The following is a 106,064-nucleotide window of genomic DNA, read 5'->3' on the forward strand; positions in this document are numbered from 1 at the left end:
ACTGCCTTGGCACCCAGCCCAGAGCAGGGCTGGGGGGCTCCTCTGTCTGCAGCTGCTCAGGGAGCTGTGTCTGAGGCTGTGGGGGCTCCTGCTGTGCTCCCCACACGTTCCCAATACCGATACATCTCCACTCCCCACTGGGGCACTGCAGCATCCCCCCATCCTGCACTCACCCGAGCCTGGACCAACAGCAGAGGAGACACAGAGGTGGGATGAACTGGGACAAGCAGCTGGCATAGGGCGCTTTAGGAGCAAAGCTCTTAACATTTGGGTATTGGGGTGCACCCCTGAGCTCCAGGAGCAGCAGCTGCAGCAGCTGGGATTTCTCTGGCTGGGTGAAGTGCTGGGATTTAAATTAATTTCTAGCGTGCAGCTTCCCCTGGCCCTGTGTGTTGTCAGGCCCTGCCAACACCACTCCCCCCAGCCCCAGGGATTAGTGGTATTTATAGCAAGCACTCCATCTCAGTTTTCCCCAATGAGAAGGGAGTGCAGGCAGTGCTGCTGGCCATGGTGTCAGCCCAGTGACCCACGGTCAGCAGCTCCCAGTTTGAGTTGATTAATTGTGTTTTCCTTTTCCTTGTACAACTCATTTTGTGCCTGCTCTTGGCTCCAACACACTGAGCCTGGAGTGGAACTGAAGAAGATGGAGCTGGAGCAGCCCCTGGCACTTGCTGCCCTTGCCCTGCCTGCAGGTAGGACCTAAAAATAGCTCTTTCTGCTTGGTCCATGTGTTCACCTCGGAGCCAGAGCTGAGCAGCTCCGTCCTTCTCCCCATGCCTCCACTCCTGCTGTCATCCTCTGGGAGCCCCAGAGCTGGCACAGGGGTTGGCAGTGTCAGGCTGGAGCCAGGGGCTGCCCACTGAGGCTGGGGCTCTGGCCCCACATGGCCTGAGAGGAGATGCAGTGACTGGTGCTCCCAGGAGCAGAGAGAGCTGAGCATGTCCCCGTGGATCAGGTTTCATGCTCCTATGCTCTCTCCCTCGGCAGCTGGGACTTTCCTCTTACAGAGATGATGCCTTCCTAGCCTCTTACCTTGGTCACAGGCAGCCAGAATCACCCCAGCCCTGGCTGCATCCTGCTCTCTCAGGCCTGCAGAGCACAGTGTAGGATGAAATGACACCAGATGGAACCAGCCCGGTCCTGTGGGAGTATTTATTGGTTTGCAGGGGCTGCCTGAGCCCAGTACCCAGCTCTCTGGCCCTGAGACTGGCCATTCCCCATGCTATTTGGAGGTGGGGGTGCCCTGGCCCAGCTGCAGCAGGGAGTTGGTAGTGTAGTTCTGGAAGAGGGGCTGCAGGAACATGCCTATGGTGCCAAAGACACAGACGAAGACGAAGATCCATAAGAAGAGGCGGTCGATGACCATGGCCACGTACTTCCAGTCCTCGCTCACCTGCATGGGGTCAGGAAAAAATGCTAGGTCAGGCTGGGGCCTTAAGCAGTGCCTGACACTGCCCCAGCTGGGAATTTGGCATATCTTCAGAGGCTCAAATCCGCTCCCTCAGCACTGCAGTTCCTGGGGCTGCCTGCCAGCCTGCTGTGGGCCTCATGGGGCTCACTCCCCCTGCTGTCACCCACACCACTGAGCCCAGGAAACATTTCCCCAGCGAGCAGAGCTGAGAGGGGCCTCTGCAAAATCTGCAGCCTGACTGCATGCAGGGCCAGTCCTCCTGGGTTTCCAGAGCGCTGCTTCAGTCTGGGACTGCAGTGGTGGGTCAGGGATCAGTGATGAACCTCACTGGGCATGGAGCTAGGCAGGGACGCCCTTGGTGCTTGTGCACATCACTTCCTGTGGTGCACATGAGCCAGAACATGCTCTGCACCCCCAGCTCTGGCACGCCCCAGCTCTGGCCACCGCTGAGCACTGCCCGCTCCCAGATGCACACCGCCCGCCTCGACTTACGCTCTGATCGTCATCCTCACTGCGCATGTGGTCAGCGATGAAGCGCACGCCGTCCACCGCCTCCTGCAGCCCGCAGCTGCAGCCCGCTGCGGGGCCCGCTGCCTGCCCCTGCCGCTCCCGATAGCCATTGAGCCCCTCGGCCTTGGCAGCGCCAGGGTTGGCATAGCAGGTGCAGGCGCGGGCACCAGCCTGCACAAAGAGAGTGGCGGCGGCGGCGCGCTCCTGGGTGTGCCGGCGCTGGCGCAGGCGCTGGCGTGCGCAGCTCTGCCGCGGCTGCTTCATGAAGAGCAGCGCTGGGAGCTTGTGGAGGAAGAGGGTGCGGACCCAGGGTGGCATGGTGTGCGTGGTGGGCGAGCGGTGGTGCACATTGAGGACGCAGACGCTGGTGACGATGGAGAAGGTCACCAGCACCATGGTGAACATAAGATACTTGCCCACCAGTGGTACGTCCAGTGAGGTGGGTGGCACGATCTTGGAAATGAGCAGGAGGAAGACGGTGAGGGCGAGCAGGACAGAGATGCAGAGTGTCATCTTCTCGCCACAGTCAGACGGGAGGTAAAACACAAGGATGGCCAGGGAGGTAATGAGGATGCAGGGGATGATGAGGTTGATGGTGTAGAAGAGTGGCTTGCGCCGAATGATGAAGTCATATGTGATGTCCACGTAGGTGGAGTCATCGGGGTTCTCGTTGCGCCGCCCTGGCAGCGCCACGATGTCCCACTCGCCACTGGGTGTGAAGTCATCCAGGCTGGCCACCTCACTCTTCAGCACCAGGTCAATCTCGGTGCGGTCGTAGGTCCAGGAACGGAACTTCATGGTGCAGTTCTGCTGGTCAAAGGGGAAGTGCTTCACCTCTATCTTGCATGCGCTCTTGTAGATGGCAGGTGGCAGCCAGAAGATGCTGCCATCGTAGGAGATAACCGCGTTGGAGTAAAAGGAGACCTCGTACATCCCGTCGGCGCTGGGGTGAAGAGAGGTGCCGTCAGTCCTGTCAGCTCAGCAGTACAATGTGGCCCCCTGCCCTGGTTGGGGTTGGGGAACACATAGCACCCCCAAAAAATGACCTACTTGTTGTAGAGCACCACATCAGGCAGCCAGATGTGCTTGGAGGGCAAGCGGACCTTCTTCATGTTGTCAAAGTCCTCAGGTTTCCACGTGAGGCGATAGTCCTCCCACTCCTGAGGACAGGTGGGATCAGCCCAGACCAGCCACAGGATGGGGGCTGTTCAGGGGGTGGTTCAGGACATGGGGGACACAGGGGTCCCACACAGGCTTTGTCGGGGGCTATAACAGGGCAGGGTAGACATTAGGGTCCCACACAGGATGTATGGGATAGGGATGGGTCTCAAGGCAAGGGCTGGGGAGTCCTGAGGCAGGGTGGACATAGGGGTCTCAGGGCCACGTCAGAGTCCAGGGTGCCCACCTGGGTCAGCCAGACATTCGTGGTCATGATCTGCTCCCGCTCGTGCTGCAGAGAGAGAAGGGCCAGTCACCCAGGCTGCTGGGAGGGTTTGGGGCCCTTTGCTTGCCCAGGAAGTTGGGGAGCAGAGTCCTGGCCAACTCACCACGCTGATGAGCTGTGCCAGCGACACCATCAGCTGCACGGTCACCAGCTCAGAGCCATTGGTCGCTGGCCGGATCAGCTTGTTATAGCGTGCAGGGTCCAGCAGATATTCCACCAGCCGCTCCTCTGTGTCCGTGCCCAGGCTCCCTGGGGCATAGTGGAGCCTGAGCCCCATGGTGATGGGCAGAACACCCTACAAGGGTCCGGAGACCCCCCGGGATAGAGCCCGTACCCGGTGCGGGGCTCTGCACCTGGCAGCCCGCAAGCAGGAATGATGGGGAGCGTGGTGATGGGGTGTGGGTGTCACAGCGGGCACGGAGCAGGGACGGCCGGGGGCAGAACGGGCGGGCGGAGGGGCTCCGTGAGCGGGGGCGAGCAGCAGGACAGCGCCGCGGGTTCCTCTGCCCTCCCCTGCCTGTCCCCGCATTCCGAGCCCGTTCGTGGCACCCCTTCCCCTCCCGGCTCGGTCCCTGCCCACCCCGGCACCGCCTCGGAGAGCCGGAGCTCACGGCGGCCGCAGAGCCCCGGGGCGGTCGGGGAGCGCCGGCGGCAGCGGCACCGGTACCGGCTGCTCTCCGGACCTGTCCTGTGCAACAGGCGCAGCCCCCGGGCCGGGCCGGTCCCGCCCGGTGCTCTCCCCGCCCGTGCCGGTGCCATCCCCCACAGCCCCCGGCACTTACGTCTGAGGGCAGCGAGAAGGCAGAGGACGCGGAGCAGCGCCATGGGGGCGGCCCGGTGCCGCCGCCGGTACCCGGCGCTGTCCGTGGTTCTGGCCGGGCGTTGTCCGAGGTGCTGGAGCCGGCGGCGGCCCGGGCGGGGCGGCCCCGGGCGGGAGGCGGTGCCGGGCGCTGCCGTGCTCCGGCTCCGTCGCCGTCACCGCCGCCGTCAGCGGCCCCGGGGCCGCCCCCGCCTCCGCCCCGCCGCGGCCCGGGGACGCGGCGGAGCGGTCTGAGCTCCCCCGGCCCGCCGCTCCACCGGGGTCCCTGCACGGGGCCAGCAGGGCGGCGGAGCCCCGGGCTGGGATCCGAGCGGAAGGGCGGAGCGGCGGGCGAGTTGGCGGGTGGAAGCCGGTCCCGGAGCCCCCGCGGCCCCGCCGTACGCCCGCAGCGGGGTGTCAGAGCCGGGCCGCCGGGCCGCGGGCAGCCCCGTCCCGCCGGGCTCGGCCGTGCCCGGTGCCCCCCACGACCCCCGTGACCCCTCCCGGCGGGGGCGGGGCTCCCCGGCCCCGCCCCTCCCGGGGATGACCGAGCGTCACCTCCGCCATGTCGCGAGACGCTTCCGGCGGGGCGGCCCCGCCCGTTCCGGCGACGGCACTTCCGGGAGCGGGGCCGTCCCGCCGCCATCTTGGGCGGGCTCCGGGGCTGCGGCGGCGGCGGCGGCGGAGCGGGTCCCTCCATGGGAAGATGCAGCGGGCGGGGCCGGAGGAGGCGGCGAGGGCGCAGGCGGCGGCGGGGGGGCCCGGGCGGAGCGGGGCCGAGGTGGCGGCGGCCCCCGCCGGGCGGCTCCTGAGGCGGGAGCTGCGGCTGCTCGAGTCCATCTTCCACCGCGGCCACGAGCGGTTCCGCATCGGCAGCGCCTGCCCGGACGAGATCAGCTGCGAGTTCGTCCCGGGGGCCGGGGCCCGTGCCGGCGCCTCTGCCTCGCGGGGGCCGCCGCCGGGACCCGTCCGTATTCACTGCAACATCACGGTGAGGCCCGGGGTGCGGCGGGCCCGGCGCCGCGGGGACCCCGCCATGGCGGGCACGGGGCTGTCGCCGCCGCGGCCCGGGGTGAGCCGGGCCTGCGCCCCGACGTCCCTGGCGCGGGGGACGCTGCCCCCGTCCGCCTCCTCCGTGGGGCCGCGGCAGCGCCGTGAGCCGCCACGATCCGCTCGGGGCCGTGCCTCACGCGGAGCAAAAGCGGGGACAGTGCCCACGGTCATCCCGGTGTACGAGAGCTGGCCGTTCCCCGCCGTGTTTGGAGTCCCCAGGCGTGGAGCCCCTCAACCCCCCGTTCCCCTGCTCCCCCCGGTTTTGTTTGGAGGGTTTCCCGGGGGCCCTGGAGAAGAGGCACCTGTGGCTGCAGCGTCAGCTCCTCCTCTCTGCACTGGCTCATCCGCACCGGTGTTTTAGGGATCCTGGTGCTGGATGGCTTGGCGCTGGTGTGCTGAAGCCCTCTTTGGTCACGGGTTACAACTGGTTTTGTGTCTCCAGGCAAGCAGGGCTGCCAGAGCTTGGATAGTCCCTGGTGTAGATTCTGAATGAGACTAATGACCAGGGTTTTCTGGAGGGGCATGTTGGGAATGATGCCAGAGGCTTTGTCCTGGATTAAAGGTGTCTGCTTGGCCTCTGCTCTGCGTGGGTTCTGCCAGGTTCTTTTGTAACTGCTGGTGCAAAGCTGTGAGGGCAGTAGCCCATAGGCAACACAGGATGCCCTCAGTGTCCTGCCCTACTCCCTTCCATCCCCAATGGCTCCACGGCCAGAGGGGTGGCCAAAATGCCACTGTCCTTCCCTCTGTGTTCAACCCTGGGACCCTGGGCCAGGGGGACATGGCACAGAGCCAGCCCGGCATGGTCAGAGTAGTGGTGTGTGTTGCCCTCAGACCCAGATTTATGCTGGAGGGTGGATCAGTCACCTGTGGCCTGATCTCTGTGGTACAGAGGGATCTTCAGCCCCACCTGTCTGGCTCGCTGCTTTGCACCACAACAGCTTCCGTCCCACCAACACCCCCTTCTCCCCCTCTCCAGGAGTCTTATCCAGCTGTTCCCCCAATATGGTCTGTGGAGTCAGATGATCCCAACCTGGCAGCTATCCTGGAGAGGCTGGTGGAAGTCAGGAAAGGAAACACACTGGTGAGACATGCTCTGCTGCCCATGGGAGGGGAGGGCTGGCAACTTTGGGGGTAACTCCCTGCTTACATATCCCCAGCTGCCAGAAGTGGGGATTGCTTCTGGTCTCATAAATGTTCCAGATATTGGGATTAACTTCTCTGGCAACATTTGATGGTGGGGTGGGATTTTGCACCCGTGTGTCCTGCTGCTTGGAGCAGGAGGGAGCAGCCCTGGGGCCTTTGCTTGCTGGCTGCAGGGCTGAGGCTCAGCTGGGCACGGAGCTCCCCACACTTCGCTGACCCTCTGTTCTCTGGACAGCTTTTGCAGCACCTGAAGCGAATAATCTCTGACCTGTGCAAACTCTACAACCTCCCCCAACATCCAGATGTTGAAATGCTGGACCAGCCTCTGCCGGCAGAACAGGTGAGCGGCTCAGGAAAAGACTCCCAAAGCTCAGAAAACAAGTTCCAAGTTCCCTGATGTTTGGCTTCTGGGGGTTACCAGAGGAGGAACACAGTGGGTGAGGGGTTGGATTCCTGTCCTGGGTGGTGCCAGCCTGCTCTGCTGGGCCTTGGTGCTGTTTTCTGTAAAGGCTCTCAGCTGCTTTTTGCTTTTAATTTGGTTTTGCTTGTTCATCCCTGTTTGACCTCACCTTGGAAGCATCTGGGAAGGCAGGAGAGCATTTTCCCAGGATGCTGACCACACAATCTCCATCCCCATCCTCTCTCCACAGAGCACCCAGGAAGAGGTGTCCTCTGAAGAGGAAGATGAAGAGATGCCAGAGGTAAGTGTGGGAGGATATGTGTCATAGACTGAGCACAGGGAGAAAGGTGCGAGCATACAGGGGTCTTGTCTGGGAGAAGCTTGTGGCCAGCAGACAGGGAAGTTTGGATCAAAGGCTGGATAGTTCTTGGCATTTGGATGCTGAGGATTCTGAGGCACCAGCTGGGCTCCACGTATTCACAAACCCAGGGAGGGCACAGAGGCTGAGCATGGCCATGTAGCCATGGCCTCCAAAGGCATGAGGATGAGCTGTGAGCAGAGCTGCTTGGACAATACATGCTGTTCTCTAAAGCCTAAAATTCCTGCAAGAGAGATGTATTTCTGGGTTGCTGCTGCTGGCAGGGAAGTCACTGTTGCATGGAACTCCCACAGAGAGGATGAGGTCAGGTGGCTGAGTGTGCAAGTGAGCTGAATTGCCAGCAGTGGTGGAGGCAGCCACACTTCACTGCAAGCTGAGGGCACCTTACTGCACATCCCACAGGCTCTGGTTGTTTGGTTTGCAGTTTAGGGATCTGTGGAAGTGGGTGGAATAATCTTGAATCTCCATGGTGACGTTTAGCAATGCCTCAGACACGAGAACAGCACGGGCACTGAGTCAGCAGTGCCGTGGAGCCTGGGGGCAGGTCACTGAGCAGCAGCACCCCAGCAGTTGGAGGGTTTTAGCAGAGTTAATTGCTTGCTAAATTAAGGCTGGGCTTTGGCAGCATCCATGGGGAAAAGGGGGAGGATTAAACTGGAACCAGCATAACCTTATGAATCTGCAAATCTGCTGCTTTATGGCAAATCAGTGTGTGCAAGGCCTCCACTCCTGTGGGCTGGAAAAATAAATCCCGAGGAGCTGAGCATTCCCCCTTGTGCTTTTTGCTAATGCCAGGCGTTGTGGAGAGAGAATGCTCTCGTGTTGAGCAAAGGTTTTGTGCTGAGCAGTGGGATTTGTTCAGCTGTGTGGAGGAGTAGAGCAGCAGAACTGTGCCCTGGCACACAGATTCGTTATGCAGGTTAATCTACTCGAGGGATTTTCTAGGAGGATCTATTTTTCTGTGTGAGTCTAAAAATGTCCAATCCCTTCCAAAAATGCTGCTCAGTAGCCACGACCAGCCCAGAGAGGCCAGAGTAAACACTTGTTCAGAGGATTTAGTGCCAGTGCTGGAGCTGTGAGTGCCCACAGCCATTTCCAGACAGCTGAACCCTGTGTGCATTGGGGAGAGATTTCTGTGGTGGGCCCAGATGGCTGCAACTGTTTTTTCCCATTGGGGTCTTGCATTGCCATGTGTTATTTTGGGAAACAGTGAGGGCCAAAGGCTTCTCTGGTCAGGTACTACACTTGGGGTGTGCTGAGCTGGTGTACAGAGAGACATGCTGTGACATCCCCACTCTTGAGGGAATAACATCCCGTGCAGCTGGACTTGGGTGCAGGGATCTGTTCTTCTAGTGGGGCTGGTGACCTGTGTTCCTGTTGAGGCTTGGCTAGCCCAGGGGCCCAGGTGGCCTGGCAGCACTTTGCCAAGGGGCTGTGCTTTGTTCCAGCCAACCAGCAGCTGCAGAAGCCACAGGTGTGCCAAGATCCAGGGTCATGGTTGCCTGGGGCTTGTTGAGGAATGAGAGATTAATGGATCGTTGCAAACAGGCATGAGACACGGCAAGGGAGAATCCAGCAAGCAAAGAGCTCACATGAGCCCAGCTGTGTGCCCAGACATTGTGTCTTCCACCCTATTTGTACTTCAGATCAGGAGCTGGGATTTCCTGGAGTGAAGGAGTTGCACTAGGAATCGCTCCTGGGTTAGGGCAGCTCAGCACTCAGAGCAGGGAGGAGCAAAAGGCACATCTCTTGGAGCTTTCTTCTTCCCTTCCCAGGACACTGAGGACTTGGACCACTATGAGATGAAAGAGGAAGAGCCGGCAGATGGGAGAAAGACAGAGGATGAAGGCATTGGCAAAGAAAACCTGGCCATTTTAGAGAAAATAAAAAAGAACCAGAGGCAAGATTACTTAAATGTACGTGTCGCCCAGTGGGCAGATGGGCTGGGGAAGCAGAGGGACTCAAGGGCAAGAGTGATGGAGGCCCTTGCCAGCTCTCCAGCCCTAAATCAGAGGGGCTGTCCCCAGCCAAAGGTGCAGCAGTATCAGTTCTCCAGGGCTGATGGGGCTGAAACAGAGGAGTCTGTGAAATGCCTCTGCAGCTCAGGGAGGGCACTGGGTGATCCCAGAGGCATTGGTGCCTCATGGAACAGTCTTCCTGCAGCAAGATCTGGGGCTCCCTTCTCCCCTGGGAGCTGTGACCTCATGATCACCTGAGGCTGTGGAGGTGGATCGTGCTCTTGTACCCCTGGGCTGAGATTCTAAGACAGTAGAGAGGACACAGAGGTGTTTCTGCTGCAGCTGTGCTGCCTGAGGTGACATATTTGGAGCAAGGAACAGGCTGAGAGGTGACAGGCAGGATACAGTCTGGTATAGAGGCTGGACCGAGTTGTAGCTCAGGTGTTGACCTCACAGAGCAATAGCCATGGTTGGGTGCAGCATAACAATACAACTTTCCCCCTCCCTGTTCCTTGCAGGGTGCAGTGTCTGGGTCTGTGCAGGCCACTGACCGGCTAATGAAGGAGCTCAGGGATATTTACCGATCACCAAGTTTCAAGGGCGGTGAGTGCTGCCAGGAGCTGTGGGGAGGAGGATTCCTCCTCCTTCTGTGGGATGGATATCCAGTGGGCCTTGGAGCTGTGCTGCTCAGCTGAGGGGGAGGATCTCTGGCATTTGATGGCTGTGGCTCTGTCAAGAGTGAGCAAAACCACCTTACCCTCTCTCTTCCATGCCACTGCTGGATGGAAGTGAGGAGCATGCTGTGGGTTGGAGAATCATCTGACTTTGAGGGGGATGGTGTTCCTACTCCTTTCCTGAGCCCAGGGACTCGGAGAAAGAAACTGCTGCCCTCAGGACTGTCTTGGATAGGTGCTGCTTTTCATGGGGAGACAGTGCCCAAGTGAAGTTGTGCTGCAGGGCCCAGGGAGTTTGAAATATGGGTGATGGCTCAACCCCCTCTCAGTGACCCCCTGTGTTCTCCTTGCAGGATACTATGCAGTTGAACTAGTGAATGACAGCCTGTACGATTGGAACGTCAAACTCCTAAAGTAGGTGGCCAATCTTGGCATCGTGCATTTTTGGTGGGTTTTGGTGATGGGACCAGAAAGTCCCTGTGAGCAGAGGGGACACGAGCATGTCAGGGGAGCACCAAGCAGACCTTGAGTTAGCCTCTCTCAGGCAGCTGGCTTGCTGTCTCCACAACAAAAAGGAGATGATATCTCCAGACAAGGTGAGGTAATCGGAGGACTCTGCAAGTCTCTGCTGGTCCTAGAGTCCGGAAAGAGGTGCAGCAGGCAAACCCTGAGCTTTCACACCCTCCAGACACCAGTGCTGCCCTTGCCTTGGGCCAGGCAGCCTTTATTTTTAAGCTGGCAGCATGGAATAGGGGTGTGCTGGTCTTCTCTGCAAAGCAGAAGCAGAATGCTGGCAGCCCGTGCTGCCCGCGTGGCTGCCCGGCTGTGCAGGTACGGCAGCTCGGGGTGTGCTGGCAGCGAGCACGGCTGGCCTGAGGTGCACGGCCTTGCCTGACCCTCTGCGGTTTTCCTCTCACAGGGTTGACGAGGACAGCGCTTTGCACAACGATCTCCAAATCCTCAAAGAGAAAGAAGGAACAGATTACATCCTTCTCAACTTCTCTTTTAAAGTAAGGCTCCCCCTCCCCGAGAGACGCCTGACTCGGCGAGGCATCAGAGTACTCAACGGCTCTGCTTCCCTTCTCTCGTTCCAGGATAACTTTCCATTTGATCCACCATTTGTAAGGGTTGTATCCCCGGTGCTCTCAGGGGGGTGAGTAACAATCTGTCTCTCTCTGCTCTGCAGTGCTGCTTCCTGCAGCAGTTTTCACCGGGTTTATCCAGAGTTACGCAATCCTGTGACTCCTTTGACATGGATTTGCATTGTGAAGCAGACAGCGATGGTGGAGTTTTTAGCATATTTTTTCCATCAGAAATCTAATCAAGAGATGTTTCACCTCTGGAGCAGCGGGTGGGTGCAGTCACATCTATCTGTGGGGTAACTTGTCTGATTCCTTCCCAGGTATGTTTTGGGTGGCGGTGCCATCTGCATGGAACTGCTTACAAAACAGGTGGGTGCTGTTCCCTGTGGGAATTGGGGGAGCTGTTCTGCCTACCACACTGGGTATTCCTGGCAGCTCCTGCCACACCACTGCCTGCCAGAGCTAGGGTAGGCCCTTTGGTTGCACTGGGAGCACAGGTGGGTGGGTCTGGCCTCACTGTGTGTTTCATCCCTAAGGGCTGGAGTAGTGCCTACTCCATCGAGTCGGTGATCATGCAGATCAGTGCAACGCTGGTGAAAGGGAAGGCACGAGTACAGTTTGGAGCCAACAAGGTAGGGCCTGGACAGTATAGGGAGAATGTGGGGGTGGCAGATCGGGGCACAGCCAGGTCTGGCCACACAGGGAAGGTGTGTGGGATGGCTTCCCCGAGGTTCCTGCTGGACTGACAGTCTCCTTGCCTTCTCTTGCAGAACCAGTACAGCCTGACAAGAGCACAGCAGTCCTACAAGTCCCTGGTTCAGATCCATGAGAAGAATGGTAAGGGCTGAGGGAGAGGGTCTGCATTTTCCCTTGTTTGCTTGGGCTCCCCAGACAAGCCACTCAAGTTTTATCCTCCCTCAAGTGTGGAGGTGACAGCTGCTGTAGCACAGTGTGGCTACAGAGTGCTGCTGCCCTCTCTGCTGCCCAGTGCTGGGCTGTGGTGGCTGCAACTAGAGGCAGCAGCTCACTGATTGCTTGGACTTGATGATCTGAGAGGTCTTTTCCAACCTAAATGATTCCATGTTTGCCTGTGTGGTGTTGGGAATTAAGCCAGAGGGAAAGCCTCCCAGTAAGCAGGAATATGTGGCCCTTTAGAAGTGGGACTTGGCTACTTTTGACAACTTCTCCAGGTGCAGTTTCCTTCCTCACTGATCTCTCCTCATTTCAGGCTGGTATACACCACCCAAGGAGGATGGCTAGTGTGGATGCTGCAGGACCAATCTGAATATCTTCTGGATGCTCTACTTGGATCTTAGTGATGCCTCTTGGCTTTCTCCCAGGATGTAATAGCTCTGCCTGTTGCAGGACAATACTGGCTGTTCAAAACTCTAAATAACTGTTTAAGGAGTTGGACTGACCCAGAACACTTGCTGGGCCCATGCTAGCAGGCATTCTTGTTAAAACAAACTCTTGAGCCTCTTGTATTGCTGGAAACTTCTGACTCTACTCCAGTCTAGAGCATCCTCCTTACCTATGCTATGGATTTAATTTATTTTCTTATTTCATGTACACTGCTTTTTTTTTGTTACGGTGTATGATGGATGTGTATGGAAAATGTATCTTTGGAGAAAAATTACAGTTTGTTAATTTGAGAGCGTTGGCCTAACTATTTTTTTTCCAAGCTCCTGCTGGGTGGGTTGTGCCCTGCAAACTCTGCTGCAGCCCTGGTCCCAGGGTGGGGCAGTCAGTGGAGCTGTGGTGGGCACAGGCCCTGCAGGAAGACTTGGTGCAACTGCCTTGGGAGGAGAAAAGCCCTTTTCTTTTCTGGCATGAAGGGAGCAGGGTTTCTGTCCCATCTTCCCTGGGCCAACCCAGTTTTTCTTTATAAACTGCAGACTTTCAACTTGAAGGACGGAGGGGGAGATCTGTGAGGCTGTCCTCTCTCCTGCAGTGGAGGAAGGGTTTGTGGGTGTATCCCAGGGCTGCCAGCTCCCACCCCACACTTCTCCCTGTCCTCTTGCCAAGCAGTAAGATGAGCTAAGGCCTGAGCTTTGTCCTGTTTCTCCCCACTAACCACGCATGGAGGCTGAGCCCCTTGTCCCCATCCCTGCTGTGCTGTGGCTGCAAGCTTCTGCAGGGAGTGGAGCATGGGCACTGCTGTCCTGCCCCTGCTCCCATCCCTGGCCAGGACCTGTCCGGCAGTGAACACCCCGTTCTATGGGGTTTTCTTTTACTTTCCTTAAGCTATTGTTCCTGCTCGCCTTTGTACTCCAGCCCTCCCAGGATTGGGGTTGTTGCAGTTGTGGCCTGTTTCCTTGAATCCCCACAGCCCTGTTTTGAGTCTGCTGGAAGGAGATTTGGCTGTTGGAGCTCCTCTAACTCGGGCCACGTCCTCGTCCGGAGGACAGAAGTGACGCACTAGTGTCAAAGATGGAACCATGCGTATTAATTCACTGTGTTTGAATAAAAGTCATTAGAAAATCAAAGAGCCTCAGAACTCCATTATCTACTTCAGCAGCTGCTTTCCTGTCCTGCTCAGAGCCTTGGAATAAAAAGATGCTGTTAGGAGAGGGATTACTCACAGCTGCAGGAGTGTCTCTGGCCTCAGCCTGGGGACCGTTTTTAAGTGCTTTGCTGAAGGACCAGAGGATTTGTGAAGCTGAGCAGCTCTGCCCTGTGTCCTCCAGCCCAGACCAGCACCTCTTGGGGTTCTTTCTGGCTCCTTTCCAGCCTGTTCTGGTACCTGGGGCTGAGGGGACAGAAGTAGTTGCACTCAGCTCCCACCTTTAGCTCAGGCACCTGCTAGGTAGCAGATTAACTCAGTTTAATGAAGGTTTAAAACACTTTTGGGGCTTTCTCTTTGGTGAAGTAGGAGCTGCTCTGCTGAGCCCAGTGGTGGGATGGGGTTGGCTTGGGATTGGGTACGCCAGGTCAGTTGGGAGAGCTCATGGCACGCACTCCCAGGTCATGGTAGCTTTAGAGGCTGAGATGCTGACCTGACAAGCATCGGGGCTGAAAGTGAAGCAGGAGCAGGTGTCTAGCAGGCCATCTGCCAGTCCTGTCTGTTCACACCTGCCCAGTGAGGGGCCATCCCACTCTGAGCCGGGCTTGGCCTTCATTGCCACCAGGCTGGCTCAGGGAAGCTTATCTTCTCAGGGAAGCAGGTGTGCAGAGCCAGCACTGCCAAAGGCACTCCCAAAGCCTTCCCCTGCGGGAGCTGGCAGAGAACAAGGACGAGGGAAGATTTCCCAAAGGAGAAAAGTGGCACATTGGTGTGAACACCACTGCAGCACAAAGCGACCGGGACAGTGCTGCCTGCAGGTCTGTCCTATTGAGGCCCCATAAAAATTGAGGATTGAGGGGGATCCAAGTTTGCCTTCTGAAGGAAAGATAAGGAACCAGCACACGAATTTACTGGTGGAGAAGTAGAGATTTCCTAGGCCTCAAAAAGGCAAAGCTGAAGCCAGGCGAGATCCCACTGGCAGTTCGGGCACCAGTCTGACAGTGGCATTGCACCGCTGCAAGGCACATCCTGCCCAGCAGGGCTAGTGAGGAAATTGCCATCACTTCCTATGGCGCTGCCAGCGCCCAGCACCTCCCCCCTGTACAGAAGGAGCCCGTATTCTGCCATAGACTCCCATCCTGGGGGCTATGGGACCAATTTTGCCACAAAACCCTCTCCTCTTCCCTTGCAGTTGCAAAGTGGGAGAGGTCGCTGTTGTAAGGGCCCCCCGGCTCTGCAGCCCGACAGGAGGCCAAACCGCTGGGCTCTGCCACGCTTTTCTGGTAAGGTGACAGCACGGCCAGACAGAATTTGGCTGGTGTGGTGTGAACCACAGAGAGTGTCCTGGCTGCACACAGCGCTTGTGCCCCGTCGGGCTGTGCACGGGGTGCTGTGTACGAGCTCCCTGTAAAGGTCCCTGTGCACAGGGGGCTAGCGGGGCTGTGCAGAGTCTACATCCATAGCCAGCAGAGCCCATGCCCCGGCTCAGTGCTCAGGGTCCGTGCCCAGGGTCTGTGGAGGGGCCCACGCACGCCGGTCTGCGCTGTCCGTGGAGGCTCTGCGCGGGGTCCACTCGTACGGTCCGTGCCGGGTTCCATGTGTGGGTCGTGCCATCAGCCAGGCGGGGTCAGGTCTGTCAGCCCCACCGGGACGGGACCCCCACCGAAGCCCCCATGTCTTCCCGCAGCTCCCCGAGTCTGCCGCCGGTGCCGCGCCGCTGCCCGGGGCCGCCCCTCCGGATCTGGGCGGGGAGCGCGGGCCCTGCCGCCCCCTCCGGCCCCTCCGGCCCCTCCGGCCCCTCCGGCCCCTCCGGCCCCGGCCCGGCCCGGCCCGGCCCATCCCGTCGCAGCCGCATGGGGCCCCCCGGGCCGGCCTGACCCCTCTCCGAAGCCACTCTGCCCCCGGAGACGGGCCCTGCCGAGGAGCCGCGACGGGACCCCCCGGCTGCCCGATCCCGGCCGGGCCCCCCGGAGCTCGGAGCGACCCCCCCGGGCCCCGTCCCCAGGGGCGGCGGACCCCTGGAACATCCCCGGGACTGCCCCGGCCGGACTCCGACACGCGGCGAGCCCTCCCGACTCAACCCATTGCTGGAGCAGATACGCCGGCCCCCTCCGAGACCCTTCCCCGGGGCCGGGCACCTCCGAGGGCACGCGGTTCCCTCCCCGGGCCGCAGGAGCCGGCACCCCTGGGGACCCACCAGCTGTCCCCGCCGGGGCCGAGGACGCCTGGAGCCCCCCACGAAGGCCCCGGTCCCCCGGCCCTCCTCCCCGCTCCCGGGCTGGCCCCAGTCCGCAGAGAATCCCGTTTCCAGGGCTGGGGGCAGCCGGGCTGCCCAGCGCCCCCCGGCTGAGTCGACTCCGAGCCGGCGGGGCAGCCGCGGGTGGGCGCGGAGCCCCGCGGGGGCTGCGGCACCCTGCATCTCCCCAGCCCCATGGCGGCCAAGTGGTTCAAGGAGTTCCCATCCAACCTGAAGACGGTTTCAGAGAAGGCTCGGCCGGGAAGCGGGAGCCTCGGGAAGAGCCGCAAGAATTCAACTGCTGAGCTGGGGGGCTACCGGGCGGCTGGGGGTGGCAAGGAAGGGGGCAGCCGGCTGTCACGGGACAACCTGCAGGGTCTACTCCAGGCTGCTACCGGGAAGATGCGGAAGAATTCCCGAGTGGAGGGAGGGACACCGGAGGGACCCTCCAAAACCTACATCAACCGCCTCATCAAGGTGGAGGCTTCCGAGAAGAACGGGAAGGGGCACCCTGGACCCCTGCCTGCCGGCCTGCCTGCCCCCGAGCAGGACAAGGGGAAACCCCCCAAGACAGAGACGGTAAGGCAGGGACTGGGAGCCTGGGGCAGAGGGGGAGATGTGGGGAGAGTGAAGCACTGGCAGCTTTAACTGCTTTGGTCTCCAGCTCATTAGCCTGGCTGACTTCATCCTTTTATCCTGCCCGGCTCCCACTGCCTTTAAATTCCTTCAAAGCTGCCTTCATCTCAACTGCCCTTCATCACCCATTCGGGGGTGGGGGGGGTCGCCGGGCATCCTCATCATAGCCCGCGTGTCCCATGCCAGCCTGACCCCAGAGCTCATCTGCTAGTTAAACAAAGGCTAATGTAAAGCTTTTCTGGGAAGCTGGTCTTTCACCCCTGCACAGCCTTGGGAGGGCTGGGAGCCAGTCGGCAGGGTTGCTGTCACCCAGAAGGGTCCCAGAGCTCCCCCCAGGCTCCTCACCATCACTGAGAGGCATGGGAATGGTCTGGACTGCCCCCACCCAAAGGTGCCACTGGGTGCATCCTCTGGGGTTGTGGCACGGCTCCATTTACCCCAGATAAGCCACTTTCCTTCCCTGAGGACCCCAGTGTGCCTGTTCCCTGCCTGGCTCTGTGCTGGTGTCATCTCTGCCACCCCTGCTGGGACTCCCACAGGCCCCTGAAGCCCAAAATGCCTGTTCTCTGCTCAGGTCATCATCCTGGAGGATTACGCAGACCCCTACGATGCCAAACGGACCAAGGGGCAGCGGGATGCTGAGCGCCTGGGGGAGAACGACGGGTACATGGAGCCCTATGATGCCCAGCAGATGATCACAGGTATGTGCCGTGCCACAGCAGCACAGCTGGCACCACTCCCCAGCCGGGAGTCTGTGGCTGCCCTCGGAGCCACCCGGTGCAAGAGGCTCCGGGAACAGGAAAGCCGCTTGCTGCTTCCTGCGGCTGCGCAGGGCCAGATAAGGAGCGGGAGCAAGGCCGGACACTGACCCGGGCTGGCCGGCCCCTCAGCCGTTGCCGTGACCTGCTGCCACCACCAACGGGCACATGTGGCCACTGCAAAGCCCTCAGTGCCCCCCAGTCACCCCGGGCTACCACCCCCCAAGAGTTGCCAATGGACGTGCCCCCAGCCAGCGACACCCCGGCTGGCGTGGCGACCGTCCAGCTGGCCACAACAACAGGAACTGACTGGGCCGGAAGCTGGAAATAAAAGATTTGCTGCTGTTTTTTTTTTCCATGCGGGGCAGCCCAGGCTGTTAGGCAAGGCCTGGCGCCGTGGGGAGAAGCAGGGGGCTGGGAGGGGCGAGCCCCTGGGGCGGCCTCCTGCACAGCTGAGCTGCAGCTTGGGGTGTAGCATCCTGCTGCCACGGAGCCCAGCTGGCCCCACTGGCGTGGGCCCGTGCCTGTGGCGCCAGCAGCCTCAGGGCTGGACAGCAGAGCAGGCGCCATGAGGATGGGCCCCTTCCTGCTCCAGCTCCTCCCGAGCTGGCTCCCAATGGGGCGTTGCCGGCATGGAGTCCCCAGCACATCCCTCACCGAGGGCTGCTGGTGGGACTGGGGGGGTCTCAGGGGACACATCCCTGACCCATCATCCCTCTTCCCCACAGAAATCCGTCGTCGTGGCTCCAAGGATCCCCTGGTCAAAGCCATCCTGCTGCTGGACGGTCCTGGAGAGCCTGGGGATGGGGGTGCCAAGCTGGATCTTGCCAAGCGGCTGGGGGGCAAGGAGGTGGCAGGGAAGGGGCCACAGCTCTATGACACCCCTTATGAGCCTGGGGAGGGGGTGGCCGGGGGGACCCCAGAGCGCAGGATGAGGGCTGGTGATGGGCGCCTGCCCGAGAACGACGAGCGCCCGGCGGGGGAGTATGAGCAGCCCTGGGAGTGGAAGAAGGAGCAGATTGTCAAAGCACTGTCAGGTAGGGGACAGACACAGCATGGGAATGAGGATGGGAGGAAGGGACAGGCATGGGATGGGAATGGGGATGGCAGTAGGGACAGGGACAGACTTTCTAGCAGGGCTTGTCACAAGAGGACAAGGTGCAATGGTTTTTAACTATAAGGGGCACTTTAGATACAAGCATTTTCTTGGTCTGAGGGTGGCAAGGCACTGGCACGGGTTGCCCAGAGAGATGACACCTGCCAGGTCAGATTGGATGGGACTCTGAACAACCTGATGTAACTGAAGATGTCCCTTCTCATGGTGGGGTGTTGGATCAGATGTGGACAGGCACATGGTTGGAGAAGGGGTTAGACTGGCAGTGGGGGAGGTGCTGGGGCTGGGGACTGGGATCGAGCTAAGGATGGGGATTGAAAGTGGAAGTGGGGCTTTGGGGGCTCACATCTCATCCCTCCCAGTCCAGTTTGAGGGCTCGGAGCGTCCTAAGGAGGAGACAGTGCGGCAGCATCTTCGCCAGAAGAGCTGGACCCCCAAGATGCTGAAGCCGGCGGGCACCGAGCACAGCGAGGGGGAGCGGGTGGACCCCGCCCTGGCACTGGAGAAACAGCCGTGAGTTGCGAGGCCGATCCACGCGTGGGGAACGGGGCGAGGAGGGATGGCGTGCGCGATGTTTTGCCAGGGCTCAGCGTCCCTGGCTGTGTTCCCGCAGCTGGTACCACGGGGCCATCACGCGGGCGGAGGCGGAGAGCCGGCTGCAGCCCTGCCGGGAGGCCGGCTACCTGGTGCGCACCAGCGAGACCGGCAGCGGCAAGTACTCCATCGCGCTCAAGTGAGTGTCGGGGTGGCCACGGAACTGGGGGGTCCCGGGGGTTCCCAGCCTGGGGAGATGGGGCGAATCCCCACCCTGGGGCGGTGCTTCGGCAGGAGCTGCCCCTGGTTGCTCACAGCAAAAGCCGCGATGGGGAGGAAGCACCCAGATCCCGAGGGGTGGCACCCCCCGATCCACGGGGGGACCCAGGCATCCTGGAGTGAAGCTGGGGCGGAGGGGGGGTACGGCGTGTCCCCCTCCCCGGCGCATTGTCGGGAGCGCCAGCGGCGTTTCCTTCCTGAGGAAGTGCAGCCCCTGGAGCCGAAACAATCAGAGCGGGACGGGAACAAACAGGGGTGGATACGGCCGCGGGGCAGGCGGGCGCCGGGGGGCTGGCGGCAACACTGATGCCTGCCGGCCGCCCAGGACCAGCCAGGGCTGCGTCCACATCATCGTGGCACAGACCAAGGACAACAAGTACACGCTCAGCCAGGCCAGCGGCGTCTTCGCCAGCATCCCTGAAGTTGTGCACTACTACTCCACGGAGAAGCTGCCCTTCAAGGGGGCTGAGCACATGGCCCTGCTGCACCCCGTCCACTGCAAGCTGCATTAGCATCGGCTGACGCCGCCCCCGAGTGCTCTGCGAACCCACCCCGTGGCATGAGACAGCGATGGGCTAGTACCACGGGAAGGGTCCGGTGAGAGAGCCCCTGACACGTCTCCAGTCCTGAAAGGACCCCACTCCTGGACTCCAGCAGGGCTGTCCCCCTTTTGCTGGGACAAGTCCTGACCACCCTGTGCCAGAACCGACTTGTCACGGGGCTGCCCACGTGCCAGAGTTGGGGGCATGCAGTGAGGCTGGGCCGTGTAATGATCTAGTAAAATAAACTTGTTGGCTGAGAGGGAGCGGTGGTCCTGGGGTCCTGGGATGGTCCTTGTGCTGGCAGGAGTCAGCACAGGGGGCCAGGGGCACTGGGGCTCCCCCAACAGCACATGTGCATCCTGCCAGGCTTTTTATAGCGGGGGGCCAGCAGAAGGGAAGAGGAACACTGTCCCCAGGGTGCCTGAGCACCCTCTCCCCTCAGCCTGTGGTTTCCTGCCCGGGTGCAGCTGCAGCTCCCCAGGGTGTTGCACAACGCAGCACGGGGCGAGCAGTGCGTGACAGAGGAGGCATGGCTGGGGGTGCAGGGCAGGGGGTTTGTGCCATGAAGGTGTGCACAGCACACGGGCTACAGCCTGGGAGGCACCAGTGAACCACGGAGCACAGCCTGGGGTACATGGTGGCGGGAGCATAGTTAGGCTACAGCAAGGGAGGGGGTGAATGAAGTGGGGCAGCAACCCCACTGGAGCCATTCCCAGGCAATGGGGAGCCTGCAGCGACCCCTCTGTTACCCCACTCCCAGCAGCCACTCCAGTATAAATCCAAAGCATTTATTTGAGCCACATTGTCCTGTTTCCCCAACATATGCTTTAAAAAGGAGCCCTGAGGGGGTTGGAGCAGAGGTATTGGGCTGATCCAGCCAGGCCCTCCCTCCCCGAACCCCTGGCACTGTAGGGACCAGGTCCTTCCCTGTGGGACCCCCAAACCCAGTCCCGGGCCAGCTCCATGCTCTGGTGCAGCCATGCTTCCAGTGCTGTCACTCCCAGCCATCCCAGCTTGGCCATGGTGTCCCCCAGGACCCAGTTTGTTTTTTCTCAGCTTCTTCTCCATGGGGGATGGCACTGATTCTCCTCAGAGGCTTGTTCCAGCCACAGAGCCACCAGATAGTGGGGGGGAATTGCTCCCAGAGCCACATCGAAGCCCTGGGACCCCACATCCAACCCCCAAGCACCTACCAACATATTCAGTCCCTGGCTACTGCCCTGAGGAGGAATAATCTGCGTGAGTCATGTGGAGCACTCCAGGGGCTGAGGGGGCAGGGTGTGAGAGCAGAGGGGTATCACTGAGTGTGGGTGGGGGTAAGCCTAGAGGGACCAGCATGTGCTGCCCCTCGCCTTCTGGCTTGGTCGTCTCCTGCCTACTTGTCCACCACATCTGCCTGTACCTGCAGGGGAGAAGAGCGGCTCCAGGTCAGGGAGGGGGCAGACAGAGCCCCCTGGACCAGTCCCCCTGGCACTCACCTCACCACAATGCCAACAAACAGGGCGATGCCAAGGAGCAGACTGCCCCCGGTGACCAGGAAGGCATAGGGGGATGTCTCAGGATGGGTGCTGGATTCCATGACAGACCCTGACACAGAGAGAATGGGTGGGTTCATTGTGAGGATAAGGCACCTGGGTGTCCCTGCCCCCCTGCCCCAGTCCTGGAATCCTTCCTCACCACCAGCACCATCAGTATCATCCTCCCCAAAGAACTCGGGGGGCAGTGTCACCCCATAGGTGCCATCTTCCATGGGGACCTGCAAAAGGTGGGGGGCACAATGAGACAGGTCATCCCTCATGCCCTGGTGTCCCCGTGTCCCACACAGGGACAGGAGACCCCTTCAGGAACGTGTGATCCTTCCCAGGACTGAGACCACTTACCTGTGAGCTGAAAGGCTCCATTTCAGAGGTGAGGTCGCAGGGGTCTGCACAGTGACGGGGGAGTATGAGACTGGGAGAGCCCATGCTGAGCCCCCAGTCCCAGGGCCTCATGTTTCTCTCCTACCTGTCCAGGGGGTACCCATGGCCTCCTGGCTCCACTCGCTCCACGTGCCATGGCCGAACTCATCCTTGGCCCTCACCTGCACCACGTGCCTCATCCCGCGCCACGCGTCACGGATGTCAAGCCAAGTTGTTGTCACCTGATCCACCTGGAGGGGACACAGGGCTGGGGACAGTCTGGCCAGGGACAAGCAGCATGCCAGCGAGCAGGGTCTCACCTCCACGAAGGTTGGGGCAGGCTCGGGGCGGTAGCGGACCTGGAAGCGGAGCCAGTAGAAACGGGGGTCCCAGGATGGGGGGTAGGACCAGTTCACCTGCAGCCGCTGCGGCGCCTTCTCCAGAGCCTCCACCGTCACATTGACAGGGGGGTCTGGCTTCACTGCTGGGAAAGCGGGGGGCTCAGGGCCTCGCTCTGCACCCTGGCCACCCCAGCTCCCAGCAACAGGGGCAGCACTCACGGACACTGCTGGGGGTGATGATCTTGTCTTTGCCAGCTGAGCCTCCAGCACTGTTGCTGACACATGTGGACACCACGAGGTGTTTGGTATCATCAGTGCCAGGTGGCACCTTCACCCGGCAAACGAACTTCCGTGCCTTGGAGAAGTAGCGGCACCGCTGCTCTGTGGCATTCTCAGCCACAAACCTGTGAGGTCACAGCTCAGGGGGGCTGCAGCATGCTCTAGGCACAGGGCAGCTGTGGGGGACATGTCCTATGCTGTGGAGTCCCCAGCAGTGTTAGAAAAAGGGTCTGTGGGGAGGATACATTCTGTGCCGTGGGCTCCCAGGCAGCACTGGGCAATGGGGCCATGGGGAAGGAACACATCCTGTGCTGGGGACTTGCAGCTACCAGTCACTGCTAGGGAAGGGTCTGCAGGGAGGCAAGCAGCCTGAGCCTGGGGTCCCAGATGGCACCAGGTCCACAGAAAGGGACATATTCTGTCCTACTGGGGTCCCAACCCGTGGTGGATGCAGCGCCAGCACTCACCTCCGCTTCACCCAGAGCACTGCCCGTGTCTCTGGGGACGGTTTCTTCTGCTGTGGCCACTCACACAGGACATCCTTGTCATGGCTCCGCCGGTAGCAGGAGACCTGGGGAGTTTCAGGGGGCTCTGCAAGGCAGGGAGGTGCTGGGGGACAGGGGCCATGACAGGCAATGCTGAAAGGGACATTCCCACCCCAGCGTGGACCCACCTGCCACCAGCAGCCGCAGGGAGCGCAGCAGGTGGCTCCCCACAGTGCAGCTGTAGCGCCCAGAGTCCTCGTAGCGCAGCCGCCGCAGGAGCAGCGTGTTACCCTCTGCCAGCTGTCGTCCCCAGGCCCCTGCTGCCCCCTGCTCCTGCACCTGCCACAGCACCGTGGCATTTGCAGGCTCCTCGTCCTGGCAGGTCAGTGTGATATTGGCTCCCAGGCGGCCCAACACCGTGTCCCGCGACAGTCCTGGAGGAACGAGAGGGGACTGGGCAATGAGGATGAGACCCCCGGCCCAGTGGGTGTCCCTGGAGATAGAAGGCACCCAATTATCTGCTCCACATGTCCAGTGACTGCTGGGGGCCAGGGCACTGAGCTGGAGAGTGGCAGTGGCTCCTCACATTGTGGGGTATGAGGGGTCTGGTGGCAGGGAGCAGAGCTCAGGGAAGGTGGCAGACTGGGACTGGTGGTCGCGGGAGTCCCTGGGTGGGGGTCCAGTGCCAGAGGGGTTAAGCGACTGCGCTGGCCGGCAGCCCGGGCGAAGCCTGGGCAGCGCTCCCGGCTCCCTCCAAAGGTCAGCGGCGTCAACCTGCTGTTCCCTTCGGCTCCTGCTGCTGGGAACGCACCCAGCAGGCAGCCAGCACCGGGACATGGCACCCGGGCCACCGGACAGAGCACCCGGGACACGGGACGAAGCACCCGGGACACGGCACCCGGGACGCAGCCCTCACCCCCCAGGGCTGTCCCGTACCACCACCCGCCCGCCTCCCCGGGCCCGGCTGAGCTCCCCTGGGGCCGGCAGGGAACCGCGTGTGTCCCCTGGCCGTGCCCGGACCCACGAGGCCCAAGGCACCGGCTCCGGGCCAGCCCCTCTGCCGCCCGGCCCGGTGCCGGCCGCACTCACCGGCGGGGCCGCAGGGCCGCCCGGCGGCGGCGAGGCGCAGGAGGAAGCGGAGAGGGAGGAGGAGGAGGAGGAGGAGGAGAAGCGGCCCCGGCGGCCGCGCCATGCGCCCAGTCCCGCGGAGGAAAACATCGGCGGCGGCCGCGGTTGTGAAACCGGCGAGGGGCGGGGCGGCACGTGCGCCCGGGGCCGGGCGGGCCCCGCCGCGCCTCCAGCCCCGCGCCCCGGGACCTCTTCCGTACCTTCCCCCGCCCCCGATACGGGACGCGGCAGGATCTGCTCACAACATTATTTTCTTCTTGTAAATTTAAAAAAAAAAAAAAAAAGTTGCTTTGGGTTGCTTGGGTTTTTTTCCCTCAAGAACCATAGAACCATAAAATGATACCATTCCACCAGACAGAAACTTGCCATAAATTATCCACCTCGATACGCGGCCCCTCCACCGAAGCAACCCCAAAACCGCCCCAAATCCCCTCCAGCCCTCGCTAAGAACCGTCTTAACAAGCTCCTCTTTGGTACCGCGTCTCTGGGACCCCAACAGCCCCAGAGACTCCCCGGGGGTCCCCAGTGCCCACCCACACTTCTGTAGTGCTCAGTCCCGCAGGAGCTGCAGAGGAGGAGGATGAGGGAGGAAGCAGAGGCCGAGGGTTGCGCAAGACCACGCGTGGGAGTGAAATCACGGCAGCGCCAAAACCCAGACTCCCTGTGGCACAGAACACTTCCCCTTTCCGACCCAGCACCCACCGCCCTGGTGAACCGGGGACAAGGAGGGTGAGCTTCCTCCCCCCTTCTCCCTGTACACAGCCAAGAAATGAGTTGCTCTGTAAACTCAGAGGGTTTTTCCTTACCTTTTTTTTGTTGTTGTTGTTGTTTTGGTTACTATTTTTTTTTTGGGGGGGGGTGCCTTTTTTTTCCTTTTTTTTTTTTTTTTTTTTTTTTTGTTTATATAAAAAAAAGACACGTGGGTGAAGCGCACAGAGAGGTCACAGTCCAGAGTCCTCCCAGAGCCCTGCACCTCTGGTACAATACATTCATGTGTGATGGGGCATTTGCACTCAGTGGAATTGAATACTGATGGAGGACTCAATGCGGGGGTGTGCAGGAGAGGCTGATGGTGATGACATCCATCCATCCATCCATCCATCCATCCATCCATCCACCCTCCCTGGGGAGGGAAAAACTGTATTTTTTGGCTAGAAGGCGCAGTCCAGACTCCTCTAAACCTCAGCACTGGTCCCCATATCACCTCTGCCCCAACCATGGGACCCGGCGATAAGGGGCTTTGCCCTCCCCAAGGCCAGGGGCAGAGGAGGGGAGCTCCCAGCTGCACTGGAAGAGATGTGACTCCCTCCAGCCTCACACCCTGAGAGTCTTGTCGGCTGCGCCGCTGGGGCTGCCGGCACTGCTGCCCTCGCAGCCCTTCTTCTTCCGCAGGGTGTCAATCCAGCTGGTGCTGGGGCGGGGGGCAAAGCTGGAGAGTGCCAAGGAGCTAAGCCGCATGTTCTTGCCAGACATGATGAGCTCCCCGAAACCCTCCTGATGGGAGAAGGCATAGCCAGAGCGGCACGAGCCCACGCGCCCTGCGTGCCGCATGCACCGGTGCTGCGTCTTCTGCTTCTTCCGTACCAGCTGAGTGTAGCGCACCTGGGGACACAGGGCCAGGGTCAGGGCCCTGGGGAACCACCTCTCCTCAGGGCTGGGGCCCTGTGACCGCTCCCACAGCCATGACTCTCACCGTATCTGAGAGCTCTGGCTTCAGGTCCAGCTTAAGGAAGCGAAAGGCCACAACGGGCACGATGCAGACTACGGCGGTGAGAGCGATGGTCAGCCAGACCGTGGGCTGGGCCAGCGTGTTCTGTGCGTTACCTGGGGGGAAAGAATGAATCCAGTGAGGGCTGGGCCAGGGCAGCACCCTGCTGGGGTGGGGAGCAGAGGGCACACAGGGACTCACCCACAAAGCGGAACTGGTTGGGGAACATCCGGAAGAGGCCGTCGCTGTGCATGGTGAACAGGATGGCGAAGTAGGCGGCCAGGCTGCCCCAGATGAAGAAGTGGTTGATGGCTGTCCAGAATCCTGTGTCTAACCCAATCTAGTCGGGGGGATGCAGGAAGAGACAGGGCTCAGGGGATGCCTGAGGTGCCCCGAGGGTCTGGGGCCGAGTAGCCACAACCCCACCTGCACACTGACGACAATCACGAGGGAGGTGGCGACAGTAACGGCGAAGGACTGATAGTCAGCCAGCTGGGCGCCGTCGTCACGAGTGGCATCAGCGAAGACGCCGTAGGGGATGAAGAACATGAGGATGGAGGTGTAGATGCCCTGGGCAATGCAGATGAAGAACTCCCGCTTGTTGAAGAGCAGGTTCAGCTGCCCAGGCTCGTAGAGTTTAGGGTACTCCATGCTCCGCTGCTCTGGCACATCCTGGGGGCATGGGCACCTCCCTTTAGCCCTGGGTGGGAGCAGTATCCACCACAGCCCGTGGAATGAGGACAGCCCAACTCAGGCACCCAGGCAGCCCTTCTTCCCACAGGGTGGGTACAGACTCCTCACACATGCAGGGACCTCTCACTAACCCCCACCATACCTGGTCAAAGACACCCATAGCGAGAACAGGCAGAGACGTGTAGACGATGTTGTACAGTGTGATGAAGTACTGGTCATACACTGTCTGTATGGAATAGAGCACTCAGCAGGGCACAAGACTTGCCCACTCTGTGCCCCAGCCAGCCCCCAAGTCCCTGTGCCCACAGCTGCAAGGACAGGAGAGCTGTCCCCAGCCCCCCAGGACTGCCCACCCTGACCACAGGCTCCTCACACACGGCACGCTGGATGCAGGCTGTGCCTCCTGGCTCAGGATGCATCCCCACAGGGGGTCATGGACCTGAACACGCTTCAGAACCAAGGAGCCCTGCAGGAAAACCCTCCCCAGCTCTCAGTGAGAAAAGCCACTAACTCACCTGTGCTGAGAAGCCGCAGAAGAAGCCAAACCAGAAGTGGACCATGGTGAAGGCAAAGTTCTTATAGAAGAAGTAGCAAAGAAACTTGCACATGCGCAGGTAGGACCAGCGCCCATGCACCAGGAGCAGACGCTGTAGGAACTTGAACTGGGAGAAGGAGTAGTCGGAGGCCAGCACAGCCTGGATGCCTTCCTGCCCACTGATGCCCACCCCAATGTGGGCAGCTGTGGAGGGAAGGAGAGATAGGTAAAGAGAGGGCTGCCAGGAGCACAGGGGAAAAGAGCAGCACCCCCAGCACAGGCACTTTGCTCCTGTGGGGCACAGAGAGGTGAGCAGAGAAGCTCCCACAGGCCCCAGGATGGTGCAGGGGGGCGGCCTGTCTTCTCCTGTGGTCCCCCAGATCCCAGGCCTTACTCTTGATCATGCTGACATCGTTGGCCCCATCCCCAATGGCCAAAGTGACAGCTTTCTTGTACTTCTTCACCAGCTCCACCACCTGGGCTTTCTGCAGCGGTGTGACACGGCAGCAGATGACGGCCTTGCAGGCACACGCTGTCTCCAGGAATTCCACCTCCATGTCTGCCTCCAGTGCATGGGCCTGCAAGGAGAGCAAGGGACAGCTGGGATCATGGTACACAGCCAGGCACAGGGCCTTGTCCTGCCTGGCACTCCCAGGGCCCTACCAAGCTGTGCCCATTGATGACCAGGGCGTACTCGCCCGCAATGGCTTCCAGCACAGAGGTAAGCTTGGAGGAGAGTTTCTCCTGGTAGGAGAAGCCATTGCACACAGAACGCGATGCATCCATCATCTTCTCCCGGGCTTTCCTGAGGAGAGAGGGGGCACAGGGTTCCATCTCAGGGCCCTTCCATAGCTCTAGCTACCCCAGCTGCAGCTGTGCCCCACACTGTTGCTGTTCTGTGTCCTCTGCCCTCCAGTCCTCACCGTAGCTCCTCTCGCACCTCCAGCACAGTGTGGCCTGTGACCACAAACACCTCTGTCATGTCATCTGTCAGCATCTTGCAGGAGTAGCCGATGTTCACAGCTGTTTCTGAGGACAGGAAACCAGGGGCTGAGACAGAGTCCATTCAGGAGAGAGCAGTAGGGATCCCAGCAAGTGGAATCCAGCCCACAAAAATTCTCATCTCCAGCCAGCACCTCAGCCACGCCTCACCCTGCTTGTCCCCTGTCAGCACCCAGATCTTGATGTTGGCCAGTGTCAAGATGGCAATGGTTTCAGGGACCCCCTGCTGCAGTTTGTCCTCGATGGCTGTGGCTCCAAGCAGCTGGGGGACCCAAACAGGTGGGAGATCAGCAGGGGCTGCCCCCAGCCACCACCAGCCTCAGCCTCCAGCCACCTACCATCATATCATGCTCCACCTCATCGTAGAGCCGAGCCAGGTGATCCTCACGGGCCTCGGGGGCACTGCCAACTCGATGCAGCCTCTCAGACCAGTCCTTGTAGTAGCTCTCCTCCAGGTCTTTGTAAGCCAGCACCAGTGTCCGCAGCCCCTCACCAGCATACTCCTGCAAGCGGTCAGAGCTGGTGTGCTGGCAGACCCCAATGGCGTCCCCAGACCCCAGTGGTGTTCCTAGGACAGGGCACAAGCCCAGCTCAGGCTCCTGGGCAGCCGTTCTTTCCTCCCCACCCGCCTGCAGGACCCTGTCCTACGCACGTTGAGGTGGTCGGTGGTGATGCTGCTCAGGTCCTGGTTGACGGGGTGCAGCCGCTCCAGCAGGATGGTGTCAGCGCCTTTGCAGTAGAGCCGGATCTTGCCCTCAGGGCTGCGGACTGCAGGGAGCACGGGACATGCTGCCTGGCTCAGGGGTGCAGGAGCAGGTCCCACTCTGACCCCCAGCCATTAACTTGCTGATGCCTCCACAGGTACATCCCCATCAGCGTTGAACTGGTCCCCCAGCACACCACAGTGAGCCCCATGCTGCAGCCCCACGTGGCCCTCCCAGCCCCCGTGCCGTGCCCAGGACCTCACCGATGACGGACATGCGCTTGCGGATGTTGTTGAAGTCCAGGATGGCCAGCAGCTGGTAGGTGATGGCTTGACCCAGCTCGTGCACTGTGATGGTCTTGGGCGTGCGGGACCGGAACACAAAGCCAAAGTTTCTGGCGGCTGTGACCAGCGCTCCCTCATCTGGGGACTGTGCCTTGTACAACAGCTCCCCTGCGGACAGCATGGGGGTCAGTGACAGTGTCTTGTGACCCACAGGGATAGATCCTGCCCCACACCTACCTTCACTCTTCTCCTCGGACATGACAGTGTGACAGAGCGAAAGCAGGCGGAAGAACTCGTGCACATGGAGGTCTCCCAGCTTGACGGCTTCCAGTAGGCTGGGGTCCCAGAACTGGAACCGTGGGTCAGCCAGTGGGTTGAAGGAGAAGTCTACTGGCTCTGGCCTCTGCAGGGGCAAAGTTGGGGTTACCCCCCTGTGGCACTTGGTGTGAACAGGCACTGAACTGACAGCACCCTTACCTCTCCCAGCTCTGCCTTGTGACCTACCATGTCCTGCACATCACCTGCAAAACAGGGTATGGAGTTAACTACAACAGACACTCAACACCACAGCACCTGCTGCTGCCCCACAATGCTCTCGCTAAGCCCCCTTGTCCCCTGACTGCCCCAAACAGAGGTGGGGAGCCCTAGTCTGGCTCTGGCATCTGGTGCTCACCATAGCTGTGCCCGTTCACAGAGCACTTGCTAAAGACCATGATATTCTGGGTGAGGGTGCCAGTCTTGTCAGAGAAGATGTACTCCACCTGCCCCAGCTCCTCATTGAGGGTGGTGGTGCGGGCTTCAGCTGGCGTCCGGCGCTTGGCACAGTACATCTTCTTGTCCCAGTTGATGAAGTAGCTGTGCCCAAGCCGGATCACCTCAACGCTGCAGGGAGGATGGCTGGGTGTCACTGGGGCAGGGCAGCACACTCTGCTGAGCCAGCGAGAGGCATACACATGCCCACCCCAGACCCACAGTGCCCTGGCCACTCCAGCACCCCAGGTACCCCCCATGGCTTCCTAGCTCCCACACCCTTCCCGGGGGCTGGCCTGCAACCCATTCCTGCTGACAGCCACCGCTAAGCGAGGGCTGGGGACCGAGGCAAGGCGCCCACGGGGCTCCCCAGGCAGCTCACACACCTACAAACCCTGAACCCCTCCCAAGCCCACAGGGCAAACAGCAATGAGTGGGAGGGGTGGAGGTGACACATTCTTACCTCGGGGCTAAGGGTGACAGAACCCATGCTGGGGAACGAAAAGAGAGAGAAATTAAAAGAGAGAGAGAAAGGGACAGTGCAGGAGCCTGGGAGCTGCAGGAGGGCAGAGCAAAATAGCCAGCGTGCAGCCAGGGCGGGGAGAAACAGCAGCCAGACAGACACAGCTGGGGGGACCCTGAGGGACCTTTGGGGTCCTCACGTCTTGGGGTATCCCTGAAGGCAGACATGGCCTGTCACCAAGAGAGTAGCCCACACCCACCCACAGAACACACCGTTCTGCCTGTGGATCTCCATCCCTGTCTCCCCTCCCAAGAGGGCTCCCCTAATTTCTCATACACCCCCCTGCCCAGCCCCTCTGCCCCCTGCCCTACCTCACATAGAGCGAGATGGGCACCACAGTGTTGAGGATGATGATGTAGGACCAGAAGGAGAGGAAGCCAGAGAAGAAGGCACTGTGCACACCCTCATCCCAGGGCAAGTAGATCTGGAAGCAGACGCCCACCTCGTGCTCCCAGATGGCATTGCCAATGGCCAGGATCACTCCCATGCACACCAGGAACCCAAAGATCTGGGGACAGGACAGTACATCAGAGCCCTGACTGGGTCAGAGCCAGGGCTCCCAGGATCTCCCTTCTGCATACCCAGAGCACCAGCGTGTTCATCAGGCGGTCAATGCTTGTCCGCTTAAATTTGGTCCGGCCGCTGTTCTGCATCAGTTTTGTGTCAGGTCCTGGGGAGTGGGAAGGCATCAGGGGGTGTCTTTCCCTCCCTCCCCTCTGTGCAGTGCAGTAGCAGCTGCTGCCTCAGCCCACCTGCAAAGATGACGAGGCCAAAGCACCACTCAGTGTTGCGCAGGACGCAGCCCCGCAGCAGCATGTTCTGGTTGCTCAGGGGGTACTTGCTCTCCTTCCAGTACAGTGTCCCACCAAACTTGTCCAGCTTGTTGTTGGGGGGTTCACAGATCACCTCACCTGGGTGCACAGGATGGCTCAGCTGGGACTTGCCTTCTCCATAGGGCCAGCTCCATCCCAGTGCTCCCAGCACCATCCCTGGCTCCCCAGAGATCCGCTTGGAGCCGCAGAATGACAACGCCATGTGGCTGGTCCTTGTCTACCAAGGGTGACAGAAAAAGGACCATGGGGGGCTGTCCCGTGGCAGAGGGCTGGTCACAGGCACTCACCGTCAAAGCGAGCCAGCTGGCTGGTGTCCCCCAGCTCCGCGGTGACGGGGATGGCCTGACGCACCTTCATGTTGGTCTCTCTGCAGGTAGGAAGGCACCACATGTGGGTAAGAGACAGCCTGGCAGGGAGAGCCTTTGCAGGTGCTGCCCAGCTGCTCCTGCCCTGCCTGCAGCCCACTCTCACTCCCACCTCTTGCCTTCCATGGCCCCCCAAGGTGAGCAGGGACACCTACCCATCCAGCTCTGCAGTCTCTATGTAGCATAACCCATGGGGTTCACTGCTGGAGAGGAGGAGGAGGTCAGCCTGCTGGGAGAGACTCGTGAAGGGTTGTGCCAACACCGGGGCTCCCTCATGCCTTCCCCAAAGAAGCTCCTGGCCCTTGGATGTCCTTGGAACTCCCTGGATCTGCAAAGGCTGTCCCTAACCCCACGTGTCCTTTGCACCCGAGCCTAGCCACCATCACTCCAACTGCCCAGATCCTCAGAATTCAAAATATGGCTCCACTACAGCCCCAACTCTCCAACCTAAATGCAAGTTCCACATTGGAAGTCCATAATGTCCCCACCCTGGGCAGTGATGGAAGAGCACAAAAGCAAAGTGGGAGTGGCAACACACTCCTCTGTGATCCATGTGTGCCAACCACCCTGCTGGAACCATACTTGTCTCAGGGCTGCACTCACCGCCACAAACTGGTTGTTCTCCAACTTGATGATGTCTCCAACACGGACGTTCATCCACTGCTCCTGCCGAAGGCTGTGGAGGGGACAGCAAAAGTCAGGCAGGAGCCTTGCCCTGCCCACTGCCACGTCCCGCAGGGTCCCTGACTCCCTCTCCACTGCTCTGTGCCCAAGACACTCACACTCCACCGATCAGGACCTGAGACTGCCGGTTGTTCACCTGGTTGTCGCTTTTATGGCGAAACTGGGACAGGGGGAAGAGACAGCAGTGTCAGCCTCCTGGGGATGGAGTCCTGCGCTACCCCACCATCTCAAGTGCCACGGCCCTGGACACTGCACCCCTGCACAGCATCCCAACCCCCTGCTCAGTGGGCAGAGGGGCACAGGGGGAACCACTCACATAGTCATCGGTGGCATCTTTGACAGCTGTGATGGTTAAGACAAGAACCAAAGGCACGATGGTGGTAAACCAGGAGAGCGAAGAGATCTGAGGAATCAGCTGGGGACAGGGAACAGGAAATTACACAGGAACTAGCCAGCCCCAGGCCCATGCTGCCCCTGCTCAAGGGTGCCAAATCTCCCCACTTCCAAAGTATGGCACTACTTGAAGCACTCCTTTATGTCCAGGCAGGAAAGGCCTGCACTCACCTGCAGGATGAGGAGGAAGAGGAAATAGGTGTTGGCCACTTCCTGGAACTGCTCGAAGAGGTTGACAGGCAGGAAGGTGACAATGTTGTACTTGGAGGTCTTGATGCAGTTGCTCTAGGGACAGATGGAGCAAGAAGGGGGTTCACAGGCTGCCAAGGCCCCATAACCCCCCAAGATGAGATCACTCTGGAGGGCAGGGGCAGCGGCTCACCATGTTCTTTTGGGGGTCAGGCTCCTGCTCCTGTGCTACCTCTGGCAGCTTCCTTGGGAAGCCGATTCCTCAGGCTCAGTCACCAGCTGGTACCCTGGGACCAGCCTCCTCCAGCAGCAGCACCTGGCCCCCACAAGGGTGACCCCAACCCAGACTCCCTTCTTCCCTCTCTGCAGCCAGCTCTGGAGCAGCCAAGGATAACTTCCAATGTCGGGGGAGGTCAAGGTGAGCACTGCCCTCTCTTGGCACCTTCAGAAGCTGCCTGCGATCCACATCGTGATGTGGGACCAGGCTGGGATGTGGGCAGAGCCGGAGGGTTCTGGGCCTTGGCCAAGGATGGGCGGGGCTGAATCCTCCACATGGAGTGCACTGTGCCCAGCTGGCCCCACAGCTATATTGGCATTAATGTCATCAGCACCATTTTTTCAGGGACAAACATATATTTTGTAGTTGTAACGCCTCCCCCCACCCCTCCACCGAGGTGTGGGTGGTTCAGACGCCAGCCCCACCGACTTGCCCGAGGAGCCCCGGGAAGGGATTCAGTCCCCCCTCACTCACTGCGTACTGGAACTTCTCGTTGTACTCCCGCGCGTTGGCTCGCACTCGACGCTCTTCCTCTACAACACAGCGCCCTGTCACCCCCGTGCACCCCGACACCCCTGTAGCTGCAGCCAGACAGCCCCAAAGCCTGAACCTGACACCCCAATCTCCTCTCCATCCTGAGAGCCAAGCTAGGCCAGAATCCCAGAAGGCAGGGAACAAGGAGTCTCTCCAGCAGTGTCATGTGGTCCTGTGCTCCCCCATGCCAGAACCTGCACCCTTGCACACCTAGAACCCCAACCTTGCTTAACTGTACCTCCACTCCCAAATTCTACATGCCCAGCTTCCCCCAAGCCTGCACTGCGAGACCCCCAGTTCTGCTTACCTGCAGTCCCAGAGCTCCAGCTTCTGCATCTCCCTGCTCCCCCAGCCCGGCATCCCTGGCCACCGGACCCTTCCAGCCCTGCACGCCCAGAGGACACCTCTGCTCCCTCAGCCCTGCTCTGCTGCATCCCTGGATCCCCAGTCCCGCACCCCCAACCCTCTCAAGTCCGCACTCCCAGCCGCGCTTAGCTGCAGCCCTGCACCCCCATCTCTGCACCCCCGGCCCCGTTCCCGCTCCCCCGCCGGGGTCGCGGACCCGCTGCGACCTCTCGGACATCCCCGGGGCACGGCCCCGGCCCGAGCTGCCGGCCCGGCCCTCCCGCCCCACCGCGTTACTGGGGCCCCGGCCGCACCGGGGCCCGCCGGGACCCCCGGGCCTCCCCCGGGCCCGCCGCGGCGCCGCTTACCCGGGGCTGGGCGGGCCGCGCACCGCTCCATGTCCCGCGGCCCCGCAGCCCATGGGGAGCGGGCGGCCGGGCCGGGCCGGGCCGGGGCCGCCGCCTCAGCTCCCCATGGCCGCGGCGGCGCTCGGCGGCGGAAGTGGGGGGGCGCGGGAGCGGCGAGCGCGGCCCGGCGGCTCCGGGAGCGGGGCGGCTCCGGGAGCCGCGCGGGGCCGGCGGGACGGACAGCCGCAGGCTGCCGGCGGCGGTGCCGGGGACGTCCCCGGATCCCCGTGGGGCAGCCCCACCCCGGCCGGGGTGCCCCTGCAGCCAGGCAGGCTGGCCTTCCACCATACCCCTGCGCCCCACGTCCATAGACAAGACACTCCGTGCCCTCAGGACTCTTTTAATGGTGTGACAGCGACTGTGGGGGAGACTGTGCTGCTGGCGCGTGGTGTTGGGGGGTGCCCGGCAGGCACTGTCTCCCCAGCGTCCTTTTCCTTGGGCGACATCCCAATGTCTGTGTCGATGGCGGTGTTGACTAGAACGATGGAGCCCTGCTCTGCCACGTCTTTGCTGTCCTCATCCGGGTAGTGGAAAGCCACGAAGAGCTGGTACAGGTACGTGCCCACGGCGGCCCCCAGCAGCGGTGCTACCAGTGGCACCCACCACCACCCATTGCCCCTGCTGAGGATGGGACAGGGTAGGCTGGGGATCATCCCTGCCATCCCCGCCTTGCCCCCTTCCCTCTACTCACCTGAAGACCTCTGGGCCCCAACCTGCCAGGTAGGTGAAGAGCCGGGGCCCGATGTCACGGGCAGGGTTCAGGGGGCAGCCACAGTTGGCCCCCATGGAACACTCAATGGAGAGCACTAAGAGAGCCACAACCACTGGTTCCAGGCCCTTGGGGACAGGCTTGTTGCGGGCATCCATGGTGCCCATGACAGCAATTATCAGCACCCCTGTGCCGATCACCTGCGAGGACAACATAGCAGCTCAACACCATGGGGACTGAGGGGGCTGGGGGAGCTGACAGTAGCACCCACCTGGTCCAAGAAGCCATTGGCAATGGACACAAAGTCAGCTGGGTAAGTGGCGAAGATGGAGGCAGTTTCTTGGGGGCCAGAGACAGTAAGGGTCCCATTGCTATGGTGCCAGATGGCATCTGGGGGCAAAGGCAGAGCATTTACATAAGCCTGGCCACCCCAGCGTCACCATGGGGTTCCCTTGTCCGATGCTGCTCCCCCATACCATAGTAGAGGATGTAAACAGCTCCAGCAGATATGAAAGATCCCAAGATCTGCACAATCACAAAGATGGGAAATTTCCACCAGGGAAACTGCTCTGTCAGGCACATGGCTAAGGAGAACGCCGGGTTCATGTGGGCCCCTGCAATGGAGTAAGGAGAAGGGCTGGGAGTGGAGGGTCCTGGGGGACTCAGAGCCAGGAGATAGCAAGAGCTGAGACCCTTTCCTCTGTCTCACCAGAGATTCCCCCTGCCGTGTAGATGCCTGCCATGACACCCAGGGCGCCTCCCAGGTAGCTGGTGATGAGGTTCCCCTTCGTCTCAAAGAAGGCAATCTTCTGTGCAGCACTGCTCAGGGTGATTGTCTGGAGAAGAGGGATGTAGCCCCACCTCAGCTCTGGTGGCCTGGTGCTGAGACTCTCCTACCACACATACTGCAGGGCAGCAAGGCGAGGGCTGTGCTGGTGCTGCCCCTCTGGTTTTGCTCCCCAATACCTGGACACCAGACAGGGACTGGCAGGAAGGTGGTTACTGCCCTCACTTGTGGTTTTGATGGCAAAGTAACCAAATTATAAACAATTAAATAAACTGCTTTCTGTGGGGAGGAGTTGGGGAAGAGGTGCCACAACATAGCCCCAGGGACACCATTTGCCATCGTGGGATGCAGCCCAAATGCTAAGAACAGCACCAGAGCCCCAGCCTTTTCCTGCTCTGAGGCAGGAGGTATTGAGGCACACAGTGCCCAGCACCACACCCTAATTGCACCGGAGCCATGGCACAGGGTGGACCATGCTGTGAGAACAGGGTCCAAACAGGAGGACAGGCAGTGCTGAGTTGCACATTTGAGTGTGGCACAGCCCCAAACGCTTCCAACCCCAAGGGGCAAGCAGCAGAGCCCCGGGACCCCTGGCACCTGCCACCACGACACCGTCAGCCCTGTCCCACCCACATGACACCCCCCAGCCCCAACCCACCTGCGTGCCCTGCTTACCATCATCACAAAGGTGGACAGCACCTCACCCAGGCATTCCCGCACCAGCTGGTTCCGGATGCGGAGCAGATTCTGAGCCCTTGTCAGGAAAGAAGTGGTGCCCATAGTAACAAGCGGGCAGAGGCAGCAGTGGCAGCGGCAGCAGCGGCGAGAGTGGTGTAGATGTCTCATTCGCAGCAGGTTTTATGAGCCCCACAGCCAGGTGGGTGATTATGTGCAGACTTTAAACCAATCATGGCTGCACCACGGGAGCCGCCTGGCAGGGACCAGAGTCCTGTGTGTGGCCGGGGACACCTTGTGACAGTGCTGCACCCCAGAAGGGCAAGGCCGGGTAGGAACACCCTGATCCCCAAGTGGCTGTGGGGAGCCAAGACCTCACTCAGGTGAGCAGGCACAGGTATTTCATGGCCAGGAGCCCCCTTTATTCCTGCCACATCCCTGCCTGAGCCACAGCTGCAGTCAACACTAATAAAGAAGTCCTGGAAAGGCCTCCAGGCTGGGCCAGGCCCTCAAAAGTGGCCCAGGGGAGACATTAGCACAGCATCAGGCAGGGAAATGGGAGAGGGAGGTAAGAAGGGAGCAGTGCAGGCACAGGAACCCAGCAATCACCTGCACACCTGAGGCACCCCCCCACTCATCCTGGTGGACAGGGGGAATCTGCCTCCAAACGCATGAGATGCCAGTCTGAAGGAGCAGGAAAGTCACCGTTTAGCATAAATAGACTTTATTGCTCTGTACACACATACACTTAACCCCCCACAGGGCTCCCTGTGGCTCTGCAGCACTGCAGAAGGTGGACAGCCTCCAGCCCAGGCACCACTTTCCAGCAAGATCTGACCCATCTACAACAAAAATCGGTGGTGAGAAAAGGCTGCTGCCCACTGCCTGCTCTGACAGACCTGGCAAGCCCAGGGTCCCCCCAGCCCGCACCTGTCACACACAGGGGCTGCTCAATCAGGCCTGGGCACAGCTACCAGCTCGAGAACCAGCGTCGGAAGAATCTGCCCAGCACAGATGAGGGGTCGCTCGGGTTGGCAGCACGAAGCTCTTCTTGCTGCGGCCATGTGCCAGCGAACTGTGCCAGCTCCCCTGCGAGGGCAGGGAGAGCTCCCTCAGCGGGGCCCCTGTCCACTCTTTGCATCCTCCCCAGACCCCCACTCACGGTCATCCATGTTGACCACCTCCTCCCGGTAGTCCTTCTGCTGCCCATCCTCCTTGGTGGTGGTGATGAAGGCCTGGTCCCCCCTCCGGCGCGTCACCGTTGTCTCCCGGCGGCCCTGGCTGTCCTGCACGGTACGGCGCTCCTCCACCCCCTGTGCAGAGCACCGAGCCCTGAGAGACTCCCCAGCCACGGGGACGGTGTCCCCAGGTCCCCCACAGCCCTGCTGCGCCTGCAGGGACACTCACCCCATCAGGGAGAGTCACTGTGGTGACAGAGACGCTCTGGAAATAAGAGTGGGACTTGGGTTCGCTGGGTCTCAGGATGGTCCCCAGCCCAGCGGAGGAGATCTGGGAGTCCAGGTCTGGGGGAAGATGCAAGATGGGGGCCGCAGCATGGGGACATGCCCCCGGGGCTGTGGCAGCACAGGTGGGTGGAGCAGGGAGGGCAGAGCCCTCAGCCCCTGCTGCCAGCACCCACCTTGGTCTTCCTTGAGGCCAGGAGGAGCCCGGTGAGCATCTTCCAGCTGCAAGACAAAGCCACGGAGCACTGAGGCCAAGCACGACACTAAGGCAGCACTACAGCAGCACAGAGCTGGCTACCGCTGCAGAGCCTGCGGGAGGCAGAACCCAGAGCCCTCACCCACCCCTAAGAAGGGTCTCCATGGCCGGGGACTCCCCGGGGCCGCGCCGGCGGGGGGACTCTCCGGGTGCTTCAGCATCGAGTCCCGCAGCGGTCGCCTTGCGCTGCCTTCAGCGGGGCCAGGCAGGGCGGGCTCTGGGCAGCACAGGGGCGTCGGTCAGGCCGAGGGGCTCCGAGCGGCCCCAAGAAGCTCGCTCAGCCCTTCCCGTACCCACCGAAAGGCTGCTGGGGCTCGGCCCAGAAGCCCCCAAAGACGCCCAGGAGCTCGCCCATGTCCCGGAACAGCTCCTCGAAGGCGCCGCGGGAGGAGCCAGGGCTGAATCCGAAGCCGAAGTCCTGGGGGGGCTGCGACATGGACGGGCCGCCATCGTCCTCCTCCTCCTCCTCGTCCCACGCCGCGCCGCCGAACAGCGGGTCCCGGGGTCTGCGGGACCGCGGCAGTGAGACACCGGAGAGCCCGGAGCCAGCGGGGCAGGCCCGGGGCCGGTGGGGCAAGTGGCGGTTGAGAGACGGACAGGGTCTGTGTGGGCGAGGCCGGGGGCACCCAGGGGACGGGCGGAGTCCCGGTCACCTGCACGGTCCCGGAAACCCGAAGAAGCCGCGAAAGACGTCGTAGAAGCTCATCCCGCTCTGGGTCCCTGCGGGCCCCTCCGGGCCCCGCTCCCCCGTCCCGCCGCCGCGCCCGGGTCGCGCTGCCGCCAAGCGCTGCGGCCGTAAAGCGCCGCCGGGTGTCGCGCGGCGCTGCGGCAGCGCGGCCGTGCTGTGACGGGGACCGGAGCCCGGAGCGCGCCCGGTGCCCCGCGGCCCGGGCCGGTTCGCACGAGCTACCGGGAGTGAGGGCCCCGAGGCCTGGAGCGGCCCCGGGCCCGTTCGCACGAGCTACCGGGGAGTGAGGGCTGCCCAGCCCCGTTGGCACGAGCTACCGGGGAGTGTCCCGGGGCACCGGGGGCGGGTGCGGGCTGCAGGCCCGTGTGCTCCCGCCGCCGTTCTCCGCGCCCAGCGAGCCCCACGGGCCCAGCCCGGCCCGCGCAGGGCCCGAGGGCCCCGGCGGCGCCCCCAGCCCCTTACCTGGAGCTCGGGCACGGCTCCCAGCGGTCCCGCTGCCCTCCCCGGTGCCTGTGGGAGTCCAGGGCGTCCTTCTGGCTGCCCTGGGACCCTGGCAGGGGTCAGGAACCCCCTGGACAGAGCCCCCAGAGACACTGGCTGTGATCTCTGGCCATGGAAAAGTTTTCAATCTTACAGGATGAGTTACAAGCTCTGAGTGTTTGATATAAGCAATAATTAGTGTGGCATAGGTGCCAAAGTAGAATTTTAGGATTCTATATAAGGGGTTCAAAGGGGACAAGATAGAGGAAATTTGGTATGCCTTGTCTTCTTCTTCATGTCTTTCATGTTTTACTCTGGTATTGGCATTTTTCATTTGGTTTAGGCTGGGGACACACTGTCCAACATAGGTGACAGATATTGGCACGTTATTGTAAATCCAGCCCAGGGAGTTTCTGGTATTTAATGTTTGTCACATCCCACTGAGGGCAGAGCCCCACATGCTGCCCTGCAGGACAGAGCTGCGGCAGGGCAGCAGAACACGTTACAGATAAGCAAGAATAAACAACCTTGAAAACCAGCACAAATTACCACTTCTTCTTTGGCAGCGGGGCTGAAAGACAGAGGCTTTCTACAATCGGACTAATTTAAATACCACAGATTCCGTCATGTGCCCACCGTCCCAGGCTGCCCCATGACTGTGGGGAGGAGGGGCTAGGGAGAGCACCCCCCAACCCCCAAAGGGAGCAGCAGCAGCACCAGAGCAGTGGGGACAGCAGGCAGAGCTCAGCAGGAAGCAGTGTGGTCAGAGGGTGAGGGTCTGCCCAGTGCTGCAGCTGGGAAAAGGAAAAACCCACAAAATGAGGGGACAAAAACACCAGCAAGAAGCTGGGGAGGGGTGGGGGAAGCACTGCCCCCACCGCCCAGGGCCACCCACCCCCTGCACCAAAAATAGGGAACGAGGCTGAGAAGGTGGAAAAAATACACACATCACTTTGTGATCTTTATTCTCTTCAGTAAATCCCCGCTTGGGGCTGCAGCTGAAGGGATCAGGTAGAACTGAAAAATACAAGATCTGGACTGCATAGAAAAAAACCAACCAACCAAAAAAAAAAACAAAAAAAAAAAAAACCCAAAAAACCAAACCAAACCCCACAAAACAGAAAAAAAAAAGGAAAAAAAAAAGAAAAAATCCCCAACCCAAAAGCAGAAGATACTTACAGCGTGCAAGCAGGGCAGGACCTGCACTCTGGGCCCATGAGGATGGAGGGACGCAGATGGAGAACATAAAATACCAGGGGGGACCCCTCGACGGGGTGGGGGAGAAATGAGAGAACTAGAGGACAGCATGGGGTTTTTGTTTTTATATACAAGACACATTTATCCATTAAATTTAGAACACGGTACAAAAAAAACACTTCAACTAATTAATCTTACAATGCTGCTCATATCAATTACTGGTCTTAATCCTAATAATAAGGGGGTTTGCTGTAGGCGACTCGCAGCTTCCACTCCTTTGGATCTGAGAGATTCTGGGGCAGCTGGATGGGAGAGGGGATAGAAAGGAGTAAAAACCAAAAAAGGCCCCTACGGCAAACGGTTCATATCTGAATGAGGAGAGAGAGAAAAAAAAAAAAAAGGAAAAAAAAAAAGAAAAAAATACAAATTCTATATTACATACAACAGGAAAGTGGCTGAAGACAGACAACGCAGAGGTGCCTGCGGCCTGCCCTGCGGGGCCCTGCTGGGGCTGGGGGCCCGGGCGCTCCCCGCTGCAGGGCTCTCTCCTCCCTGGGATCCTTCCTCATCATCAGGGGCACTGGGATTCTCTTCCGGAAGCAAGTGGTGGCGAGGGGCCCGGCCTCAGTTGGCGCCCCAGCTGTAGCTGTTGTAGGCGGACTTGTTGGCCTGGGATTTCTGGGGGATGGAGCTGCCTTGGCTGCGCTGCCCGGAGCCGCTCTGCGGGAAAGGGCAGAAGGAGAAGCAGGTGGTGAGTGCAGGGGAAGCACCCCTGGCCTACTCTGCGGGGTCACACTGCCATGCCTGGGCCCCAGAGACGGCCCTGGCCAGGTGCTCTGGGCTACGGCTCCTCAGCAGCCGCCGATCCATCTCAGCCCAACTCGGCTCCCTGGCGCTGGGGCAGCCTCCAGCACACCTTGCAGCTGCACCTGCCGTACCCCAGCACCCGCCCTCGGCTCCACACCTTGCTCCAGGCCAGCAGCACACAGGGCTGTGGGCAGCAGGGAGAGAGGAGACAGGGAAGGGTCGGTGTGGGTTGTGTCTGCGCGCAAATGTATGTGTGTGCATCTACTGACTGAGGGCCTCTCCTCACCTCGCAGGGCCATGGGGGAGAAGGAAGGGGCTACGTGATCCTGGGGAGCCTTAGGGGCAGGGGCAGAGCCCACGGCAAATGCATTTTCAGAGAGTTCATTACCTGATCCTCCTGCTGGCGTTGGCAGCACAGTATCATCTGCAAATATGGAAGCTGTTGCAGTACCAGGATATGTAAAATAAAGGGACAAACTATGACAATAGAAATCCACGGTTAGACCTGAAAGCTCCTGCAGGGTCATGGCTATGGCGAGGAACCCCTTTGGTGCTGGTCTGCGGAGCTGCCCCTCTGAGGATGGGGGGGGTGGGGTGCCCCAGATGTGTCTGCATGAGGGGGCACTACCTGGCCCTATCTGGTGCAGGCTGGTAGCCAGGGGGTTGTGCTGAGTACCCACCCTGGCAGAGCACACCCCAGGCCTTCCTTCTCACCTCATCCTCTTACAGCCCTGTGTGTATGTGCAGGTCTGAGCATGTGCCTGTCACTGCATGTGTCCGCTGCAGAGCATGAGAGAGGGAGGCAGGGAGGGAGAGAGGGACCAGGGATGTAAAGGGGGAGCAAGAGCCCTAGGAGATAGCCCAGCAAGGGGCTGAGGTGCCAGGGGTATTGCTTACCTGCCCATCCTGCTGCAGGTGGTGGTGGAGGATCTGCGAGTGAGGCTGCTGATGCGGGGTCAGGATGTGCATGAAGGGGGTGGGGGGGTATGCCGCTGCTGTCGCAGGGTTGATGGGGCCGCCGCTGCCCAGCGCCGAAGGCAGGTTGAAGGAGGCTGCTGGGGTTCCAGTGTGAAATCCCTGCTTCTCGAAGGATTGCTAAGAAGGAGATGCCAACGGCAGAATAAGGGCGGGGAGTCAGGCTGGCACCGTGCTCCTCCCCATCTCTACCCATCACAAGCCCAGAGTCAGCCGGCAGTACAGAGAACGGATAGAGAGTATCTTCCTATGGCTCTTTCTGGGCTTGGATTTGCTGTAAGCTGGGAAAGGTCAAGCATTTCCCTTCTCCCTGGCTGGCTGATCCAAGTGGAAGAGACCTCATTGCCCAGAGAGGCTGTCTCAGAGCTTGGCTTCTCCTCCCCAGCGATGCAGGAAGCACAGAGACACTAACCTGAGTTTTGGAGTAGACAGAGCCCGAGATGTCTGGCACGCCTGTATTACTGGATGTCACGGATACTCCTGGGGAGAAGGGAGAGGTGGGTGTTAGGCAGCAGCCAGTGGGTCAGCAGGAGCTGCCTGCTGCTAACACCAGCAGTACCTGGTGGAGAGCTCCAGCAGTCAGAAAAGATCTACAGACAGACTGGCCTGGGCAGCCAGGCCAAGGCATGATCACATGCAAAGCACCCAATAAAAGTTATTTGGCGCTGGACACACTGTTTCAAAATTCCTCCAGAAACCAGCTGAAGGGCAGGCTGCCACCCAGAGAAACACATGGAAAACAGCAGGTGTGAGGAGAGCTGGGGAATGCAATGGACAGACAGGGAAACAAATCCACAGCATGTGGCACAGCAGCAAGAACAGCCCAAAAGCTCCTCCGGTGTAAAACAAGCAATTGCCTGTAAAGGCAACTCAGCTATAGATTGGGATGGCTGATGCAGTGACTGACAGGGCAAGCCCCATGGGGTGTTGGCTGTCCATAAAAGAGGGTGGCCCAGAGGACACCTCATGCATCATTTAATACATGGAAAAAGTGCTGAAATGAAAGCAGTTTAAAGGAGTCAGCACTAGGTGACCTGGTACAAAGCTGAAATACCTTCTCAAAGAGAAAATACTATCTTGAAGGGCTCTAATGCAGTGAAAAAAGTGACAAGAGGAATTTAAAGACTGGTAGAGGGAGCCAAATGCTGTCCTGTTTAAGTCAGCCAGACACCAACCAAGTACGAAGACAGGCAGCAGGTTCACGACCTTCCTGCATCTTTGAATCAAGGACACTTCCTTAGAAAGTGTCTGCCAAACACTGGTGGGAAACAAATTCAAACCCAGAACAATTGCTGTTCTGTTAATCACGTATAGGCAGATAAAAAACCAACAAACCAACCCATTCAGCAGCTTAAGCTTCTGATAGTAATGCAAGGGCCTAGACAGCTGATTGTGGAGCACAGAGGAGGGCACTGAAGTGACCTGTAACCCCCAAACCTGCTCCAGGCCTGGATGCAGAACAATCCTGGGCCTTTCTAAGGATAATCAAACTACTTGGGAGGGGCACCTCTGAAATTTTTCTCTATTACTGCTGTAAGACAGCAGTCCCTATCACAGCCAGTAAGCCTGGGAGCAAACCCTGCTGCTGTGGAAAGTGCTCTTCTTTGTTGGTCTCTTACCAGTGCTGTACCCATGAGAGCCATAGCCACTGGGCTGCTGGAAAGGGGTTGCTGATGCATTGACGCTGACATTCACACCATGCTGCTTGGAAGAGGTAGGAGCAACCTACAGAACAGAGAGGAACAGAGTGAGAAGAGGCTTTGGTGCGCCACCCTTCTGTCCAAATCACACACCTTGCCTCTGGGACACTCACAGGGAACACGGCGGGCCCGTACTGGAAGGTGCTGGGGAGCCCTGGTACCCCTGTGTAGTATGGCAGACTGGTGTAACTGTAGCCAGGAGGCAGCGCCGGGTTCAGGAACGTCTGCTGCGTGGTGTGGTGAGTCTGCGTCTGGCTCTGCTGAGGCTGCGCCAGAGTTGTTGCAGGAGCAGGGGAAGAGGCATCACCACGGCCAAATTTTGTTAAGTCCCCTGAAACAGAGGAGGAGAGAGTGAAGAACAGATGCTAGATCCTGGCCCATTTCAACTCAGCCCAAAGGTGATCCAGTCTTTTGATAAACAGTGACTTCAATCACACCCCCTCCCCCCCACCTCCTGCCAGTGCCAAGGACTGTGGTCCTCAGACTTTTGCACACTGATAAGGTGAAGCTGTTAATTGCTCCTTGGCCCTAACAGGACTACAGAGGCATAGGGAAGCCACAGTAGCTAAGCCTACAGTCTGGCACTGGATAAACCTGCTAGTAGAGCCTGATGCTAGAGCTGTCCCTCATCCATCTCCATGCACCACCAGCAGGACTGAACACAACCCAGGTCCTTGCCTGGGCTGTGCAGGGCTCGGCTGCAGGGCTGGGGGAAGCTCCCTGTTCTGATCTTGATGAGCATTCGCTTGGCTCTTCCATGCAAACACTCTCAATTCAGAGCTTTACATAGTTCAAAGCTCATAGAGCTCTTTCAGCCTCACCTGGGCAAAAGCACTTCCACGCAAACCAGCTCTGCCAAAGCTGAGGAGAAGTGCTGCTGGAAAAAGAGTGAACCTCCAAGTGCAGCAATTCCTAAAGCATGTGAAAGCTCAGCACAGACACTGCCCACTGCAGACTGGCAGTGCATTAATGCACTCACCAAGGTCACTGCGAGGTCATGCACTCAACTGGGTGCTTGGGTTGAGTTTGACAGGTCTCAAATTTCTCACTTGCTTTCTCCATGAGACTGTCCCATAGAAAAAAAATAATTTCTCCATATTTTGTGTTTCTGTTTTTACTCTCGGTGCTTGAGAAGCACTGCTTACCACCTGCCTCACAACCACCTGGAAAGCAGTCCCTCAGTTGCAGGCCTTGAAGAATCTTTCAGCCTTTCCTCATTCCCTTTCCAACTGCCCCATTAAATCCTACTTGCCCACCTCTTCCCAGTATCAGACCTCAACACAACCAGATGCTCAAAGGAAAGGCAAGAATTTAGCTGTGAGAAGCATGCTCCAAACCAAAAGCAGTGCAGGAGGCACAGTGCAGGTGCAGAGGAGCTCCAGTGGACAAAGACACAGGACACTAGTAGGAGCAGCACAAACCCTGACAGGATGGGAATCAGAGCAGTCTTTTTCCCTACCAGAGTATGGATTGCTGCTCAGGCTGCCATCTCTTCCAGTCAGTGGTGTGGTGGGTGTAGGGAATGGGATGCTGTAGTAATCCTGATGAATAAAAACAAAAGAAGACGTTTTATCAGCTCTGTCCAAAGTGCAAAGCAGTATATTTGGGAGAGAGGAATTTCTGTATTGTAGCTGCAAGATATGTCTGAGTATTGCAGTCCAACCAGCCACTTCTACGCTGATCATGACCTACAGCAGCCCCAGGTTTTTGTAGCATGTACCATCCCCCTCATCTGGCTATTAGAAGAACCAGATAAGGTCTACTGGTATGCAGCTCTTAAACAGGCTGGACTTTTCCCCCCTCTTCACAATAAAATGGACATGTCCTGTTGCTAAATAAAGCCCATTCTCATCAGGTATTTAGTCACTGGCTCTGTCACGGATCAGAGGTGAATCTCTATAATAGCCCTTGTGTTGTAACACGTGCTCCTTGGCTCCACAACGGATAGTGCTGTATGAATAATGCATGCTGGCAACTCCCCACGTGCCAAGGAGCAACTGATAACTCCTCACTGCTGCAATAAGAGAGGTGCATCCACTCAGCACACCACTTTGCCAGCTCTTCAGCTGACTTGTCTCTACCCAAGCAGCACCAGTGGAAGTGGTGTGCCCTTGTCATTCTGCAGTACTCACCAATGGGAATCTCGTCTGGAGCATTTGCAAGTCATCATATCCATACACCTGCGGCTAGAAAAAGAGTCAGAGATGACATTGGGGACATGGACAACATAAGGACACCCAATTTTAGATTAAACATTTAGATAAACATGAGAGAAAGCCAGAAGTAGCTGGTCAGCAGCCACAGAAGCCACCAGACGCAGGCAGCCAGAGCCTTGAGACAGGTTGATGCTGCCAGAAGTTTCTGGGAATTGTTCAAAGGAAAGTGCTCCATACCATAAAGCCACTCAATAGTTTCTCTCTGGGAATCATCTCAAAACTGAAATCTGTCCTCACCTTTAGGAGAGGGTGTGACACACACCCCTAGACTTTGTGGCTGTTGCTACCCTTGCCCTGACTGCCCTTTGTCACACCGTATTTCTAACACAGCTCTGAGCTTCCACACACTGTGCTCTGCCCAAGGACTCTTAAAAGGCTGGAGAGGCTGCAGAGAACAGGCATGTAGACTCTGCCCTGGGGTGATCACAACACACGCTTACCCCCACAGGCACATGGAAATAATGGAAAAAAACAGCAGGTCCAAACTCTGCCTGTCCAAGGCAGTCTTGCTGGGCTACGTCACAGTTTTTTGTTTCCCCACTACGCTACATCCCTCCCTGCTGCAGAGGGGGCTGGGAGGGACCTGTTGGCATGACACACACACTACGAAGCTCCACTCACCGGATAGGCATGTAGCAACCCCGGAGCCATGATGTATGGATTAGGCAACAACGGTGGGACTCCAGGAGGGAGATTGGGAGGGGCTTTTCCTGAAAAAGGAGGAGAAAGGAAAATTCCAGTGAAGCTCACTCTCTTACCTGTCACACCTTTCTCTGGTGCAGCAGTAGCCAGGAAAGTACCTGATGTGGTTGCAACAGAGCTGCGAGTCGAGGCCGTCACTGTGGAGTTGCTGCTGAGGCTGAGGCCCAGGCTGCTGACACTGCTGAGGCTGGATGAAACGCTGACAACCGGTGGGGCAGCTGACACCGTGCTGGAGGAGGTGGAGAAAGTACTAGCAGAAGAATGGAGGCTTGCTTCACTCTCCACACTTGTGTGCTATGGAAGGAAGGAAGCAGTCAGGGGATCAGGCAGATGGAACCAAGTGCACAGCTACCACAGGGCATTTGCTACACAGAACATTATGCACCTCTGTCTGCATCTGGATACTTCTGCAGTGAGCCTGGCTTAAGTCCAAAGTCCTGACAGCAGCCAATCCCTAACACTTACAGACCTCCCTCATGGTTACATCCTGACACATCTGTCCAATGAGCGGAACAGGGCTTGACACCACCTTTGCAGCAGGGCAATTTATTCTGCTGCAAAAGCCAATACCCAGGAACTGTACTGCAAGAGCTCCAGCAGTAAACATATTTGGTTCCACTGCATCAGCTACCAGCTTGCTCTGACACGTGGCTGTAACTCTGCAGCACCTTCAAGAGCTACTACAGGCTCAAAAGAAGGCACTGCTCAGTCAGAAATAGGCAGGGTGTCAACAGCCTTGAGCCACCGGTGCACAGTGTTGTGACATTACCCCCTGCTGTCTCTCTCCACACAACATCCAAACTCCAGCAGGACAGCCAGCAGCCTGGCAGCTCCTGTCACAGCTGCAGCCCCAAGGTCAAGCTCCCCAGCAGACCCTGCCAAGCGGAGCAGAAACAGGGTACACAGTGAGAGATCATACCCAGACTCACCAGAAGGGTTGAAGTTGATGTTCGCCCAGAGGATGTGGATGAGGACAGACTGTTCTGCTGGGTGGGTAATGCACTGACAGGAAGAGAAATAAAACGTTGTCAGACCAAGGTGAGAGAGCCAACATCAGTAGCACCATCCCATCTCCCATCTGCTTGAATGGGATGAGTCATAGTCTTCCTCACTGCATGAGACAGACTCTGATGTCTGCTATAGATTTCTGCTTCTTCAGAAATCCACCCCTTCCACTCACTCACCTGCTGAGCTGGGCAGTGGTTGTACTGGGGAGCTCCTCGCTGTGGCTCAGGCTGCTCAGAGCTGTTGAGTGTTGGCTGGCTGTTGTCAGCAAGGATGATGCAGACACCCCATCGTTGAGAGGTGCAATACTGGGAGCAGAGGGGGAGTCGGATTTCACCGCAGGGCCCGTAGCACCTAAGAACAAAGCTTTGGGTTAAGGGCAGTCACTGGCAACTTCCAGAAGGTAACACAAGGGCAAGGACCAGCAAGTGCTCAGCTAGAGGAGCTGGGAGATTTGGGGCTTCCCTCAGTGCTGCCAAACAGATATACACTTATGATTGTGTTCTACAGCTCACTTTACCCCAATACTAACACTGGCTCTGCAAAGAGCTTCGAGGCCTACAGACAAAATGCCTTCCACACACAAAGAAGAGTAAGTTATTGTCATAGGTGACCCTTCAAGGAACTCAAGGATCAGCAGAAAGCTGAATGTTTTGAGGCAAACAAATAATCTGAATGGCAGCAATTAGTCCAGCAAAGAAAAAACTTGCTATCAGCACAGATAAAGCTTCTAATTCAAAGCAGAGAACATGAGCACAAGAGATACAGGACACCTGCCATACTGGCAAGACTCTTACCTTCAACAGCCTGTGTGGTTTGTAATGGCGTGGGTTGTACAGAACTGAAACCATTCTGAGGAAGAAGAGAAAAAAGGAGTACTGGGCATTACAGCTGCACATTTTCAGAGGCAGAGCTAGTGTCACCTCTCTCTCACACTCTCTTGCAGTTATGAAAAGGTCCCGCTACCAGGATGTGTCACCAGACTGTTTGGGTCAGTCCCAAGGTCTAGTCCCATGCCAGCATAGTCCCCAGCTGTATATTACAGAAATCAGTGCAAGAAGTTTCTCTGCTGCTGGTAGTTAAGACTGCCTCAACATTCTCAATCCAAGTTCATTAGCCAAACATAACATTACTGAACTGGTGTGCAGCATACAATAACCAAATCCGTAACACAATTCTTTGTGTGAGTGCCCCTCTCTAGCAGGGTAACTCTTCATTGACACAACACATGCCCTGCAATCAGCTTGACTGCTGTTAACCCCAGTGATCCAGACCCAGGCACAAAACACAGCAGCCAGAAGAGTTCTCATTAGAGCCCACCAGCCACACAGTGAGGCTGAAGGATTACAGAACCATTTGATAAGCCATTCAGCTTTCCCCAAGACACTTCACACGTGAGGCTCACTCAGCACAATGGGTGAGCAAAGCTGTTCTCTTACCTTAGCCTGGGTCAGATCTTTCTGGGGCGAAGAGGAGATAGAATTTGGGTATCGCCTCGTCTGGGTGGATCTTTGTTCGTACAGTGGTCCCTGAGCACTGTTCTGGGAGGTAAATGTTGCTGTCTGTATTGTGCCACTCTGGTAACCAGACTCCTGGCTTTGATTGGACGAAATTGTGGATGAAGATTCACTGGAAAAGGGAAAAAAAAAAAATGTTCCTCCATTTTCCTCTAAAACACCCCTGCTGTAAGCTGCTGGCTGAGACTAGACTCTTCACTTCAAATACTCAAGACAAAAAGCCCCAAGCACCAGTATAAATGAAGCAGCCAAGACAAGAAACGTGCCCAGAGAGCAGGGCTAGCCCAGTCATGGACACACAGCTGCAGCCTTGCCTCACACACTGCTGTGCCTTAGGCAACCCTTCATGAGCTGCCACCACTCAGGTCCCAGTACTTGAAGGACTGGCCATAAGGATCAGCCCAACAGAAGACAAACGGACCATCACCAAAGATACTCCTACCCCACTGTGTCCAAGTTTGCCAGGCAAAAAGGACAAAGCACTCAGAATCTGTTCACCAAAGACATGGAGCAGTTGTGTTGGGGATTCCCCCTCTATGTTTTCAACAACACAGTTTAAGGGTAGCAGAAAAACTGTTTACTGTGCAAGTACTGCAGGCCAAAGAGCCACAGAGCTGCCCATTGAGTCTGCTGGCAACTTGCGCTTTGCTGTTGCATACATTGTCCCCCCTTTGTGACCAAAGCACAGTCAGAAAGGGTCTACTAGTATGCACGACAACTCCAGTCCACAGGATCAGCCAACTTCCAAAGCTGCCTGCTTGGATGAACAGGTTGCTGGTCCCCACCTGGCCGAGCTGGTGTAGAGGCTGCTCTGAGACTGGCTAACGGCGGCGCTGGTTGTGGGCGTCGATTCATACTCAGCAAGAACAGGCTCTGAACCAAACTGTAACGCCCCAAACTGCAGGTTTAGCCCTGAGATATCTGACGAGCCAGGCATTTCCACCGCAAGTGCAGGAATCTACAAGGGAGGAACAACAGAACAGGTCAATCATTCCCTGTGATTAGCCCAGAGAATGACTTTATTACCCTCATTTCCCTGCACACAATGGCAGTTACAGGCTTGCAGCCCCTGAATTACACTGTTCAACCCAGGCAGGCACACAACTCCATCATCCCCACAAACGCTCAGTGCTAGCAACAGGGAGGCCAAGCCCAAACCTTCCCTCAGCAGCCCAAATGGCTGTTACTGCAGCTCTAACAAAACCCAATGTCTCCTTCCCCACCACTGCTCTGCACCTTTGATGTTAATGATGCTTTTTTCTTTTGCTGCTTGAGCTTCTGCTGTGCTGGCTGGGGACTTGAGGACTGGTTGTCCGAGGACCCTGGTGACATCTGGGGAACTGGATTGGTTTTGCTGGGCAGTGGTGAGGATGGAGGTGCCGGCGTGGTTGTGGAGGCTGTCACCACAGGCTGCTTCTCCTGCATGAACACTTCTATCATGGTTGAAGTTGATGTGAAGCCCTGACGCTTGGTGAAGGGACTATGCACAGAAGAGTCTGTTGGGTTCTTGAGATCTATGGGACAAGACAGCAGGGTTTGTTTCCTTAAAAATAAATCAAATTCTGATGGTTACCAAGAAAAAGAAACCCTTTTTATGTTTCATCCTGAAGCTTGCCAGAGAGCAGAGAACTTAAGCATCTCTGCTCCCAGCCTCACATTCTCACTACCATCAATGCCAAGACTTTTAAAGCCCTTCTTCCCTCAGTTGCTTCCACCGTCCCTAGAGGACAAAGTCAGCTTGCATGGCAGAAGTCCTCTATTCTCCAAGAAAAGCTGGGCTCCAGAGTCCCTCATGTGGAGACACTGCATGTCAGAGTCCTGCAGGCCACTTCCTTCCCATCTGTTATCAGTCCTGCATTCCACTGCCTCACCCTTCTCCTGCAGGGACTAGGTATCTTCAAGTAACATCACTACTTCGGGCTGCCTACCCTCAGGTCTTTGCACCACCTTCCTCATCTGACTAAGCCTTTCCACAGTTTGTTCAAAATCAATTCCTATTCTCTGTGACTGTCCTCTGAGGCTTCTTGTCTGAGAAGATCAGAAGCTGGCAACACTGACTGTCACTAGGACAGAGCTCAATTTTTCTTCAGCTTAGATTTGAACCAGAGCCATTTCCCTATAAAAAGCACAAGCTGAAGGAAATGACACCAGCACTCAACCACACCAAAACTCAGCTTCTCATCTGAAAAGAGCCTCTCAATTCCTGTTTATTCCCTCATGCCAGCCTAGTGATAGAATTACTTCTTGGCATTTAAGAGCAAATCCCCCTAAAATTCCCTTAAAAGATAGTAGGAGTTCAGCAGGGAGAAGCACTTGTATTTGGGAGCTATTCTCCAGAGGTGCCCTTTCAGAACTTTTTCTGGCACAGCTTTACACTGGGAAGTAGTTCTGCACACTGAGAAGCTCAAGAACACCAGATCCCTGGCCCCGAAAGTGTCTGGAATGACAGATTCAACCGTTCCAAGTATAAAAAGAACAGGGAGAGATTCACACAGAATATTACATTTTAGTCTCACTCACAGCTCTCTTAATTTTTCCAGCTCAGCTAAATTGGTTGTGAACTTGTGAACAGATCCTCTGCTGAATCCCTCCCACCCTGCTCCCAGCGTGCCCCTGCAGTTCTGGGGAAACACGTTCCCTCCCCTCTGGGGAGCTGTGCTGCCTCTTACCGTACTGCACCAGAGACGAGGTCTGTGTGGTGGATCCCATGTCCCAGGAAGCAGCAGTGGTGCTCCCAGCAGGCTGGGTGTGCTGAGCTGCCAGCTGAGCCAGTGCCTGGGCTGTCTTGAACTGCTCCAGGAACTGCGACCCTGTGGTACTGCTGCCTTTGGCCTCCCCGACATCTCCAAACCCTTTCCCCAGCATGCTCACCTGCAATTTCAGCAAGGAGATAAAAGTCAATGTCTCCCATGGCTTGGAACTTGGCTCAGAGGACATCTCTGAACATCAACCCAAATGCACTGTATCCTGCTTCTTCTCACTGGGTGCCTCAGCTCAACACTCTTGAGCTCCAAACACACACACACGGCTGGCAGGAAGGGCTCATGTTCCTTTCCCAGCCTCCATCGTGTGTGAACACAGGTATGCTCATCTCTTGCCCAACCCATGCCATGGTACAGTGTCACAGGGGGTTACAAAGGGAGTTAACAGACAGGATCTTAAAAAACATACTGAATTATTCTCATGCATTCAGTTCCACTAAAAGAAAAACACCAGGAGATCCTGGCTTTATAGTTAATGTGGTTTTGAAAATTTTTCCTCAACTATCTCACCATTAAGTAAACAAACTTTATTTCTTTTTGCTGAAGTTACACAAAGCAGCATCTGCCCAAGTCTATGCACATCCCTGACTCTGACTCAATGTCTCCTTCCTTCTCCTGTCAGTGGGTGCCAGCATTCCACCCCACACCAGTTCCCAACCAGTTCTGTTTCTCAAACTGTTGGAATTGCAAGCCCTGGACCAAAAGAGCTTTTCCTTTCCTTTAAGCAGGAATGAAGCATGTGTTGCAAATCTGACAAAGGCAGAAGGGGAGGAATTATCACAATTATTTCAAATTGAGCAATGAACTTCAGGCCACTGCTTTTAAAGCAGACTAGCAAATTATTTCACTCTACCAGTCCCAAGCAACGAGCATCAGGACTGTATTTCCTGTATTACCCAAACAGATACAACAACAGGAGATAAAAGCAACCTCAGCCAAACACCCACTGGCAGAGACCAGCATTTCCTTACCATGCTGTGGTGAGAGAAGGAGTTTCCAGAGGCAGGCTGGGATAGAGCACTCTGTTTAGAATTGCTGAACACCAGTGGCTGCGCCAGGGAAGGAGTCTGGGATGACTCCAGGTTTGTTGACTCATTCTCCATAGAAGAGGGTGTCTTTCCTAGCAGGACTGCGAGATCAATTCTGGGTAGACAAAGACCCACTGAGGTTACCAGAAGCTCCCACTTCCATGAGAACAGTATTCCCCCTCGAGCCTCACAGCTTTTACTTCACAAATTGAAGGAACCTGCAGAATGCTAACTCAGAACTGTTGGTATCAGTCTCAAAAAGACTGACCAAGCAAGACCCTGCACGGCCTTTGCTTTTAAATCACACTTTACATTGATTTAACCCAGCAAAATTCCCCCAAAGCTGAAGAACCAGCAACAGAGCCTAGGAAAATTCTAATCCAGGATTAGGACCCAGTAACTCCTAAATCAACTCTTCCATTTAAATCCACACCATCTCATTCAGAGCTGCTGCATTTTAACTAGCTAGTAAGGTTTAGTCGAAGATGGCAAATTGCTCTGAGACTCATGTGCCACTTTTCCAGGAAAACAGCATCACCATGGGCTCTCACCTTTGTCCAGCTGTGATTGTCACATTCTCAGCAGGCAGAGGCACTGAAGACACATTGGAGGCTGTGAAGATCTTTGTCTCTGACAGCTAAAAGATAAAAAAGGAAAAAAAGAATCCAAAAGTGAGAGCAGCACCTCATAACAGTGCCTATGACACAAAGCACATGAATGTTTGAGTCAAACAACCACAGAAAAACTAAAAAAATTCAAGTGCTTATACTGAAACTTCTCTAGCATTTGGCTTTCATCAGAATTAGTTTCTATTTCTTTTGTTTCTTCTCAGGCAAGCGCACAAGTCATATGCCAGTGGAAAAAAAAACTCTCAAATGCTTCTACAAATTTCCCATAGTCTGTAAGTTCCCTAGGTCTGCCCTAGGACTTTGGGGTGCTGCTTTGAGTCAATGGCATGCAGCACAGACCTGCAAAAGCCCCTGCTCAGTAGGTGCAAGCACTGGTAACAAAGTCAAAGAGAAACTTTGGATCCATAGCTAAGCTTCCAATGATCTGGGCTCACTTGGATGATCTGACCAACAGATCAACTATGGAAGGGAAAATAATATTGCCCAAAATCTGCTGGAGGTTAGTGATGACCTGTGAAATATGGCCTGAAACATATCTGAACACAACAGCTTCTATTCCAGACTGAGGAGCTGCTACAAACTGAACTGCCAGAGTTTAAGTGTAAATCCAGAACTCCTGGGAGCATCTCACACATACTGAGAGTAAGAAAGGCTCTTAGAAACTCCCTTCTAGCAGAGACCTGACTGAACAAAGAAAAGCTGCTCATATCTCTGAACACAGCAGCAGTGCTTCCCCCAGGTGGTGCCTGGCAAACAAATGCTTGCTGTGCTTGCCCATTCTGTCAGCTGAGCCAAAATGAGCACACAAAACTAACAATCACACTAAAATGTCCAACTCTGCTCCCATCTGCAAGACGAGAAGTCCTTCCTTGATTCAGAGAGGGACTGAAGCCCATTTCAGAAGAAACTTATAGATAGGCATTAACAGAAGGTGCTAACAATGTCCAGTCTCTCCTGAAGGAGACAAGAGTGACACAAGATGGTGAGACACACCAAAGAGCATGTCAGAAAGTAAAGTCAAGAGTTTTGTTTCCATTCAAATCACAAGGACCAGCAGAGGCACATGATGTGCATGAAAACATGAAACTGCTGCTGGTGTGATCAAAGGCAAATCTTCCCCAACTGCCACACCACCAGAGGAGTGGAGCAAAAAGCCTGTGTGGAGTCAGGCCAGTTTTTGGAAGAATTCCATTTTGCAGTTACAGGAAATGAGAGGACCAGCCTCAATGCCCCAGGAGAGCTCTTCCTGTCTTGGGCTCCTATGACAAGCTCTATAACACATATCCTGTAGAAGATGCAACAATTACTTATTCATCATCATAGCTCCTGGGGCTGGGAGCTTGCCTGGGGCTCCATCCACGGTTTGTGGAGGATGGGCTTTTGAGCTCCCCTGGCAGCTCTGTGTGTACAGACAGGACAGCAGCCTGCTGGCAGATGCACAGAGAGATGGGTTCAGAAAATACCTACATCTTCATTCCAGTCCTCCGTGCCCCATTCTTCTGTCGCTGCCCTCCATGCACCTATAAGGACAACAACAGGTACAGAAGTTATGCATGCATCAAAGCTCTATGTCCAACAGCTGGGGAGCACTGGGGAGCTTTGCAGGCAGCCAGGAGGATTTGTATTTGCCAATCAGACAATTAAAGCAGTCAATCTCAACTCAGGATTTTTATGGTCAAGGTGCTGTGATGGGATTGCCTCTGCCTTGCTGGTGAAGGCTGGGATGAAAAAGAGGAACTGCTGGGCTGACAGCACATCTTCCCAACACCCAAAAGGGAAGCTGAGCTCTGCAAGGAAGCCCCAGCATTGTCCCCAGCCTCCTTGTGCCATTTTCCTGTCTTTCCCTTATACTGCAGTAGCTGTAGGTTTGTGCACCTGCAAGCAGTGTTACCCCAGCAGCTCCTCCCTTGTGGGCTTCCTGCCAGCTCTGGCACAGAACCTCACCATACAGGTAAATCTCAAGTTTCTATAAAACTTGAGGATAACTGAGCCATTCCCATGGTTCATCTTCCACCCCATCAGAAGAAAAATCTTGAAACCTCAGCGCTCCAGAACCTCCTGTGCTCAAGCAAATGGGATTCAGAAAAGAAAATTTAGGGGATTCCTGCATTTTCTGTGACCAGTTTCAGAGATATGCTCAAAGTGTGCAGCTTGAAGTACCAGGGAGAAAAGCAGGAAACCTCAGCTGCAATCCAACACAGTACATTTTAGGCGAGCAAAATTTACCAGAAAAAGAGTTTTGCCTGGCTGCATTTTCAACTTGTTCCAATCCTTGCTTCCATCACAGTTTACTCTGTGTACTTTGAATATTATGTGTCAGTTTCAGATTCCATTTACCAACTAAAATTTGGTTTGGGAAGACAGCAGGAGCTTTCACATCCCCATAAACCTCAGAGCATAAAGCCAGTCTCATTTTGTGCAGCTTATTTTCAGTCCACACAAACCAGATCAAGAAAACTGGAGAGCACCAACACGGTTAATCCTGAAGACACTTACTGGATGGAACAAGCTGGTATCAGCCCTTTTACATCATAAAGTGTGTGGGGAAGGAGAACATTCTGAGCTCTTCTGCAGGACACAGATCTCCCCATATAGACTTCACTTGTGTATTTAAACAACCACTTGTCTAGACTTGGGGGATCTAGTGCATGAAATAAGTATCAATAAATTAGTCTTTTTTCATTGCTTTTTTGTCTTGCTTGATGAATTGAGCCAATTCAAGAAGTCCCCAGGATTTACCTTTTTATATATTCAAGTCTGAAATACAGATATTAATACAACAATACTTGCCAGAGTGCCAGAAGTCTTAAGGCACACTACCCCATCCTCCACAGCCAGAACCATCAACACATCCAATGCAAAACACATCTGCAGTTTAGAAACCTGAATTCCCACAATCCTTAGATTTTTGGTGCCCTCACAGCAGTAGTGAGAAGGCTGCTTTCCAAATTTTCATGGATCAGAAAGATCACTCTAGCCCAAGCCTGACCCAAGAGGTGAAGTGGGAGCTGGATGTACCTGCAGCTGGCCCAGAGAGCAGGAAGACAGGAGAGCTGCCCCAAGAGCTTGTGCATGCAGAACATAACATGGGGCTCTTAAGTCTTGCTTGTTTGCAGAAAATAAGAAAAGAAAAGCAGCACTAAAAGCAGAAGGAAACCCTGCAGATGAAGAACAGCCATTGACAGGGCTTTCCCAGCAAGTCTACTCCTCAAATATCAGACACTGACTCAGCACGGCTCGAGCTCCCCACACACAAAGGGGCAGATGGAGAATCAAAGACCTGCGATGGATTCACCAGGAACACTCCAGAAAACTCCCAACTAGCACAGCATGGGAAGTTTTAAAGAAACCAACAGCATCGCTCTCCATCAAGCTCTTCCAAAGGGGAGAGCTGCAACACAAGCAATACCCTGAGTATTCTAACACCATTTCAGAAGGGTGGTCTTCTGAACAGCAAGCCTTCCTCTACTTTCAGAAAGCCCTTCAAAAAGCTGCTGGTCTTTAAGTGCCTCAAAACAAGAAAAAGAGGAAAAATAAAATTAAGCCAAGAACATGTGCAAATATGAATGTGGTGAAGGAAAAATATTGCATTGTGTCTCCAAGTTTTTCAAATCCCTTACCAAATACACTCTCTCTTCATTTTAAACTGGGAGATAACCACCCAGCTTGCTCCTCCCACAGCCCAGCAGGCAGTCTGCTGCCACGCAAGGACTGGATGCAGGCTTGTCACCCTGCACTAGGAAGGCAACACACCCAAAGGCCCCCACTCTGCACCTACAAGGAATGTTAATCCAAACAAAGCCAAAGGGCAGCAAAATCATAATGGCAGTGCTGGAGCAGATGGCCTTGTGCTGCCTGTGGAAGTTAAAGATTAACCCGGAATGCTCCAACACAGCAGAAGCACAACATGTATGTCTGCCTGCTTTCAGGCCCTTGCATGAGAGACTCCTTGGCCTCAACACTTCTCCTCCTGCCCTGACCTCCAAGAGTCAAGTGGCAAGTTCTTCTGGGACCTTAGCCTCAACTTCAAAATCTCAGGTTAGATGGAGGAAACAAACCAGATGTTTGCCTTATTGTGGACACAATGGAATTCTGTAGATGTAAGGCAAACTGCATCCCCTCATGGGCATCTCTTGGCCTCATAAGGATAATGGTATATGAGCAGGAAATAAAAGTGGCCAGGCACAGAGCAGCTCTGCCATCAAGCATCCCTGTCATCTCAAAATCCACCATCATCTTCAACTGCAGGGAGGTGAAGAGGAGCAGCCAGGCAGGCTGAGCATGCCAGAGCAGCCACTGAGCACTGCTCACCCAGCAGCAGCCAAAAGCAGAGGAAAAGCACAGAGAGAGCTCAGCCAGAGCAGCTGCCCTGGTAGCAGTGGTGACCCTCAGCAGGAACAGCAGGGAGGTCAGAGGAGGCACAGGGACAACAGCAAGTGACAGCTTTGGGGATGTGAGGCACAGGGAGTATGACTGAGCTGCCTCACACTTCCTGCCTCAGGTGCCATACTCTGCCACCAGCGCTGTGGACACAGAGCTGCTCTGGACATCCAGAAGCAATGGCTGAAGTTAAAATTTGCATAATCCATAGGAATTGGTGTTAGCTTCTCCCAATTTACATTCAAGGTCTCAAGGTTAGTAAAAGCACAGTCAGAACAAATGTCAAATATTAATTAAAATGAACAAATTAAGAGAGAAGAATGACATATCCACAGATATTTCAGATTTTTTTAAAAAAGCTATAAAGTAAAGGTATCCGGGGCAGTTAGTGCACCTGGATGTATCGTACCAGGAGCAGTGTCAAATTTTCGGGGATAATTTGACCCCTCACCCCCAATGAAATCAAGTCCTGAAACAAAAAAAAAAGAAAAGAAAGACAACCAGTGAAATTTTGACTTTAGAACGTGTAGGTGAGTTTCATTGCCCCCATGTACACCAGTCACATTGTACCTGTGGATATTAATTTAAAGAGATGCCTGTGGCTACTAAACTGGAAACAAAACAACCACACACAACACAGGTGACCAGTGGTGTTGCACAATAAACTTTACAGCTGTGTTGTAGTACTAGACCAAATCTGAGTTGTTCATCAGAAATATCTTCAGTTCTCCCCCTAACCACACTCTATCCCACTTCATTCCACAATTCCACAAAAAACCAACACAGGGAAAATGAAAACCATTCAAACAGAAGCCTGTTCCCACTAGACAGCCACACTTCCAGCACACAAAACTGTGTCCATCCCTCTAGTATTAAAAATCCCATCTCCGTTGCAAAGATGATCACTCTGTCTGCTGATGTTTCACAAAAACACCCTCCTTTCACAACAGCTTTTTTCTGAAGAAAAAAAAAATTAACAAAACCTATGAAAACACAAATGAACCACCCCCACCCTCTCCCTGACACCAACAGTATGCAGTAAAAGGTATCCCAGTTAACAGGACTTTAATTCTCTCTTTCGAAACCTATCAGTTTTTCAGCAAAACCAAGAAGTATGTAAGGGGTCTAAAGCACCATTAACACAGGTGTGGATGCTTCTTACACCCAAGACATGGTATTTACTTAAATACTTGGTGATTGCGGAAAAATAGTTTAACTTTGCAGTGGTGCCAGATTGCTCCATAAAAAAGACAAAACCACCGATGAGCCCTGCCCTCCTCCCCCATCCCTCAAAAAAGGCTATTTACAAGCAAGAACTTTGACTGTCCCATTCTCACACTGCAAAATCTCAGTTCACCTGTGTCTCAATATTGTGCATACATGAAAGAAAACCCAGAGCACCAGTTCTCCAATGCAGGAGAATGTGCAGAGGCAGCTGGGTGCTCAGAATCACCCAGCAAATATGTTTGCTCCAAACAAGGAAGGAAGCAGAATTGCTTTCAGCTCGTTTCTGTAACAAAGTCCTATCCCACCATGGTTGAGCAAGATCACCATGAAAGAAAGAATGCTCTCGGTATCAAGATGAAGAGCAATACATCCGTGTAATTCTTAAAATGATGCACCAAACACTTGGAGATCTTGGATCTGCTTATCAAACTACAGTTTATAAAAAATACCTTTCCAAGCACTAACAAGGTTTCTACAGGAAAAAAAAATAGAGGCAAGTGTTCCTGTGCCTCTGCCAGGCAACAGCACCCACAAGCTCACCCCAGAGCAATCATCCAGCTCCCGTTTCTAATGTGCAAAGGGTGCAAAGTATCAGGGTGACCGAATCCATCTCTGAACCAACACCTGTTCTTCCATTCCTGAGCCTAAGACCTGCCTAGAATGTCCTCACTGCAGCTGGATGGATGCAAAACCCACTCACACTCTCAATACAAGCCAGCACACACACATGTGAAGATTCTTACTTGTGCCATCGTCCGGCTCAAAGCTCCCAGTGTTGTTCCAGGTGTTGTTGCTATTCCCATAGTTCTCATCCGTGCTGGCTGGCTCAGCATAGTCAGCTGGGTTGAAAGTTCTGTAAGAAATACAAGGATGGAAATGACCACTCTGCTAAAGCATTTTGAAAGCAATTGATTTTATTCAGACCATAACACATATCACAAGGCACTTCTCTCAGCAGCAAGATGCTTCAGTTACAGCAGCCATCCCAAAATTAAGTTACCATGATGCAACTTGGGCCTTATTAACAAAAACCAACAAACAAAACCAAACAAAACAAACCAAACAAAGCAATCTAAAAGAAAATGGGAACAGAAATGACCGATACAAACACTACCATTCATGCACAGACTTTTGTTTTTGTTGTGGTTTGTGTCAGTGGAACTTACCCCATGCCTTGGGCAGAAAATCTTCCCCCTCGCCGTCCAGAGCCACCTGTAAACACACACACATGCACAGCTGTCCCTTGGCTCTACACCACTGGGAAAATAAACACTTGAACAAACACAGAGCTCTGATGACCAGAATATGAAAGTGGAGAGGATCTTCCTGGGTTGATGGGATTGCCAGCAACATCTTTTGATGTATGGGAGTGACCTCAGCTGGCTGGCAGCATGATTAGCAATGCAGGCTCACATGAGGTTTTCAGCTGGCACAAACCAGAAGCACTGGACCCTAGATTCTGATTTCTGCAGTATGTGACCACCAAAAACAATTCCTAAGCAGCAGATTCTGGGGTAAAACTAATTTCTGCTCCAAGTATTTAAAGTCCAAGCCAGTGATGGTGCTCAGATACATGTGCAAGAATGAGAATGCAGGTTCTGTTGCTAACAAGCCACTGGCCACTGCTAAAATAGTTAACCTTGAGTTTTTTAACTTTCCACCTCTGTAATAAAGCACCTTTTTTCCCTAAATTCCATGGATGTGATGCAAGAACTAGGTGCTGTTTGTAGCATCTTTAACATGGGAAAGCAATATGTACGCACTAAAAGTAAGCACAAGAACAGAAAAATCAAGTGTATATTTTCAGTTTGGCAATTCCTCCCATAAAAGTGGCTTTGGCACCTCATGGGAGATAGCTACATGATGTAAATCTTCTCCCACCCCCTGGGGACTTCACATCCCGTGTGTACCTCGGCCTCGGCCACGTCCCCGCCTCCCTCTTTCCGTGCCTCTTCCAGAAGATCCTCCACTCTTAGCACCATCTAGTCCGTTCTCCTGGCCCCGAACTGAAACAGAACAATGCAAAGACATTTCAACACTCATCCTGCTTTAACAAGGATGCCAGACCAGATCTCAAACCCCAAAACACAGTGGCTGTGTGGGGGAGCAGATCACCACATGCTCCCTGAAAATTTGATTTAAACTGATGTTAAGTGAGGGCATCACGCAAAGAATCATCTCAGACAGGGGAGCACAGAACATATCCATACACAGACATGTGTCTGCCCAAAAAGCTCTACTGACAGCTGTTACACAGCACAGTGCTTCAGTGTGAGGGTTTTGGGAGTTATTAAATTTAGGGAAGGTCCATACACTCTCTTCCACGGGTGGCACCTCGCCCTCGCCTCGGCAGCCCGCCACGTCGTCTGCTGAAATCCCGCTCTCGATCCCGGTTTTCTTTGCTTTCTTCACTGGGTTCCGTCTGTCCGCTCTCTTTCTGTCCTGAGACACCTTTCTTCTTCCCAACCATTTCCCAGGAATGCTGAAGGTTTGCAGAGGGAAGAGAAATTAATTACATTTAGATCAATGAAAGGTGCAAATACACAAAGATTTAAACATGCGACAGAATATAACAGGGTTCAATGTATTGCTCTGGGGAATGGTTTTTCCCTCCCCAGAGACCCTGTAGTGTGACCATGTTAGTTTAACCCTTCCTTCCCTTCTTGACCCAATTGGCTGGGAGCCAAGTAGCCCTTCCTGTACTGAGGCTAGCTAAAGCTCTGTCCCTTCTTTGTTTGCTCTCTTTCCCTCTTCCTCCCATGGAATAAACATCTGGGACCACATCAGGGGTTGGAGCCTCTTTTGGATTCTTTGCCCAGCTCCTGAAATACTTCCCTCCAAGGCCTCGCAGGTCTGGGCTAGTCTGGTAACTTTGGGGGGCTGCGGGGGGTAAGTGTTTCAGTTCTCCTCAGGAATGGTTTCCAGATCAATTATTTAAGGAGTCTATTAGTCTACATACAGCACATCATCTTCCTTTGAGCCAAGCTTTCTTTCTGTTGACTGGCATGCAATTCGAGGTAACAGGAGAGGAGTTACTCTATTTTTGCAAAAATCTACTAAAATTCTTCAACAGAGATGTCATGATACTTCTAGAATTTAAAGCATGGATACATTTACCTTGCTTTAGGGGGGAAAAAAAGCCTGCCTTTTCACACAGGTCATCAGGAGCTCTCAGAATAACCCAGGTAAATGTTTCATAGTGATCTGCAGTCAATATTTGGGTTAAGCTCTTTCAGCAGTTGCAAAGTTATTAACAAAACCTCTCCCTTCAATAACATCTTAGATGGAGAGAAGCATCACAGAAGTTAACAAACAGGCAAGTTCAACTGCAAAATCTTAAGCCTGCCTCCAGCTCATTGCCATAGGCCTGCACCCATGTATCTTCTGACAGTTGCACTGGCGTCATGTTCTTAAACTGATGCTGCACACTATTAGAACAATTAAAAATAGTCTTAAGTCATTGACAATCACCTGAAAACGCAACTGGCAGACAGCTGGGTTTCAATGGCAGCATGCAGGGACAATGGCAAAAAACCCAACAACATAGTGGCACAAACTGCCATCAAACCCAAGTCTTCCAAAGTCTTTCTCCATAGATATCTGTCTCAGAAATAAACTTTAAAATTACAGTATTCCAAGTAAACATTTTTCAAGTAAGTTTTTTTTTTTTAACCAAATCCAATCTAATGCTAAGATCATACTTTCTCCTTTACTACTTGAAATACAATACATTACCAGTATCTAGCTCAGCAGGTAAGCTGTCTTCAGCACCAGAGCACCCAAGCAACTAACAAGTAGCTAACCAAGAACTGTTGTTTAATCAAGTCTGTTTCTTGTAAGAAAAATCCCCTTTCTGGGATGGCTGCACAAACTAGACCCAGGTCAGAAGCAGCTCCAAGGTGCCTGACCAATGGCACTGCAGGGGCTGCCTGTGACCACAAGGCCACTGGGCTGGATCAGTGGCAGCCCAGCACTTCCTGTGCCAGCTCCCTGCCTGCCTCTCCATGGCCCTGCCCTGCAGGGCCTCCTGCTGCTCATCCAAGAAAGGAGGAGCTGCTACACAGCTCTATGTGCTGCACACTGTCCTGGGTGCTACTCATGAGCAATGTGTTTCTCTAGGCAGTTAAACAGCTGTGATAGCAGGGGTTTGTTCTCTGACTAGAAGTCACTGATTACAAAAGATGTGGAGGAGAATACAGCTGTGGCAAAGCTGTACCTCAGTAATGCACATCCCTATCACTCCCTTTTCTATAAGGATTTCCAAAAGCTACTTTATTCAACTGTCAATGAAAAGGGCTTTCTAAAGACAAGGAGGAACACCTACATGTGCTGTACAGAACTTGCCTGAAGCCAAAGCAAGCAGAGAACCAGACACTGGGGAGCAGATGCAATACACAAAATATAGTCTGACGTGTCCAGCTCATCCACAAACCCCCAGGGCCCATCACAGGCAAAAAAATTACCTAAAGCATAATATTCTAAAATGGTATTTAGACTCTCAACCAAACCAGGGTGCCAGGAGGATACGTGATATCAGCAGTGGTTTGGGAGGACGGATCTCACATTCCTAGGCTTTTTCTTGGGGTTGTATCTCTGCTGTCTTTGTCACAAAAGGAATGACACCCTGCATGCAGGTGGAAGGTTCCTCCTAAGCAAGCACTCTTGTTCTTGGGGCTGACCTCAGCTTGCCTGAGACAAGCACCTGCATGAGAAACAGCAGCCAAGCCCAACTCCACAACAAAAAACAGAAAAAAGGCCCTCAAAACTATAGCACAGGCAGTAGTACAGAAACCAGTCAATGCATCACTGAGAAATGAATCTTTAGGGTCAGAGATACAAAAACCATGTTGCTCTGACAGAAAGGAACCCCAGCTGACACACACCTGCCTTTGAATGCAGGTTACTCAGCCCTGATGGGTAAAGGCAAGTTCCTTCATACTCACTGGTGTCAAAGCACATACAGATGCCAGCATACTACTGCTGAACTGCTTAGATTCAAAAGTAATAGGAAGGAAATTACTTCTGGCATTTTCTCCTCTATTTCTTCAAACCTAGGGCTATGCTCACAGTCTGTGCAAGCCCATTGGGAGCAGCATTCAGCAGCCAGGTCACAGTCACACTGTGCATGCTCCTGTGGAACTACTCAGTCATAGTGGCTCTCCTTATCTTGACCTTACTGGATGCCTCACCTGCAAATAGGCAGTTAGACTGAACTAGGCCCCACCAGATTTACAGGACCTAATCCTACCGTGTCCGGATTGCCCTCCAGCAGCACGTTGATGGCTCTGTTGACATCCCCATTGCAGTCATGCAGAGCAATCACACACTCATCCTGGTTCTTGCCTGTGATGTCGATCAGCTGTAGAGAAGACAACACCATGGTCAGCATGTTCCAAACCAAGATGGCACCAAAATCTCTATGGGTCTCTCAGGAGGCAAGTGAGTTGAATCCCAAACCAAACCTTTCAACAAAATCTGAAGGCCTAGGGAATCTCCCCAGTCTTCTCAGCTTAATGTTGTGTTCCTCAACAAGAAGTGACTGAGGCTGGGGTTTTTTGAGTTACCATTGTTTCACCATGACCCTCCTTTCACTACAATCTCCTTTTCTCAGAATAACACTGTTACCTGCAGAAACAAACTAAAAATTCAACAGGACTGAAGTTGCTGCACCCGCATCAAGGCAATGCCAAACACAAAGACAGGCTGGGGGAGAGCGGATGGAGAGCAACCCTGAGGAGAAGGACTTGGGGGTTTGAGTTAACATGACCTGGCCATGTATACTGGGAGTCCAGGAAGCCAATGCTGTCCTAGGCTCATCCACATCAGGGGATTCTGCCCCTCTGCTCTGCTGAGACCCTCCCCTGCAGAGCTGCCTCCAGCTCTGGGTCCCCAGCACAGGGAGGACGAGGAGCTGCTGGAGTGAGTCCAGAGGAGGTCACGGAGATGATCCAGGGGCTGCAGCCCCTCTGCTCTGGAGACAGGTTGGGAGAGCTGGGGGTGTTCAGCTTAGAGAAGTAAAGGCTCCAGGGAGACTTCAGAGCCCCTTCCAGGGCCTAAAGAGGCTCCAAGAGAGCTAGAAAGGGATTTTGGACAAGAGCCTGGAGTGACAGGACAGGGAAATGGCTTTCCACTGCCAGAGGGCAGAGTTATACAGGGTATTGAGAAGAAATTCTTCCTGGTGAGGCCCTGGCACTGTTGGAACAACTTGGGATAGATAGTGGAAGATATCACCATAGCACAGGGGTGGAACTGAAGACCCTTTATTGTCCCTATTGACCCAAACCATGCCATGATACAACTGTATGAAGCCAGTCCAAGGAAATTCAGGGAGCAGCCAGGTGTGTCCCTCCCACCCTCCCAGCATTCACAGTACTCCCAATACTGATCTTGCCTTCCTGTCAGAGTTCACCATTGTTTTCCACACTCACTTGTTTCACCTTCTCCTCAAAGTCAGCATCGTTGTGGTCCGAAATCATCTGTGCAAGTCGAATCTGTTCTGCAGTAGCCTAAAGAAATCAGGGAGAGACAGAGCACATTGTCAGAGTGATGCATTTCCAAACCATCCTCCAAAGGCCATTCTGCTACCCCAAGCTCTCTGGAAACCCTGGAAAGGAATCACTACGGCAAAGAGAAGGCACAAACAAGGGTCAGAGAAGGAAAACTCCAGGGAGAAAGGGAGTTGAAAAAGGAGCAAGGAGTCTGGAAGAAAGGGATATACTGTTGAATGGCCTCATGGCACCAGATAAGCAGCAGCCACTCAAACCACATCTGTTTTGGGGCAGACCTTACCACCACCAGACCACCAAGACCCACGGCAAGTGCCTTCTCAGCCAGTTACATTCACTAAAGTATGTGAGAAATGAACAAATGGAAATAAAACCAAATCTCAGCAGCAGTTCCCACTTGGAGAGACATGCAAACCCCAGTGTCAGCAGCTGCCCAATTAACCTGAGTCTGGCAGCAGCACCTTGTGACACATGGGGAGCTCGTTTGGCCAGCCCAGCCGTTAGCACTGCACCAGCCAGGTCTCCACCTAGACACCACCCGGTCGCCATGGCCACTGCCCTTACCTGCGGCCGCTGCTTGTGCTGCGTCTGGCTCTGTGTCTGTGTCTGCTCCCAGCTCCCCCGGGCTCGGGTAGTGCCCACCGATGTCATCATTTACAGTATATACAAATAACAGTATTTACAAGGTCGAACTCTGGTGGGGCAGGGGAGAAGAGAGAACGGACTGTTAGATACCAAAAACAGAAGGCAGCACCAACACTGAGCAAACAGAAGGGTAAGACAGCCAGAATGGCTGCTGTAGATCCCCACCCACCCCAAAACCACAGTGGGCCAGGCTGCCATAACCTCGTGCTCCCAACACAAAATGCCCACTTGTACTTCTTGAGGTTTCTACCTGGATACCATGGCAGAGTGTTCCAGATGGAATATCACCTGCATCCAGGTGGGAGCAATCAGGCACCAGGAGCCAAAGGAAAATCAGACTCACAGACTGCTTTGGGTTGGAAGGGATCTTGAAGCTCATCCAGTTCCATCGCCCTGCCATGGGCAGGGACACCTTCCAACAGCCCAGGTTGTTCCAAGCCCTGTTCACCCTGGCCTTGAACACTTCCAGAGGTGGGGCAGCCACAGCTTCTCTGGGCAAGCTGTGCCAGAGCCTCACCAACCTCACTGTAAAAAACCTTTCTCAGGGAATCTAGACTGACCCTCCTTCAGTTTGAAGCCATTCTGTGGACTTGAGGCAAAGAGTTTAACAATTTCTTGTTGGAACACGTGTGAGTAGGCAGAGATCTGCCAAGCACCCAAGCTGAGGCTGTGGCCATCAAATGGAGCAGGAAGACTTGAAAAAAGCTTCAAAAAAACATCACTTGAAGGACAGAGCATCTCAGAGCCTCAGACACATCAGCTACTTCCCCTTCTCCTTTTTTGCCTTTAAAGCATGGCAGGGGAAAAAAAAATGCTCCAGCAATAAGTGATGCTACAGGTCTGTGGAATTTTTGTTTTTAAGGCAAACCTGCCCTTGCAGAAGTGCCTATTTTTGCTTATTTAAATTATTCCCTTGACCTGGAAAAATAATGTTTTTCCTAGTATTCTTGATCACAAACATACTAAAAACGTAAGATGTCTGCAAGGAATAACATGCAGTAACACTGTTGGACAACACTGCTTGAGGCAAAAAATCCCAAGAAAAGTTTGAGTGTCCAAAGCAAGCAGAGTTTTCCAACCTCACACTGGGTTTCAGGGCAGGGGATGCTGGAAAGGGATTAGCACTGAAGTTTTACCCTCTCTAGCACCTTTTAGGCAAAAAGGACACGAGAGACATCCCACAGCACTTGTCAGGACTCACAGCTTCTGAGCCCCTGAAATTTCAATAATCACAGAACTCACATTTTTGTATTTCATTACTAAGACTGTAAAACCTTCCCCCAAAGCAGCAGGACCTGCTGCTGTGCCCCAGGCAGACACGAGGGGCATGGGAAGGAACCACGGGCAGAGTGTAGAAGCAGGGACCTGGTAAGACAAGTGCAGGATCTGATCTGAAACACTGCTGTCCATGAGCAGGGCAGCACAGGTGAAAACACGGTGTGCCAAGGAGGGAGCTCAGAAGCAGCATTAGCAAATAGTGCAGGAAAAGCTGGGGGATCACCTGTTGAAGTTTGCAAGTACTCGACTGGGTGAGAAATCCCTCCTGAGAGCAGGGAGGCCATAACATTGCCTCTACGCCCCCCACACCTGCTCCCCCCAGTGCCTGGCCTTTCTCTGTAGGCAAGTTCCTGTGCAATTGCTCCTGCAGCTCCCCACAAAACCTCCAAATTCCCCCCTTCACAGCCCCCCATGCCTCATAGCAACTTAACACCACAGTTCTACAGCTATACAGTGCCAAGGTCCCTTATCAGGAAATAATCCAAGCTACCAGGAGCCCCAGAGGTACGGGGGAAGAGCACCAAGCCTCTACTTCTGCCAAGGCAGAGAAGGAAAAGGCTTCTATCCTCAGCCATCCCCTCTGTGCAGGCTCCATTCCCTGGTGTATATTTATTTTTGCTTTCTTCCAGTTTTAAGTTTCATGCACCATTTGTTGTATTAAACCAACCTGGCAGCAGAACCACAGGCCCAGAGGGAAGAAATTCCACACATCCACAGAAACCAAACCTGCAGCTTCCCTGGGCTGCAGGTCCAGCAGACTGAGCCCCAACCTTGTGCAGCCCAGGCATTGCTCAGCAGCTGCCATGCTCCTGCCCAGCTGCATCACTGCCACCAGCAACACAAGCATTTGTCATTTAACACACTAAAAACCCATAACAAAAACATCTATGGCAAAAACCTCAGCCAGAGCTTGACTCTGTTGAGGCTGGCAGGTGAGGAGGTGTCCCCATGCAGACCCCAGAGCAGCCTTGGGGAAAGAGGACTTGGCTACTAGGAACTCATTCCTCACTGGGGGAACTCGGGATCAGCAGTGACCCGCAGAACGCCGTCACCCCCATGCCTGCACGCAAGCTGCCCAGATCAAAGCTGCTCTCAGCAAAAGCATTTCACCTCTTCTCTTGAAAGAGCAAACCTGCACACATGCACCAAGAGATGAAAGAGCAGCTCCAGCAAAGCGAGTGGTGGCCACTAACACTGGAGCCTTAGCATTAAATGAAGCAGGGCTCACAGCTGAGGCCAACAGCTCTGCACGGGGCTCAGGGAAAACAAAGAAATTTCAGTTACAGGTTACAACACCCTCTGCTTAAAGACACTGCATCAGATGAGACATTTGCTGTTACCCCCTTTCCTTCTCAGGCCTGCCTTCCCACCAGGCCTAAAGAGGAGAGCCTCAACTACACAAGGAAAGTGTGGAGTCTCCAGAAAACAAGGGGATACAAAAATGTAACAAACTGTTCATTTTATTAGAAACGTTAGGTAAGTTACAGTTTCAAAACCAGGATCTGTAGGTCCCATGGCGGTGCCAGACCTGCTGGCTGCTGCACACCCTGGCACATCCCAGTTTCAGTTTCCCTGACGTATTAATACAGTAAAGTGGTATTTTCATCCCCTTCTGACAAAGCTTAATTAACATGCGCAGAAAAGCTCCAAAGCCCAAAAGGAAAGGGCCAGAGAAATCAAAGCCTTTCCTGCAACATGGGGCAGAATGAGTACCCAAAAGAGGGTTATCGATACAAGAGGTTTTCCTCAGAGCAGATATGGTGGTCGAAAACCGAATCATTCCATGTATGCAAAGCATGAGCTTTTGGGGAGATGCTCCCGGATATGCCATCAGAGACCCCGACTTGGCATCGACCGGCAGCGCTTTGCTCGGGAGACTTCCGGGCCGGAGGGCGCAACCAGAGCTCCCAGACCGGGCTGAAGGGCCGTGGAGCAGGGCGGCACTCGCGGGCCGGGGCTCCTCCAGGACCCCCGAACCGCTGCTGCCCGGGGATTTCACGTGGGCTGCGGAACCACCGCTGCCAGGGCGCACGGGGCGCCCCCGAGGAGCGGCGGCAGCAGCGGGGCCTGGCGGCCCGCACGGAGCCCGGCAGGGCGGGAGCACGGCTCCCATTGTTACCGCCGGCAGCGGCGGGGACGGGCGGGCCCCGAGAGCGCGGAAAGGTCGGAGCCGCCCGACCCCGCGGCCCGGTCCGCGGCACACAATGAGGCGATGAACCGGACCGAACCGGAGGGCGCCGGCGGGGCCGGGCGGGAGCCCCCACGGCGGCGCCAGGCCGGGCCCGCAACGGAGAGGCGGGCGAGTGAGGGCCGCTTCCGCCCTCATGGCCGCGGCCGCCATTTCACCCCCCCCACCCGCGCCCGGCCCGCCCGCCCGCCTCACCTGCGGCGGCCGCGCGCTACGCCAGCCCCCGGCTACGGCCCGGCCCACTAGGCCGCGCGGGGCCCAGCGGCGGCGGCGGCGCGGCTCAGAGCCGCCCCCGGGGCACCGGGCGCAGCCGGGCCGGGAGGGCGGCAGGCGGCGAGGCTGGGCAGGCAGGGGGCGGCGGCGGGAGGCGGCGGGGGCGGGTTCGGGGGCCGCGCGGTACCGGAGCCGCCGCCGCCGCCGCCGCAACTTTACCTGGGTCCGCCCGCACTGACAACTCCCCCGGCCCCGCCCCCGGCACGTGACCGCGCGGGGCGGGGCCGCCCGCGCCGAGCACGTGACGCGCGCGGGGCCGCTGCGGCGGGCCCGCACGGGTCACGTGGCCCGGGCTCCTCCGGTCACGTGGTGGCGCGCAGGGCGGCTTTGTGGCCGCCATGTTGTGCGGCCCCGGGCCGGGCCGGGCATGGCGGGGGCCGGCAGCAACTGGCTCTCGGGGGTCAACGTGGTGCTGGTCATGGCTTACGGCAGCCTGGTGAGGGCCGGCGGGGCGGGGCGGGCTGGCGTGTCCGGGCGTGTCCTGCGAGCCGGATCGTGCGAGGCCGTGCAGCCCCCGCGAGGCTGATGCTGGCGCGTCCGTGAAACTCCTGTGGGCGCGGGCCCGAGGAGTCGATAAGGCTCCCGTGAGACGTGTCCCGGACTGGCTGTGCGGAACCCCTCGGAGTCGGGCTCGGGGCCCTCATGGGGCTGGAGCGCCCGTGGGCTCCTGGGGTCAGTGGGGTGGGGAGAGGACGGGAGTGGCAGCCTCTGGAGACATCGGGAGGGTGTGGGGCTGACCTGAGTGTCCGTGGGGCTCACAGTGGGCTAAGCAGGGCTCGGAGGGGCTGGCAGGTGGGAGATGGCAGGGGGCTGGTCACAGGCTGGCTGTGAGACCTCCCCCCGGTGCATGTCTGACCCCCTCCCCGCTGTGCCCCACAGGTCTTCGTGCTGCTGTTCATCTTCGTGAAACGCCAGATCATGCGCTTTGCCATGAAGTCCCGCCGTGGCCCACACGTGCCCGTGGGACAGCACGCACCCAAGGTGGGTATTCTCCCTTCTCTACACCCACGGGCCCACCTGTGCCTGAAGGGACATGCAGGAGCTGCCCCAGTGCCAGAGCTGCTGCCTCTGAGTGGTGATAGGCAGTGGGGAGGGTTTATCTAGGCCTGTTCCTATCCTTTTGAGCCCACAAACAAAGTGAGCGGTCTGCAAATGTTTTCTTCCTGCTGTACAGGATTTAAAGGAAGAGATTGACATTCGACTCTCGAGGGTGCAGGACATCAAGTATGAGCCACAGCTGCTGGCAGAGGACGACGGCCGGCTCCTGCAGCTGGAGACACCAGGTACCGTGCCAGAGGTACTGTCCTGCACTGTTCCCTGGGGCCAGGTCACACCTCTGACTGCTCCTGTTGCTGTCCTGTCATGTGAGATGTCTCTTCTCCCGTTTTCCCTGTCCTCCCTTCCCTCCAAGGTTTGCAGAGATGTCAGTTTGTGCTTTCCCTTTACCAGGCTGCTATAACTACCTGTACAGGATGAAGGCGCTGGATGCAATCAGGACATCAGGTAAGGGAGCCCAGGGCAAGAGTGGGAGCAGAAGGGTGCAGAGAGACCCTGAATGAGTGTGCCAAAAGCCCCCTGGGGAGGCTCCAGGTGCTCACTGGGGAGTAGCAGTCACTTCTCCTACTGGTGGCCTGAGGGTTGGCTCGTTCCATGTGCTGGGCCAGTGGGCATGGATGGAAATTTATCCAGCCAGTGGTTCCTGGCCATAGGGATGAGCACAAGCATTTTTTACCTCCACTTCAGCTGTTGTGCCTTTTTCCAGAAATCCCATTCCAAGCCGAGGGTCGGTACCCAAAGTCTTTAATAGGGAAGAACTTCTGTGCCTACTTGCTGGAACTGCGGAATTCCAGCACCTCCTTCAAAGGCATCCGCAAAGCCTTGATTGACACCTTGCTGGATGGCTACGAGAGCGCCCGCTATGGCACTGGGGTGAGTGCTGGTGGGGCACTGCCGTGCCCACGGGGCGTTCCTGTGCACTGCCCTGCTGCAGGGACTGAGGCCACACCAGAACTCCAGTTGGTGTTCCATGCTCCTTTCTGTTTGTATCCAGGTCTTTGGGAAAACGGAATATCTAAAGTATGAGGAAGCTCTGAATGAACTGGCAAACATGTAAGTGCTGCTGCCCAGATGCGATGGTGGGTTCCTGGGCCCCAGCAGCCTGTGGGAAGGTGTGAACAGAGATGGGTTTAGGGCACAGGTGTCATCTAAGACGGGCTGCCCCTCGGGGTTCACTCCTTCCTTGCAGCCCATCTGTTACTGCAGTTTTGGGTTTGTTCCATGGTCACAGTCGACATTCCTCCTTGTCCCTGACCACTCTGAGTCAGGGAATTGCACAGAACCAGTAGCTTTAGATGTCGAGACCTCAGGGAGTGCTGTCACCATGAAAGCAGGTTTGCTTCATGTCAGACAGACACACAGGCTGAGCAGCTCCTCTGGGGCAGCAGCAGCAGTGATGGTGCCTCTTCTCTGCCCACAGCACCAAGGCCCGGGGTGGCAGCAGCCAGCGGCAGCACCAGTCAGCAGTCAAAGACCTCACGCTGTCCCCTGAAGTCTCCAACCCCACCACCATCCAGGTCACCTACCTTCCTTCCAGCCAGAAGAGCAAACGTGCCAAACACTTCCTGGAGCTGAAGAGTTTCAAGGACAACTACAACACACTGGAGAGCACCCTGTGAGTGTGCAGGGGCCTGGTGCAGTGGGGGTATGCTGGGCTGGTCTGGGCTGCAGCACTGAGAGGAACCAGCTGCACTCAGATCTCCTCCTCACCCCACTGTGGAAGTCATCACTCGGCGGGGGCTCCCTTCCAGCTGCTGGAGTTTGGCTCTCACCAGGAGCCCATTCTGGAGCTGCTGAGCCCATGGGGATCAGCCCCATAGCCTTCTCTGCCACAGGCTTATCAAACTCCAGGCTTTGAGTCCTGCAATGTCTTGGACCCTGTGAATAAACTCATGAGCTTGAGCTTATTTATAAAGACATGGATCCCAGCCAGTGCTCCCCTCCACCCATCCTTCCCTGCGGCAGCTGGCGGGAACTGATGTTTGTCCGTCCTGTGGTGGTCTTGGGCACTGGAGCCACTTGTCTGTTTTTTTCTGAAGGGTGAACACTTTTCCCCATGATGTCATTGTTCCTGCTCTCAGCCCTCTGTGCCCAGCCTGCCTGTGCACCTGGATGGGGTAGAAACAGTCTGGTGCCTGTTCTTAGCTACTGCTTTGGGCTGAGGTTTCTACTCATTCTCCTGCAAGTGGGCATTTGGGGACGTCTCAAGTGGACAAAGCAGTGTTAAATGTCCCATCTGTTCTGCCAAGGGGGTGTTTGCTCCCACTCTCACCAGCGCCTCGCGTGCCAGCGTCTGCCGAGCTGCTGGGGCTGAGAGCTCGTGGCCCCACCTTGAGCCTGCGTTCTGTCAGGCTGAGGGCAGCGCTGGCATCTCACCCGTCACTGCGGCGTGGGCAACACAGGGTGGAGGGTACAGACCTCGGCACTTTTTAATTACTGTTTAATAAAATGACAGTTTAGTTCAAGTAGGATGCGTGCCAGTGGCCTCTGACTGCAGGGCCCTGTCCCTACCCAATCCCAGGCTGCATCCCTCCTGAAGCTGCTACGAAGTAACCGGGATGCCATTAATGGTGGCCAGCATGCTGCCGTTACTGCTGTCGTGACTGAGATGCCCCAGACAGTAGGTGGCATCCAGTGATGGTAACCATAACAGTAACCGGGAGGCTGTTACTGTAACCAGGATGCCGTTACTGCCCGCGTGTTCCATTAGCACCCTGGCCCTTGCAGGGGCCGTTGCAGGGTCACTGGCACTGGCCATGGCAGCACCAAACAGCCAGAGCTCCTCACTGCAGCGGGAGGAGGTCAGATGGGGCAGGGCTGGGAAGATGGAAGCTGTCCTGGGAGCAGGTGGAGACAGTGGGCTGCAGTGTGCCCTGGCGCAGGCTAAGCCCAGTGCCACGTGAATGTTGCTCTTTGTTTGCAGGTCCAGGCAAATGGGAGTGCTGGGGCAAGGCTTCTGATGAGGTAGAGCTGGCAGAGCACCTTGGGAGCTGAATCCCCTGTACTGCTGGGAATCTGTGGGCAATGAGGAGCCCTAGCACAGGGCAGACTGGGGGGAACATCTCTGCTTCCCTGACCTGCCCACCTTGTGTCTCTCTAGCTGTGGGCAGGGGGCCAGGGAGCACCCAAAGTGCTGGGCATCATCCCTTGGGGTGCTGCAGTGGATCATGGAGTCACAGCTCAAGAAGCGTGTAGACCTGGAGCTGCACCTTGGAGGCAGGGAGCAGGCAGCGGTGAGGCTGGGCGTGGGTTGGGTACAGCTGGGGTCCCCCAGGCCCTCTGCTGCCAGGGGTGGGTGCCCCCCTTGCCCTGCTCCACTACGTCCTGGGGAACAATTTCTCTCAGCTCTGATGAGCTAGGGGGATGTGGGGGTTCAGCACAGCCCCTGTACCTGGCAGATCCGCCGAGATGCCCTGTGCCAGCTCGTCCTGGATGAGCACCTACAGCACCAGCAGGAGCTGCGCCAGCAGGGGAAAGCCTTCTATGTGGAGCGGCTCTGAGTGCTCAGCCCAGTGTGTGGCACTGGCCTGGCATCACCCAGCTCCTGACTGAGAATAAAACATGTTGAGCAAGACAGGCTGTGTCTGCTGCATGTGAGGCATGGGACAGCCCAGGGCAGCAGTTGCGGGAAGACACAGCCCAGCACAATTCCTGTGGCTGGGATCCAGACATGTTGCCTGCAACCCTGGGTGCCCTGGATTCTACACACTTCTTCTTGCCCATGGCTGTGCCAGGAGATGGCAGCACGGCCAGCATGTCTCACCAGGCTGGGTGCTCCACACTGGGGCTCTGTCCCAGCGCAGGTCCTGCTGCGCCATGCCGTGTGCCACAGTGCTCCTAGCCATGTGGCACAGTCCTGCAGCAGCACGGAGAGGAACGTGGCTGGGCTGGGTGCAGTGCTCCCTGTCCCATCCAGGCACCCCAGGATCCCTGTCTGCTCCCCGGCTGGGAGGTCCCTGTCCCCCACCTCCCATCCCTTCTGCCTGTGCCTGACCTTGGTGTCTCCCAGCCCCAGGGCCCATCAGTGCCTGCTCTGGCTCTGCTTATTGACAGGGCTGGCGGCTGCTGGGCCGGCACCCCCCGCCACAGCCCTTCATTAGCTCGGCTGTCGGGCTGCATCACATCACCCACTGCCACACGCACGCCCCTGGCTCTGGCACTGCTGCTGCCACGTGTGTCCCTGCTGTCCCCACTGCCACATCATCATGTGGCCACCTCAGGGGGCTGAAGCCCCTGACCCCCAAGGTGAGGCTGTGTCCCTGTTTTTCCCATGGCACTCAGGATTCTGGTGGCCCCATGTCCTGTCCCATTGGTCCCCCAAAGCTTGAGCCCCCACAAAGCCCCCAGTGCCATTCCCAAGGCTAATGTGTCCCACTGCAGCAAAGCACTGCTGTGGTTGGGAAGGCTGTGTTTCCAGCACTCCATGATATCCTGTGTGCCCTTGTCGTTGGACACCACTACCCTGGTCCCAGCAGCTCCCTCAGTGTGGGTCGAGGTCCTGCCTCTGTCACCTGGCATGGGTGGGGCTACATCTTCAACATGGATGCAGCAGGGTGCCGGGCAGCCCCTCCAGCTGCTCCTTGGAAGAGATAGTCTTCTGAGTTCCAGCAGCTCCCCCAAAGCAAGGGGATGTAAGGCACAACTCCCCTGTGTCAGTGGGGCTTGTCCTTGGGCAGGGTCATGTGCAGCCCCTTGGTGGCACAGGGCCCACGGGCCAGGGCTGGCCCCCGGTATTGACAGCCCTGCTAATGACAGGGAGTGTCACCAGGGGCAGGAGCAGGCGTGGGGCCATCGACCGCATCGACCGGCGGTGCTGGGCGGCAAGGGCGCGGGGGTCCGTGGAGGGGGCAGGGGGACGTCAATGGGTGGTAATTAATGGGAACGAGGCCACGTGTGCAGGGCCAGGGCTGCCGCTGGCCACGTCCCTCTGCTCGGTGCAGCCGAGCGCGGTTATAAACGGCGGCCAGGCGACCCCCAAGCCAGAGCACACAGTCCCCTGAGCCAGCCCAGGTAAGATGGTGATGGATGTGGGGTCCCTTTGGCCCCAGCACTGCCTGCCATGGCATACTACTCCGTGCCGGTGCATGTCACAGTGTGCCCTGACATGCCATGCCAGGAGACCAAGCCTGCACTGCCCTGCTTCAGCTTCATCCCAGCCACAGGACGCCTCCTGCTCCAGCACTGCATCCCGAGCAGCTCAGCACCAGCACAGTTGCCCAGCAGGCTCCAGTCACTGAGGTGAGGCTGGGTGCTGTCTCTGCAGTGCCTCGGGGGTTATACCTGGATACCACTCCCACCCTAGCTCTCAGTGTCTTCTTTTTCTCTTACAGGTAGCTGAGCTCCAGGTCCTCCCACCTCCATCTGCCCCTGTCTCTGTCTGATATGTTTGATATTAGGTTGTTTTATTGGAAAACCAACTAAATATCAAACATATTCTTACAGCGCCAGGGACGCCCAGCACCGACTTGGCCAGATGCTGCCTGTGCTGTGTCTCAGGCAGGGGGACCCTCTGCACCCTGTCCTGCACCCTCTGCTAGTCCTCACTCCTGCAATAAAACCTGTCTGCCCATCTCCACAGGATTGAGAGGGGGAGCCCAGAGCTGTTCTGGGGGTTGGTGGAGGTTTGGGATGGCAGTGGGGTCAACGCTTACCACCTGTCCCCCCGCTCATGCCAGGGGTGATGACAATACAAAGGCCCGTGGCCCTGTGCCCAGCACTGCCTCCACCGCCCTGGCATGGTGGGGGGTTATTTATGGAGGTGCAGACATTTCTCAGGGCCCTTGGTGGGCACTGTCTCCCCCAGTGCCCTGCCCAGGGTATCTGGAGCTGCCCCAGCTCTCTGTCCCCCGGGTCCCTGGGTGCTGACCCCTTTAGCCCTCAACATCTGTCCCTGGGTGGGAGCAGTGGATCTCTTCCATGGGAAACCCTAACCTGGTTTATGGGGCCAGTGGGACCTCTGAGCCAACACAAGGAGGCTGCAAATCCCTTGGCTGCAGATGAAGTGCCACCACTTGCCCTAAGAATTCCTCCCTGTGCCTGGGGAATCTGCTCCTCCAGCTGCCAACAACATCCTCCACCTCAGCACCATCACCACCACAGCCGGAGCTGGGCTTGGGGATCAGCAGGCTCTCGGGGGGCTCTGCCCCCAGTGCTGGGTGCAGTTTCCCCTGCTGCTCCCTGCAGAGCCAAACACTCTCGGCCAAGCCCCAGCTCCCAAAATAGCGCCAGGATGATCTTGCCCTTTTCTATGCCACCCCCGGGCAGGGGTAAATGTCAGCCCAGGGCCACCAAAACATCCTAAGCCCCCCCAGGAAGGCAAATGGAGGGTGAGGACTTCATGCCAGTGCTGCACGGACGGACCCAGTTCAACATCCTGAGGAAGCACTCGGGGCACCAACCAGGGTGTCCTGTTGCACGGGGGGAGGGGGCACCTGGAACAATGCAGGACCCCCTCTCGCAGACCTGCTGCTGCTTTTTATAACGACCCAGCTGTCCTCGGGAGCCCAAATAAGGCTGTGACCACCAGGAGCCCCCAGGACACACAATGGGTCCTGAGCACAGACTTTTTGGGACGGTGGGGAGGCGGGTCAGCCCAAGAAAGGCAAAGCCACTGTGCTGGGCAGAGCTGATAAACGGGTAGTGGGGCACAGGCAACACAGCTGCTCTACCCACCCATTGTCTGTCTGCAACCTACTGCCCACCGCTGCCTGTGTCCCAGCAAGGATGGAGGCCATCAAGAAGAAGATGCAGATGCTGAAGCTGGACAAGGAGAATGCCCTGGACCGGGCAGAGCAGGCGGAGGCTGAGCAGAAGCAGGCGGAGGAGCGGAGCAAGCAGGTAGGGCAGACAGCCACAGCCCCCAGCCCGGGGGTGTTGCTTCTGCCTCTGCTGGGTTCTTCTGCCTGGTGCTGTGCCTCTGCTGAGCCCAGAACCAACAGAGACTCTGCCTGGGGTATGAGGGTGCGACAGCTGCTGCTATCCCACAGCTCAAGGGCACTCTGAGGGCTCTCGAGGGCTCAGTCCCTGCCAGCTGGTGGGATGTGGGAATGGGGTGGACACTGTGGGGCAGAGCTGGTCCCAAGGAAGGGGCAGGAGGAATGCCATGGGGCAGAGCTGCACCTGGGATGGGGCAGGCAGGGCTCTCTTGGGGTGCAGGGGTTCAGAGTGGTGTCCACCTGTGGTGACACCGCTGTCCTTCCAGCTGGAGGATGAGCTAGCTGCCATGCAGAAGAAGCTGAAGGGGACAGAGGATGAACTGGACAAATACTCTGAGGCCCTGAAAGATGCCCAGGAGAAGCTTGAGCTGGCAGAGAAGAAGGCGGCAGACGTATGTATGGGGTGCAAGGGAAGCTGAGCGTTGCCTTGCCCCCTTTCCTGGTGGGACTGCAGCCCTTTCCCTATGCCTTGGGGACACAGGAAAGTCCCTGTCCGGCTCAGTGTGCTCCCGGTAAAACTGTGTAGGTGTCTAGGAGCAGAGAATGGCCCTGTGAAGGACAAATCCAGAGGACAGAGCCAGGCAGCGAGCAGCCCATCAAGTGCGGGATATGGGGTCCACGTGTCCCCAGGAAGCTTTGAGTCACGGCTGGGGGTGGTGGAGCCGAGCTACGAGAAGGAGGAGGAGGAGGGGAGAGCCCTCATCCCCCTGCGGGCGGGGGTTCATGGGCAGCGTGAGCATTGCACAGCCCGGCTATTGTTGTCCGCTGTTTCCAGGAAAACAATGGTGCGAGCGGTGCAGGGTTTCACCCAGCGGCGCTCTGCTGCCATCAAGGGACATGAGGCCCCGTTCGTCACCTGTCAGGACCTGGCAGCCCTTGAGAGGCCGGGATGTCTCAGGGTCCAGTGTCAGAGCGATGCAGCCCAGCTCTGATGCAGAGAAGGCAGGAGCCATCCTCTCCCACCGTGCTCGTGGGGAAGTGCCTGAGCCCCTGCACAGCACCTCGGCTGCTCTCACTGGGAGCTCCAGCGCGCCGGGACATCTGTCACCCTGCAGCTTTGCTTGCAGGTCCCTGTGGCCATCCCCGCACTGGAATTGGCTTGTGTCGAGTGCAGCATTGCAGAGCTCTTTCTTTCCCTCACACCCCTCTTGCCTCGCTTTGCTCCTTGTTGGCATTTTCCCTGCTGCCACCACATCCTCACTTGCTTCCTCGTGGATCTCTCTCTGTGCACCTGGAATGCCTTTTCCTGGCTGCTGGCCCCCAGGGTGGCTGGCCCACGGGGGTCCCCCAGTTTCTCCCCGGCTCTGGGAAGTGGAGGGATTTTGTAACCTGGAGCATTGAAAAGGCAGAACTGCCTCCCGGGTGCTTCCAGCCCAACAGAGCCCTTTCGGTTCCCAGCTCATCCCTGGAAACATCCCATGCCACACGTGCCGTGCCAGAGGCTCCTGCAGCATGTACCTGCCTGGCTGCCGAGGGCTTCAGGCAGGCAGCCCGGAGCCTTTCCCTCCTGCCCACACGCTCCAAGCATTGACGAACAGGCTTCGTGGGGAATGGGAGCAATAACGGGGCTCAGTGGTGTGTTATCGAGCTCTCAGCAGGCTCCATGACCGGCACGACACTGAGGAACACAGCTCCCAGCTGTGACGAACGCTGCTCTCCGCGGCATTATCCGCCCTGGCACGGGAGGGTTCCCGCCTCGGCTCGGGTGGGATTGCACCGGTGGGATTTCACACGTGGAAGTGGAGCGCGAGCCTGGCGGCCACAGCCCTGCCCCGGCTGGAAGGGAGGAGCAGGATCTGCTGCAGGGCTGTGGGCTCCTGGCCCGGCGGAGCCTGGGGCTCCGCGGGGGTGGCAGTGCCCGAACCCGAGCCGGCGGCGGGGCCGTGCCCGAACCCGAACCGGCGGCGGGGCCGTGCCCGAACCCGGTGCCCGAACCGGCGGCGGGGCAGTGCCCGAACCCGAACCGGCGGCGGGGCAGTGCCCGAACCCGAACCGGCGGCGGGGCCGTGCCCGAACCCGGTGCCCGAACCGGCGGCGGGGCAGTGCCCGAACCCGAACCGGCGGCGGGGCAGTGCCCGAGCCCGGTGCCCGAGCCCGCGGCGGGGCCGTGCCCGAACCCGGTGCCCGAACCGGCGGCGGGGCCGTGCCCGAGCGCTGCCCCCGGGGCTGAGGGGAGCCCGGCCACGGAGCGGGCGGGTGTCAGGGGGGTCGCGTGGGGCAGGGCTGGGAAGCCCGTGTGGGCCCCGTGGGGCTGTGCCTGGTCCCTGTGACACGAGACCGGTCCCGGTGCCCCCAGGCCCACATGGAGCGGGTCCCGGTGGACCCAGGTGCCCGTGGGGCAGACCCCGGTGTCTCCCCCGGCCCGATGCCGGTGCCCCGTTCCCGCCAGGTGCGGATGTGCATCCCCCGCTCCCGCCGGTGCCGGTCCCGGCGCCCCCGCCACGCCCCGGGCGCTCCTCATCTCCCCGGTAACCGGGGCGGGGCGGAAGTGACGTCACTTCCGTCCGGCCGTTCCGGGCGCGGTCCCGGTGTCTGGGGGTGGCGGGGCTGGAGCGGAGGGACCGAGCATGGCCGGGGCCACCACGATCGAGGCGGTGAAGCGCAAGATCCAGGTGCTGCAGCAGCAGGCGGACGATGCGGAGGAGCGGGCGGAGCGGCTGCAGCGGGAGGTGGAAGCCGAGCGCCGCAACCGCGAGCAGGTACCGAGCCGCGGCCGCCGCGCGGGGGCAGAGCCGGCCGGGCGGCGCCCGGGGCCGGGGGTCGCCCCGAGCCGCGGGAGATGCCGACCCGGGCCGGCGTGTCCGCTGGGAGCGGGGCTCTCGCTCTGTGCCCGTGGCTCCCTCTGGGTCCCGGGGACCCGCCCGTGGTGCTGAGCAGACACCGAGGCCGGGGGGGTCGGCCTGTCGTCGTTCCGCTGTTGCCGGTGTCCCGGGCCGGACAGCAGCGGAGGAGGACCCGCCGGGGGGAGGGGGAGGCCCCGGCCATCTTGTGCGGCCCCGAGCCCGGCGCTGCGCGGGTAAGATGGAAGGAGCGAGCGGGCTCCCCCGGGATGCGGCCGGCGCAGGAGCCCTCCGGAGCTTCCCGAGCCCCGCATCCTGCCCAGAGCCCGGCGAGCGCCGCTCTCCGCTGCCCCTGGCACCGGCAGCCGCGGGGGAGCAGAGGGGCTGGGGGGAGTGCCTGAAAGGGAGGAGGGAGCAGCGACACAGGATCTGAGCTGGCAGCGCTGTCGCTCAGCGCCGGGCCGGGAGCACCGGGCAGGAAAGGCCGGGGACAGGGATGAGGGGACACGGGCAGGACCGCGAGGTGGCCGCCTCCCTTGGCCTGGGACACAGGCCAGGATGGTGGCGTTTTGGGGACAGGGATTGGGCTGACACGGGGCAGATCCTTGCTCGAATCTCAGCGTGACTCTCGTTGGATTTGCAGTGATTTTGCTGCATTTGAAGCGTGAAGCTGAGTGCTACCCCCGAGTGCTTGCGCCTGTGCCCGTGACAGCGCTGTGGCATTGCCAGGGATGAATCGGGCTCTGCTGCCCAGATCCATGGCAGAAGCTCCCGCCACTCCCAGGCCTCAGCTGGCTCTTTCTTTGCAGCCACATAAGGAATTCTCCTTGCAATAGCAGCATTGTCACGGGTACAGGCGTATTTTTCTCAGCTCCCTGAACCTCCTTCATGGGAGAGAACCAGTGCGCCCAGTATGGTGCCCAGGTCCTGGGGAGTCCTCTTGACTCTCTTGGGGCAGCAATAGTGAGTTCCGAAGGCCTGGATGAGCTTCTCACTTGATTTGCTGGGCTCCAGGTGCTCCCCGGTTCAGGGCTGCCTTTGTGAAGGAATCATGGAATAATGGGAATGTGCCACTTGTAGCAGGGGTGTCTGGAAGAGTTCACCTGGAAGTGTCACCCCATGCTCTGGGGAAGCCTCACAGTTTCATCTATGTCTAGAGAAAAGCAGCAGAACAGGAGGTGTAAGAGCTCTTCTGCAGCAGGGGAGAGGCACTTCCTCAAAATTAAGGGTGGTTTTTGGGTGGGTTGAACACTGCGTGCAGGAAGTCAGGGCTGAGTGATGCAGTTCTGAGAAAAAGTGGAGGCCCACTGTACTGGTGTGTCTCCATTGCCTGGGAGAAGGAAGGAGGGGGTCCTCCACCTTAACAGCTGGTAGCCCCTTTAACAGGGAAAAGATGCAGTCGGGCACTCTCCTTCCTGGTTCTGTTTAAGGTATTGTTGCGTTCCTCTTCAGGCAGACCACTTCTCCTTTCAGCGGGGTGGGTGTTGGCTCTGGGGCACCAAAGGGGTGTAGGCTTCTCCAGAGCCGGGTGTAGCTGCGTGGGAGCTCCTCTGTGCTCTCCCAGCCTGGTCTTGGGACCTGCCAGGGGAGCCTCAGTGCCAGTGGGGAGAAGAGCTCGGACAGCCCCTCTGGGAACTGGATGCAACCGGTGTTGGATCCCACTCTAACACTGCCGCCTTTCATCACTGTGCTCCTCCCGCCTCGGGCACGGTGTGGCGGGGAAGGGAGCTTTCTTATGTGCAGCTGGGATATTTCATGTTTGTGTGGCATATGCCTGTGCCCGGGTCTCTGCAGAAGACCACAGTGCTGCCCTGGAATGGCTGCACAGCTGCCTGCCTTTGCAGTGCTGTTGGCGAGCAGGATTCTGGACTCCCCCCGGGGGCTCCAGTGGGATGTCAGAGTCCCTGAAGCATCTGGGCTCCCCTGGGCTTTGGCTGGAGTGGATGTGGCTGTAAGCAGGGGCCTCACAGCCAATCAGGTCATGCCCCCAGGGTCCCAAAAAGATTGCAGCGAATCTCTGTTGACTGTTTAATCTGGGTCTCATCCAGAAGAGAAGTGCCATTGAAGGGATTTTCATCTTTGGCCTTGAGGTGCTTTGTTTTCAGCAGCACTGAAGGGCAGCTCCTGTCCTCTCTATCTACCCTGAATGTGTCCTGACTCAACGCTGGAGCAAGCCACAGGGTGATGGCAGTGCAGTATTGCCTTACTGAGCACAAGTGGCTGTGCCACACGAGTGGTGAACTGAGCACAAAGCTGCATGGTCTGTGTTTCTCACCATCTCTGTTGCTAGCACAGCGCCATGGGGGCTGGCTTGTACCTTGTGGCCTCTTTGAAGGCTAACTAAGACATGGATTACAGTGGTTGGGGGGTGGATTGGCCTCTGTGCCAGTTCTTTAAAGTCTCAGTCACATTTCTGGCAAATGTCTGCAGGCTGTCAGCAGTTTCACCAGCTCCCAATATGTGTAACTGAACCAAGGCAGCTATTGCTGGGGAACAGCCTCCTCGCCCTGTCTCAATACTGGAGAAGGCTTTTGCTCCTTCTCTGGATTGTTAGTGTGTTGCTGGGAGGAAGGAAGCCTCAAGCACTGCAGGCTCTCTGCTGGGGCTATGGGCTCTGCAGCAACAAGCCCTGGGGCTGGCCAGCACCTGTGACCAGCCCAGCTTGCCAGCACCCAGTACAGCTTGGCACATCCCTGAGCATGTTAATCCTTCTCACCTTGCTGGTGAGAGGGTTTGCCTCAGGCGATGCTCATGTCCCGATCACAGCAGTAAACTGACTCTGCTAAGTGGCAGCTGTCACCACGCTCTGGCCCCGTGGATAAGCAGGGCGTAATGAATGGCCTGGCAGGATCCCGGCAGCTGCAGAGGCAGCCCTTGGTGCAAGTCATCTCCTTGGTGTTCATGGCTTAAACTCAGAGCAGTGCAGGCTGACAGTGAGAAGCCTGCAGGAAGGCTGCAGAGCTAAGCGTGCTGCTTGCCTCTGCGAGAGTGGCTAAAGCATCCTGGGTTTGCTTTGGGCTCCCGTGTGCTGCTGCTGACCCCGTGGCAGATCTCAGCTGCCCTAGCTGAGCTGCTGAGCCTGCCCAGGCTGAGTTCCCTCCTCTGCTCCTCCAGGCTGAGGCAGAAGTGGCATCTTTGAATCGCCGTATCCAGCTGGTAGAGGAGGAGCTGGACCGAGCTCAGGAGCGCCTTGCCACAGCTCTGCAGAAGCTGGAAGAGGCAGAGAAGGCAGCAGATGAGAGCGAAAGGTGAGCAAGGACTCCTGTTTGCACGCTGTCAAACACTGAGGGTCAGGTGCCATCAACTTTCCCAGAGTGGGGAAGGAGATCCCACATCAAGACTGCATGTGGGAGTCAGTGCCTGCTTATGCAGAGCAGCTAAAACATTGCTGATGAACCTGAGGCTGCTGTGGGCCTTGGTTGTCGTGGAACCTGAGGCTAGCTAGGAAGTGCTGTGTGCCACCATGCATCCCTGCATCCAAAAGAGGAGAAATACATGGGTTCAGGGGCACCATTGCCTTGTAAATGTGCCTGCTGGTGGGGCAGCCTCTCTTCCATCTGCCTCTGCCAGCATGCTCCCTAACTGGCAGATGTTCCCTGACCTGGTCTGTGATTCAGAGGGGAGTGGTCCATTTCCAGCTGTCTGATGTGCTTCCTCCTGCACACACCGTGAGCAGCCTGAGCCAGCTGGTGGCCTGCCATAGAGACAGATTTGGCTCTTCCTTCATTCCAGATGTGGAAGTGCTTGACTTGGCTGTGCTGAGTCCTTCAGACAGCTGGGCTTGTTCTCAGCAGCATTGCACTCCCCTTGGCCTGGAAACCCAGTGATCTGCTGGAGGAATGTTCCAAAGAACAGTTAATTCCAAGCAATTGAGGTGGCTGCATTCACATCAGCCCAGTGGCCTCAGCCTTCCTGTGCCACCTTCTGCATTCAGAGGAATTGTGGCTTATCAAGAAGCACTGTGCTTCCAGGGCAGTGCTGTTAATGCTCTGGAACTTGTTGCACTGCTGGCTTGTGCAAGATTGTTTCACACATCTGCCCTCCCTGTGCTTGCTTTTGGGCAGAGGCATGAAAGTCATTGAAAACAGAGCTCTGAAGGATGAGGAGAAGATGGAACTGCAGGAGATCCAGCTCAAGGAAGCCAAGCACATTGCAGAGGAGGCAGACAGGAAGTATGAGGAGGTGAGACACTTGGGTGCTCTAGTATGACTGACCTGGGCCAGGAGACTTGAGTCCTCTTCCTGCTGACAGCAAAGCTAGGGGCAGAGCCTGGCTCTCAGCAGAGCCACATCAGTCCACTGCTTGGCCAAAAGCTTCCAGTGGCTCCTGCAGGCATTCCTTCCATTCTCTGCTCTGCAGAGCCTACAAATGCAAAACTCTCCTCCTTCCTCTTGACTTCTGATTGTCCTTTCCAGGTTGCTCGGAAACTGGTGATCATTGAAGGGGATCTGGAGCGTACTGAAGAGAGAGCTGAGCTTGCAGAGTCGTGAGTAGTCTGCTTGCATGTACCTGGCAGGTCTGCCTCTGCATGGGAACTAACACTGCATTGCTAACCTTGTTACACAAGGCCTGAAGCACAGGGTGGGTTTAGGTCTGTGAAGGAAAGGAATGAAAGCACTTCCCTTCTTGAAACAGGATTAGCTCCACTTAGGACACGGAGTTTGTAATGCGATTTTTCTTGGGTGGAGACACTCTGCCCCTTTGCATGGACTCACTCCCTAGTTGTGGAGGCTGGAGAGCCTTCCTCTCCTCAGCATTCAGCAGCACTGCTTTGTGTGTGCAGTCACAAGGTCGTTCACATTGCTGCAGAGCACAGTGCTTGTACTGAAGTGGCAGAGGCCTCCTGGGCCAGGGACTGGAGTGGCATATGGGGTGGCTGAGGGCAGAGCTGTGGCTGAGGCTGGTCTCTGGGCCTCTCCAAGTATTTGCAGTAACCACTATAGGCTTCTGCACTGCTCAGCAGAAATCTGGGCTTCCTCTGCTCAGAGCAGAGACACAAATTCTGGTGTTTGGGCTCCTTTCATGTATCCAGATGCTTCAGCTGATCCTTGAGGAGCTGGTCAGGGTCTTTCTGTGCTCTGGGCCTTGTCTAACACAGTTGGTGTGTATGCAGCAGCAGCAGCAGCAGCACTGTGCTTCCCGCCCAGATGTGCATGTTGTGACCATGACTTTTTTGTGTTTCCCCCTCACACCCTTTTTTGCTCTGTGGTGGTGTGGTTCTGGTGCTCCTTTTGACCTTGTCCCCACCTGGCTTGTGCCCTTGTGTGACCGTCACTAACAGTCATTGCCGGGAGCTGCAGGAGCAGATCAGAGTGATGGACCAGAACTTGAAGTGTCTGTCTGTTGCCGAAGAAAAGGTACTAACCTTTCCCTTCTTGAACCATTAAACCAAAACTCATGTGGTCTCCTCACTGTGCTCCTCCCCTCAGCTTAGCTGTGTCTCTCTCTTGCTCTCTCCTGGAACATTCTGTCTTCTCTGCCCATAAATATCCATTTCTGCGTGGTGGTGGCTGTCCTTCTGTCCATCAGAACAGCTTCCCTCCAAACAGCACACTAAACGTGAAGCTTCTACTTGGACACTCCAAGTCTGGCAGAAATCTGTGTCCACATCTCGCTGCTCAGCTGTGCCCCGTGCATGTGCTGGCAGAATATTTCAAACATGAGCTCAGAGGCAAAAAGGGAACTTGCTTTCTGCACAGGTGCCTCAAAGCAGGGTCCTATCCAGTCTGATCTCAGACAGTCTCCTAAAGAACTTCCTGATCTTCCCTGCACGTGGATTCACTTCTTGTCTCCTGTCTTTCCCTCCCACTTCTTCTTTTCCTTTTTTCCCCCCTTTTCTTACAAAACCCCACAGTAAATGTTCCGAGCTGGAGGAGGAGCTGAAGAATGTCACCAACAATCTCAAGTCTCTTGAGGCTCAGGCTGAGAAGGTAGGGCTGCCTGTCCCAGGGCCAGAAACCTTGCTGTCGTGCTAGGAGGGTAAATAGCAGAGCACCCACTGAAGTGGAAATTATTCAGCTACAGTCTTAAGCAAGCCAGGAGTGCTGTGCTTGCTCTGCTGGGAGGGCTGAGGTATTCCATTGGAGGTTCATGGAAGCTGGGGTGCAGGAAGTCTGGCTGCCCTTCCCTGCCTTGGGGCAGACTCAATCAGCCAGGATGTTTAAGCTGTTAAAATGTTAAGATGAGAATTTTTCTGCATCCAAGTTTGTGTTCCATGCATGATGTGGGACTTGCCACCTGGCCCAGTCCTGTTGGACTTGGGTGAGGATGTGAACAAGTCCCACGTGGAAGGTTCTGTTGGCATGTGTGCTGCAGTGAGGAGTTTATGCTGCCCTCTGTACATGTGGGCTCTCTGGAGAGGGAGGTATCTGGGGCTGCTGACTGCTGACTCCTTCTCCACAGTACTCTCAAAAAGAGGATAAATATGAAGAAGAGATCAAGATTCTGACTGATAAACTCAAAGAGGTGAGTGACCATGTCAAGATGGTTCAGCTGGGTGAGCTGGCCTCAGCTTGACTGGGAAGAGATGTGGAGGGTGGGAGACTCCATGTCCTTGGGCTGGTGCCCTTTCCTGTAGAGCTGTGGCACTAACTGGCTTATTTCTGTCTGGCAGGCGGAGACCCGTGCTGAATTTGCTGAACGCTCTGTAGCCAAGCTGGAGAAGACCATTGATGATCTGGAAGGTACATTCTGGGGATAGGAAACCAAGGAATGTGTGTTGAGTGAGAAGCTAAGGAGGGCTATCTCTCAGGTAGCTGGAGAGTGGACAGGCTGCTGTGCTTCTCATTACTTGAAGCATAACGCCACTTGGCCTGCAAGCTGAGGCTTGGCAAGAGTCCTGCCCTGTGCCTCTGCTCTGAAAACAGTTCCCCAGCTGTGTTGCAGGAGGTCTCAAGCTCTTGATCCAGACACCTGGCCTTATCTAGATAGCTTCTGTATTTTGGTAGTGATGTCCTCCGGAATGTAACTAGACCCCTGTGCTCCAGCTTAATCCAATTCATTTAGGAGTGGCACAGGAAAGAGACACCTGTACTTGTAAGAAATGGTCACAATAACATACTTGTGTGCAGAACATCATGCATGTGCTGGCTACTTCAAATGGGGTCTTGCAAGTCAACCACAGGAGTCAGTGAGTCTTCAAACAGCCCCCATGAAGATTCAGACTCCCCAGTATGAGAACTGAATCAAGGTTAAATCCCCAGCAGTTCAGTCCATGGAGTAGTCAGCCCGTGCCGAGGGTGGGTTCCTTTCCTCCTCCCATTCCTTCACATGGTTCTTCAGGAGCACTCCTGAAGCCAGCCATCACAGAACCTTGCCCCAAGCCACAGAAGGAGAAGGTTTCAGCTGCCTCCCTTAAGTCTGGGACTGTGGCCAGATTCTTTCTGGATTGCTGTGGCTGGAGTGGTGGTGCTGGTAAACCAAAACCCTTACATGTCTCCTACCTTGACCACAGGTGTGCCTTTGTGGTCTTTTAGTGCAAGATCTTGGAGATACAAAGCACTATCCTACTGTCTGGAGTCACTATTATCTAGAAATAGCAACGGTGTCAGCTGAGCTGTTCCAGAACTGCAGCCAAGCAGCAATCTGAGCCACCTCATGGTCCAGGACAAGCTTTTATTTGGAACTCCAAAAAGTCCTCCAAATTCCTGCATGCTCCCCTTGAAACCGTTGATTGAGAGTTGGCTCTGGTCTACAGCCTTGCTGCTGAAGTGACCTAGTTTATGACAACTGACAAAGTTCCCCAGGCTCTGCGAGGCTGTTAACAGCATGCCCAGCTGTACTACAGCCCAGGCAGCCAGAGTCTGTGCCAGCTCTGCAAGGCTCAGGGGTGTGTCAGGACAGTTCCAGGCCCACCCCTCCCTAGAGGCAGAGAGCTGCCTGTCTGCTCCATTATCTGATAGAGAACACTGGTGTGGCCAGTCTGCTCCCCCACCTCACTGCATCCTGCAGGATTGGAATTTCCTCTAATGCCCAGCTCTATTACATGAGTGACTTCTGCCAAGCCAGTCTTTGCATTGAGACACAGGTGAGAACAAAGCACCTCAATTATCAGTGCTCTCCTTAGGTGTGACAAGCTTCTCCCTAAGTGAATGGAGTTGCCTTTCCCTGCTGCTCCTCCTGACACTGGTTCCTGCTGACCTAGCTGGACAGCTTGTTTTTACAAGGTGATGTGGTTGAGTGCTTGGCTCTGCTGCCCTTGGAGCTGAGTTGTAATCCTGGAAAGCACTTGTGGGTCAGTTGGTCCTCAGGCTGCTGGAACCCTTCTGTTCATTGTTGGGGATGAACACGGAGTCGTGATGGCTCCACATCTAACTTCATTTTCTTCTGTTCGTGTGTACCATCCTGCTAGTCCCGCCCCAGTGTTGGAAGAACTCTTTGCCTTCCCTCATTGTTTACCTTTTGTTCTCCTCCTAAACCTCTTCTAGATGAGCTCTATGCCCAGAAACTGAAGTACAAAGCAATTAGTGAGGAACTGGACCACGCCCTGAATGACATGACTTCCATGTAAATATGAGCTGGCTGGCGTTCGCCTCTCGCTTCAGCAGGCTGGACCGCCAGTGCTTGCTTGGTTTGCTGTGGTTTCTGTAGTTGGAGAATCGATGGCGCTGTGCCGTCCAGGTTACTTCTACAGATCTGCCCAAGGAGCCCCAGCATGCCGTCCTCTAACTCTAGGTCCTTGTGGTCTGCATGTGTAACCAAGTGCTGTGCTGGCCTGAAAGGGTTCTGACTTAAATTTGAGTGCAATTCCGATTCCCACTGGGAAAGGCTTTCTCAGGAAATGTGGCTTTGTCATCTGCTGGAGCCACTGGGCCATGGTCTCAGGATTCCTTCTGGAAGAGGCTGTGGATAGTGCTCAGGTGGATTCCTTAGGAATTGCCACAATAGGCTTGAGATGGGCCAGATCATGAACTGATCTGTGGAAGTAGCTGAACTTGTGTGTTTCTGCAACTTCACTCCTCAGCTTTGTGTTCAGATCTGCAGTGGGTGCTGCTAACAACTGCTCTGTCTGGTCCTTGCACTAACCCAGGAGAGGCCAGGTCCTCACCCACAGAGAAGAGCCTTAACACGAGTGTCCCAGAGTTCCCTAAGCAGAGTTTGCTGTGCACAAACACTGAGGCGTTTCTTAAAATTAGTGTCTCCTTCTGTCTCACACAGATAAGTCTTGTGGTTCCAAACTCCACTTTGGATTTGTCTCTCTGCTTGGTGGCTTGTTCTGCATCTGCACCCGGCATTCACGCTCTCTTCATCTCACTCTGAATTCCAGTACCTTTTTCCAGTTACTGTGCACAGGGCATCCCTGGGAATGGGTGCTGTAAAGACACGGAAGCAGCAGCAGCAGCCCCCCAGTTCTGCTGCACTTGCTCCCAAACAAAGCTCCCTCTGTGTGACCTGATGTGCCAGACACAGCCTGCTCTGAGGGGCTGCCCTTTCTGTGTTGGGGGAGCAGGGAGGATGTTGTTCTCATTTGCATATCTTGTGTGGAGCCATAAAGCTCTTTTTGTATTTCTCTTGCCTCTTGCTCGAGCATGATGTCACCTTTTTAAAGGAAAACAGTTCCTGTATAAATGGCTGATGCTTTTGAGAAATGGGTTTCTAGTGACCACTTGCTGCTTTAGAGTAACTGTCTCAGCATTGCCTTCAAACTGGTGTCACTCTCAGTGGAACACAGACCTCACTAGCACGCTGGATTTTTCTTTGAGGTGTGTTGCTGGCTCCCAGATGCGATGGCAGCTTTGCAGACAGGGCCTGTGGGGTCAAACTGGAGGCTGGGGGTTGCAGGAGGAAGTTGGAGCTGTGCCTGACTGAAGACACTCCTCATTCCTGCCTGCTCTGGAGTGTTCACCAGCACTGGTTGCCAAACGCTGGCTTGCAGTGGGAGGTCACACACCTGATAGTCGTTAGCTAATAAATACTGTGTGAGCTCTGGCTGGTCTCCACTGGGGCAGAACTGGTTGGGTGTGAGCTGCTGCCTGTGCCAGGGGGAATGATGTGTGGCCTCTTGCTTCAGGAATGAGAATGCAGCAGGGCTGTGAGCATCTGAGCCAGGGAATCTTCTGCAGAGCCCTCCCCTGCCCACACGGGCTGGGGGCTGCAGGATCCTTCTAGGAGTGTGGCACAGAGCTTCCCACTGAGCACTGCCACTGGGCTGTGAATGCCTGGTGTGTGTCACTGCTGGTGCTGTTGCTAGTTGATGTGGTATGATAAACACTGGTCAGCCTCTCAAAACAGTATGTGCTGCCTCATGGTGGTTGGTCAAATACTTTTTCCTTTCTGGATCTGTTCATCTGCCACAGTGCCCGAAGAGCCCTTCGTGAGCAGAGTTCTGATGACATGGGACACTTCCCGTGGCTTTCTCAGGTTTGTGCCCTTCTGGTCTCCACGTGACAGCACTGGCAGTCAGGATAATCTAGGCACACTCACCTGCCCCAGCGTCCCACTCTGTATTTGGTGACAGGTGGGGAAGTGGGGGAGCACTCAAGAAATTTCCAAGTGTGGGCTGAGTCTCCTGGGTTGTGGGGCAGTGGCTGTGCCCTGTAAGCACAAAGCAAGAACCCAGAACTCTTCAGTTCTTCAGAGCAGAACTCTTCAGCTGCAGTAAATGCAGCTGCAGCTGAGTTGAGGATCTGGATCCTGTGGGAGGGGCAGGGCTTTTGTAAATGTGAAGGCTTCCAGTCCAGTGTTCCATTGTCAGCTCTTAAGACAACAGGGATGCCATCATTGTCTGTCAGTATCTGAAGGGAGGGTGTCAGAGGATGGACCAGCTTCTGCTCAGTGATGCCCAGCAGTAGGACAGGCAGCACATGGAAACTGATGCCCTGGAAGTTCCACCTGAACATGAGGAAGAATTTCTTCCCTGTGTTGGTAACTGAGCATTGAGCAGATTGCCCAGATACCATGTGAAGTCTACCTCACTCGAGATAATCCAGAATAATTGGAACACAGTCCTGTGCAAAGTGCTCTGGGGCAACCCTGCTTGAGCAAGGGGGTTGGACCACGTAACCAACAGTGCACCCTTCCAACCTCACGCCTCCTGTGATTGTTAGTGGGTGGGAGGTGGCAACCTGCCCTCGGGAAGTGCCTCTCCTCACAGGGTGGTCTGGTTGCATCCTAACTCTTGCTGTGGGGAGCTGGTGGCTCTGCTCTGCTCCGTGGCGTTCCCAGGAATGTTATCTAAGGCTGGGCTGTGGCAGGCCCTTTCCCCACTCATCTGGAAGGAATCCACTCTGGGTGGTGGATGGGTATGTGGGTGGGTGATGCAATGGTTACCCTGGGAGGTTTTGGAGACATCTGGTCTGACTGGATTGCTGGGCCTGTGCAGGCTGGTTACTGTGAGCTGTGCTGTGATGTGGGAGTGCTGCAAACACAGGTTAACTGACCAGGAGGGCCAGCTCCTGGGGCTCCCCACGTCCTGGGGCTCCCCGAGTGGCAGGGATAGCTGGTGAGGCTTCCCTGGGGTTGGGCAGAGAAGGGAGCAGGCCAAACACGGCGTAGCTGCTGCAGACCTGGGCATGTGTTCCATGTGGAGAAGCTGCTCCTGAAGTCTGGGAAGTTTAGTCATGCTAAACACTCCAGTCTGCTACCTTGTGTGGGTGAATCATCAGGTCCCTGTACACAAGCAGGAATGTTTGCTTGAAAGCTGTGAGCTGTTGCACCAAGTCCTGCTGAGCACAGTTCACTCTCATCCTCTGCCACTGGGGAGACCCAGGATCAGCCTGGATCACTTGGGTCTGGGGCCTGGCACTGGGGCTGCTCAGAGCCAGCATGAAGCCCGAGTCCCTCACAGCAATAGCAGCTGTTGTGCAAGACATGGGCCAGGATGCCATGTACCCACAACTTCCCTCAACTTCCCAGTTGTGGTAGGTCAAAAATCATTGGCTTCTCTGCCTGTGCCTTGGTCTCTTGGTGCCTTTAAAGAAGGGACAATCAATCAGCATTACTGCCCTGCAGAGCAAGGTGCAGTTAGAGCAGGTCCTGAGGACTGAGAGAAGCTGAGTGAAGCTGAAGTTGAGCTTCCCCCTCTGTGTGCAGATATTACACTGGAGGGGCTGAGCTGAGACTCTGGGGAGGGCGACAGCTTTGGCTGCTCCATGGAAACTCCACTTTCTGGAATTTTACCCAGCTAGGTCTTGTTCAAGAGCAAAATATTCTGAGATTGAAAGCAATGAAGAATGGTGTAGCTTCCCTTCAGAGGATGCCTGGAGAGTCTTAGGACGTCACAGTACAAAGATTAGAGGGGAAGGCCAAGGCTGTTCTCTGGGCTCACTCCTCCAGCAGAGGCATCACACTGTGGCACTGCAGGTGGTGCCGGTCACTTCTGTTAGGCTGGAAGATGATGTATAACGTTTTTTCACTGGAATTCCCCTAAGTGCAGGAATTGGAGCTGTCAGACTGGGAGGACTCTGCCCATGCAAATGCGCAGGAGAGATGCTGAATGTGTTCTCTGTAGTGGCTGGTTGTGGCTGACAGGCTGTGGGGCAGGACACTGGCCACCCAGCCCTGAGAAGTGACAGATCCTGGAAAGGGACCAAACATACTGATGAGCATGAGTGCTTTAGGATGCATGTGGCTGCTGGACCTCGGTGGGGCTCTAAGGACAGAGGGTGCAGAGGCCACAGCTGCAAAGGCAGTGGCAGCTTGTGCTCTGCTCATAGAGTTGTTCTGGGGCAGAAATAAAAAAAGGCTCTGTGCTCCAGAAGTCCCTCTGTGCTGTACCTGAAGCAGTTGCTGCCTTCAGTCCTAACTAGGTTGTTAGTGTGGCACCAGGTGTGTTCTCAGAGGAGGGTCCTCCAGGTCAGGGGTGTGATGTTTTCATTCTCAGCTCTTCTGATGTGCCTGTCCTGCTGTTCAGACCCTGTCAGTCTCACTGCACTGTGGTGTGGCTCCCTCTGGAAGCTATTTTTGGTACAGCTGTGGCAGGACTCGTTTCTGCAATGTGCTCCACAGGCTTAAAGCACATCCCAGATCTCTGTCCTTGCTGGGGTCCAGCCCAGCCCTGCCTGCAGGCTCCTCTTCTGGTGTCTCTTCTTCCTTTCTTTGCCTTTGTACATCTTTGGCAGCACTTTCACTTCTGCCCACACTTGGCTTCCTCTGTGATCTTCCTGAGCTGAAGCACAAGTTAGAGAAAGACAAACCCTTGGGAATAGCCCAGGCTGTCCTCAGAAGCCCACATTATGGAGACAGCTTGTTTGATGTGCTCATCTTGGTGCTCTACTAACCTTCCCTTTCTCTCTTTTTCTCTCTTCCTCTTGTTTCCCTTATCCTGCCGCTGCTGCAGAGCGCCTGTACAGCCAGCTTGAGAAAAACCGCCTGCTCTCTAATGAGCTGAAGTTAATGCTGCATGATCTGTGTGACTGAGAAGGGGCCCACTAATCCCATTAAACAGCTTATTGCGACCACCAGTGCTGTGGACCACAGTGAAATCTGATCATTAAGACTGGCAGACTTGCGAATTTTATGCAATTGCTGCTTTTTAATGAGGCACTTGGATTTATCCTGTAATTTATTTAAGCACTTTTTTTAATATATAAAGGTAACCTCTATTCCTGGTGAAGTCACCCCCAGACTTGGCTGTGTTTTGACCAGTCTTGTTTGCTTGTCCAGGGGGTCCTGCCTGGCTCCTCCATGGAACCAGAATAGCCGCAGCCCCCCAAATGAGGGGTGGGCTGAAGTTAGACTTATGTCTGCTTGAAGCTGCCTGTCAAGTGCTACAACCTTATTTACTATTAGCTGAATGACTGTAGGATTTCCTGGTGCATGGAATGATGGCTTCTACCAATAAATGACTGACCTTGTGGTCTGTGAGACACTGCACACTGTAGTACATTCCTATTTAGGGGAGTCCTAACTGAGAAGGTTTGGGGGCAGCAGTAATTTCCCAGGCCTGATGCCAGTGTGGCTGAAAGAGCCCTGAAATGGGTTGGGAAAGCTCACAGACATCTTGATAGCAAGTGCCAAAATGCTCAGCCTGAAGCTGTGACCTGGGTGCCTGCAGGGAGTATTTAAATGCTGCTGTTGCTCATGCTCGAGGAAGGCTGTTCTCTCTCTGCGCAGTTTCTAGACCTGGGGAGGTTGGAGTGGCTTTGGGAATCTGCCTGTACCTAAAGGACATTTTTCCACAGCCTGTCTGTCCAGTGTCCCAGCGTGTGGATGTCTCCAGTGATATGGGTGGGCTCACCTTTGGAGTGAAGCCTACTTAGAGCACTAGCTGCTGATCTGCTCTCCTCCTGGCTTAAGGAACATGTGAGAATTGACTGCACAGCTGCCTGTAGTGTTGGGCAGGTGCAGCTCCCTCACTCCTCACTCTGCCTGTCACTGCCCCAGCTCCTGCCCCGCTGCCCTTTGGGCTGGTGGTCTGCTCCCTGCTGCTGGGCTTGGCATCCCTGCCCTGTGCTGAGGGGAAGGGGGGCACAACCAGCTGTAGTTCCAGGGGTGTGTTGCTCTTGGGTGCCTTGCTGGGCCACGTGTGTCAGCTGTGGAGGTGTGGAAGCCCTGGGAAGAGCTGGCTGCAGTCAGAGACGCCTGCATGTGAAACACTGACCAGAGCTCTGGCTCAAGGTGCACCGTGGCCATACTGAGTGGGAGCAGCAGCAGTGGGAGAGGCGAGGGCTGCACACGAGCCAGGTAACCCCAAAGCTTCCAGCTGTACCCAGCCAGGCACTCCGGCCCAAGGATCGCTGCAGCTGCGTGTGGGGAAGGGGCTGGCACAAGCTTTCTTTGGCAAAGGACTCTCTGTTGTTTGATGCTGATTCATAACTCTCGACTCTTGTTCCTGCCAGATAAACTGAAATCCACCAAAGAGGAGCATCTCTGCACGCAAAGAATGCTGGACCAGACCCTGCTAGACCTGAATGAGATGTAATGGATCCCTGCCACTGCCTCTGCCACGCCATGCCAGCCCAGCTGCTGCTGCCCTCTAACCCTGGGGCCAGAGTTTACTTTCTGTTGCCAACTTGACCAAACACAAATCTCCTTTGTTCCAGGGTTAAAGGCCACCAGGTTGGGCAGAGCTTCAAACAGCATCATTAAGGGAAGTAAACAATGCAATAATGTTTGGAGAGCATGTTTGAGATGTACACATTTTGTAACTACCTTTTTTTGTAGCAACCATTATAAACATTCCAAATAACGTGTGAGGCTGGTGAGCTATACTTCAGAGCTCTTGGCTTTAAAATTTGGTATTAACCTTCTGTTAATCGGCTCTGGGCCACCCTGCTTTGGCAGGGCAGGAAACGGATATGATGGTTCTGGCCGTGAGTCAGAGTAGCCAGGCTAGGCTGACAGCCTGTCGAGAAAACTTCCTTTTCCAGGAGCTGTTTGCCAAAAGCACAGTTCAGTTTTTCAGCTTTAAGGTAGCTCTGTATTGGGAAGGAATATCTGGGGTGAAAGGTGTGTTTTTTTGGGGGGTTGTTTTTGTTTTTCTTAAGCCAAGCCTGTCATCTGAACAATTGAACTGATTGAACCTTCACAGGGATTGTGTCCCTTCCCCTCCACACCTGAAGGGCTTAGAGAAGCCAGTGTCCCTGTAACCCATCGCTACCCTGGAGCTGACTTTGCCTTCACTAAGTGCTGATGCACCGAGCTTCACTGCTCATCACTGGGTTACACTTAACAACTTAAGTACAACAGCCTTGTGTCCTTGGAGAAGTGTTTTTGCCTACCTGGAGGGAGGGAGCCAAGCCTTCCCTCCTGCCCAGGACTGCTCTTATTGTCTTAATTGAGTACAAGCCATGTCGCTGTGCATTGCTGGTGTGTCGTGGTTGTGAGGCGTGAGTGTGGCAGTGTCACGCTCGCAGTGTGTAGCTTGTGGTTTGAGCATGCTGCCTGGTTGTAGCAGTTTTTGGGGCCAATCTGGAGACAAAAACCATATCCAGTGTTTTGATACTAAATTGAAAAATTGTGTTACTGTCTTTTGAAATAAAAACTGATCCCTCCACGTGGCTGCTGGCTGCAGAACTTTACTGTGCAGGCTTGTGGGGGATGAGGGTGGGGATGAAGACGGGTGGGACCAGGCATAGGGTAAATAGCACTTCCCAGGGCAGGAGTGCAAAAGCAAGCAGGACTGTGGTGATGAGTTCCTCAGTCACTTTGGAGACAGCACTGAGTTGGGTGGAAGTGTTAATCTGCTGGAGAGCTCTGCAGAGGGTTCTGTAAAGCCTAGATCCTGTAAGTGTGACAGTCAACAAGGCCAAGTGTCAGGTACTGTCTTTGGGTCACCATAACCTGCTGCAGTGTTCCAGGCTTACGGAAAAGTGGCTGGACAGCTGGAAAACAACCTGGGAGTGCTGGTTGACAGCAGCTGCACATAAGCTGGTGTGTGCCCAGCTGGGCAGGAGGCCAAGGGCACCTGGCTGGTACCTGCCATGGTGTGGCAGTGGGACCAGGCAGTGCCTGTCCCCTGTGCTGGACACTGCTGAGGAGCCACAAACCCTGGGGCCAGTTTTGGGCCCCTTAAACAAGAAAGATCTTGAGGGGCTGGAGTGCATCTAGAGAAAAGAACGGAGCTGGGGAAGGGGCTGGGGGGGCTCAGCCTGGAGAACGGGAGGCTCAGGGAGGACCTTCTAACTTTCTACAACTCCCTGACAGGAGGGTGCAGCCAGGAGGGGTAGGCTCTGCTCCCAGAGAGCAAGGGACAGGACAAGAGGAACAAGGTTGTGTCATGGGAGGTTTATATTGGATATTAGAGAAAATTTCTTCACAGGAAGGGGTCCAGCCCTGTCACAGGCTGCCCCATCCAACCTGGCCTTGAACACTTCCAGGGATGGGGTAGTCACAGCTGCTCTGGGCAGTCAGTGCCAGGGTCCCACTACTCTCACAAGGTAAAATTTCTTCCCAATATCTCTATGTTGGTTTTGCATAGCCTGGTTTTTGGTAGCGGGGGGCTACAGATGTGGCTCCTGTGAGAAGCTGCTGGAAGCTTCCACCATGTCCAGCAGAGTCAATCCCTGATGGCTCTGAAGATTGACATGCTGCTGGCCAAAACTGAGCCGATGAGAGAGGCTGGTAATGCCTCTGAGATGACATATTTAAGAATTAAATAAAAACAAAGTCACACAGTTTTCTCCTAGTCAGAGAAGTTGAGAACATGCGAGGGAAACAAGATGGTGACATCAAGGTCAGTGGAGGAGGGGCAGGAGGTGCTCCAGGCACTGGAGCTGAGATTCCTCTGCAGGTTCTGGTGATCACCATGGTGAAGCAGCTGTGCCCCTGCAGCCTGTGGGGATCCACAGGGGATGCAGAGATCCACCCACAGCCCATGGGGATCCACAGAGGATGCAGAGATCCATGGGGGATGCAGAGATCCACCCACAGCCCGTGAGGATCCACAGGGATGCAGAGATCCACCCACAGCCTGTGGGGATCCACAGGGGATGCAGAGATCCATGGGGGATGCAGAGATCCACCCACAGCCCGTGGGGATCCACAGGGGATGCAGAGATCCACCCACAGCCCGTGGGGATCCACAGGGGATGCAGAGATCCACCCACAGCCCGTGGGGATCCACAGAGGATGCAGAGATCCACCCACAGCCCGTGGGGATCCACAGGGGATGCAGAGATCCACCCACAGCCCGTGGGGATCCACAGGGGATGCAGAGATCCACCCACAGCCCGTGGCAGACGTGCCCATGCTGGAGCGGGTGGATGCCTGGAGGAGGCTGTGCTCCAGTGGAGACCCAGAGAGGGGGTCCTTGCTTCCAGGCTGGAGCAGCCTGGCATTGGAGGAGTGCACCCCGAGGGAAGAGAGCCCCAGGTCACAGCATTTTGGGGAGGGCAGTGTGCTGTGGGGGGACTCACCTGGCAGCAGTGCAGCAGGGCTGCTGCTCCTGCTCGTGCCACAGGCGTTCTCAGAGAATGAGCTCCGTGGGAGGGACCCCATGGTCTCACAGGAGAAGCACTCCTCTCCCTGAGCAGCAGAAGAACTTGGGTGATGAACTGACCCAAACACCCCCTTGCCCTGTTTTCCTGCACTGCCAATGGGAAGAGGGAGGGGCTGGGGGTGGGAAGAAGGTGTTTTAAGGGCTTATTTTATCTCTCATTGTCCTCCTCTAATTCTGTCAGTAATAAATTCATTTTGCACCCTTAAGCTGAGCCTGTTTTGCCCTTTAAGTGTTTCCCCCCAGTCCTTATCTCAATTCATGAAACCCTATGTTAATGTTTTTTTTCTCCTCTGTGGCAGGGGAGTGGGAGCTCTCCTGGGTGCCTGGTGTTGGGCCAGTGTCAAACCATGACAATCCCATCTAGCCCTGCCCCCTGGCAGTGCGAAGCCATTCCCCTTCATTCTGGCACTCCAGGCACTTGTCCAAGCTCCTCTCCAGCTTTCTTGGAACTCCTTCAGGCACTGGAAAGCTGCATTTTCCTAAACTAGGGAGAGCAGAAGGAACCATCTTGAAAAAAAACCCAAATCTTGAGCTCAGGGTCTGCCCATGGGGGAAGGGGCATGGCTGTGAGGCATGAAGCTCTCACCTGGTTCAGTGGCCTGGCAGTCTGAGGCTGCTGCCAGCCTGACAGGAGTGGGGCTGAGGGCTTTGTCCTGCCTGTGGGGCAGGGGACACAGGGATGTGCACTCAGGACAGCAGGGCTGTTTGCTGAGCTCCTGCTGCTGACTGCTGTCAACACCAAAACCATCAGCTGAGGGACTGTCAGAATTTAAAACAAAGTTCTTTTACAGAATTAGACCTTGCCCTTAAACACAACGACTTTGAACATCGCTGGCCTGTATTATGGTGCCTCCAGGGTCTTGTGCTCCTCCAGGGACTGGGTGGTGAGGATGGGCACTGTGCAAGCTGGTGCCTGGACAGCAAACTCCTCTCTTTGCTCATCAGAGTCCCCTTCAACACAGAGCTCCACCTGGATCTGATCTCCCAGTGTGTCTCCATCCTCTTTCCTAGCTATGACCAATCTGATTTATAGTAAAAGAGACTGTAAGGGCAAACAGGATATTTTGGAGCCTGATTCCAAATCCCTCCAAACGCTTCAACTGCCCTGAGTAGTTACTTGGGTGCTCTGGGATATTTGTAATTCTCTTTTGATAAAGTGAAAATAAAGAAAGAATTCTTGCACACCAACAAGGATGTTCACATGTTAGCCCATTTGCTCTTCCTAACTGCACTGTGTTGTAGAAGCTGGATTTTTAGGCAAAGTAAGTAAATTATAAGAACAATTTAAAATCCCTGGTGTTTCATTTTTCTTCAGGAATATACTCTTTCTTTGTAACAGCACCCATCCCATTGGCAGTGGACAGCTCAGTGTTCAGGAAGAAGCAGCTTGCAAATGCAGTGATTTGAAAACTGAAGTTGGCATTTCTCCCCTTGATGGGCTTCTCTCTAAATCACAGTAGTTAATTCAACTGCAGACTATCAGCAGTGGGCCCCAGAGCTGGGAAAGCCTCTGTCAGGATTGCCTTTGTGAGACTTCCCTGCTGCTTGCTGCTTTTTTCACCAGGGAGTGTTTGGATTCAGGAATTAGTCGTCAAATTATTTGGATACTTAGAGGATGAAGAATGAGAACACTTCTCTTCAGTCCCTGCTTCCTGCTCTGAAAAGTTTCACCGTGACCATTGCTGCCACGGCCCTGTGCCTGTTTCTCACTGCAGTCTGGGCTCTGGCAACAGGAAGATGTTACAGAAATCAGCATTGCTGCCACTCTCATTGCTCTGGGACAAAGCCTAATGCAACTTTCACCTTTCCAAACCAATTTAACCCTATTAATCCCCAGATTAATAATTTTTAAAAACTGAGTTGCATTTCTTAATGAAAGCCATGTTACCGAGCTGTTGTTGATGGCTCTTGAGAACAAACCTTGTGTTTTATTTCAGGTTTCACCATCTGCACAGGAGACAGGAGGACGCTGAAAGTGAAGCTGTATGTGGTGCCTATGGAAGTTTATGACACCAAAGTGTATTTATCTGACGGGAATATGTGTTTACTTAACAACGAGCAGCTGCCAAATGGAGTGCTGTGGGTAATTGTGCTACAGATTTTAGCACTAATAAGGAAATAAGAGAGTAGGAAGGAACTTAACCCTCACTGTGATGTTATCTCAGTCTCTCCCTCACATACAATTCTATTCCCATATATTCACCAAAAATCCTCTGTGTGACAAACCACGACAGAAATGAAAACTTCTGGGAGTATTTTTGGAAAGTGCACTGGATTTTCCTTGGAAGGAAATGCACTGTCCACTGATTCTGTTAATTCACAGAACCTGAGAATAACTCAACACTGTAAAACAGAATTGTTTTCTGTTCCACAGGTAATAGGCAAAGGTGGTAGTAATTTTCTTCAGTTTTTTTCTCTAATCCCTCAGGTCATATAATAACACTCCTGTTCACATCAGTGTGAAACAAACTGCTCTGTGCTTCAGGTTATGCCATATTCCAGAGTTCAAACACTCAGAGACTGCTTTGGGCTTAAAGATCAACCCATTCCACCTCCTTGCCATGGGCAGGGACACCTTCCAATAGAGCAGGTTGTTTCAAGTCCTGAACACTTCAAGGATGGGGTAGTCACAGTTCTCTGGGCAACCTGTACCAGGGCCTCACCACCCTCACAGGGAAAAACTCCTTCCCAATATCCCATCTAACCCTGCCTTGGGAAGCCATTCCCCCTTGTCCTGGCACTCCAGGCACTCGTCCAAAGTCCCTCTCCAGCATTTTTGGAGCCCCTGTAGGCCCTGGAAGGGGCTCTAAGGTCTCCCCAGAGCCCCCTCTTCTCCAGGTGAACACCCCCAGCTCTCCCAGCCTGGCTCCAGGGCAGAGGGGCTCCAGCCCTCAGAACATCCCCATGGCCTCCCCTGGACTCTCTCCAGCAGCTCCTCGTCCTCGTGCTGGGGATCCAGAGCTGGAGGCAGCTCTGCAGGTGGGGTCTCACCTGGGGCAGAATCCCCTCCTTTACCTGCTGCCCTGCTGGGGGATCAGCCCAGGACAGTGCTGGCTTTCTCTACAAGCTTTCCATGGACAATTCCTTCTGCAGCTCCTGCAGCTGTGAGCGGACTCCGAGAGGTCTCAGAAACGTAAGAAATCAGACACTTGGATAGGAAGGCCAAGGCAAATGTCATTCCAGCAGCAACTCGAGCTTTGCTCTGACACTGGAGCAGTGGCAGCTCCCACACAAGCCATGTGCACACGGCCTCTCCTTACCTGAGCAGGTGCAGGTCCCTGCTGCTCTTGCTCTGTGCCAAGCAGTGCTCCTGCAAATGATTTCCTGACAAAGTTTTCAAGTGAGGGTGTCCTGGGACCACTCCCCAGCAGTGAATTAGATGTAGTTTCTGAAGCTGATGAAGCTGCTCAGCAAGCTGTTCTGTGCCAAGTGGCCTCAGCACCTGGCAATGTAAATGAAATGTGTTCAGGAATTACGAATGCACTCACAGACTCCTGTCTCTAATTTTGTACAAAGCAAGACATTATGGAGGCAATGCAGCGTGACAGAGAGACAGTTTGATTACCAAAAAGAGAAACAGAGGTTTGATACATGGTTTTTTAAGCTTGGTTATTTAAGTCCTAAGCAATTGATAGAAATCTTCTCTGCTGTATTTCAGGCCTGTTTGGGCTCATATCAAGTGCCTAATTCTGGTGAGGCTGTCCACGTTTCAGCAGGGGTAGAGTTATTTTTGCCTAGTTCTGTTGCCTGTCATTGGCTAACAGTTCAAAGCATGAGCTTTCTCCCTTTGGTGGTAAAGATTGCTCCCTTTTCCCCTAGCTTTAGAATGGGTCTGCAGTTCAGCTCCCTGTGCCAGGCGTCTGTGAACAGGACGTAAAGATTTACCTTCCCATCTCTTCCCAACTCTGTCACTTGATGTCCCTGCATTTCCACACCATCCCTTGGAAGTCTTGTGTCAATATAAACTTCAGGTGCAGTAGATTACAGAGGGCTTCTTGGTGTGAGAACCTCTTCCAGAAGGGAGGTTAGTTAAAAACTTTGAGCCAGTTGAGGCATAAATGAGGAACCTGAGCACTGATTGGGTCAAACAATTCTCAATTTCCTCCTTTAGTCTTGCAATTACTGTCCTTGCACACTCCTCCCTCCAGCAAACCCCATTTTTTTTTGGGATAAAGTCGCATACCCTTTTCCTCTTTCCAGAGATGCAATGCTCCTGTCCTCAAGTGTTCTTCCCCCTAGCCTATGCATTTTCTCCCTCTTCCTCTCTCATGTCCTTTGGTTGCATTTTTCTCTGGTCCTAGCCCTGTATTCCCAGATTGATTGCTGTTCACTCAGCTGTGCAGCAGTCAAGTTCACTGGATTTTTCATCTGTTGACAGTGGTGTGTAAGAGCAGCCAAGAGAGATGCATTTTCCCCCTGTTCTTTCCCAGACTTTGGTCTTTGATCACCTGGGGTAAATGGTCTTCCTGTGTCTAGGCTGGGAAAATGGAGTTTATTTGTTTTTCCTTAGGCTGTTAAGACAAGCCTGAATGTAGTTCATTTGATTTCTGACAGCCCATTGCAAGGCATTACACAATTTTAAAAAGTAATTTGAGATGTTCAACTGTGAGAGTCCCAGAAGTGCTGCTGCTGGGGTTGCTGGGGGTTTTCTTTGTTATTCTTGGTGGCAGGGATGAAACACACACCAGGCAGAGCAGCCATGCCCACCACAGACACACAGCCTGGCTCCCCGGACACTGCTGTGCACATGTGGCACACACATGTCCCAAGCTGTGTCCCCCCCTACAGCCTCCCCCAGGGCCAGCAGTGACCCCCTCCCCACCCCTCCATTCCAGCCCACCCTCTCCTTGGCTGCTGCTGCCCTGCTTCGTGTGAGGCAATTGGATCTCCACAGCCCCGTCTGCTCCACCCTTTCGCTCCAGGAGACTCCGTTGTACACTGGCAGGAGCCCCCAGCCCTGCCTGGATCCTGGCCTGGAAAGAAGAGGCTCTGTTTATCAGGGCACAGAGGGTGCTCCTCCATCATGGCTGTTGAGCTGGGGGGACCCCATGGCCCCCCGGGGCCCCCCTGGGCACCCCATGGCTTCCCAGCGCCTGGGACAGGGGTGCAGAGGCGCGACCTCACCCACCCAAATAAAAACAATTCAACCAGACTTTGGTCCTGGCAATACTGGCAGGGGAGGGAACCGGTTGCTCCATGGGGTGAAATAAAGCAGTTTAGGGAGTCGCTGGCAGGCAGAACCCTGGGGGCTGTGGGGGAGCTCAGAAGATCTGTTGGGATGTGCCTTAGCTGTGTGTGGATGTTCTGCCTGCTCCCCTGCTGCACTCCTACCCCCTAATCACTATGGCTTGGGCTCCCATCCACCTGGACCACAGTGGGCAGTGGGACAGGGGAGCACCAGGCACGCCAGAACATCCTGAGCAGGGATGGTGTCAGCCTTGGACCTGCTGGCAGCTAACCCAGGGTGAGCACCTGGCTGTGTCAGGTGGGTAAAAGCCACCTGGACCAGCAGGGCAGGAGTAACCTGGGCACTGGGGCTGCCTGGAGGTGTCAGCTTGGTCACACAGATCCTGAAAAGCTTCTGGGCTTGGAGCAGAGCTGCTTAAAAGCGTGGTTGGGCTTAAATGAAGCAGATCCCCCCTCTGGACCTGCCCCCTCTGGCCAGCAAGCATGTGGACACGGAGGCTGTTACGTGACCATGGCACCCACCGAGCCCACATGGCACTGCATGGGGACACGGTGATGTGGCAGCCACAGGGACAGCAGCAGGGCCAGGCTCAGGTGGGACAGGGACACAGCAAGGAATGGAGGAGTTGGGAGAGGGACACTTGTCAGATGAAAGAGCTGCTACAGGGACACTGGCAGGGGATGGGGCTGGGACAGAGGCATGGCAGCATTTGGAGGAGCTGGGACAAGGACATGGCAGTGGATGGAGTAGTTGGAACAGGGACATGTGGCAGCCAGGGCTGGGAGGGCTCAGCCCTGTGGGAAGCTTCACCCAGGGACATTGTCCATGCCTGTGTCCCTGGAGGGGCTTAGCCCCCGCTGTGGGCTGTGACACCCCCCTCACCCCCCACCCCATGCTGTGACCCGCTCTCTGTGCTGTGCCCCTGCTCCAGGCTGTGTCCCTGCTCTGGTGAGATGGCCATGGCCAGCTTCGTGCCCCAGCTCTGCCCCAGAGTACCATGCAGCACTTCCAGAAGGTTCCAGGACTGCCCCAGATGGCTCTGCTGCTCTCCCCTGAGCCAAACCCCACCAAGGGGCCAAAAGCTGCTCGAGTTCTGGCTCTGAGGTGGCAGATCCATCCCCCAGAGGGACACAGCCCTGCAGGGCCTGCTCTCTCACACCACAGAGTCACTCAGGAGATGGAGTAGGAGGCATTAAGAGGGGAAGAGGGGTAAGGGGACCACAGCATGTTGTCCTCCCTCTCCCCCCTCTGAAGCAGCTCGGGTTCCCAGCAGTGTCCCTGCACTGTCCCCTGCCATGGCCAGCCTCACCCTTCCCAGTTCTCTTTGTTTTTCAGCTGCTGGGATCAATCAGAGCCACTCGGAGGGATCCTGTGACTTCAGGCCCTCTGAAGCCGCTGGTCCCCATCCCCATGGATTTGACATGTTTGCCTTATGCTCTGAACCCCTTTGCTTTGCCCCTGAGGAAGGTTCAGCCACTGTGTCAGAGGTGACATCTGGGGGGAAGGTGGCACCGGTGGGGCTGTGGGTGGGGAAGAGCCTGCCCAGCCCATGAGGAACTCCCGAGGACACAGCTGTGTCCCAGCACATCTGAGGACATGGCAAGGGACAACCTCTGCCCCAGAGGGGGACAAGGAGACGCAGAGCTCCTCCAGCCCTGGCTTAGCTCCTGTCTCACAGCCCTGAGGTGAGGGAGGATGGAAAACACTGCTCACTGATGTCTCTGTTAAAAGTCATAAGGAAATGGAAACCCAAAATTGTGGGGAATTGCAACTCGGCTCCTGTTGGGGATCAGCCCAGCTGGGTGCTGCGCTGGCTCAGCCCTGGGCCCTCCACTGCACCTGGGCACAGGAATTCTGGGCACAGGAATTCTGGGCATAGGAGTTTCAGAGGCTCTGCAGAGGAAAGAATCCATAAGGCTCTGGGAGCAAGTTAGGTTTAGGGTTTGATGGGGCTGAAGAGGGACCTGCCAGGTGGCCTAGGGTAGGATGCCAGGAAGGACCTGGGGACATCAGGGGCCCCAGGGAAGCATCACTGTCAGCAGCTGCTCAGGGGTCTCTGCTGCAGCAACTGCACTGGAGAATGGAGGTGGTGGGGTGGTCTCTGCTGGACCTGCAGTGTGTCCAGGATACAGAGTGCTGGAGGTGGGGGTCTCTGGAGGACAGGATGGTGAATGTTCTGCACTCCTCTGGGGAATGGAGGAGGGGGTTTCCTCCTGCTCTGGGTGGAAAATGCAGGAGGTGGGGGAGCCGCTCTCTTAAGGGATGAAGATGGGGTCTCCCTTATCCTGGCAGATGAAGTTGGGGGTCTCTGCTACCCTGGAG

The 106,064-nt window shown here is 56.0% G+C and overlaps 11 protein-coding genes across 71 annotated transcripts; 5 read left to right on the forward strand and 6 right to left on the reverse strand.

The window, feature by feature from the left end:
* Positions 1-1,138: 1,138 nt before the first annotated feature.
* Positions 1,139-4,323, reverse strand: CHRNB2 (cholinergic receptor nicotinic beta 2 subunit). The gene is made up of 6 exons (XM_021532307.4): positions 4,148-4,323; positions 3,469-3,614; positions 3,327-3,371; positions 2,972-3,081; positions 1,904-2,864; positions 1,139-1,393 (listed from the first exon to the last, which is right to left on the reverse strand). Exons 1-6 carry the CDS (start codon positions 4,188-4,190, stop codon positions 1,223-1,225), a joined length of 1,476 nt encoding a protein of 491 aa, XP_021387982.1. The 5' UTR covers positions 4,191-4,323; the 3' UTR covers positions 1,139-1,222.
* Positions 4,324-4,714: 391 nt separating this feature from the next.
* On the forward strand, positions 4,715-12,505 carry UBE2Q1 (ubiquitin conjugating enzyme E2 Q1). 2 transcript variants are annotated; one of them, XM_021532231.4, is made up of 13 exons: positions 4,715-5,155; positions 6,194-6,298; positions 6,596-6,700; positions 7,011-7,061; positions 8,915-9,055; positions 9,616-9,700; positions 10,125-10,185; positions 10,691-10,781; positions 10,866-10,924; positions 11,174-11,222; positions 11,390-11,485; positions 11,624-11,690; positions 12,082-12,505. In XM_021532231.4, exons 1-13 carry the CDS (start codon positions 4,730-4,732, stop codon positions 12,111-12,113), a joined length of 1,368 nt encoding a protein of 455 aa, XP_021387906.3. In that variant the 5' UTR covers positions 4,715-4,729; the 3' UTR covers positions 12,114-12,505. The 2 variants fall into 2 exon arrangements, with proteins under 2 accessions (XP_021387906.3, XP_085416629.1); XM_085560503.1 differs by lacking the exon at positions 8,915-9,055.
* Positions 12,506-15,649: 3,144 nt separating this feature from the next.
* Positions 15,650-19,718, forward strand: SHE (Src homology 2 domain containing E). Of its 2 annotated transcripts, none has more exons than XM_021532229.4 (6): positions 15,650-16,171; positions 16,803-16,929; positions 17,715-18,023; positions 18,463-18,613; positions 18,714-18,833; positions 19,239-19,718. In XM_021532229.4, exons 1-6 carry the CDS (start codon positions 15,788-15,790, stop codon positions 19,423-19,425), a joined length of 1,278 nt encoding a protein of 425 aa, XP_021387904.2. In that variant the 5' UTR covers positions 15,650-15,787; the 3' UTR covers positions 19,426-19,718. The 2 variants fall into 2 exon arrangements, with proteins under 2 accessions (XP_021387904.2, XP_021387905.2); XM_021532230.4 differs by having other exon boundaries at positions 15,652-16,171; positions 19,306-19,718.
* A 509-nt stretch (positions 19,719-20,227) lies between these two features.
* Positions 20,228-23,711, reverse strand: IL6R (interleukin 6 receptor). Of its 15 annotated transcripts, none has more exons than XM_085560500.1 (10): positions 23,548-23,711; positions 22,647-22,892; positions 22,441-22,544; positions 21,914-22,098; positions 21,674-21,834; positions 21,460-21,604; positions 21,336-21,379; positions 21,133-21,211; positions 20,934-21,042; positions 20,228-20,857 (listed from the first exon to the last, which is right to left on the reverse strand). In XM_085560500.1, the coding sequence occupies exons 2-10, from the start codon at positions 22,815-22,817 to the stop codon at positions 20,668-20,670; spliced, it is 1,188 nt and encodes a 395-aa protein (XP_085416626.1). In that variant the 5' UTR covers positions 22,818-22,892; positions 23,548-23,711; the 3' UTR covers positions 20,228-20,667. The 15 variants fall into 15 exon arrangements, with proteins under 15 accessions (XP_085416626.1, XP_085416625.1, XP_085416622.1 ...); XM_085560499.1 differs by having other exon boundaries at positions 21,674-21,837; XM_085560496.1 differs by having other exon boundaries at positions 21,713-21,834; positions 22,441-22,564.
* Positions 23,712-24,373: 662 nt separating this feature from the next.
* On the reverse strand, positions 24,374-33,923 carry ATP8B2 (ATPase phospholipid transporting 8B2). 7 transcript variants are annotated; one of them, XM_085560457.1, is made up of 27 exons: positions 33,774-33,923; positions 33,008-33,059; positions 32,232-32,345; positions 31,984-32,082; positions 31,766-31,827; positions 31,587-31,659; positions 31,139-31,212; positions 30,906-30,985; positions 30,538-30,696; positions 30,367-30,455; positions 30,097-30,293; positions 29,186-29,394; positions 28,990-29,033; positions 28,750-28,915; positions 28,492-28,680; positions 28,177-28,292; positions 27,863-28,027; positions 27,675-27,786; positions 27,446-27,551; positions 27,186-27,327; positions 26,917-27,100; positions 26,503-26,726; positions 26,130-26,213; positions 25,721-25,966; positions 25,496-25,634; positions 25,280-25,410; positions 24,374-25,188 (listed from the first exon to the last, which is right to left on the reverse strand). In XM_085560457.1, the coding sequence occupies exons 1-27, from the start codon at positions 33,824-33,826 to the stop codon at positions 24,901-24,903; spliced, it is 3,597 nt and encodes a 1,198-aa protein (XP_085416583.1). In that variant the 5' UTR covers positions 33,827-33,923; the 3' UTR covers positions 24,374-24,900. The 7 variants fall into 7 exon arrangements, with proteins under 7 accessions (XP_085416583.1, XP_085416588.1, XP_085416584.1 ...); XM_085560462.1 differs by having other exon boundaries at positions 33,001-33,059; XM_085560458.1 differs by having other exon boundaries at positions 31,139-31,209; positions 33,774-33,922.
* A 213-nt stretch (positions 33,924-34,136) lies between these two features.
* Positions 34,137-36,297, reverse strand: AQP10 (aquaporin 10). The gene is made up of 6 exons (XM_031506903.3): positions 35,984-36,297; positions 35,231-35,357; positions 34,998-35,135; positions 34,793-34,911; positions 34,504-34,721; positions 34,137-34,433 (listed from the first exon to the last, which is right to left on the reverse strand). The coding sequence occupies exons 1-6, from the start codon at positions 36,152-36,154 to the stop codon at positions 34,142-34,144; spliced, it is 1,065 nt and encodes a 354-aa protein (XP_031362763.3). The 5' UTR covers positions 36,155-36,297; the 3' UTR covers positions 34,137-34,141.
* Positions 36,298-36,690: 393 nt separating this feature from the next.
* On the reverse strand, positions 36,691-38,475 carry HAX1 (HCLS1 associated protein X-1). 2 transcript variants are annotated; one of them, XM_085560528.1, is made up of 8 exons: positions 38,356-38,475; positions 38,000-38,208; positions 37,789-37,919; positions 37,623-37,668; positions 37,391-37,506; positions 37,146-37,296; positions 36,914-36,984; positions 36,691-36,825 (listed from the first exon to the last, which is right to left on the reverse strand). In XM_085560528.1, exons 1-7 carry the CDS (start codon positions 38,406-38,408, stop codon positions 36,938-36,940), a joined length of 753 nt encoding a protein of 250 aa, XP_085416654.1. In that variant the 5' UTR covers positions 38,409-38,475; the 3' UTR covers positions 36,691-36,825; positions 36,914-36,937. The 2 variants fall into 2 exon arrangements, with proteins under 2 accessions (XP_085416654.1, XP_021387972.1); XM_021532297.3 differs by having other exon boundaries at positions 36,914-37,072.
* A 1,343-nt stretch (positions 38,476-39,818) lies between these two features.
* On the reverse strand, positions 39,819-70,099 carry UBAP2L (ubiquitin associated protein 2 like). Of its 16 annotated transcripts, none has more exons than XM_031506861.3 (29): positions 70,065-70,099; positions 66,086-66,215; positions 65,444-65,521; positions 64,264-64,374; positions 61,329-61,497; positions 60,926-61,021; positions 60,182-60,227; positions 59,759-59,868; positions 58,198-58,257; positions 54,876-54,928; positions 53,331-53,416; positions 52,723-52,894; positions 51,659-51,860; positions 50,226-50,503; positions 49,775-49,947; positions 48,912-49,101; positions 48,270-48,324; positions 47,652-47,826; positions 47,397-47,469; positions 46,566-46,761; positions 46,387-46,475; positions 45,682-45,735; positions 45,009-45,090; positions 43,663-43,880; positions 43,469-43,574; positions 42,262-42,329; positions 41,772-41,969; positions 41,263-41,298; positions 40,178-40,787 (listed from the first exon to the last, which is right to left on the reverse strand). In XM_031506861.3, the coding sequence occupies exons 2-29, from the start codon at positions 66,173-66,175 to the stop codon at positions 40,692-40,694; spliced, it is 3,360 nt and encodes a 1,119-aa protein (XP_031362721.1). In that variant the 5' UTR covers positions 66,176-66,215; positions 70,065-70,099; the 3' UTR covers positions 40,178-40,691. The 16 variants fall into 16 exon arrangements, with proteins under 16 accessions (XP_021387896.1, XP_085416596.1, XP_085416595.1 ...); XM_031506860.3 differs by having other exon boundaries at positions 41,263-41,313; XM_085560467.1 differs by having other exon boundaries at positions 41,263-41,313; positions 45,682-45,729; positions 58,183-58,257.
* A 114-nt stretch (positions 70,100-70,213) lies between these two features.
* Positions 70,214-73,426, forward strand: LTAP1 (lipid transport auxiliary protein 1). Of its 5 annotated transcripts, none has more exons than XM_085560526.1 (7): positions 70,214-70,341; positions 70,785-70,886; positions 71,080-71,269; positions 71,355-71,408; positions 71,668-71,834; positions 71,956-72,014; positions 72,382-73,426. In XM_085560526.1, the coding sequence occupies exons 1-7, from the start codon at positions 70,273-70,275 to the stop codon at positions 72,578-72,580; spliced, it is 840 nt and encodes a 279-aa protein (XP_085416652.1). In that variant the 5' UTR covers positions 70,214-70,272; the 3' UTR covers positions 72,581-73,426. The 5 variants fall into 5 exon arrangements, with proteins under 5 accessions (XP_085416652.1, XP_021387971.1, XP_085416653.1 ...); XM_021532296.4 differs by having other exon boundaries at positions 71,080-71,188; XM_085560527.1 differs by lacking the exon at positions 70,214-70,341 and adding an exon at positions 70,356-70,577 and having other exon boundaries at positions 71,080-71,188.
* An 81-nt stretch (positions 73,427-73,507) lies between these two features.
* Positions 73,508-74,535, forward strand: CFAP141 (cilia and flagella associated protein 141). The gene is made up of 4 exons (XM_085560531.1): positions 73,508-73,762; positions 73,885-73,925; positions 74,062-74,194; positions 74,360-74,535. The coding sequence occupies exons 1-4, from the start codon at positions 73,643-73,645 to the stop codon at positions 74,459-74,461; spliced, it is 396 nt and encodes a 131-aa protein (XP_085416657.1). The 5' UTR covers positions 73,508-73,642; the 3' UTR covers positions 74,462-74,535.
* A 2,989-nt stretch (positions 74,536-77,524) lies between these two features.
* On the forward strand, positions 77,525-96,614 carry TPM3 (tropomyosin 3). Of its 19 annotated transcripts, none has more exons than XM_085560509.1 (12): positions 77,567-77,798; positions 78,163-78,288; positions 83,791-83,924; positions 84,741-84,858; positions 85,092-85,162; positions 85,958-86,033; positions 87,079-87,141; positions 87,290-87,359; positions 89,103-89,181; positions 90,972-91,035; positions 94,797-94,917; positions 95,454-95,594. In XM_085560509.1, exons 1-11 carry the CDS (start codon positions 77,685-77,687, stop codon positions 94,872-94,874), a joined length of 993 nt encoding a protein of 330 aa, XP_085416635.1. In that variant the 5' UTR covers positions 77,567-77,684; the 3' UTR covers positions 94,875-94,917; positions 95,454-95,594. The 19 variants fall into 19 exon arrangements, with proteins under 19 accessions (XP_085416640.1, XP_085416635.1, XP_085416645.1 ...); XM_085560508.1 differs by lacking the exon at positions 85,958-86,033 and adding an exon at positions 86,531-86,606 and having other exon boundaries at positions 77,575-77,798; positions 95,454-95,582; XM_085560510.1 differs by lacking the exons at positions 85,958-86,033; positions 94,797-94,917; positions 95,454-95,594 and adding exons at positions 86,531-86,606; positions 93,953-94,240 and having other exon boundaries at positions 77,576-77,798.
* The last annotated feature ends 9,450 nt before the right edge of the window (positions 96,615-106,064 follow it).

This window comes from Lonchura striata, chromosome 25 (assembly GCF_050655825.1).
Source record: "Lonchura striata isolate lonStrDom1 chromosome 25, ASM5065582v1, whole genome shotgun sequence".
In the NCBI taxonomy this organism is placed as follows: Eukaryota; Metazoa; Chordata; class Aves; order Passeriformes; family Estrildidae; genus Lonchura; species Lonchura striata.

What these genes read in the sequence shown, in the direction of transcription:
- TPM3 (XM_085560509.1), top strand. Translation starts at nt 77,685, where the DNA reads ATGGAGGCCATCAAGAAGAAGATGCAGATGCTGAAGCTGGACAAGGAG. An exon ending in CGGAGGAGCGGAGCAAGCAG is followed by an intron (nt 77,799 to 78,162) that starts GTAGGGCAGACA and finishes CTGTCCTTCCAG; the next exon opens with CTGGAGGATGAGCTAGCTGC. An exon ending in CAGAGAAGAAGGCGGCAGAC is followed by an intron (nt 78,289 to 83,790) that starts GTATGTATGGGG and finishes CTGCTCCTCCAG; the next exon opens with GCTGAGGCAGAAGTGGCATC.
- AQP10 (XM_031506903.3), bottom strand. Translation starts at nt 36,154, where the DNA reads ATGAGACATCTACACCACTCTCGCCGCTGCTGCCGCTGCCACTGCTGC. An exon ending in TGTCCACCTTTGTGATGATG is followed by an intron (nt 35,358 to 35,983) that starts GTAAGCAGGGCA and finishes CCTCTTCTCCAG; the next exon opens with ACAATCACCCTGAGCAGTGC. An exon ending in TGGGGCCCAGAGGTCTTCAG is followed by an intron (nt 34,434 to 34,503) that starts GTGAGTAGAGGG and finishes TCCCATCCTCAG; the next exon opens with CAGGGGCAATGGGTGGTGGT.
- HAX1 (XM_021532297.3), bottom strand. Translation starts at nt 38,408, where the DNA reads ATGAGCTTCTACGACGTCTTTCGCGGCTTCTTCGGGTTTCCGGGACCG. An exon ending in CGAGCCCCAGCAGCCTTTCG is followed by an intron (nt 37,920 to 37,999) that starts GTGGGTACGGGA and finishes TGTGCTGCCCAG; the next exon opens with AGCCCGCCCTGCCTGGCCCC. An exon ending in CAGTGACTCTCCCTGATGGG is followed by an intron (nt 37,297 to 37,390) that starts GTGAGTGTCCCT and finishes TGCTCTGCACAG; the next exon opens with GGGGTGGAGGAGCGCCGTAC.
- SHE (XM_021532229.4), top strand. Translation starts at nt 15,788, where the DNA reads ATGGCGGCCAAGTGGTTCAAGGAGTTCCCATCCAACCTGAAGACGGTT. An exon ending in GATTGTCAAAGCACTGTCAG is followed by an intron (nt 18,024 to 18,462) that starts GTAGGGGACAGA and finishes CATCCCTCCCAG; the next exon opens with TCCAGTTTGAGGGCTCGGAG. An exon ending in AAGTACTCCATCGCGCTCAA is followed by an intron (nt 18,834 to 19,238) that starts GTGAGTGTCGGG and finishes CCGGCCGCCCAG; the next exon opens with GACCAGCCAGGGCTGCGTCC.
- CHRNB2 (XM_021532307.4), bottom strand. Translation starts at nt 4,190, where the DNA reads ATGGCGCTGCTCCGCGTCCTCTGCCTTCTCGCTGCCCTCAGAC. An exon ending in CCTTCTCGCTGCCCTCAGAC is followed by an intron (nt 3,615 to 4,147) that starts GTAAGTGCCGGG and finishes ACTATGCCCCAG; the next exon opens with GGAGCCTGGGCACGGACACA. An exon ending in TGGCACAGCTCATCAGCGTG is followed by an intron (nt 3,372 to 3,468) that starts GTGAGTTGGCCA and finishes CTCTCTCTGCAG; the next exon opens with CACGAGCGGGAGCAGATCAT.
- LTAP1 (XM_085560524.1), top strand. Translation starts at nt 70,548, where the DNA reads ATGGGGCTGGAGCGCCCGTGGGCTCCTGGGGTCAGTGGGGTGGGGAGA. An exon ending in TGGGACAGCACGCACCCAAG is followed by an intron (nt 70,887 to 71,079) that starts GTGGGTATTCTC and finishes CCTGCTGTACAG; the next exon opens with GATTTAAAGGAAGAGATTGA. An exon ending in TCCTGTTGCTGTCCTGTCAT is followed by an intron (nt 71,270 to 71,354) that starts GTGAGATGTCTC and finishes TCCCTTTACCAG; the next exon opens with GCTGCTATAACTACCTGTAC.
- ATP8B2 (XM_085560457.1), bottom strand. Translation starts at nt 33,826, where the DNA reads ATGGGCTGCGGGGCCGCGGGACATGGAGCGGTGCGCGGCCCGCCCAGC. An exon ending in AGAACAACCAGTTTGTGGCG is followed by an intron (nt 31,213 to 31,586) that starts GTGAGTGCAGCC and finishes AGTCTCTCCCAG; the next exon opens with CAGGCTGACCTCCTCCTCCT. An exon ending in GAGACTGCAGAGCTGGATGG is followed by an intron (nt 30,986 to 31,138) that starts GTAGGTGTCCCT and finishes TCCTACCTGCAG; the next exon opens with AGAGACCAACATGAAGGTGC.
- CFAP141 (XM_085560531.1), top strand. Translation starts at nt 73,643, where the DNA reads ATGCCGTTACTGCCCGCGTGTTCCATTAGCACCCTGGCCCTTGCAGGG. An exon ending in CCTCACTGCAGCGGGAGGAG is followed by an intron (nt 73,763 to 73,884) that starts GTCAGATGGGGC and finishes CTTTGTTTGCAG; the next exon opens with GTCCAGGCAAATGGGAGTGC. An exon ending in GGGGCAAGGCTTCTGATGAG is followed by an intron (nt 73,926 to 74,061) that starts GTAGAGCTGGCA and finishes GTGTCTCTCTAG; the next exon opens with CTGTGGGCAGGGGGCCAGGG.
- UBE2Q1 (XM_021532231.4), top strand. Translation starts at nt 4,730, where the DNA reads ATGTCGCGAGACGCTTCCGGCGGGGCGGCCCCGCCCGTTCCGGCGACG. An exon ending in TCAGGAAAGGAAACACACTG is followed by an intron (nt 6,299 to 6,595) that starts GTGAGACATGCT and finishes TTCTCTGGACAG; the next exon opens with CTTTTGCAGCACCTGAAGCG. An exon ending in TCAGATCCATGAGAAGAATG is followed by an intron (nt 11,691 to 12,081) that starts GTAAGGGCTGAG and finishes TCCTCATTTCAG; the next exon opens with GCTGGTATACACCACCCAAG.
- UBAP2L (XM_085560465.1), bottom strand. Translation starts at nt 66,175, where the DNA reads ATGATGACATCGGTGGGCACTACCCGAGCCCGGGGGAGCTGGGAGCAG. An exon ending in ACAATCACAGCTGGACAAAG is followed by an intron (nt 52,895 to 53,330) that starts GTGAGAGCCCAT and finishes TTGTCTACCCAG; the next exon opens with AATTGATCTCGCAGTCCTGC. An exon ending in AAGATCTGACCCAGGCTAAG is followed by an intron (nt 48,325 to 48,911) that starts GTAAGAGAACAG and finishes CTTCTTCCTCAG; the next exon opens with AATGGTTTCAGTTCTGTACA.
- IL6R (XM_085560488.1), bottom strand. Translation starts at nt 23,650, where the DNA reads ATGGCGCGGCCGCCGGGGCCGCTTCTCCTCCTCCTCCTCCTCCTCCTC. An exon ending in CATCACCCCCAGCAGTGTCC is followed by an intron (nt 21,838 to 21,913) that starts GTGAGTGCTGCC and finishes CCGCTTTCCCAG; the next exon opens with CAGTGAAGCCAGACCCCCCT. An exon ending in TTTGTTGGCATTGTGGTGAG is followed by an intron (nt 20,858 to 20,933) that starts GTGAGTGCCAGG and finishes TCTCCCCTGCAG; the next exon opens with GTACAGGCAGATGTGGTGGA.